At 40.3% G+C, this 144,179-nt stretch overlaps 3 protein-coding genes across 5 annotated transcripts; 2 read left to right on the top strand and 1 right to left on the bottom strand.

Annotated features, from left to right (window-relative positions):
* Positions 1-19,871: 19,871 nt before the first annotated feature.
* On the bottom strand, positions 19,872-32,169 carry CMPK2 (cytidine/uridine monophosphate kinase 2; the record flags this gene model as incomplete). Its single annotated transcript, XM_079298289.1, has 7 exons — positions 19,872-21,805; positions 23,244-23,477; positions 24,598-24,799; positions 25,613-25,727; positions 26,366-26,461; positions 26,494-26,784; positions 31,765-32,169. The coding sequence occupies 7 exons, from the start codon at positions 32,167-32,169 to the stop codon at positions 21,685-21,687; spliced, it is 1,464 nt and encodes a 487-aa protein (XP_079154415.1). The 3' UTR covers positions 19,872-21,684.
* On the top strand, positions 32,107-39,467 carry RSAD2 (radical S-adenosyl methionine domain containing 2). The gene is made up of 6 exons (XM_079297858.1): positions 32,107-32,630; positions 32,810-32,971; positions 33,412-33,641; positions 34,436-34,585; positions 35,621-35,653; positions 36,212-39,467. The coding sequence occupies exons 1-6, from the start codon at positions 32,312-32,314 to the stop codon at positions 36,374-36,376; spliced, it is 1,059 nt and encodes a 352-aa protein (XP_079153984.1). The 5' UTR covers positions 32,107-32,311; the 3' UTR covers positions 36,377-39,467.
* A 1,856-nt stretch (positions 39,468-41,323) lies between these two features.
* Positions 41,324-102,757, top strand: RNF144A (ring finger protein 144A). 3 transcript variants are annotated; one of them, XM_079332276.1, is made up of 9 exons: positions 41,324-41,453; positions 55,849-55,931; positions 75,681-75,822; positions 90,197-90,301; positions 90,495-90,555; positions 91,570-91,777; positions 93,567-93,714; positions 94,965-95,054; positions 98,059-102,757. In XM_079332276.1, exons 3-9 carry the CDS (start codon positions 75,688-75,690, stop codon positions 98,188-98,190), a joined length of 879 nt encoding a protein of 292 aa, XP_079188402.1. In that variant the 5' UTR covers positions 41,324-41,453; positions 55,849-55,931; positions 75,681-75,687; the 3' UTR covers positions 98,191-102,757. The 3 variants fall into 3 exon arrangements, with proteins under 3 accessions (XP_079188402.1, XP_079188400.1, XP_079188401.1); XM_079332274.1 differs by having other exon boundaries at positions 75,677-75,822; XM_079332275.1 differs by lacking the exon at positions 41,324-41,453 and adding an exon at positions 41,753-41,950 and having other exon boundaries at positions 75,677-75,822.
* Positions 102,758-144,179: the final 41,422 nt, after the last annotated feature.

Genomic DNA, 144,179 nt, shown 5'->3' with positions numbered 1-144,179 from the left:
TAACTTGCTCAGAAACCTGCTCAGAGCGCAGCTGTTTCAGACACATCCACGGCCTCTGGCTGTGAGAGCAGGCACTGCCCGCTGCTCTTTGCTGCTCCTGCCTTGCTCGAGAGCCTGGCACACCCTTCCTCTGCACATCACCTAGGCAGGGGGGTGTTCTGAGCTGCTGTGCACTCCACATTATGCTGGAGCTCTGCTATTCCACCTCCTGCTTCCTCGGAATGTGTTTTATATTTTAGCCGGGGAGCTGTAGTAACGATTTTAAATGAGTGGGTTCTGCTCATTACACAAGCTTGCTGCCCTATTAAACAGATAGATGTTGTGCTTCTCATCCTGCGAGAGTCTTCTGCAGCAGCTTCCGAGTCCCACACTACACTGCTTTTTATTTACATTTCAAAACACCTATCTAGAGATGTGCATGCAGCACAAAAATTAAAATTACAGCCTAGTGCTGGAAATATGCTAAATATTTCTGCCTGGTTGATACTGCACTGGAATGTGGTAGAGGGAAGATGGAGCAAAAAGCATTATTATTCCATTCAGAAAGTATATGAGGAACTAAAGCTTTTTTTTTGATCAGTGTTGTGAAGCTCAAAGGTGAGTTATGGCACAGGACTGATAACACATCTTGGTTGATGAGTCAGCACTGAGCCAGGAGGCAGTGACATTGTTTTTTACTCTGAGCATTGCTGGCATTTGTTCCACAATCACACTCTATCTGGGGTATTAAGTATAGATAGAAATACTGGTTACAGTCTAATCATGTAACTGGAAGGCAGCTTCTAAACATATAATTACTAATACAGAAATTCATCCATGATCTGTGCTAAATTATCACACAGAAAGGAATATTATTCATATTCTGTACTGACACACTAGGGAAGATAATGATGGTGCAGTATATTCCAAGTCTCACATTAAAGACTAATCCAAGGCTACACTGTGATTGAGGGTGTGAAGTTAGAGCAGCCAAACACAGTCTTACCCACCTGATAACCTTCAGTGTTTATATCCTCTTGATGTAAGATGGAAGGGGCGTTTTACTCTTTCAGCATAAGTAAACCTCAGATTTACAGATGCTTACAAAATGGTCATTGCATTTGCCTGCAGACTCCCTGCAGTACCACTTTCTAGTCAGATTATGTATTTTCACTAAGTATAATGTCCAGAAATTAATTCTGAGCTACCTATGATTAAAAAGTTTAAAGCTGGTTCTAAGAGAAACTGTCATAAAATGAAATAAGGCCCTGTCTAAATAAAGCACTGATAATAAGCAGCAAAGGCATTATTTCTTTTTGTCATTTTCATATTGACCAGCCCTGGCATAACCAAATAAGAGTTGTTAGATTCACAGATTTCTACTACACTGGAAACAGAAGTGACAGTATACTAGGATGCTGCATGTGCAACACTTCTGTCTCCTAGGCATGAGGGAAGCAATTTATCACTATAGAGAACCCAACATATTCCCATATATCAGACAGTCCCTTCATCATATGTTTGTGCCTCCATGTCAATAACAGGTACAAAATGTCACGTTTGTATTTGCTGCTTCTGGGTTCTGCTGGTGCAGCTCCTCAAAAGTCTTTTGTACTACAAAAGCCTATCATTCACCAGAGAAGACATGAAAAAAATGCACTAAGACTGTGCCAAGATAGGTGTCTACAATAGATTGGCTGCCTTGGTGGAAATCCACAGTCTAGGTAAACTGTTTTGGAAGTGGTTCAGATGCTCTGGCAAAGTCTAGACTACAGCCAGCACACGAATTTCACCTGCTGTCAGGAGATTTCCAAGGAGACAGCTGGCAAGTGAGGAAGTCCATAGGTCTGTGGAGGCCCTGACATGATGCTGCCTTTCTTCATTCTTCAGCCACAGCAGCCTGGGGATGGCCTTTGTCTTTGGAAGGGCAACTGCCTGTATCACTGAACTTGTTTCAGTCCTGTCAAACCAAAAAGTGTTTTCCATATGCCAAAGACTTGTTTTATTTATGATATTGTGACAGTTTAATGGAAGAGTGTAATATCAGTAGTAATCTCACTGGAGCAGGAAATAGAAATTGTCTTCATTTATTAAGACAGTTAAGACTTCAAATACTGGTAATTTCTTAAAATAATTCTTAAATGAGAAAACTGAATCTACACAAGACATTTACTTCCACTCTGTGGAACAGGGTTGGCTCTAAATGCTGTAGTGACTAAGAAGTGCTCAGATATCTCTGATGAGAGAGACTATATAGATGTTTTAACTAATCATGTACAGAGAAATTTTGCAGCTTTTAATTCTAGTTTCCCTCCATTTCCTATAAAATTCAAAGGTCGTTTCATTAATTGAAAGACCTGATGGTGGTGTAAGATTTATAAACCTGAAATTTAAATTTGGTAATGTGTATTACTTGGGATAAGCCAAAGCACATTCTTAGTTTGACCAGCAGATGTTTTGTGTCCCAAAATGCTGAATTCAGATACTTTTCATGTACCCCTTGGGAAAACAGAGACTGTTACCGCAGAATAGGGTCTGAGCTACATCTGCATGCTGAGCTGCTCTTATATTCCTACCAGTCCTGAGAATGTTTAATGGACTAATACAAAATAGTTCTCTTTCCAGGAGACTCAAGAAGCTGTAGAGACTTCTCCTGCTCTAGCTGTTATCACACACTGTTTGCCACTCCAAAAAAACCCCAGTATTTGATATTTTCAACCTTTAACTCTGGGGCTTTGCAGAGATTCCTAAACTCTAACTGTTTGATTTATACAAGCTATAGACAGATCTTTCAACCACTGCAACACCCAAATGAAGGTGTTCGTCTCTGAAGGTGTTTGTCCCAGAGAAAAGTTTGACCTGTTCATCAAAGCACAAAAAAAAATTTGCTAGTTTGACTGAAAATCTTAGTCTTGTATTACCCTGTAAAGGCTATTAAAATGTTGCTAATTTATGCATTGAACCCAAGTATTGTGGCATCTCATGCTCATGTTCAACAGACAAGAAGAAAGGAAGAAAAGGCTTCATTGCAAGCATTTAGTACAAGCAGTTCATAATTTTAAATTCATGAATTGCAAAGAAGCAGGACTGTAATAGGTGATGAACCTGAAAATAAGTGTCAAGCTGCTTTTATATCCATTATAGTCTCACCTTAGCAAATCAAAATTATTTAAACTTACTTTGATGGCGAAAAATTACTTGTTTACTATAGAAGGGAAGATACTACTTAAAAAACAGTATTTGTCTCACAGTAATAGGTGAAATTTGTCCAATTCACTCATTTTGGCCATCAGGAGTTTTTTATAATAGAACAATTGAAAATGCACAATTGGGAAATGACCTTTTTTGTTTGTTTTAATTCAAATCTTCTACACTGAATATCTGATATAGTGCAGATGAAAATGCATTGAGAGAATGTGCTGGTGAGGCACCTGGATGAAGTCAGCCTGGCTAAGATTGCATTAAACTGAGAAAACTAAAAGGCTATACAAATAAGCACAATAGCAGAAAGATGACAAGGTGCACTTTTTCTATCCAGAATACACACTCAGCAGAGAATACCAGTCTCTGTGTGATTAGTTGTATATTAATTGAAACACATCTAATGTGTGTTTCAATGAATTTGTAACAAAACAACAGGCTACTCCAGCAATTTGTTTCTCAAAGTATGAAAACTTCCTTGGGGTTAAACTGTGGTGCAATTTCCAGAGCCATGCAAGGGAACAATAGGATTCATACACTCTATAAAAAATTATACTGTGAGTGACTCAGCTTGCCTTGTAGCCTGCTGCTAGGGCACTGGAACATTATCCAGCCCTTTGCATGGGTTTCACAGAAAACCCACAGTTTGGCCTTGAAAGAATAAATCTTCATGCTTATATGATGCCTGAATTCTCAGCATTAACATACCAATGGTTCCTTTTGGAAGTTGCATGATGTTGTTGATTAATATAATGGTCAAGCACATGTAAAGTGGGAATTCTGACTATTGCAGCAGAATATTTATAATTTAGGTTTTTCAAAAGCAAAATTCAGTATTATCGTTGTTTTCAGAGTGGTGGCACAGTCTGCCTTGGGGCTGTGGGAAGAAAGTGAAAAATGGGAGAGGGCAAAAGTTTCAATGAAGAAAGCTTAAGAAAGAGAGTATTGAAATATTATCACTCTCTACAACTCCCTGAAAGATAGTTGCAGTCAGGTGGGATTTGTCTCTTTCTCCAGGCAGGAACTGACAGAATAAGAGGACACAGTCTTAAGCTACGTCAAGGGAAAATTATGTCGGATATTAGGAAAAAGCTTTACGTGGAAAGAGTGATAAAGTACTGGACTGGTCTGCCTGGGGAGGCGGTGGAGTCACCATCCTTGGATGTGTTTAAAAACAGACTCGGTGCCGTGGTTTAGTTGAGGTGTTAGGGCATTGGGTTGGACTTGATCTTGAAGGTGTCTTCCAACCTAGTCATTCTATGAATTCTGTGAAGTAGAAACCTGTGGCAGAAAGGAAAAACAGCAGAAAGCTGTAGGTGGAGATGCTTTCCTTTCCTGATTCTTCGGAGGTGGGCATAGAGGCAGCAGCTTCATGTGGGTGGGAGCAGCGCCCCGTTCCCTCTGCGGAGGCTGGGGAGGGAGTGTTAGAGGCGGAATATCCTGTTTTAGTGCAGCTGCCCGCTCGGACCCTGCCCTGAGCCGTTTTCAGATGCCCTGGCTCTCTCTCTCCCAGCCAGCCGGAGCTGCACTGACCCTGCAGCGCGCTCTCCTCTCCTCGCAGCCCCGGCAGCGCAGCAGCGCACGGAGCGGGCGCGGCCGGAGCCGCCCTCGGCAGCTTCTGTCACAAACCTCGCAAACCCCGCACCTGCGCTCCCCGCGCCGGCCGTGCGCGGCTGGGCAGAGGACAGGGCTGTGCCCGGAGCCCCAGCCCGGCTGCGCGGCCGGGGGGACCGCGGAGACCCGAGCCCGGAGCGCCCACTGCCCGCTGGGGAGAGCGCAGCCCGGAGCGCCCACTGCCCGCTGCGGACACCGAGCCCGGAGCGCCCATTGCCCGCTGCGGACACCGAGCCCGGAGCGCCCACTGCCCGCTGGGGACACCGAGCCCGGGAGCGCCCATTGCCCGCTGGGGAGAGCGCAGCCCGGAGCGCCCACTGCCCGCTGGGGAGAGCGCAGCCCGGAGCGCCCATTGCCCGCTGGGGACACCGAGCCCGGAGCGCCCACTGCCCGCTGGGGAGAGCGCAGCCCGGAGCGCCCATTGCCCGCTGGGGACACCGAGCCCGGAGCGCCCACTGCCCGCTGGGGAGAGCGCAGCCCGGAGCGCCCATTGCCCGCTGGGGACACCGAGCCCGGAGCGCCCATTGCCCGCTGGGGAGAGCGCAGCCCGGAGCGCCCATTGCCCGCTGGGGACACCGAGCCCGGAGCGCCCACTGCCCGCTGGGGAGAGCGCAGCCCGGAGCGCCCATTGCCCGCTGGGGACACCGAGCCCGGAGCGCCCATTGCCCGCTGCGGACAGCGCAGCCCCGCAGGAACACGCACACATACACATACACACACACACACACACACACACACATATATACAAATACACACACAGATATACACATATACATACACATATACACGTATATACGTACACATATACACATATACATATATACATGTATGCATATATACATGTATGCACATATACACATATACACGTATACATATATATGTACACATATACACATACACATACACATACACACATACACATATACACATATACACATATACACACATACACACCTATACTCATATACACATATACACATATACACACACATATACACATATGCACACATACACATATACACATATATACACACACATATACACATATAAACACACGTATATACACATATGCACATATACACATACACACACACACACATATATACACATATACACACATACACACACATATATACACATATACGTATATAAACATACACATATATACACAATATACACACACATATACACAAACAAATATACACATTCACACACACACACACACACCAGTGCCCCTCCGAGAAGGTTACAGTAACCAGCAGTTATCATTTTGCTTAATCCTTTATGACGTTTTTAATTAAAAAGGCTTTAGTGCCTTTCTAGCGTGACATTTGATTGCACTCTAGATAATGCACCCTTGCCGATTCTGGCAGCAGTAAAGCACTCAGAAAATATGTGAAATGTTTTTATAGGGAATTCTGTCTGATCTGTCTTCAATGGGAAACACCATGATTTCAAACCATGTGTATTCTTTTCAATAAAACAATAATATATGCCAGAGCAAGATAACCGAAGAAAATCACTCTTATCCAAATTACTGTCCATTCTAAAATGTTTTCATTCTTGCTGCTTAGATTCACTTTTTTTTTTGTATAAGAATTTACTGAATTTTGTTGCACAATTTTGAAGTACTGACTGAAATGAAACCTGCTGCAAGCTGTTTCTAGCCTGCTTGAAAAAACCTGGGTCTGATTCTCTTGTCATCCATACCATTTTAATTTACTTGACTTAATCCTTATTTTTATCTAAAAAGCGGAATTGTAGATCCTTATTCCTCAGAAACAGAATTCTGCTGCAATTTTACTTTTATCATGATTATATATACCTCTTTGATTTGTTCACATGTATTCCTTTATCCACTTTGGTCAGCAATAATCACACTTTGCTTAAACATGGTACCTTGTTAATCTCTGACACTGAGCTGTAATGCTATGCTCTTTCCTGGATTTATGCAAATCTGAAAGCAGAAATGCTGCTACTAAGGACTTCACATACTTTGATGACAGGGATGCATTTACAAGATCAAAGAACAAAATTCTAGTCACACTGTAGTAATCTGAAGGTAGCCATTGACAAAAAAAAAAAAAAGCTAAAAAAGCAACTAGATTTTTCTCAAAAGAATCGATCTCTTAGAGAATTATTTGGCTGGTCATTTTGGTGGGTTTTTTTTCCCAATTAAGCAAATATTTTGACATTTGCCAAAATTGAAGGAAAAAAAAATAATTCTGAGGAAAAAACCCAACTATATAGAGCAAATATGGCTTTTTAACAAACCTTCTTTTTATTTTTATTTTTTTTTTTTTTTTCAGAGTGTTTCAAAAATTGTGTGTGTTTTGTGCTGAAAATAAAAATTCAGTAGAATATTCCTGAAGAAAGCTTCAGTCATGGGAAAAAAATCAGTCATTTCATGACAAATTTGTCTATAGGTCCATCACAACAATATGTAAATGCTTCCCAAATGGATTGTCCCTCATAACACCTTTATTATATTAATAGTTCTTCCCCTTTTCTTCTACAGATGATGCAAAATGCACATCAAAACCTCCTCCTCATTTGTTAAATCCTCATTTTAAATGCCAAGCCCCAGATTTTTCAAACTGTGTTGTTAAATTGTGCTTTATTTATGGCAGAGTGTTAGATTAACTCCAAGTATGATTCCCACTGGCTGGAAAGCTCAGTGTTGCTGCCAGCCAGGCACTGCAGTGAGGAACACACACACTTAGTTATCACCTGTGTAAAATGTGACCTGTGCCACTTGCTCACGGACATGGGGTGACCTGGCAGGGCTCCTGCCCCAGCCTGGGCCCATCTGCCTGCACAAAGAGGAGAATGGAGGTGACAGGCAGGGGACAAGGCATGTGTGCTGCAGGGAGGAGGGGGCTCCTCAGGGGACAGCTCTGGGGACAGACAGATTGCTTTGAATTTGATACATGAAAAAATCAGTCCCACACTGGGTCTGCTGCTAGACTGTTTTATCAGAGGGGCTGGTGAGGAAATTGCTATGCCCCCACAACAATGGCAAAGGGGTTCACAGTAAGAGGACACACTACTTCAGTGACCCATCCAACCTTCCTGTGGCTGCAAGACCTTCACTGTTTTCCATATTTATGGTGAGAGGAAGGTCCTTTTTAAGAAGGCATTGCTAAAACCCTGTCTTGAGCTATTTCCTGAATCCCATCCACCTTCTATAGTGTGTGGAGATAGATAAGAAAACATTTTGTCAGACTGGATCTGGTGAATCCTGTCTCCTTCTCCAGCACATGAGTCTCAAAGAGAGCAATCTGTTTTCTGGCTGCATATGGAGAGTGGTCCTCTGCTGTGCACATTCAAGTGCATAGCTCCTTGCTTTTGGGTCATCCCATATTTTTTGATCCTCATGCTGATACCATGGAGCTCTTCTTCCCAGTGAGCTGGGAGAGCTGATGGAAGCAGCTCTGTGCCATGGTGCCTGATGCCCAGTGCTGGATGTGGGTGATGGAGGGAGAGCTCTGCTCAGCTCTGCCAGACCATGGTCACCACCAGCAGTGTCAGGATCCTTTAACAGCCCTGCTGTCACCACAGTGCAGAGCCTTAGGACTTGCCCAGGTGCTGGAAGGATTTGGGTTGGGTTTTTTTGTGAGTGCTGTCCCATGTTTCTGATACCTAGTCAGGAGTGCCTCATAACCCAGGTTTCTGCTGCAGTGCAAACCATGGAGATGAGAGTCCTTCACTCAAATGGTGGACAAAACTTCTAAAATGGCTGGAGCAGCTTGTCTTTTCCTACGTGCTGTGCTGGGAAGTCAGTGTACTGGTTTTGCAATGTTTCTCCTGAATGTTTTGATAACACTTTTCCAAAAAGCATTAACCCTGTGGCAAGCATGATGCATATTTCAACTCAGAAAATTAGGCAAAGTTATGAGAACACATTTCAAACAACATTTACCATAAATACCACTATTTACATGGTTTAGAAAGGACGTGGACTTACACAGTACCTCTAACTTTTCAACAGTAAATATTTCCCTTGTTTTAAAATCAAAATTCAATACAGCCTTAACTATGGAGCTTACATGTTATGTCTACAACAAAAAAGAACTGGCTGGATGTCCAGGTTCAGAGAGTGACATCCAGCTGGTAACCAGTCACTAGTGATATTCCCCAGGGCTCACTTTTGGGGACAGTCCTATTCAATACCTTTATCAATGACCTGACAAGGGGATTGAGGGCACACTCAGTTAGCAGATGACACCAAGTTGTGCAGGAGTGCTGATCTGCTGGGGAGTAGGAAAGCTGCACAGCAGTGATGGGCCAAAGCCACAGGTAAGAAATTCAAGAAGGCCAAGTGTTGGGTTCTGCTCTTGGATCACAACTGCAGGCTTGGGGCAGAATGGATGGAAAGTTGGCTGGTGGAAAAGGATCTGGGGGGCTGAGAACCAGCTGAACACAAGCCAGCATGTATCCAGATGGCCAAGAAGGCCAATGGCATCCCAGACTGTATCAGAAACAGTGTGGTCAGCAGGACCAGGGCAGTGATTGCCCACTGTACTCAGCACTGAGACTGCATCCTGAGTCCTGGGCTCAGCTCTGGGCTCTTCACTACAAGACAGACATTGAGGGGCTGGAGTGAGTCCTGTGAAGAGCAATGGAGCTGGTGAAGACCCTGGAGAGTAAATCACACAGGGCACAGATGAGGAAGCAGGAGGTGTTTAACCTGGACTAAAAGAAGGTTTAGGAGTGACGTTATTGCTCTCTACAACTATCTGAGAGGAGGTGACAGCCATGTGGGGGTCGGTCTTTTCTGACAATTAACCAGTGATAGACAGGAGGAAATGGCTTTAAGTTGTGCCAGGAAAGGCTTAGATTGGATATTAGGAAAAAATTCTTCACAGAAGGGGATTTTTCCAGCATTGGAACATGCCATAGAAATGGTTAAGTCACCACCCCTGGAGGTGTTTAAAAGATGTGTAAATGTGACACTTGGGGACATGGTCTAGTGGTGGAGTTGCATGTTTTAGATTAAAGGCTGGACTAAATGGTCTTAGAGGTCTTTTCCAACCTAAATGATGCCATGATATTTAACATCAGTGATACATATTACTCCTACCATTATGTGTGGCCTGAGAGATAGCAGGAGAAGGATAGAGATGAATTCCAATTTTAGAACCAATTTTCTATAGAGTGCAGTCCCCCTTTTCTTAATGGCCCAATTTGGTTCAAAGAATGCTTCAAGGCATTCTTTAAAAGCAGCAGGCTCTCAACTACATATGTCAGGTTGCAGACAATAATGAAATTTTATAACTCGTTGAAAAATAAGATCTGTGATGGAAAAATCTGACACACCCTTAATTATTGCATCCTGAATGAACCCAGTATAATAAAGGAAGCTGATAAAACTTGAGAGACACAAAAGTCACGTCTGTAAAAGCAAAACAGTCTGATGCTGTGTGTGCTATGCAGCAGAGTTCTGGACATCTTGATTTTTTTAATCAGAATGCCTGGCTTGTAGCCTCAGCAGCATGCCTTCTGCATGGCTGCATGGAAAACCAGCCCAGGATGTCCTTGAACAAAAAATAGAGTTGTTAAAAGTCACAGTTATCTTATGCTAGCTGTAACAATCAAAGCCCCTGAGCCCCAGGTCCCTGAAATGTATAATCTTACACTCTTTAGTGCACTCTTCAGAGCATGGTCTGCTTCTCTGTGAGGGAAAGAAGCTGCAGTTCAGACAGAGCAAATGGGGCATAGGGGAAATAGGACTACAGCATTATCAGGTACTTGAGTTCTGCTGTTTTTTGGAGTGTTAAGTTCCTTTATAGTCGATGAGGGTCTGGGTTTGGGTGGTTTGCAGACAGCCACACAAGGGAGAAGTGACAGAAAAGCAAACCTTGTTTGTAAAGATGCAGTATTGTGTTTAAATTCTGCTCAACTGAGGGTCATTTGAATCACTTTATTTAATATTTTACTTATACCTTTCTCTTAGAGGAATGGTATAAAGTACTTGTAACTGCTACATCTTTATGCCATTTGGCAGCTTATACAGTTTAGCCAGTGTTGAATATATAAAGCAATCAAAAACTAGGGAAAAAAAAAAAAAAGAGAAAAAAAAAATCAAAACAATGTTGATCATAAAAAGAAATCAAGTATTAGGGGGAAAAAATACCAAAAAAACAAACCCAACAAACATAACCAAAACCAAAATAACCAAAACACCAACACCTACCTACATGCATCAAAATGGGCTTTAAAATTTCTTTGGGGTTTCTACATCTAAATGCAACCACACACCTCCTGAGCCACCCCTCCTCTCCTTCTGGCTCTTTATGGCTTCTGTGTTTCCATCCCTCCAAAAAAATCCCGACCTGCCTTATTTAGAACTCTCGCTCCCTCTGGTGGCTCCGCTCTCTCCACACACACACTGTAAAATACGGATTTCACACAAACATTTGTATAGCAGACATCATTAATCTGACGTGCCGGAGATTTCCCTTCATGCACAAGCATGTTTTATACACTGATTACAGAAGGAGTTAAAGAAAAGAAACTTAAAGGAAAGGAGCTGGCAGCCCATCCGGTTTAGGCACAGAAACGGAGCGAGGTGGATGAGCTGCAGCCCCACCATCCGACCCGCAGAGTTTCCCCGTTTGATGGAATTTATGGCACGGCTCGGTTGGAACCCAACTGATCCCACAGCCCGTGCCAGATCTGCTCCCTGTGTGGGGAAATCTGGGCGCGGATGGGGAGAGCCGGCAAGGTTCCTCCAGGAGCCTTGCCGCAGATTGTTTTGTCAGATGTTGCCGCCCTGCAGACAAAGCCTCGGCTCTGTAGGTCTCGGAGGGCGCCTGCCAAAACCCGGTCACCTCCTTGGGTCGCCGGGGCTCTGCCCTCCCTCCCCACCTCCTACAGACTGTGCAGCAGAATCCAGCTCCCTCATCTCCCTCTGGGCCCCCATGCTCCTGCAAGGAGAGGATTTCACAGTACTGAGCCTGCCTCAGGCAAAATTCACTCTAAAATATCCTTTCCCAGAAGTCAAAACAGATTCTAATGATCCAAAATGATCCAAATGTCAAGAAGCAGTGTTCTTCTCTCTGCACAGATCACCGTGGACATCAACAGGTCAGGCACACAGGCAGAGAGGCAGTGATGGGAAAAGTATGCATCTGAGATCTCTGCTTCCCTCTGTGATGGGCAGACAGCCCCTGCAAAGGACAAGGTTTGACAAAAGGAATTAGTTATTTGTCTAAATGAAATGCTGTTCTTTCCATGCCCTTTCATGCTATAAAACAGATTGCGAGGAGAAAAAGTCTTTTGAAATTCCTTTAAGTATTTCCAATATGGCTCTATTGCTTCATGTGTTTGATTCTTACTGCAGTCTTTGAAAATGAGTGTATCTTGTGGCTCTAAACTCCTTCCACTATCTGAAACAGAGTGAGACACTTTCTCACTGCTGACCAACACGTAGGACCTGCAAGCCCAAGTCTCAGCATGTGCACAGCTCCTGTTAAAAATTGGGGCTTAGTGCCCAGAGCTCTCCACATCTGAATATTAGATTCCAAATCCACCATGTGGATCCTGTTAACTCCATGCTGAGAAAGAATACCAGAGCTCAGAGTGATAATCTGTAATGAGCCTAACCCAAAATCCCCAGCCAAAGCAGCTGTGACCTCTGAAGGAGCTCAGACCCAGATCCAGACTGCTGTGACTTACCCCAGCTCCACAGGCTGTGCATGCAACATTAACACAACTCCAGTCCCAGGGGACAAAAGCAAACCACAGACTTGCTGATGCCCCAGCTGTGCTTGATTTACTAAAACTGGATTACAGGCTTTCTCTGTCACAACTGGCCACACCGTTGGCATGGCTGGAAGCAAGGAACATGATTGTTTTCTCCTGCAGTGTGCTAGTGTGCTCTTGCTTATTTTCAATACTGTAAACAAAAGTGAAGCAAGGTTTGATATTTACGCAAAAGCTGTGTCTCTGCAGAGTGGGAATGAGAACAAAGAGCTTGATTACAGAAATCTTTCAGCTCCTCCTTCCCCCTGGTCATCTCCTCACCTCCTCTTATGTCAATACCTCCAATTCTGCAGCTATTTTCTGCTCCTTAACCTGGCATTGGGAAATGCTAAAATCACTCACCTCTTCAATTTTTCCAGCAGGATATGAATCAACACTTGTGCAATATATTCATGTCTCTCTCAGTGAGTACAGCTGTGAGGAAGAGAACAAAACAAAAACAAACCCTCAAACAGAGAGGTGAAACAATGGTGAGAACAAGCCTCCTGCAAAGCTTTCAAGCCTGCTGTGTTTTATTGATACATGCCCCTCTGTGAGCAGGATATCTTACTGCTTCAGCATTTATAGTCTTGGGTGAAGGCAAGAAGGGATGTGACAGAAGTTTAGCTTCAGAAGCTTCTTGATCAGTTTCTTGGGCTACAATTTTGGTCTAAGAGTTTTAATTTTGTCCAGAATACATCTCCCATGCCTATTGCTGATGTTCTCTAAAAATTAATCAGCACATCTTTTTTCTTTTTATTTTTTTCTGTCTTCCAAAGATTAAGTCAAATCTGAATAGGTATCTGCATTTTACATGCAGAGTGCATACTCTGATCAATAAACTCATTACAGAAATTCTGCACAGCTTAAAAAATATCAAAGTGGAAAGACTGAGAAGAAGGCCCATATTAGATACTTCTTGCCATCAAACACACCACACACATCTGCCCAGGAGCACAACTTTACTTTGTGTTACTTTTCCAGTGAAAAGTCTTTCCAGGGCTCACCCACCTGTTTTGAAGGAACAGGGACAGAAATGCTTTTCCTGTGTATGACAGATTGACACAATACACTCCAGGAAGACATAAACCACATGTCAGGTCCTTTCTCTGTCTTCAAAGGTTCAATCCCTTGTCTCTAGTCTTTGGAAAGAGTCAGGCTGAAATTGCTTTGGGACTGAGAGATTTTGCTCTTATAACCCTGTGGGAAAAAGATTAAGAAATCACAAGCCTCATCTTTTATATGTGAAAGAAGTCATGCTTTACTAACAGATCACAGTTCTTTCTGAGGAAGATATACAGAGGTTTTAGAAGTGTGCCAGATGGCATTGAGGGGTAGAAAGCCAAAACTATGCATGCAGATCATTGCACCCACTGGAGCATCCCTTGCATGGATCAGGTTGTGCATGGATCATCTCTCCCCACTGCTGAGCTATGCAGGGGGAGGCAGCCCAGGGAAGCTTTTGGGATCCACTGAGCTACAGCTGCCATTATTTAGGGATGTAAATTAAATGTCCAGGCAGGAGACACTTGAAACAAAACACCCATCATATAACAAAGCCATGTATTAGAGACAGATATAATTCCCTATGCCTTCCCACAGCACATGTGTGTGCACACATACCCATAGAGGTACCCATGTGCACAGTTCAGGATGGTGTGCATTCAGTTCAGCCTTGCATCTTTACATCCTTGCAATTTTGCAGCAGTTGATTCTATCCTAATTGATGATTTTTTGGAATAATAATATCTCTACTTTTACAATTTCTTAATTTTTTCCCCATTACTGATTTTGTATGGGATATTTTCTGTGCTTTGTGTGCCATGACCTTTCAGGAGGGAAATGTATGTTCCTTCAAGCCTGCCTTTTGATAGAATACTACTTATTTTTCCTGTCTCATTCTTTTTCCTCTGTCGTTCTCTATAATGGCATGGGCTGAGCACAGTGCTTGCTGGCTCCCCTGTAACTCAGATCTCCCCTCTGCCTGGTGGGCTGAAAGCTTGGAGCAGGTCCCAGGTTGTTTTGTTTCTCTTAGGAGACTTTTCCTGTTTGCCTTTGTCCTCCTCAAGGGGTTTTCTGCAGCCTGCTGCAGTCTTGTTTGATTTGGTTTCTAAGGCAGTGCCCCAGGGCTGTGTGGGCAGGCTGGTGAATTTGTGTGTACAACTGGCTGCAGACCATTCTGCTCCATTCTCTGGGACAGATCTACAGCTGCTCTTTTGTTTTGCCCTGAAAAAATTAGGGTAACTACATCTGTCTCTTCTGATAATTGTTAAATTGCCCTGAAAATCCACTCTGTAGACACAGTGCTTCTGGAGACTTACATGAACAATATGTTTTTTTCCCAACAGAATTAGATTAATAGGAAAACCTTTGTGAAAAAGCAAGAAATTTCTTCCTAAGGTCAAACACTTTGAGAAAGTGAATCTATTTTGGGGGATTGCTGGCAAAGTTACATATAGGTGCTTCCTTTGAATTGCAGCTGCAGATAACTGTCCTAATTTCCTATGAAAATCCCACATTTAGATAATTTCTGAGCTGTGTGCTCAGTGAAACTCCCACACAGAAAAAGGAGATGCTTTCCACAGTACCTTGAGAGCAGTTGTTGCACAGATGATGCATCCTCTGAGGAGGCAGCTGTAATTGTAAAGCAGATGAACTCCAGAGCTGAACTCATTGCTGTGTGACCAGAGTCATTTGCGAATGCTGCTTGGAGCTGAGCTGCTCTGCTGTGAGCTCTGCTGCCACAGGGAAGCAGAGTCACACCCACTCCAAGGCTTCTGATCTTAAATATCACAGTTAAAACTAACAGCAGTTCAGAAGCTGTGAACTGCTAAATAAAAGCTAACTCTAAGTACTCTCTCTTTACTAAAATAACCTATGTTCCATTTACAAAAAAAATCTCGTGTAATTGGAAAAGCAGAGCAAAACCCATATTGTTTGGGGAATAAACATACATAATACACAAATATGATACACAAACTACATAACCAAGGAATGCCTATATAGCTCATTGACACCTAGGTAGGCAACTCTAGTAAAATATTGTTGTAGAGGAAATAAATTTTTCCAATTAAAATATTAGTGCAGAGATATTTTTGCCAATCTGATGCAAAGCATTGCATCCCATTCAGGAAGAAAACCATAAGTAGTCTTAAGATGTTTGCGAATTTCTCTTTTGGAGGGACAAGATTGGTGTCAGGCATGTCTGAAGCTTCTGCTGCCATCAATTTGGAATACAGAAGGGAAAAGCAAGTTTCTGGTAGCTGCAGTCCTGAACTGGAGTATTCACCCCAAAAGTTTACTGGCTGGGAACAGGGGATATGTGCAGCTGGATACAGACCAAACTTCAGAAACAGCAGCAGCACAACATCATCTGTGTGTCAATACTATGAAATCTGCTTCCATCAGCAGATGAGACTCCTTAACCTGGTGCATTGTTACAGCTCCAACTGCCTCCAATCTGACCAACACCAGAGTCAAGGAAGACTTTCATGGAAATGGTCAAAGAATCATAGAATCATAGGATTGGTTAGGTTGGAGAAGTCCTGTAAGATCATTGAGTCCCACTGCTCACCCAGCACTACCAAGCCCACCACCAAATACCACATTTGCACATTTTTAGAACACCTCTATGGACAGCCACTACTTCCCTGAGCAGTCTTTTACAATGCTGGACAAATCTTTCAATTAAGATTTTTTTTCTAATAACAAATATAAATCTTTTCTGGCACAACTTTTAGCCATTTCTTTCACCCTATTGCTTTATTATCTGGGAGAAAAATCCAACCTCCACCTCACTACAGTCTCCTCTCTGGTGGTTGTAGATAGTGATAAGGTCTCCACCAAGCCTCCTTTTCCCCAGTCTAAATGCCCCCAGATCCCTCAACCACTCCTCACAGGATTTGTGGTCTGGACTTTTCACCAGTGATTGGAAACATCTGCAAAGTTGTGTCTTCTGTCTTCTCAAGGAAGGCTGTGCCTACTTGGTTACAGCATCTTCCATGAAATAAAACTGAAGGCCCAAGTAATTCTGCAACCTGCACTAAGCTTTCACCAGTGTAGCTGGCTCCAGGGAGGGAGACACCAGCTGAAAAAGTGAATTATCCTACTGGAACACATTCTGTACTTGCCACATCCTTAAAGTGCAGCTTTTCTTGCAGACATTGCATTTTTCATCATATTTCCCCTGCTTTGGAGTACATGACATGCACTGTCTTTATGGCTGAATAAAAGGTCATGACTGGCCAGCTGGTAACACAAAATGCATTTTTTACACTAATGGCAAGGTATTCTAGCTTTTATTTCACATTGCACTGACTGCATATTTACATAAACCCTACATCTGTTTAGTTAAGTTAAGCCAGAGGGTGATGATCTTTGTCTTTACAAAAAAGCTGATTTAATTTTATTGAACAAAGCTTTCTATTTAAAAGATCAAAGACAGTGCAGCCCCCTGCAGCAGCAACTTAAAAGTTTCTTCAACTATTCAAATTAATGAAATACGGTAACTGGGACTGAACAAGCAGGAAAAAGAAAAAAGGATAATAAAAATAAACTCCTCAGGGGCTTTGTTTATCCTGAACTTTGAGAGAGACATTTTTCCTTTCATCAAAGTCCCATTGAGTGTCCTGACTCTCCTGCCTTTTAAAAGGCAGGAATTGATAGCAGAGGCATGCACAGTTTTAGACAAATTTCTAGAAGCTGGTAATGCTGTGGGGAAAAGACAGAGTACAGTGAAGATAAGCTAGGGAAGAACTGGCCTCTCTAGCTTCCATGTGCTAGTTCCAGGCACTAGTGAACTCCTACTTGATAAAATATTAGTCTGTATATAAAATTGCTTGGTAACTCTACAGGAAATGATGGTAAAAATCATGAGTTTGAAACTGTAGCTGTAGTGGAGATAGATATTTCATGCCTTCTGAGAGAGCCTGCATGTCACCTCCTAGCATCTGACTTTGGGGAAATTGTCTTGAAAACTTATTTTTGGGAGGGAATGGCTAAACATCTGCCTTACATTTCACTCCTGAAGTTTGGTATTTGCTTGCAAGTGGCTTCCTCACCTCCCAGACTGACAGCAGCCTCACTACTGATGCTGGGTGAGCCCCATGACTACACCTCAGAGGGTCAAACACACACCAAAATTCACTCTGTGCCTGTCTAGAGGCTATATCTGGCAGCAACCCAGGAACATGGACCAAAAGGAGCTGTGGCATATTCCAGCTTAGCCCTCAATTAGCATACTGATGAAACTGGCCCCAATATCTGTTTTGACTCCAAGGAAACCTTTCCCAGAGATCTGTGTTGCTTCTACATCTCTTCTACACAATACATCCACATTAGCACTTCAGCTTGGATCAGGAGAATGCTGTGGCAGCTTTCCCCCTGAGCACCCATCCTCACCATTCTCTGCTTCACATGCTGAAACAGCCCTGGCATCCATCAGCTGAACTCCATCCAGACAAAGCTGCACAAAAAAATCTGGTGTAGGAGTGCACTCACTGCACTGCAGCTGCTAACATGAGGCCAGTCAATGTGACCAGATTAGAGCTGGTCTAAAATAAACCTCTGAAATGCACAGAGGGCACACACTGGGTCCCCTGTGCCAGCTCCTCTGTGCTACAGATCATCTCTACTTGTTTCAGGCCACCTGCTAATGTAGACACAACCCAGAGAGGCTGCACTGCTCCTTTCTAACCCTCTCACTGTTTAAATGGGTGAATAGTGCCATTTTAGGCACCATATGGTATCCCTGCAGGCCTCCAGCTGCCACTCTGCAGATCAACAGCTCAACCAAATGTCTCATGTCATATCTGGCAGCCCCACAGACATCTCAGATACCTTAGGGAGACTAACTGCTGTGGATGTCTATGTTTAGACAACTGAATATAATTTTATTTTAGCATCTATTCCCCTCTAGGCCAAAAAAATTGAAGCAAATGAGATTAAAAATGAGGAGATGCTTGAAATACTACAGTGTGTCCTATAAAATAAAATACACAATGCAGAATAAATAAAATAATAAAACTATAATTTTTGAGAAATTAATTTAAAACTTTTTTTAATAAACTAAAAAGTGTACAAAGACAACAACAGAAGTGCTGTTTTCTCCTTCAAGAAACAGCTGAATTTTACAAATTGCATTTATGATTCAGTAAGGGCTGAACTCATTGGCTTTAACAGAATAATTTCAAAGCTTGAGATTCAGTTTCTGTTTGTGTAATTTACTGGCCTAGTGCCCCAGATTCTCTGAGGATTGCAACACCAGAGTCCTTGCAGGACCATATCCTAAAGCTAGCAAATCAATAAATTATCAAATTACTAATTTTTCTGGGATAGTAATAAATGAAACTGGCTTTGGCATGTTTTCTGTCCTGAGTGTGACTGACAGAGAGCAGCCCTTCTCTGTTTCCAGCAGCCTCTGGTGTCCAGCATGGGCTGGCTGCAGGGATGCTCTGGGCTCACAACACTCAGGACAGCCTGGCAGAGGCTGGTGGCCATGGCCAGCACTGTGCCATGCCTTAACCTCCCCCACACAGGAGGTCTTACACACAGAACACCCTCCAAAGCTGCAGAAAGCACTTTTACCTGCCAAGGAACAGCCTAGGTTTCTGAACCTGCATGGAAATACTTGGGGATTACAGGCCTTTCAAACACTTCAATAAAAATCCTGACCTCTTGTGGCCATCAAACTGTCCAGCAAAGTTTCTAACTCAGGAGATGCTCTTGCTGGGTGCAGGATGGCCATTTTCTGCTGCTCCTCTCCCACACCTGCTCATGTACCTGGAGTGACTGACAAACTTCACATTTGAACATCTCTGTGAGGCCAGAGGAGGTTACAAATGTGATCAGAGGGCTGGAGCACCTCTGCTAGAAAGGCAGGCTGAGAGAGCTGGGACTGCTCAGCCTGGAGAAGTGAATGCTTAGGGGAGACCTTAGAACAGCCTTCCAATACCTAAAAGGGTCTTATAAACACGAGGGAGTGTGGCTTTTCACATGGGCAGGACAAGGCAAAATAGTTTTAAACTAAAGGAGGGGAAATTTACATTCGATATTTGGAAGAAATTCTTTACTGTGAGGCTGTTGAGGCACTGAAACAGGCTGCCCAGAGAAATTGAGGGTGCATCATCCCTGGGTGTGTTCAAGTCCAGATTTAATGGGTGAAATCTCATCTAGTTGGTGGTACCTCAGCCCACAGCAGGGCATTTGGAACTAGATGATCCTTAAGATCCTAACTTAAGCCATTTTTTGATTCTGTGATTTGTCCTAAATGTAAATGAAGTGCAGTCTTTTTAGACATTTCTTTTTAATATGTCTTTAGTCTTTTTAGTATGGGAGTGGTTCTGCACATTAACATTCTGCATGTGGCACAGAGCAACTTGCAGACCTTTAATTCTGATATAAGAAAAGGGAATGTTTGTTTTGACTACCTTTCTTTGCTGTTCTCTGAGTCTGCATCAGTAGCTCTGGGTTATAGAAAAATTAGACTATGAATATATTCTGCATGCGTGTAATTAATAATGTCTGATGTCAATTTTTGCAGATATATTTTATCAGCACCATTTCAAATACAAACCTATACTTCTAAGAGCCCAGCATCAAACCCCAGAAAATCTGGCTTCATGTGCAGGTTTGCACAAGGAAAAAGTGCAAGTGGAGTCTCCCAGGCTGTGTGATCTTTTATCTGGACATGCTAAGGCTACACAATATTTAGGACAGGTACATATTTGCATACTGATCGTTCATCTGTGTCTTCTATATAAGAATTTCCTCTCTCCAGGACTGAATACCTGAATGCTTTATAATTTCTAAATTAATTGGAGCACCTCAAGCCTGCATTTTCAATCCACATGTATGGCAAATCCAAGGCTGCTGAAATACAAATAATATACCAAACAAAACAGCATCTATTTCTAGAATTTATAAACTTACAGAATGTATAAATTATATAATATATTAATAACATACTCAAAACCATTAAAGAGTGCATGAATAAAATGTTGTTTTTGAACTTTCTTTCTATCACCTTGTATATACAGATTCAATATAGGAATTACAGTACTCAGTATACTTTTATTTAGAGGACAGGTTCATTGATAATTGCACTTGCTTAAAGCAGAAAGGTAAGTAAAATGTTTTAAATCAAATTTACATTTTAAGATTTTTTTTTTTTCTGGAACTGCAGCTCTGTTTCTGACCTCACAAAGGCTTATCCATACGTTTAGTTTTACACTTAGGAGTAACAATAGTTATAATAATGTACATAAAAATAAGCCTTTGAAGACCTGAAGCCTTGATGTACCCTGCTTTCACATTCAACCTGTTCAAACACCTACACAAGGAAAAAAAGATGAAGTGAAAAGGTGCAATCATTCCCATTTCTCAGAATCTCTGTGGTTTTTAATTTTGCATTCTCCCAAAAGAATACTAGTTCTCATTAACAAGTATTAAGAGGATAGATAAAAATTTTGTAAAAAATATTTTAGTGATCATTTATGAGTTTTTAATTTTTTTTCCTCAAGTCTGTTTCTCGTTTGCTGGTATTGTCTCATTTCCCTCTGAAAATAAGTGATATTTCAGTTGCATATATGAACAGGCTTGGACTTTATTACTCAAGCCCTTGGCACTCATTTACAACACAATTTTTTCCAGGATGCCCATCACAATAGCTGCTCATCCTCTATTTGAAAGAGAAACCAACACTGGGCATTGGATTTTCTGTTCCTAAATGTTATGATCATTTTATTGTTTTAGTGCTGATGGTATTTCAGCCTCTCCTTGGACATTTAATGCTCCTGATGCAGCAAATTTTGGTACACAGTGGACTGGGGAATAGGTTCTCCTGGTGATGAAGATGCAAAATGATGGCATCTCAAAATGTCCTGGTGCACTCTGAGGTACTTTGTGCATGACTGTATGTTTGTTTCTTTAGTAAGGATGCTGAATGAAGTGAGCAGCATTTTGCCTTCTACAGAAAAGTACAGTAGCAACCACAAAGCAGATAACCTGAGCAGACTACTGCTGACAGACTAAAACAATATTCAGTATTTCTGTAAGACAAAACACATCACTGTGCATTTTCAGGTACCAAAACCAGTGGGGCAATAAAAAAATATCTTTTTTAAGTGCTGCTACACAAAATTGCTTTCAAAAAGCACAGTGTTCCTTAATTACTTGTAGAACAGTCTTGAGAACCTCTTCCTTGGAGGGGCTGGCATCAACCTCTTGGCATGCAGGATTCACCATCCTTCTATATGACTCCTCAACTCTAAAATCAAAACAAGAGAAATTAAACTTCAAAACGCAGGGATATGAAATGAAATTAGTCATCAGTCTCAGAAGACAGTGCTCACACTGCAGAGACAGAGGATAGAATATGAAGCCAAGAATCAAATCTACTGCAAAGAGCAATAAACCATTAGTAACTATTAAAATGTAAATCTCAAAGCACATAGTTTCCTTGACATTGATTCCCAGAGCTCCAGCCACATTAACATGGCATGGCATAAAGTATTTCTTTCTTTATACAGTCTGGTATAGCAGTAGAGTGGACAGTCTGCTTCTAGCACCTGAATTAATTTTTTTTTTTTCAGTTTCTGTGAAGCTATCTCTGAACTGTATGGCATTTCATTGTGTAGTTATGCTCATTGACTGATCTCAGCTTTCACTCACTGGATTACAGGGTTCACATATCCTTCAACACCTTCTTCTAATCAACTAACTAAATGAATAACAGGATAAAATACAGTGTGAAAACCTCCTCACTTAGGCTATAAGCATAATGCAGAACTCTCCCACATTTAGTCTTTGAGGGTGTGAGTGAGGATGTGAATATTATTTTCTATGTTCCCATTATTCCATTCAGGACAGAAGTCATACAACAAATCAAGGAGGATTCTGATAGGATGTTCTCCTATTCAGATTGACATAATCAAGGTAGAAATAACTAAAGGCTTTCTGACAAGAATATGTAGTAACAGAATTAAAATGTAAAATGTAACGTCCAGACAGCAATTCAGCACACCCTGAAGCAGGATACCTAGGGTGCCATTCAGTTGCTTGAGTTAATGCACCTAGCATTGCTTGAGATGCTCTGCAGTATCTCATTTAGCTTCCAATTTCTAGCCCAGAAAGTGTCCACAGGTTCTGCATCACAACTCATATCAAAAAGCTTTAGACACCTCAGTTTAGATCACTGAGCTCCATACAAGTGGTGAAATCAATCACCTTGAATTGATTGTATTGATTATACAAACAATTGAATGTATTGACTATACTGGCACCTGAGACACTTTGCACAACTAAAGACATCTACAAGAGAATGTTTAAATTTTATTCTCTTAATCTGGAGCTCAATTCCAGAACTTCCTGGGGAAGTTCTGTGTTTCAATTTTTTGCCTCCCAGCTCTGGAACTTTTAAGTCCATCTCCTTCATCACCTCACTAAGAAAGAAGCTAAAATAAAAGCAAGGCAAAATAGAAATATTTTAACTCAAAGCTATTTACAGAACAATTAAATTATACATCTGCATCTTTCAAACACTTTTAATTAGAAATGACAGAATTCACCCTCCCTAACACCCATTCATTCTTTTAAAAAAAAAAAAAAAAGGAAATTCTTGTCCCAATAATGTGAGAGGCACATTTGTTACTGATCCCACAGGAGCCAAGATTGCCTCCAGCCTCTTTTTCCCCATTAAGGGGTACCTTTGGCGAAACAGGCTGTTAGCTTCCAGCTCAGCTTCCTCCTTGGTTTTCTCCAGCCCCCGATGCTGCAGTCTCCTGACTCGTTCCTCAGGGTCAACAGTCAGGAGAAGAACAAGATCAGGTTTAAGCAGATCTTCAGGCCACTGATACACCTCATCATGAGCTGGTGGGAGATCCTGGGTTTTCCCACTTGTTTCAGTGGCAATTGTGTAGGCAGCTGTGCTGTGCCAGTATCTGCCAGGAAAATACAAAATGGAGGGAGAAAAATTTTAAAGAGAGCATTAATTCTTCAGTAGTATAGGAGAGAGTTGGCATTATAACAAGTCAATAATGATGAGATAGGTGACACCATGGCTTTGAAGGGAAATCCAAGTAACAGTTCTGTGCTATCCACTATCTCTTAAAAATGATAACTCAGTTCGCTATTCAGAGTTAATGTGAACTATTAATTAAAACATTATGTAAAGAATGCTTCAGATATTCCTATCAAAAGAAAGTTTCATATATTGAGACAGGCCAAATATATCTCAAAATCCTTTACTTTGAGTCCCCTTTTCTGTGGTTCCCATTCTATGTAATGCAACAGATTTGGTAGAGAGCATGCAGTCTTCACAAACATGTGAATGAGCACAGGCATTACAAATGTTACTAATTTCACTTGCATTTAACATTCTCTCCACTACAAGGCACTGTGTTTGATCGATTTCAGTGGATTTGAGGCTGGTTGAAAATAGCACTCACATGCAAACATGTATGTGTGTGTGTGTGAGCAGGAGGTTACAGTACACTACTGAAATAAGCCAGAGGGGTCAAAGTACATCTACACTCTTTTTACTGACAGTACTATTGTAAGCTGCCTAGACAGTTAGTGAAAACCAGAAATAGCACAAACAAACCCCAAAAAAGTGGGAAGCATATTTCTGGCTTTAAATTCACAAAGAGTAAGTCTACCTAAAACTCAGTCATTCCAATCCATCCATATCTCAGACAAGTCTTAGAGGCAGCCATGACCAGCAGCCCCCAGTCTTCTCTGGTTTGTCACAAAACACTAGTTTAGCTCAGGACACACAATCTGTGCCTCCACTATTCCTAATTGAAGACGTAACAATTTTCATGTGTCCTAAAGCTAGCTATGAGTATTACAATGACTGAGGTTATCTCTTTTACTGTTATCATAAGTGTTACTCTTTTAAGATATAATATTGATCTGACTCTCTCCAGAGTGCTTCCAAAAATCCCTAAACAAATCCAAAGCAAAACCCCTGAAGAAACACAGAGACAATCACAGACTGCTTGTAACACTGAACAACTGTATGATGGCACTGATACAAGAGAGCTTCTTAAATACACAAACCTGTCTATGATCACAGGCGCCTGAGTGGATGCTTTTGCTATCTCTGAAGCCAGAATGTAGTTGCCTGCAGCATAAAATGCTCTTTTAATGGGTGTTGGCTCATCATCAAATACAGTTCTCCAGTGGCTGATGCAAGCTGGTGGGGACCGCAGCAGGACGCCGTTCAGGGTGTCCTTAACAGCCTGGGTCACCGTGGTCTTGCCTACATTCCATTCACAGAAGGAAACACTTGTTATATTATTTACCACATACACCTGAGTTTTCAAAACTGGAAATCACTCCTTGCTGTTCATGGGGAGCACAGCTTCTGATATTTGAATATGTAACCTGAGCATCTTGTCATAAGGTTTCCAGTGGAAAATGATTCTGAGTCAGATTGCAGGAATTATTGCTCCCCTTCCTGCTCTCTGGGCCTTCCAGCCCTTCCTTTAGCCAGCTTTCAGTCTTCACTGCCTTAAATGCATTAGGTGCATGGCATTTCTCTCTCTATATATATATGGCAATTTCCCTATATATTAATTCATAATTTTTTTCTAGGTTGCAATTTATGTGAATGTTGACATGCTGGTCATCCAACTTCTTTTTATGGGGATTTCTAGCTCTCTTTAACTGACAAGTCAGAAAACAAAGCTAGTCAGAGGCAAGTAATATTTCTCTCTTATACAAACTGCTGGCGGTTTCCCAGACTACCACTATTTTAGTTCATTTATTTGAAAATTCTCCATAAAAGTATGTTTCATCATCTGCACAAGAAATTTAATTTTCAGTACTCCACTCTGTATTCTTTCATTTGCATAGGTAAGGAATTAAACCACTGAATGTAAATTAGTATACATTAATCTTTTATAAGTAAGAGAAGACAGATTGGCACTTGTAATTATTAATTCCTTATCTATCACAGCTTTCCAATCTTTTTAAAAAATTTTATTCTAAAGCCTATGCTTAATTAAAAATAGCAGTTGCTCCTTTCAACAAATTTCTCATCGGTGGTTCTTCAACCGCACATTGCTCTTACCTGTGGCATCCAGCCCCTCAAAAACTATGACGGGAAAACTTCCTTTATTTTGGTGCTCTGGACATTTCTCCAGCAGGTCCAGTACTGCTTCAGCCTCTGGGATCCGTTCTGCACACTGCAAAGAGACACCGTAGAATCACAGAATGTCTTGGGTCGGAAGGGACCTTTAAAGACCATCTAGTCCAACCCCCAGGCAGCGCACTGGACCGTCCTAAACTAGATCAGGTCTCTTAGAGCCCTGTCCAGCCTGACCTCGAAAGTTTCAAGAGATGGGACATCCACCACCTTTTCTGGGAAACCTATGCCAGCGTTTCACCATCCTCATCGCACATCTGGTCGGAATCTGCCCTCCCTTGATTTACAGGATTGCCCTCATTCCCCCCGGCACCCGTCCGCGGAGCTGCGGGGCTGAACGCCGGCTGCGCTCCCGCGGAGCTGAACGCCGGCTGCGCGCCCGCGGAGCTGAACGCCGGCTGCGCGCCCGCGGAGCTGAACGCCGGCTGCGCTCCCGCGGTGCCGAACGCCGGGTGCGTTCCTACGGTGCTGCGGTGCCGAACGCCGGCTGCGCTCCTGCGGAGATGAACGCCGGGTGCGCTCCCGCGGTGCCGAACGCCGGGTGCGCTCCTGCGGTGCCGAACGCCGGCTGCGCTCCCGTGGGGCCGAACGCCGGCTGCGCTCCCGTGGGGCCGAACGCCGGGTGCGTTCCTACGGTGCTGCGGTGCCGAACGCCGGCTGCGCGCCCGCGGTGCTGACCTGGCGCAGCCGCTGCCGGAGGGCGCGGGCCGAGGACGGCAGGGCACGGACGGGTCGGGAGCCCGGTGAACCCGGGGCACAGCGCCGCAGCATCGCCGGGAGAGAGCCGGGAGCAGGGAGCCGGGAGCAGGGAGCAGGGAGCCGGGAGCAGGGAGCCGGGAGCCGGCAGAGCGGAGGGCGGCGGGCGGAGGTGGAGGAGGAGCCAGCGGGAAACGAAACTGGCCCGGCCGGCCGGGAAAGCGCCGGTCTGCGGGGACCATCCCGGGGCAAGGAGCAGCTCCTCGGAACGCCCTTCTGCCTTGCCCGCCCCGCGTCTGCGGCGCCGGGCCGAGCGCGTTCGGTCCCGCGGGGAGCGGCTCTGTGCGCGGGTGGGCGCCAGCAGCCACGGGCTGTTTAAGGTGCCGGCCTCGGGACCCGCTCTGCCCGCCCGCAGCAAAGGGTCACATTCCCACGGGCTCTCCTGGATGAATCCTGGGGATCTTCTAAAAAAAGAAAGGAAAAAAACAAACAAACAAACAAACAAAACAAAACCACCAAATAAACAAACTACAAACAAACCCCAGACAAACCCCAGCAGAAGCACAAATATGCTCTGCTGCTTAGGACTGGCCCAAAATGACAAACAAGTCCTAACCCAAACTGATCTACTTGGTTGAGTTGCAGTGCCTAAGCAGCACTGGAACGTTAAATTGGTTATTCAGTACCTTGATGACAAGACCAACAGACACAAATAATTTTGGGAGTGACCTGGACTTTTAGAAGCCTGTTTTCATAATTTTGCAACAGCCAATTTCAGCTTTCATCAGCTCAGATGTAGGAACCAGAAGCAATGCAAATAGCAATAGCACTGACTTAGTCTTGTGGCAGCTGCTATGAGTACCATTGCCCAAAATGTAGTTTTTGAGTTTTCAGAAGATGTAACTTAAAGTGTTGGAGAACCTGTATCTCTGTAGAAAACTTCTCCTTTTCAGGAGCTGGAGAACTGCCACTTAGAGATATGAAGTTAAACTTCTGATGTGTTTTCTGAACTAATGTACTCTACAAGAAATACCTTGGAAACTTCCTCTCCTTGGTCATCTCAAACACCTGCATAAATACCTTTCACTTTGTGTAACTGCAGGGAGAGGGGAGCAGCTGATAGGCAGCACCAGTTGCAAATCCTCTGTACTAGTTGGAAGCTGCCCATCCCAAAGAAGCTGATGGAAGGCTGGGCCAGAATAAAAACTGGGAAGACAGACTTGGAAGCTCTTCAATACACTCTCAGCATCATGTACCAAAATTAATCTGGTTCTTTTTAAGGCTGTTTCATACCTGAGAACTCCATCACCATTCCACATCACTTAAACATATGGCTATGGCATTTGGGTATGGATACCAGAAAACAGAGGGTTAAACATTGTTCATTATACAGGAAGCCAATAGATAGTTTTAAGACCATAATAATATGCACTGATCAAGAGTAGGGGCTCAGCCAATATTTCCTCTGGCAGAATCACATGCCATTCTTATACCTGGATTATCCACAGTGCCATCTCCAAGTCCTTGTGCTCCTCCAGTCTCCACAGTCACTGAATTAGGAATGTTAAACAGTAATCCTCATCTTTCCCTTTCAGCACCTGTTGTGGATCCTTGCTCTAAATCTCTTTTTGACTCTTATACAATCTACCTCCACAAACCCCTGTGGTCTCCAATTCCAGCAATGCTACTGTTGCATAAAAATTTTATAAGTTTTAAACTCACTTCCTATTTATTTCAACAAGTGTCCCTCATAATAATATTACTGATTTTTGTGAATAACAGTTCAACATTCAGTTTATTTATTACTTACAAGATTTTTTAAAGGTCACTCTGATTTCCCCTTCAGCTTTTTCATGTCAAAAATGACAGCCTCCATCCCTTGGTAAGGCACCTGCTTCATCCCCTCAATCATTTAGAAACAAAGATAATTTCTTTAACTGTAAGGTGTGTCCATGATGTGGAGACCTGAACTGGACCGCTAGTCAGGGTTTGGTTACACTTACCAAAGTTTCACAGACCAGCAGAGTAATGTAATCTGCCTTGTTTCTGGGTGACAGTAAGTTTTAAGTTGACTTTTTTCTCTGCTGCCTCCCACAGAGCCATTGATATCAGAGGAGAAGCAGCAGAGACTAAGATCTCCTTCCTGAGCACAGGTGCCACTGCTGAGCTCAGCATCAGGTACACAAGGTTTCAATGACTCCTTTGGATCTGCACTGACTCACATTTATCTATACTGAAACTGATCTGCCACTTTGCTGTTCATTTGTTTGCTTGAGGTCCAACTGACTTGCAGCCAAGTTTCGTTTCAAAAGCACTTGTAAAGCTGGCCATTTTCCTCACTGACCTCTTGGCTTCTGTCTCTTCAGTTTGTTTTTTTTTCCCAGTGCTACTGTTGCCTGTCACCTATCTGCTGAACAAATGGAAAGCACTTACTTTCATTTTCCCTTTTCCCCGTCTCGCTGCCTTGGTATAACCTTGTTACAACAATTCCGAGCCAAGCTGGTGGTGATTTCTTCATTTATAATATGCTTATGAGATCATTCATAACAGGCATGTGATGCCTTTTCTCCTGCCTAATTACTTAAAAGTACCCCTCTTGCAGGATTCAAGTAAATACATTGGAAAAGAGTTGTCTTTTATGCCCAATATGTTTTGTTGCATTTAAAGTTAGTGGGGAGAGTATGACTCACTTTTGAAATTAACCTATGTTAAGCATTTTTCAGCCTCTTTACAAAGACCTTTGTAATTTTGTCCCCTGTATAATATGAAGCTATGTTGAAGAACAAATTCCAATTATGTGCAAAGCACTGTTCAGAAACATTTTCACATCTTTGAGTGTCCACTGTGCTTACATAGAGCCATAGGGATGAGATACAGAGACAGCAAGAGGCCGCATGAATATTCAAAAATATTTGATCCACACAAAGTGGAAAAAGAAAAAACAACAACAAAATAAAAACCAACTGGAAATTGATTGGCCTGTAACTTAAAAATGTATCTAAGTGTACAGTCCTGGAAATAGCTCTCTGATCCACAGGCAGGAAAAATTTAAGTCAAAGGCCCATAAAAGGTGTAGGTAGATAGAATACACTCATATAAAACTGCTCTTTTAATGCAGAATAGGCTTTAAAGAATATCAGTAAAGAGTTCTTGAGTAAAGAAAAAGATTTGGGGATAAGACCATGAGAAGACAGAAGACAGTATAGTGTCAGGCAAAGAGAGATTCCTCTTTTGCCCCTGACAGTGGCCACTGCCAGATGTTTGGGGAAGGCTACAGAAATAACTCAGAAGGATTCTTCTCTCAACATACTTTTGTCAAGAAAGGATCTCATGATCCTTGAGGTCCCTCCCAACTTGGTATTCTATCATTCTACAATTCTATGATTTTTTTCCTAGATCATAGAAACTGTATTTTTAAATACTTCCTGAATGGGAAATCACATATACACTATGACATCCCAAGACAGTTTGGGATGTAAAACATTAATATCTTTCTTGATACTGCTGGGACTCGTACATATGTAGAGGGCACATCCTGGTCTGAGTTTGCTTTGTGGGGCTTTATAGTAATGCAGAAAGTGTCATCTGAAAACGTACTTGGTTGAGGCAAAAAGAAAAAGAACTATAATTGCCGTTTTCTACAAAAGCACTGATAGAATTATAAAGAACAATACCCTTGGGTGTAAAGTTCTCTGCACGTTTTGTTCCTTGAAACAGAGATCTGTGTTTTCAAAGAAAAACAGTCCAAAAATGTTGATGTTTTAGTTTTCTGATTCATTGAGCAATGTTTTTCTGACATGTTTTTGGAGTGTTTGAGTAAGTCCTGTGTTGAGAGAAATTGGTAATCATCAAGGATCCTTTTCTAACTTTGGAAATGAAATATTTTGAACCTAATTTTTCTAGCCAACTGAGGTACTAGCCAACAAGTTCAGGGCTAGTAATGAGCCTTCCACCTCAAAAAAAGGCTGTAGTTCCTGTACTTGCATTGGCTTAACCTGATATGAACAAGGACAGAAAGGAATTTGAATTGGGGCCAGAGTAGATAATAAATGGAATAGGGTTCCCACCATGCAAGAGAAGGTATATATGGAGTGAGGAGGAAACAGGGCATATCAGAATTCTCCAAATTAATAGACTCATTGAAGCCACCAATTAGCAACTCCAATGTCAGATTTCAGTTTAAATTTGCACTGTCTTTTCCACCTCCCTTTCCAATTATATTTTCAAGTTATAATCTCTGCTGACAGCCTCTGAAACCATTTTGGAAAGAATCAAAAGTGAGATGTTGCCCACCATGGTGCAGCAATACCCTTGTGAGGTGGCATTACTGGAGCCAGACACAGCAAGAAGTCTCCTATCCTGCCTTACTAATATGAATCTGCTGCAGCAAGAAACAGCTGATAGAGACAATAAAAACTGTTCAAACAATAAAAACTGTTCAAACTGGTTTTTGCTGCTCCAGACATTATTCAGCCAATAGATCACCTCCAGGAAAGTGAAGGAAGGAAAACGGGCATGTGATGATAGCCAATGACAGGACTAATTAAGACTTCTTATTCACAAGCAGGTTTTTGTTTCCCATGAAAATTGCACAGGATGATTATAGTTCTACCCCTTTTTTTTGAAGGAAAAAAAGGGAAGTGAAAAGAAGGGAACGTGACTGTAAGACTTCTTGGATACATCAGCAGTTCTGACTGGTCAGTGGAAGTGAGGGAAGCTCCATTTTAGGCCATGGACAAGATGCATTTGGAAGGTGTCAAGATTTGAGTATGACTCTGTGCCTTGGCAGTGGCAACATTCAATGGTCACACAAGAGTGAGGAAAGGCTGACTGAAGACATAGTCATAAAAAAAAAAAGAAATTGTGACAAACTTGCTGGTGTATCTGGACACACTAGAAGACTGAAAACAGCAACCAGTGTTATGATGGAAGAGCTCCTTTTCCAGCAATACATGTTGCACCACCAAGGAATTGAGGAACATGGAAACTGGCAGCTTGGTCTTGGTTTCTCCTGGTGTTAGCATGAGTGGGCAGCCACCAATGTCTTCACCTCAAGCTGCCAATTGTTGCTGCTGTTGTGCCCAACTTGGTGCAGTAGCTTTGCTTGAAGTGTATTATTAGAGACCAAGAATCAAAGAACATGCAGTTATTTTCTTTTCATGTATCTGAAGTCATCAAGCTCCTTGACTTGGGTTGCCCTTCCATGCAAAACTTTAAACTTACAGGAGCTCTTGAATGTTTGACAAAGGTGCAGTGCAGTTATACAAGCTTAGTTTTCCTCCTGATTCACGAGTTTAAGGACAAGAGCCAAAGTCACTGAGACCTCAAGCACCAAAAAGGGTCCCAGGTGCTGGACCCCTCAAAGCCCGAGGTGCTCAGACCTGCCCCGGCTGTCGGGTTCTGCGTGGCCTTGGCCGAGAAGCGGCTGTGGGGCGTGGGGACATTGGGGTCACGAGTGGGGCGGGGCGGGAGGAAGAAAACACCGCGTCTCGGTGCCAAGTTTCGTTTCTGGCAGAAGGGAAAACGAAACCGAGCGGTTCCCCGCGGTGCGGCGGGGCGGGACGGGCGGGGAGGGAATGCGCTCCCCGCGCATTTAAATGCCGAGCGCCGGACAGCTCTCGGCAGCCTGCGAGCCGAGCCGAACCGAGCCGAGCCGAGCCGAGCCGAGCCGAGCCGGGTCGGATTGAACTGAACCGAGACCAGCCGAACTGAGCCCGGCCGAACCAAGTCCGGCCGAACCGAGTCCGGCCGAACCGTGTCCAGGCGGGACGAAAACCGCAGCGCATCCCACCGGGTCCGAGCCGAGTAGAGCCGAGCAGAGCCGAGCAGAGCCGAGCCGAGCCGAGCCGAGCCGAGCCGAGCAAAGCCAAGCCAAGCCAAGCCAAGCCAAGCCAAGCCAAGCCAAGCCAAGCCAAGCCAAGCCAAGCCATGCAGCTGGCCCTGCTGGCCCGGCTGCTGTCCGTCGGGCGGGCGGTGCTGGCGGCGCTGCGAGGGCGCCTGGGCGCGCTGTGCTGGAGCCTGGCTCCCCTGTCCCTGTCCCTGTCCCTGCCCGGATGGCGGGGCTCGGGCCCCCGGCCGCGGCGGGAGCAGGAATGGGACGATGCGCTGCCCACACCCACCAGCGTCAATTACCACTTCACCCGGCAATGCAACTACAAGTGCGGCTTCTGCTTCCACACGGCCAAGACCTCCTTCGTACTGCCGCTGGAGGAGGCCAAGCGGGGGCTGGCGATGCTCAAGGAAGCAGGTGAGTCCAGGGAAGGCGGGGCCGGGGGGAACAGGGGAAGGGGCACCCCGCAGGACCAAGTGGAAAAAGTTCCCCCGGGGATGTCCCTTGTCCCGCTGCCGTGGGGAGTTGATAACATTGAGCAGGAGCAGGCGATGGGCAGCAGAGGTTCATAGCATCTTTCTTTGACCCTTCCCTAGGAATGGAGAAGATCAATTTCTCGGGAGGAGAGCCGTTCCTTCAGGACAGAGGCGAATTTGTAGGGAAACTGGTCCAGTTTTGCAAGCAGGAGTTGGCTCTGCCAAGCGTCAGCATCGTCAGCAATGGCAGCCTGATCAGAAAGCAGTGGTTCGAGCAGTACGGTAAGGAAAGGAGGGAGCACTGGGCACAGCTGCACTGGCCGGGCTCGGAGCCTCCCCGGGGCAGCCTCTCCCAGGGAAGGGCTTGGGGGCAAGCCCTTGGGAAATGGTTTCTTAGTGGCTCATTTATAGCAAATGCAAACCAAACGTAAAAATATTGGTTATATGTCGTAAACATGGTGTTATACCACAAAAACTTTTTGGTATAATGGTGTAATAAAACAATAGTTCTGCCTGCCTCCATAATTCTGGGGACACACACACACAAACTACGTGTTTTGGTGCTGCTGTTGATGTGGCTTTTGTGGTTGATGGGATGACTCAACAGAACTGCATTTACATGGCATTTTGTGACAGATGACAAGGAAGTGAAAGTGAGCAGAGTCCAGACAGCTTTTAGCTGATGGACTGGATATTAATCAATTTTTAAAACTTGTTTTCAGGTGAATATTTAGATATTCTGGCAATTTCATGTGATAGTTTTGATGAGGATGTCAACATTTTAATTGGCCGTCGTCAGGGAAAGAAGAACCATGTGGAAAATCTGCATAAACTGAGACAGTGGTGCCGAGAGTATGCTGTTGCTTTTAAAATAAATTCAGTCATCAACAGATTTAATGTTGAAGAAGATATGAATGAGCAGATCAAGGCACTCAACCCTGTGCGCTGGAAGGTAAGAAAGTAGCATATACCACATGTTTCCTGTTCAAAGAAAAGTAAAAATTAAATAAAGTCCTGGAGTCCTCTGAACTTCTATTGTCCTGAATCAAACCTCCAGCTCCAGCTTGGGTTGGGGTTAGGAGCCTTCTTGTCAATGTCAGTGCTGAGATGGGTTCTATCTCATTCTGCACTTCAATGGAGCCCAGTAGGTCAAGAATCTTTTTTGATTGTGTTATGTACAGAAAATTACAATTTTTGTATATTTAGTATATATTAATGTATGAAAATATGTTATGGTGTAGAGAAAATTAGGAAAAATTACTGGACAATGATACATTAAAGTCAATATATTGTTAGCAAGATATGAGTATATATAAATTTTCTCCTAAAGAGTATTAGAGGTTAGTGTACACATATTATGATTTTTTTTACTAGAAATAAGTTTTAAAATATGTAGAGATAACATGACATAAATATGGGAGAACTTGTGGAATAATTTCTCTTTTTTTGTCTCATGGAAATTCTTATACACAGAATCACTCAGAAATAAAACAACCCCCAAAAAACACTGTAAAGTGAAATCTCAGATAGTGAGGAAAATCATCATTTATAACATTTCAAACTCTGTAATATTATTTTACAAAAAGTAAATCTGTGCCATTCCCTTTGTGAAGTATTCAGTTATCACAAGTTGTGTCATTTTGGTTCCAATGACAGAAAAATTAGACATTGCTACTGAGACTGAGGTCTCTTATCCTCAAGGCAAGTGAAAACATAAAATCTTAACCAAGTACTTTCTTTGTTCAGGTATTCCAGTGCCTGCTTATTGAAGGAGAGAACAGTGGTGAGGATGCTCTAAGAGAAGCAGAAAAATTTGTTATCAGTGATGAAGACTTTGATCGATTCCTGGATCGTCACAAAGGTGTCTCCTGTTTGGTACCTGAGTCTAATCAGAAGGTAGAAATTAAACTGTCCCTTTGTAACTTAATTTTTAAATAACACTAGAATATTTGAAAGGAATAAGAAACTTTCATGGCAATTAATACTTTCCCTATTAATAGTGGCTTAGAAGAGGTACAGTGCAACTTTATCAGCAACAGGTTTTGTTATGGTAGAAGCCAAGATTTTTAATTTTTAAGGTTTTTTATTGACAACAAAGTTACTAGCAGAAGAGTAAAAACCCATTGACCCAGTCCTGTGGACACCAGTGGGAGTACTCCTCCTGACTTGGGTACAAGATCCTAAAAAGGGTCAAAGTTAATGTAAACATACTTATAGTCTAAGTATAGTTTCCTAATAAAGAGACTGTGAAGTCACATTATGCCAGTCTCAATACTAAGACAACATCCCAACCAGCATCACATTAGGTACTGAGGAACAGTACCAATACCCAACTAATAGTACCTTTGGGGAATCCCTCTCACAATAAGATTGCCTTTTCAACATTTTCTGTCTGAACTCCTTTGGATTGCACACTGAGGCTCTTTATTCAGGAGCAGACTCCTTGTGCTCCTGCAGAGCCTATCAGTTACCTTGACCAGCTGCCATCCAGCTTAATCAACCACACTGAAGGACTTGGGTGCCTAAGAGGGGAACTCAGACCATTTTGTAAATGCCTGCAGACCCTAAATAGAGGAGAGTTAGAAGACTCACCATTAGAGAAGTTTATGAACTAGGGAAGTTCTTCTGGTGTAGAAGTTAATAGAAAACTTGGATATTATTAAAAACACTTTTGTCCAGTTGGGCACACACATTTCAATTAGACCACTGGAGAGGTCATGTTCCAGGAATTATAGTTTATTCATACATAAAGTTATTCTAGAAATTTGTCATTTATTTCTATAAATCACTGAAATAGTGGTGATACAGCAACTGTTTCAAAGATTTGTATCAGACTTTGAATGAATAGTTGTTTGTTTTGTCCCTCCTTTTTCAGTAGAATGGAATTTTGATTTGTACATTAATTTAGGTTTTTCTTTTGATCTATTACAGATGAGGGATTCATACCTCATTCTGGATGAATATGTAAGTCTTTTTCTGATACCTGGTATTTGTATGCTAATATATGTATGTACACAACAGTGATAACCTATTAATTTACTCTGCATTCTATAAAACAATTTTACCATGTAGTACAAAGAACAGATGTGATTTATTCTCAGCAGACACATTGTGAACTACAATATAGTATGACTTAAGGAGAAGTTGCCATCAGCTTGCATGCATAATCCTTGTATCACAATCTTAAAGTGATGATTTTTGCAGGACATCTTTGCTTTTTTTCCCTTTAGTATAAAAATACAGAACTGAACAATTAAGTTTCAGAGTGGCCAGTCAGTTTATATGTAACTGAAGAGCCAATGTTTAATATTCAGAAATTATGATATTGCTTTGTTCCTACTGCTGTCACATTTCTAACCATGAGTTTCTGAGCCTTCTAAGGACTAACTCGAGTGAACCTCTTCATGCACTTAGACAGGCTCTTATGGAATTGCAGTGCAACTTGCTTAAGGCTGTAGAAAAGTTAAGCTTTTGCAAATTGACTTTCTAGCATCTTATCATCTTATCTATCTCGCATTCCAGATGCGTTTTCTAAACTGTACAAATGGACGGAAAGAACCTTCCAAGTCCATCCTGGATGTTGGTGTAGAAGCAGCTATAAAATTCAGTGGATTTGATGAGAAGATGTTCCTAAGAAGAGGAGGAAAGTATGTGTGGAGTAAAGCTGATATGAAACTGGACTGGTGACTCCATATACTGAGTCAGGGCATTCTGTAAAAATAGTGTATACTTACAGGTACTTATAGGTGAGTGTATACTCGTATCTAATGCTTTTAGCCACACTTGGTATTTTACCCAGACCAATGTTCATTATAACTCTATATGTTAATATGTTACATGTTTTTTAAATGCAGATTACATTGTCTATTATTTTCATGAGCATGACCAAATACTTTCAGAGCTTTCACATGAACAGATCTCTGAAATTAACTTTCTAGTCTATTGCACCAAGAACTTGAAGGCAAACTATTTTTATAAAATATTACATGAGTGTGCATGCCAGATAACGAACCAAAAAACACAAAGTCTAAATCATTCTAAGCAGCTGTAATGATGGAGAAGTCAAAATTCTTATCAGGAAATGCATTCTGCCTGTTTGTCAGGGAAAGATGAATTGCAGTTCCTGGATAGATCACTGGAGGGCCAGATGCTCTGGAAGCATCTTCTGCTTTTTTCAGGGGTAACAGAGAATCAGAATCTAGGAATCATTAAGTAATAATGTATTTAAAAGGAAATCAAGGTGAAAAAATTGGCAATTTTTATTCTTTAAGACTTAATTGTAACAGCATGTTCTCCCTCTCCTCTGTATACATATATGATATTTGCAAAAATGTTGGGGGGTGTAATTTTCTGTGAGAACATAGTTTTAGTCATTTTTAGTTTTTACTTGTCCATCCTAAAACCTAGAAGTACATTTCACCTAATGATAAACAACATCATATTTCACACTGGCAATGTCTTTAGTTCTAACAAATATTTACAGTGAAACACTGTTTTCATTTTATTAATATTTCCATTTTCCTTTCATCTGCAAATATTGATTTATAATTTCAAACTATTGTTGAACTGTGGACATACAGTTCTGATGAAGAGTTCTTCTCAAACTAATTAATACCATGTAGAACAACCTAACATATATCTTCTGTTGCATACTAGCTTTTTATTTGGCTAAGCCATGGAGCTACAAACAGCAAAGTTCATATATCAAGCAACCTTGTTTTAAAGGTTGCTTGTCTCAGTAACTAATTAGCTTGCTGGTTACAAACCTGCAGACATTAAATGAAACTAATCTGGTTTTGTGAGAGCTACCTTTGATTTTAAGCAGGCAGCATCAATATAAAATACAAAAAAAAATTAAATCCCCAAAATCTAATAATAATAAAATATTTTAAAATAATCTAATATACTGCCCTCATTCTTGGTTTTCTGGCAATTGTTACAGCTTTATAATTACAGGTTTTCAAATTTAACTAGTCCCATCCTCCCTCTGTCTGAAGGGCACGGGGCAGGCATTGCACAGAGCAGAAATGAGAGGGCACTACTCATTCATCCTGTCCACTGAACTCCATCTCTGGACTGTCTCACACATTTAAATATTTGCAGCAGTTGGGAGCCAGCATGCATTAAATGAACCACATTGAAAAAATGACACATTCTTTCATTTTTTTGCAAATGCTAGTTGATTTTTTTTTAAGAAAGAAGTTTTTGAAATAAATGTTTTGCATTCATGTAGTGCATCTTCAAAGTTCAAGGGGGGGGGGAATGCTTAAGTAGGAGCTGTTACTTCTGTGTAAAGGAAAATGCTCCTCTGAATACACTGTGAAAATGTTTCCATTTATAATTCCTTCAGTTTCTATTTTTACTGTCCTAACTGTAAATATACTCAGTGGTGCTCTTTTGTCCCTTTGTATTTTGCATTTTGCAATCACAACACTTCCTAGACAGTGACATTTAAGTTTTTTTTTCTTGTATTAACACTAAGTGACATTTAAAATGTGGCCCACACACAGTAACCCCACAGTCTTCTGGCAGCTATTTCACTGACCTTGGCTGGAATTCTCCCTGGCTCTATGGGCAGTGCAAATTTATGTAATTGGGGTTTGACTTCCCCTGCTCAAATATTAAATCTAGTCTCCTCTATCACCACACTGATAGAAAAGAAGCATTTTCTTTGCTGTTGGCTCAGTCCCAGCATGGGGAAAGATTTAGTGCAATAATGTACCAAAAAATCTAACACCCTGCAGAAAATGCCAGCTGTAACATAGCACAGAGATAAGAGGTACACAAACTCCAGTTCAGATCCAGAAATCCTGTCATTCTTTGCTTTGCATTTTACCCTGTAAATGGCTATTCTTTTGCTTCCTCTGTGCCTACAGAGGATGCTGCAGGAGAAACAAGAAGCAGCTGAAAATATAAAAATTCAGTAAATAATGCAGACATTTAAGATGGCTTTTGTTAGACAGCTCTATGTTCTTATCTTCTTAAAATGTTAAAGATTTCATACCACCTCTTGTTACCATACATAATTAGAAAAAAATTCTGCTCTGTGTGATACTCTTTTTCAAATGAAATACGAGTTGTATATATTGGAAATAAAGAATCTCACATTACAGTTTGAGAGCCATTTAAGTTAATGAACAGCTATTGGTATTTTTATATGCAAAATTTATTGTTGTGTAAAACAACAAAAATTTGGCTATAGTTGATTAATCTAGCTTATAAAAAAGATATATGAACACAGATTCATATTGGACAAGAGTGGACTTCAGCTTTCATTATATAGTAATGGCTACCTTTCAGTATGGAACTAGAAAAATAAAACTGAATTCAACAGGGTTACTCCCAGGCTTAGTGATTTCAGGTATGTTATGATCCTGAAAAGTCAGGATTAAATTTAAGTCTTATAAGCACAGATATGCTTAATTGTATCTTTGTGTATAATATCATACTATTGCAGCTAAGCACTTGTTAAAGATGCTGAATTGGGAAGGAATTCACACTGTGTTCTACTAACATTGTACAATTGCTTCTATGTGTAAAAAATGTAAAGAATGAGTGTTTGGGAGGATGACTTTCGATGAAATTGTGACTATACCCTGGGTAATGAGTAAAATTTTCACTTAAGATGCACTTTAGGATGCTGTCTTTTTCAATGTGAAGGATGCTGATATATTTGAATGTTACAAATTATGAATTTTGGAGTAATAGTGTCAAATAATTAGTTCTAAGTATTCCATGAGCATGTTGCACCTTTCAATAAATGTTTCTATTTTCCTAAGTTTGTCTGTATTTTTTTTTCTGCCATATAAGCTCTATACTAGCAGAATGGGTGGCTGCATTCACAAGAGATCTGTAACTCTGGATGCATTTAGTCAGTATTTAGCAGGGGGGGCTGCTTGCACAGTGCCAAGGGCAGCATCTAGGCCGAAATGCAGAACAATGATGGTGATTCTCCTCGTGATGAAAGGCACTTGTTACAAGCCTGAGTGGACTGGTCTGTGCTGGGAGAAGACAGCTCAAATACCTTGTGCTGTTCGGATGACAGCCGGCACGAAAAGCACAGCTATCCATAAATATCCGAGGACAAAAATAAGATTATCTTCTGTTATGGTAAATAAGAGAGAAAAGACAGTCTATTTAGGAGACTGAAGACAAGCAGCTTCTCAATACCATCGTCCATCTTCAGGCTCGGTGTAAACTCTTGTACTAGGCAACCTCAAATTGAGCTTTTCACAGTATTTGACAGTGTGTGAGAGGATGCTTAGCTTTTTACCCCCTTTGCCATCCTCCCGCACATTGCGGTGCTGTGACCGTGCCCAGCAGCAGTGCCACAGTGAGACGCGTGTGCCCCGTGCTTCTGGCTGTGTGTGTCACCCTGGGGTGGCTGTGCTGTGTCTGTCACCCTGGGCTGCTGTGCTGTGTGTGTGACCCTGGGGTGGCTGTGCTGTGTCTGTCACCCTGGGCTGCTGTGCTGTGTGTGTGACCCTGGGCTGCTGTGCTGTGTGTGTCATCCCGGGATGGCTGTGCTGTGTCTGTCACCCTGGGGTGGCTGTGCTGTGTGTGTGACCCTGGGGTGGCTGTGCTGTGTGTGTGACCCTGGGCTGCTGTGCTGTGTGTGTCACCCTGGGGTGGCTGTGCTGTTCTTGTCACCCCGCGGTGGGTGCTGTGCTGTGTGTGTCACCCCGCGGTGGCTGTGCTATGCTGTGTGTGTGTCACCCTGGGGTGTCTGTGCTGTGTGTATCACCCCGCGGTGAGTGTTGTGCTGTGTGTGTCACCCCGCGGTGGGTGCTGTGCTGTGTGTGTCACCCCGCGGTGTCTGTGCTGTGAGTGTCACCCCGCGGTGTCTGTGCTGTGTGTGTCACCCCGCGGTGGGTGCTGTGCTGTGTGTGTCACCCTGGGCTGCTGTGCTGTGTGTGTCACCCCGCGGTGGGTGCTGTGCTGTGTGTGTCACCCCGCGGTGTCTGTGCTGTGAGTGTCACCCCGCGGTGTCTGTGCTGTGTGTGTCACTCGCAGCGGGGCCGAGCTGCGCCGGATGATCGCGGCTCACAGCAGCTCCCGTTGGCCTCGCACAGCCCGCTCCGTGCGGCTCCTGCCCTGCCTCTGCCTCCGCACAGGCACCAACAACCGCACAGCTCCAACATCTCCCGCAGAACAGCCGTGCCCGCCATGGTGCCTTCCCCTCCTTCCTCCCCCGGCAGGCAGGACAAACCCCCGCCTCCTCTGCACAACCAGCCCCGTTGTTCTCTCTGCCGCTGACGGACCTGCTGGGCCCAGCCTATCACTTTATTGATTAAAGCAGATGAGGCGCCCCACGGTGAAACCGGCGACTCGGCTCGGCTCGGCTCGGCTCGGCTCGGCTCGGCTCGGCTCGGCTCGGCTCGGCTCGGCTCGGCTCGGCTCGGCTCGGCTCGGCGGCGCTGCCAAGCGGGAAATCCCGGGATCCCCGCGGCCGGGAGCCGCCTCCCGCCGCCGCCGCCAGGGGGCGCCGCTGTGCCTGGCGCGGCGCGGCCGCTTCAAAGTGGGCGGCGGCGGGAGCGCGGCCGTTAATGGCGCCCGCCCGCCGCGCCCGCCCCCGCCCGCCCTCACCCCACCCTCCTCCTCCCCCGCCGGAGAAAAGACCGGGAGCGGCGCCCGCCGCGCACACTCCGGCTCCGCGGGGGGTGGAGACCATGGCTGGGGCGGCGGCGTCCTGCCGCGGCTCCGCGGGATAGCGCGGACACGCCGCGCACCGCCCCGCGCCGGCAGGGCTGCAGCAGAGCGCACGGTAAGGCGGCGGGAGCGGGGGCGCTTCCCGGGGCGGGGGGGGGGCAGCGGGAGGCGGCGCTGGAGCGTGCGGGGCACCCACGACCCCTTTACGTGCAGGCTGCGCCCTTCGGGCGGTCCCTGCGGCGCGGTGTCCCTGCCGCTGCTGCCCCCGGGAGCCCGCGGCTCGGCGCTGTGCGGGGAGCGGCGCCCGGCTGCGGGGAGCGCTGCCGCCGGCGGAGCGCCGCGGCGGGGGCTGCCGATAGCGGCACCTGAGCCCCGCGTGTGGGAGTCTTGGGCTTCCATAAACCAGCGAGAGCGTCTCGAAGGCGCCCCGTGCCCGGGAGTGGAGTAGCCGTTCATCGGGGAGGGCAGATAACGAGTGCCGGGGTCTGTGGAGTGCCGCCCGCAGCCGGTGCGCTCGGTGCGAGCGGAGCGTGCAGCCTGCGGAGAAACCGCATCGTTTGGGTTGCGGCGGTGGAAGGAGTAGGAGCAAGGCTCGCGTTTTCCTTCCCTGAGGTGATGTTGCCGTTGACTTTTTTTGAGCTGTTGCAAGAAGCCATAGGTACGATAATGAGGTCGTGCCCCCCAGCCGCTGCACCGAGGGTGTCCTGTTCCTAAACAGATCAGGCCCTGCATCGTGTGTTTATTGCTTCTATAGACCTGGAACGGGGAGTGTCAGCGGGGCCGGCTGGTGGAAGAAGATACCAGCTGCTTGAATTTTTGCTGTATTCTTGGAAATACTGTCACTTCTGCCCTGGAACATAATATTCCTGTTCTACAACAACCATAAACGATGATTTATAAATAGATCTATTTGTTTATATTGCTCGCCGTGTAGCCAAACAACTGTTTACATTGGGAAATGGATTGCTTCATTTCACATTAGCTTATCAGTGCTGGCCCAGGAGTGGCCAAGCTGAAGTTACATGTTCTTGGGCAGAGTGCTACTGGAGAGATTACATCAGTAGTGTGAACTTCTGGTGGCTGGCCTGTCAGCTTGTGTGTGCCTCTCTCACGGGCTTCAGAGGCAGTAAAGGGGTGATTGGGGAGGTAAAAGAGTGTCGGGGTTCTAGTACGATGAAGGGAGATTTGCGCCTTTAGTGAAAATGCTTAGTTTATACTTCAATGGGACTTTGCAGTATGGTAAAACTTTTTTTTTTTTTTTCCCTGGCAGTGAGGTATCAGGGTGTCCTGAGATGAAGTTTATTAAGTACTCAAGAGAAGCAAGATCAAGTGAGAAGAGTGGTGGTAGGAGGGAAAAAATAGTTCCTTTTACATAGGAGTGTCTTGAAAAAGACAGGATTTCCCCACCACTATCCTTGCCCCCCGGGATGAAATTTTCTTTCTTCACCCCTCCTCCCCTTTCCCTGGCCACCGTGTCTCATTATCATTATCCTCTTGTGCAATCCATGTATTATGAGGGGGAGAAACCATCTGTGATTAAAATAATACTGCAATGATGGGTATTGCAATTTGATACAACTACTTTGAATAAGCTTTATGTAAAACAGGGGATTGATTTTCCCTCATAACTAAATCACCATGATTCATATCCTAGGAGCTGCTAGATGAAATAATGTGTTTGTTGTCTGCAGTTATTGTAGATTTTTGCCCTTGAAGCACAATATTAAAAGTTACACTTTTGCACTAGTAAAAGTATGCCTACAGACTGGTGTTTTGTGGTTTTTTTCCCCCCTAATTCAGTATTTTAAGGCAATGATTTGTAGGGGTAAAAAGACTATGTAGTTGCTTAACTTCTTTGGTTTTAAGTGTGACTTTTTTGTTTTGTTTTTTTCCCAGTACTACATTCCAAAAGATCTGACAAAGTATTTGTCAGATTTCGTGTGGGGTTTTTTTATAACTTCTGACAACTTTTTTTTCAGTTAAGCCAGAGGACAAAGCTGCTGTCTTAAACATGAGTTTTGGCTGCAGTGTCATACAGTGGGTATGAATGGCTTCAGTGTATCTGCTGTATTTACAAGAATGCTCTCATAGGCTGGCAGAAAATTCTTATTTGCCCTCCCAGTGCTGATTCAGGGAAAAATAATGGCTGTGATCATCCTGCAGCTTGGTCAGTGAGCACAGTCCTTTTCTCTCCTAGAGACCTGATGCAGTGGGGAATTGGAACCTGATGTACTTAGCACCATGTTTCCTGTGGATTAGTATCAATAGTTATGCAGTTGAGTTAGTGATCTGTAGTTTGATTAGAAGATTTTCTTTTCATTGTGTTCCTTTTTACATCTTGAGTTACTAAAAGGAAATGGAAAACAATTAGAAACTAACTCACCACTCCTTTTGAATGGTGTAATGATTCCACTGTCTCTAACTTAGGCTGTGGTCAGATGTTCTTTTTATAAGGCAAGATCCTTTTCTATATTGCTTTGCAGAAACAAAGCATAAAATTAATCTTTCCCTGATGTCTTGAAAGAGATCAGACAAAAAGATCATAATGTTAATGTCTATTTTTCACTTCTGATGGCTGGGAGGAGCCGTTAAAAATATAGTTGTTTTTCTGGCTGCTTGCTGCAAAGTGGTAGGAATGTTTTTTGTATTTCCCGATCAACTGGGATCAGAAATGCTTACAGTTTTTCTGCATATGCAGTCAGCAAATTCTGGAGCTGGCAGTGATAGTATAAAATGGATTTTCAAATAGCTTGTTTGTTTGCTAATGGTGCCACTTATAGTGGTAACACCATTAAGTGTCTTTTCTCAAAAAGGCTGAAGAAAATGAGGAACAGAGAAAGTGAATCAGTATGTCTGGTAACTTTTAATTTAGTGTGAAGACAGAATATGCTGTCAGATGGTTCTAGTCTTGGCATGACTATGTTACTTCCTTATTACAGGAGCATTTTCACCTTGTCATTTAAAGAATATCAAGTAAGTGGTAGCTTGTTGCATTGAACACTTTGTTTTTATCCTCCAGGTAATCAGTATGACAGTTTAATACAATTTTATCCTGTTTATATTGAATGGAAATTAATTGTGTTTGAAAAAAAATGCACTCAAGCATATTAAATACCAACTTTTTCTTCTTCATGATGTCCAGTGGATCATCTGAAATACTTCAGAATGTGAATGGGTCTTGCAAGTTGTCTGGAAAATAAAGTTCCAGCTTACCAGGTTCAGGTGTAATTTTTTTCATTGCATACAAATGTTCAGCTTTGTTTGCACTGATCATTGTTTTGCTTGTGAGCAGCCAGATTCCATAGCTCTGGAGTCTTTATTCTTGAATTTCACTTGGAAATTTTACTGACTGTTCTTTTTCTGGAGTATTTGGGTTATTTCCTGTAGCCATAAAACTCCAGTTTGAACTACAAGCTATGAGGGCTATCACCGTGGCTCCTGGAGACAGTTGCAGCTGGCCAGCCTTTGTCTCAACTCCACTGTCTAATAAATAGATGATAAGTGGGGTAAGAATTGTATACTGTTCTATGCGTTCAGTCCTTGCAGAGGACTCTTATATTTAGCCAGGAATGTGAAATATGAGGAAATTAAAATGAATTAGGAAAATATATTGAGGCAAAATTCATTATTCCTGGTACATGCTCAGCTTCTTCCTATGCTTATTTCTGTCATTGCTGTTCAGCAGTTGATTTGCTTCATATTTGATTGCTGATGAGGATCTATGTGTGGGTTTTATAATCTCATAGATATTAATTTCCTTCTACCTATAGTTTGTGTATCTATATAAAACATATACTATATACAACATTTTATGCAATGTGTGTGTATAAATATCTCTTTTTTACTTTTCATTTCTCTAAGCAGCATCCATTGGGGGCAGGTCTGACAGAAGCATCAGACAGAATTGTGGTTGCATTCTGTCCTAGACTATTTTCAGGCAGGGCTGCCTCTCTGCAGTGACCCCACAGGATGGCCTCTGGTGATAGGGTGTTCCTTGCCCAATTGCTCCCTCCCTGGGGTGACAAGAGGGGTCTTGGTGCCTTCCATAAAGCAGCTGTATTTTTCTGGACCTGATACTTCAGACAGTGTTTGTTCTCTTAGGAGGAAAATGAAGTCTGGATTTACTTCTTAGTACTTAAGGAAAGCAGTTTTCCCTCCATCTCTCTATTCCTGTATTAAGAAATGCATCCATCCAGACAGAATGAGAGCAATGCTCTGCGACTTGTGTGGTCAGGCTCGTGTCTCCAGTGCAGTCTTGTAACAGAAACTGCAAGTTCAAGACTAAGCTATGTGCAGTCAGGGTATGTATATTTTTAGCTTGGTTTTCTGAGAAAATTGAGATTGTATACAATTGTCTGTAAATGTTTGACTTTAATTCTTGCTCTTAATTTCTAAACCTTTTGAGCAATTCTAGTTGCATTTGTGAGAGGGTGGTAACTTAGCTGAAATAAGTCTACACCTTTTCTGGTGGTAGGTAGCCTTGGCAGATGGAAAGATACCTGCTTGAAGGACAGATTGAAGTCTGAACTCTTCCTGCAACTTTGACACACATTCCTAGGAAATTGGGTTTTACTAGCTCAGTTGCTTAATCAGCTTACACTGGGTTCTTTTTTTTTTTTTTTTTTTTTGACAGTTTCAAATTATACTGGTCTTTAATTTCTGAATATTTTTGCAACAATTTTGAATATGAAGTGTTGATCTCTAGCCCCAAGTAGCTTTATAATATGGCAAAAAATGCATGATGAGAAAGGGAAGATTCATTGGTTGTTAAAAAGGTTTTATTATTGTTCTTCATGCATGTTCTGCTTATGTGAATTCGTGTTTGTTAAACTAATTATTTTAATTCTTGTCTTGTAGTAATTTTACGTTGTAATAGCAACTCTTTAAACACACAGAAACTTTATTTGTAGTTGTATTGTGTAAAGATGGTTCCCCAAATGGAACAAGACTTAATAGGATGCAAACTGAAACAGTTCAGTCTTATTTCTGTATTTCTCCTCAGTATTTGTTTTCTGTAAACAAACTCTGTGTGAACCTTTCAGTTAGCTGATCACTTTTGCACACCTCTATCTGTTGAATACATCTTGTGGTCTTTGTTTGTCTTGTCATGCTGACTTGATTAATGTTGTACCATCATCTTCCTTCATGAATAATGTATTTCCTGTCATGCAGTTGGAGCCTAGAGGAGAAAACACCTACACCTACTTTCTTAGATTAATTATGCATTACTTTTACCTTTGAAGTGTACTGTCTGGTCTTATTTTTGTGGAAAAAGTGCTGACCAAAATATACATATTGAGAGTGTTTAAAGTATGTTAGATTTGTGGAAAGGCAGACCATATTTAAATTTTAAAGAAACCTATCAAACCAAGCCCCAACTTTTATTAGAGTTTTCTGGTGTTTTTCTTTGTACTGCTGATATTTATTGGCATCCTATATTTTGAAAGGTTTGCTGGTGATTTCTCTCTGCTTTAAATCACCAGGTTTTGCTGGTGTTAATTACTGTTTCTTAGTATTGTGTGTGTGTGTCTAGCTTTCTAGCAAAGATGTGGCAATATTCATTAGGTCTCACTGTTGCTGGAAAGCTGTGAGAGTAGGATAACCACAGTCAGAGCTGTAGGATGCATGTGCCAGCTCAAATGGGCTCTTGATGGTTATTCCATGTTGTTGTTTTGTCTCATTGATCCTCAGGCCCACACTTGGAGCCTGCTGGGCTCTAGTTTGCTGAGGTTGTAAGCTTTGTGCCTCAGGTAGAACAGAGCAGTTGTCTCTTCCTGTTAATCACTGAGAAGTGAAACTGATGCAGGTTATGCACAACATGGTGGTGAAACTCATAGTTGCTACAGGAGCTGAAGCCAGCCTCTTCCTAAGGGTGCAGTATGTATTATCTGTAGTTCTGATATAAGCACTTAAAAAACCTTCGAAGTTTATGGATGCTCATCCACTCATACTCACCTGCAGGGTGTAAGTTTATCTCAAGGCTACAAGCTTGTTTTTTTCTCTTTACACATGTGATGTGACAGTCCCTGGCCCTGGGGAAGTTGTGCTGGAAGAATTGGTGCTGTGTGATGCTTGCTCCAGGCAGTGCTGCTGACCCTGGCTCCTCTCCATGCTGTTGTTGGCTCTGCTCCGTGTGTTTGGTTGTGCCCTGTGCTCTGGATCCTTGTGGCTCTGGGGGAGCCTTTCTCTGCAGTGTGAGTTCATCCTTCTCTCCACTAGTGTAGCTTTTCACCTCTGCTGCTTGTGGAAGCAAACAGCTTGGCTCCATCAAACTGCTGCTGTCACTGGGCATCAGCTGTGGTGATGTTCAGAATGTGTAACCTCATGTCACTTTCTTGCATGATGTGATGTCCCACTGGGGCAGCATTGACCATTTACTTGGCATGGATTTAGGTCTGGAAATTCTTAAAGGTTTTACCACAGTTTTTTTTTTTTGTTTGTTGGTTTTTTGTGGGGTTTTTTTTTTTTTTGATGAGGGTGAAACATAATAGCTCTGAGTGGTTTTACTGGCTTAACCCTTTAGCATCTGTAGAATCACTAGGAGTGTGATAAGGCACTTCTGTCTTCTGTTCTCTTCTCATTTGTTCTACCTTGTAATTGGCTTGAAAATAAAATCTCACTTCAGAGGGAGCAACAGGGTAGTTCTAACTTTAGTTCATGTTACATATTTAGTTAAAATTCAAGGTATGACAAATTCATAGGCAACTCATGAATCTGAAGAATGTGATAGTCTTTTAGCAAACTGTCAGTTAGTGCTAAATATTTGCATCAGTCACTTCACATTTCCATTAGCTCCTTAGAAAGCTGAAATTCACAGATTTGAATGAAATATCACATATTACTGTGTTGCCTGCTTTTCAATTTAGACTACTGCTGTGAAGCTTTCTTATAGTTACAGATAAATGTGTTTTCAGAGTCTTCTCTCTTTTGTGAAGTTTACTGTTTTACTCTGAAAAGTCTACATGGGTTTTTTGGGGTTTCTTTGGTTTGATTTTGCTTCCTGTGCTCCAGGATTCTACTGTATTGGTCTTCAGGCATGTCCTTGTAACTTTTATTAATAGGAATAGTTGCTTTTGGATGGGGTGATTCACCACAGCTGCCAATATAAGGAAGGGTCAAACCATTGTGCCCCTTCATGGTGCTAATAATAGTGATGTACCATTTTACTGGCTAGCAGCACTGCTGCTAGTGGCAGCTTCAGGAGGGATTGCTGCAAGGGCAATGAGGATCTCTGCTTTCTCCCTTTTGCCTTAAATATCTTTTCTCATGCAGCTTCATTTCTTAACCCATGAGACTGAACCCATCCTTTTCATTGAAATAACTGTATTTTCACTCTGCTATCAACCAATTCTGATCTTGAACTGTGGAAGGGCAAAGATGGTGCTATTTTTGGAGGGGAAAAAACCATAAAAAACCCCTGTGAAACAAAACAGTTTTTGTGCTGTGTTGGACAGGATGTTACTAAAACTGTAACCTGGAGTGTTCCAGGGTAAAACAATATGTGCACATAAGGATGTCCTATCAAAATCACCTCAACTAATGTGAAAATCCACTTGTTTTCTCAATACCAAGGGAGTTTCCATGTGATTGCCTTAATGTGGGACTTATCCAGCCCTACTGGTTATGAAGAATCCACAGTATGTGGAAATTTAAGCAAAGACAGGAAATCATTCTCTTAAAACAAAATATCTTTATCGTCAAATAAACTTAAAACAAGCAGGCTTAAATGAAAGACAGTATGTATCTGTGCTCTTCAAAGTTGCTGAAATTGCAGAGGGTTAGTATCTGAAAATCGGTGGTTACTCAATGACATTGTTCCCAGACATTCATCAGGCTTTGATTTTTTTTTTTTTTTTCCATTCAGTGAAAATATGTAGAACTCCACTACCTGAAAGTGGTAAATGCTGTAACAAGAAAAAAAAGAATAATTTTAAACACTCGTGCTCCTATTTTATACAGACACTTAATTTTTGAATATGTGCATCAGATAAAGCACATCATGTTTTAATGCATTTACTGAATGCTCAAAAGGGCTTTGTAACAGACCCTTCTGTGATTGCATCATTATATTTTTAGGGAGTCTAAGTTCCAAATTGACTTTTTCCTTAATTGTGGCTCCTGACATTTAAAACTATTACATACCTACAGTGATGGAAAGTCTGCAGGGATTGGAAAAGATTCCCTCATTTAGCAAAGAACTTCTTTTCCCTAAATACATTGTTTTCGTATTTCTTTAAAACAAGTTACTTTTCATAATAATGATACAAAAAACCTCCTCCAGTTTTTTCTCCTACATATTCTTCTTCCTACTCAGCAGCCATTCAGTACATGGAAATAAGGAAATGAGGATATTTTGAAATAGGGATACTTTGCATAAATTATTTCCAAAAATACTTGCTGGATTTGAATGTTGACATTCTTTGGATGTTAACAGTTAAGGAATACAATGAAACTGTCAAAGGAAAAAAGATATGAACCCCTCAGAAAACAATTATGTAAATACAGAGGTTTTCCTGTCGATTCAGTATACTTTTGTAGATGTCATCTGTTCTGGGGAAGTACCCCATATGCAAAGTATGCAGGTACAAAGAGTGGCTTTGGGGCAGTCCCAAAATGAACAAATGTTGGGTGTCTGATGGCACAGCTTAAACTGTGTGAACTTCTATTGTGTGAAGGCTTGATGTGCCCACCAGTGAATGAGCAAAGATCCTCTCAGGATTGTCTGGTGTTAGCCATGGAGGCAGCCAGGTTGAGTGGGCCTTTGGTTACTGTGGTGTTATAAATTGCAGCATTTCATGCCTTGTCATAAATGAGCACACAAGGGAGGGGCTGTGTCCTCTGTATATTTTCCATGACAATTCCTATTTGGATCTTTTCCCTCTTTTTGCATGCTGTCCTTGTGTTCTCTTGTGTGTGCTAGGAGGGGGTGTTGGTTAGTTGGCTTAGTTTTGAGTCGCCATGGGAAATTTCAGGCAGAAAACTGAAGATAATTTGCCTGTGTAATTCCCTTTTCATCCAAGAACCACAGTCCTCTCTTAACTGATAGAGTGCCTTTGGGAAAAGTCTGATATGGCACGAGATACAGAAGAGTAGTGACGGTCACCTTGAGACAGCTCTCATCACACGGGCATAGGGAGACTATCCCAGAAGTTCCAGGGTTACAGAGAGCATATGCTTTGGGATAATGCCATTATATCAATTTCTTCTTGCCTCCTGTTTTGCCTCTATTTTGGCTGTGCAGCTCACTGCCATTTGCAGTGATGGAGCCATTGCCAAGTCAGTCCATCTGGCTTAGCCTATGCAGAATGCAGTTGTGCCTCAGTTCACATCTGTGCCTCTTTGTATGTTGTATGGCCACTTTGAAGCCTGAAAGGGTTGCCCAGTGTGTTTCTCTTCACCCAGTCCATCTCCTGTGGGGTCAAGTTTCCTGAGGAAAGGAATGTGAATCTAGGGTCTTCAAAATGAAAGAGTATTTCCTTTTTTCTTTCAGTCTAATACTTTGTGTTTCAGTGTATCTGAGAGGATGGGTGACTTCTTTGGTCCATTTGTGATTGACTGACAAAATGAGGTCAGGTTAAGTCTGTGTTGATTTCTAGGTCAGAGTGAACCTTAAATGCTTTTTTATTTTGATTTCTCTCTAGTACTTGTAAATGTACAATAACTTTAAAAATACTTGCAAATGAAGGAATTAAAAATGGGTGTATTTTCTCATACAGTTATGAGAAAGTTGAAAAATTTAAACTGTTTTTACACCACACTCAGATCCCAATTGTGGTCAAATTTTTTTCATATTTTTCCCTAAGAAATTAGACTAGACATTTGGAAAAAGCTTTTATTTTTTTTCCCCTACATTATTATATTGTTTTATGAAACAGTGTGATATGTCTACCTCTACCTTTCTATAGGAAAACATACAATATTTAGTCTGCTGCATTTGGGGATCTTCTAGAAGGCTTAGAAAAGCTCATCCAGTAAAATGAATACGAAATCGTGATTTCATTATTTTAACTGCAGGTTTTGATTGTTCTTTGATGGAGGGAAAAATAAATACAGGGATGACATTTTCTATTCCAGCTTTTTAGTAAGCAGGTGTGTATGTGGTGGGGAATTGACATCTCACAAAGACTTAATTCTGTGTGCTTTTCTATTATATATATTATAATAAACCTGATAGTTAAATCCAGCCATCTCTTCTTTAAAATCTAAAATGACAAAGCTTCTTTAGAAGTGCATCCAAGAGTTAGTAGAGTAGTAATAGCTGTCAGGTTCAAAGCAAAGCTAGCAATTAAATTTTCTGGCCTATCATACTAGAAATGTATTGTATTTCCCTGTTTTCAGCACACAGTATCTCCTATATTAGTATGAATGGATCTATTAGAATGTCTTTTATCACTGTGCTTTCAGCTTTTCTGTCTTCATGAAATCATGTAGCTGTTTTCCCTAAAAAAACCTTTAAAGGCCTTCTCACATCTCATCTGATGAAAAGCACCTCACTGTTGGAACCAGGCAGTCAAATAGCTGTTCAGCTATGGTAACCTGAATAGCACTTGGCAAGAGAAAATGGTGTGGGATATGTAAACCATAGGAAGGAGGGGAAGGACTGTGACAGGTGGGTCCCTTCCTACTCTGCTTCAGGGAATGCTTGGGAATCTCATCTCCTGGCTTGAGCAGCAGCATACTTAAGCTGGTACTGTGCAGCAAGGAGCTTTACCCAGTGTTCATGAGTGCTTCTCTCTACTCTCAGCTGTGCACTTAAATTTTGCTGAAGTTTCCAGGATGTAATTCTTGGTCTCCTTGGCACAAGGTTTAAATTTGTTTGTGGCCCGTACCTGGCACAGCAGAATTTGCCTTTGCCCAGTGTGTTGTGCCCCTGGCTGCTGCAGGAGCTGGCACTGCTGAGGGATCTCATCTTTTACCCCGTGTCCCTTCCCCCATGGGTAGGGCTGACAGTGTAGGACTGTATGAAATGCTGTCTCCTGACAAAGCTAAGGAGGCTGGTGAGTACATGTTTTGCATAATCACAAGCTGTCACCACTGTAAAGTGAGAATCCAAAGCTGAAATTCCTTCTTGCACATGTAACCTGTCAAACCTCATCCTCTCTCCTGTGTGCCCTTTAGCATTTGTCCTTGGACCCTGTGGCTGCCTGACTGTGAGCTGCATCATGAGCTCTGACAGGATGAAGTGGAGAGAGATGAGTTCATGGCCATTTGTGCCTCCTGGCTACTCTTGGCTGGTACAAAAAACAGATGATGGGCTGTCACACAAATATAGAGTAGATCCCACAGCCTTTTTTTCCACATCTGCCCCTGGTCCTGTGCTGAGCCTGACACAGGTTTCCTAATTCTTCTGCCTGTCAGCTTATGGCTCTGTACAATGCAGCTTTCTTGTTGGGAAAACCATTACAGCACATCAGCAAAAGCCTGCCAGGTGGATGGAGCAGCAGTCGACTGAAAAATATAAACAAGTAGATAAGTATCTGTGGGAAATAAACTGAGAATCAGGATGTTCCAAGACTGGGCCTAGGCAAGACACCATTTAACATTTTCATTTCTAAGACAGAAGCTTAAAAAAAAAGCATCCAATTATGCTCTTTGCCAGATTGTAATAATAAGTAAGTAGCCACAAGGAATGATTTATTTCTTTTTGATGAATAAAACCAAAGGTATGTGTACAGGATGTGGCTGTTCAGGTTTCCTGGTGAAAAGGTTTCCAGACATGAAGCTTGAGGAACTGCATCCTGGAAAACAGCCACCCTGCAAAAGTGTAGGGATCAAGCTGGATACAGAACTCTTAAGGTATCAGTGCACCGTTACAGGAAGAGAGGGCTAATTTAATCCTTGGTTGATGAGATTTATAAAATAAGTATTTTTTCTCCTAGCATAGTGGAGGTGTTGTTAATGGCAATAACTCTCAAATTTTGTATCTGATCCTAGTTTTTACATCTTTAAAAGGTTTTTTAAAAGCCTTCAGGAGGTATAGAAAGAGCCACAATAATTATTAGTGGTGAAAAAAATTCCTGGAAATGATTTAATATGGAAAGGGTGGAGTGTAAGCAGCTGCTTTTTTTTCCACCTGCATTTTTATTAGCTGTTACTGGATTCCTGTCCAGATAATTTTAATACAGGCTTCTCATCCAAAGACAAATACCTAAAAATGCTGAATGGATTGATTAATCAGGTCAATTACTTTTCTGCTGATGGAAGATAAAACACTAGTTAAAAATTATCAACATAGATAAAACAGAGAAAACATACTGAGAAAGTGATTAAAATCATGGGTAAAGAGTTTGGAGGGGGGACTTTACATTAATTAAGTAGCAATAAAAGTGTTAAAATAGTCCAGCAGCGTGTGCAGTAGATGACCATTGCATATGTCCTTTCAGAATTTCCTGAAGTTGTAAACATGTGGTTGAGGCCTGAGAAAAGGAGGAGCATCTTGAGTACCAGGATAACCATTTTAGTTGTCTAAGAGATTAGAAAAAAGACTTCATTTTATGTGTATTATTTACATGTTCTTTCTACAGGATTTAGACATGCAGCTTCTCATTGAATATAATGATCAGTCTGCAGGCTAGAGGACTGGCATGATGCTGGCTATTTAAGAGTCTCTAGGGAAAGTCTGTATGGGAGAGAAGATAAGTGGTTTATCCATCCGTGTAGAGCTTAACCTAATAGCTGGATAACTCCAAGGAAATCTCAGAGAGAATGGTTGAAATTTCCAGTTTGGATAAGGGGAGGGAGAGAGAGAGAGACTTGGTGTGGGAGGTAAATCTGAGGTCCTTCTGTAGAGGATAAATTGAATTTTTGTGGTTGGAGGAGATTGTCCAGGAGCAAACAGGAGGAGTGACAAACACTGCTGATAAAGAATGATTTGTTTCCTCAGCATTGCTCCCCACTTTGCAAGATGGAAGTGGGAGGAAGGCAGCTCTGGTAGAGAGGTTAGTGAAGTGCTGAGTGAGGAAGGGCAAGGTTTTAAGAGGAAGAAAGATTAGGAGATGCATAAGTCAGATGAAGCTGATGCAATGACTGAGAGTGCTGGCCCAGGAGAAGTTGTGTGCTAAAAAGGAGAGCTGACAGAAGAGATGAAAAACATCTGTGGTAGAGCTTTAGGAAAAGAGTTTGAAAGCAGGTTAAACACTGACCATACCCTGACTGTACAAGGGACTGAACATCTTAGTTGCCTTGACAAGACAGTGTGTGTACACTTTTATTTTCCTTCTTAAATTTATTTTCTTCCTCCCACTTGGAGAGTGATAAGCATAATTAGTAGAATTGTCTGAAGAGCTAGATGGAAAGGTGAACAGCTACAGCTCTTCAAACCAGTAAATTGCCCTTCCTGCCATTAGAGAAAGTGGCAAATTTCTGGAGGTTTCCAGCCCCAGGCAGATTGTATGTCCAGGCACTATTTGTTATCCAGTTAAAATCTACTTATCTTGCTGTGGAGGTACTTGGAAAATATGTAATAATTTGTAGTGTTCAGTTTAACAATCTGATACATCCCATGAACCTTCTGACCCCAAGGTACAGGAAACAGTTTTCTTATTTTACAAGTAGCTACACCATAATGAAAATGGATTTTGATTTTCCTCCTGAAAGGTCAGGGTAATTTAGGAAGAGAACAATAACCATTTTTCAGTTTTTCCAATTTTTCAAGCAAGATTTGTTTTAAAGAAGTAGGAGGGGAAGGTTGAAGTAAGGAGGATATGGAAGAAGTGAGGAGGGAACTTTGTTTTGGTGTCACAGCTGTTAGCTGATCAGTAGCCTAAAATTTTGGAGTACATCTATCTAAGCTTTTTTGGACCATTGGTTGCCTGAATAACAGTAATTGCTGTTTGTTTGTTTGTTTGTTTTTTCTAGAAGTATGGTAGATATTTTTCCCATATCACATCTCCCTCTAAATGGAAATCAGTGGAAGATGAGACTGTTGCAGAAATTAAATGCTTATTTTTAGGAGTTTTAAATGTTAAAGCATACTTCAATAACTACAAATATTTTTAAATAGCAAGTTCTTTAAAACTTAAGATGAATAAGGAAGATGAGAATTTTGTGTGTTTGGCTATAAATTTATTCTGAGTTGCATTTTTGTATATTTGGTAACAAAAGACAGGTTTTAGGTTTAAAATCTCAGTTTGGGTAAAGAAGTTTTATGAGTATTTGTTGGAAAGGAGGCAGCTGATGGTTTATTTCTGAGAAAAAGCATTATTGGATAGTTTACTTCTGAGAAAAACACTATTGGATAAATCTGAAAAATGGGAAATAGCTTGCAGTGAAAGTCAGACTCCTGCCAATTGCTGTTTTCTGAATTCACAGAATCATAAAATTGTTTAGTTGAAAAAGACCTCTAAGATCATCAAGTCCAACTGTTAACCCAGCACTGCCAAGTTCACCACGAAATTTTGTCTGCTGAGAATGTGTTATCTTTTAAAAGCTGCATGGCAAAATGAAACTCTTAGTTCTGGCTTTATAGGGTCAGTTGAAATAAAGTGTAACACTTATCTTTTGTCTTTCAGGCCTGTCTGACACTACCAAAATTGTAGACTGGTTGGTGCTTTCTCATGGGATCCCTGTGACTGACAAAGGAGAGATTGTTGTGGTAGGTGTTTGCCTTGGCTGTCTCAATAATGCTTGGACAGGGCACAGACAGATGCAATTTTCAATGCAACCACACTTTCATAGGACTCTGATGCCAACAGAAGCTGTGGGAGGGGAAAAATACTCCTGAGAGATGGGTTTTTTACAGTCTTTGGAATTGCCCTTTTTATGTGGTTCCCCATAAAAGCAAAACCACATAGCCTGGGGTAGTATAAGAAGAGGGGATTTGTCAAAGTTTGCTTTTAATTATGGAACTCTGGTATGAAAAGGGTTGGTTCATTTACCAAAGAAATGTAGGAAAGCAACGAAATCTGCCTTCTAATTAGCTACCTAGCAAAATCCAAGTCACAGAAATTTGTTTGATAGCAATCCTCAAAGCACAGTTTAACACTACCACCTAAAATGGGCTCACTAGGCTTTCATTCTTCCATCTCTACATAATGTGTGTGTATATATAAACACACACACATAAAACACATAGAAATATATCTTATCTCTGTAACAGAGCCTGTTGTGCCTTCATATATGGTTTATGATTTTAATAGTTCCATCTCCTGTATAGTATATATGTCCCATATACTCCAAATAAGGGCGTGAGATAATAGATTTCCTTTTTGAGATAGCTATAGGAACTCCATAGCAAATTATTGATGTAATTGGTAAATGTATCTCCTGTCAAACAAAAAGCATAGCACTTATTTATCTTCAGATCTTTCAGAAGGCAGCAAAACTTGTTTTTAAATAATGAAAACCTACGTGTTTCTCTCTGGTTTGGAAAAGGTCATCCTGCAAATATCACTAGAGCTGCAAGTTCTGCCTTATGCTTGCTCTAGTATGTGGCTATATGCAGAAATAATGACATTTTTAGATTTTTATTTGCCTGAGCTCGTGCTGTTGGTAGCTTTCCATTTTTCCAAGCAATGCTGCTTTTGCACACATTCATTTTCTGGAAATAGTACTAAAAAGTCATACTTTTTAGCAGATTGTGCAGTTTTTTTCCCTCCTTTCTTTGAAATTCATGTTCTTGGCTTAGTTATCAAAGTGAAATGGTGTTCTTACTTGGCTCCTTTTGACTACAGGAAAAACCTCTAGTGAAAACAATCATACCCTCATTGGCTTATATTTTAAGTATTGAAGATTTAATGTAACAATCTGTATACTCTGCTTGAATAACATATCTTAATATAAAGAAGTAATTATATAGCTAGTTGAAATATATTTAATCTTTTTTTCTGCTCCATTTTTACTAAGTGGAAAAGTCTATGTTTTCACATCTTCTTTACAAGCAGAAAATCTAATGGTAGGGGGAAGAAGAGAGAGAGCATTTATTTTAGAACAAAGTGTTTGATACTGTCCTTTATATCCCTTACTTAAAAAAAAGTTGAGGTTAAAAATAATATACAGTTTTATTATTTTCTTGTTTTCCTTTAATTAGTTGATTTAAAATTTAAATGCAAGAAGCAGAAAGGGTTGTTTTTTTTTTTTTTTTTGTCCTCACAGTGCTGCAGTTTATTCCTTTTATAAACTTTTAGCTTACAAGTAATCAACATTTTTTCTACTTTTAGAAAGCTATGCTAGAAACATCATTCCTTCCTGATACTTAGAAACTTGAAGGTAATCTTTATAAGAAGTGAGAAATGGCAAGTTTAAGCATGTCTGTCATTGGGGTCAGTGATTTCTTGAAATAGTTCTTCTCCTATTTAGTGATGTACTTCACCCTGCATCATGGCTATTCAGGGAGTGACCATATCTCTTCTTGATCTCCAGGTGGGAAGCTAGATGAGCCAAGGTCCCTCAGCCTCTCTCTCCTTTCCTTCAGCTCTCCATCCCTCTCCTGAAGAGTCCCGTGCCTTCAGCCATGGTGGTTTGCTTCTGTACCAATTCACCACTGTGTTCTCTCACCAAGCTGTGTTCTTTCAGCAGCACAGCTTGTTCTGTTCTTACCTTGCTGTTTGCTTAGTTTTCTGCCTCTGAAGATCCTCAAACTTCTCCAGGCACTATATCCCATTTTCTGAAACGTGAGGGGAAAAAAATGTGTAGCACAACACAACTCACAGGAGTGGTGTCCATTGTCTTGGAAAAGCATGCATAACTTGTCAGTCTTTTTTTTCATTTTCTCAAGCAAGTGGAAACCTGAGTTGAATGTGATAGGTTCTGGCAAAATTCAAACTGTGAACTTCTATGGTCTTTCCCTGGCCTTTGATCAGTGTGAGGGTGCCTCTGACACCTTGTGAACATACACAGTTAAAATGTGCCTTGAGTTCTTGAATTTTTCTGCTGCCTTCCAACTCTATTTCACTGAAATGGCTCTAAGGGATTACTGAAATGGAGCATGTCCTGGCAGAGATCTGTATTGGAAAATATTTGTGGCATACAGATGATCATGAGGTATTTGTGTAAAGAACAAGAACATACCATACATAGCTCAGATGATTAATACAAAGCAGAGAAGTGTTGCCCTCTGATTTTTCTCATCTGGCAGACAAGATCCTTTCACTCCTGTCTGTGTGATAGTGGACATAGGGGGACAGCTCACTGATCTTTCCTAAGCACCTAGAGAGGCTTATGCTCTTGTCATCTTCAGACATGCTTTCATAGCTTGCTCCTGCTCATTAGTAGGGAGAGAAGGGAGCAGATGGGCAAAGTTCAGAGTTTGCCAGTAAAATGCAAAATTCTTCTCTAATGATCTAGTGTTGGCTTGAAATTGCGAGATTTTTCTATTGGAGTTGATAATTTCTCTCGTTTATAACCTCAAAATAGTTCTAATGCTTCATTTCACTGTGGAAGGAAACAATCAAAATATTTTGGCTTTGCTTCAGATAAAGATGTTTTCTAAGTAGCTGTCTACAACCTTAATGGCAATTGAGACCCATGTAAACTGTATCACTGTGCCATAATTCAGTGACAAGGGAGTGATAAAGATCTAGAGATACAGTAATAATTTGAATTGTTATTATCATAGTTATCATTATTATGTTGTCTTATGCCAGTAGCCAAAGGCACAAGTTGGTTCAGGCTGACACAGGAAACCGGTAACTAAAATAAAATTTAATAAAAATGTAAATATCTGTCTGCAAAAGTCCAAGTGTTTTTCACCCTGTGACTTGAGGAAAGAATTTCATTGTGGAGATGACAAACTCAGTCTGTGATTTCAGCCACAAAGATAAATTTATTTTTAATTATAGTTCATGAAACAAAATGAAAGACTAAATGTATTTATTTGCTTTGGTCACAGAAAATCTTCCCCACTAATAAAGAAGGGTTTGAAGGAGGGAAATATGTAACAGTATGCAAAATTATTATAAGTAAATTATCTCTGCTCATTCTGAAGCCATCTGTGTTTCTTTGTTTGCCTGGTTTGAGTTTAGCTGTCTATAGGTAGTATATACCTGTTTTTGTTTATGCTTGGGTCTGTGGCAAGCTCAGATCAACATGGAAGTTCTGACCAGGCATGACCTTCTCAGCCTTCATGGTTTTTAATTCTTAGTTTTGAATGCCCCTCTGGTGCTGCAGAAGAGCTTAGCATCCTGTTGAAATAAATAGCTGGAAATTGCAATTCTGAGGCTTTGTTTCAAATGTTGTGTTGGGTTGGTTTTTTTTTAATTTTTGTCATTTTGTGGTCACAAGCTGTTTTTTTGGGTTTTTTGTTTTTGTAACAGTATTACCTTCTAACATAGAAGCATTTTGGGGTTGTACCGTATACCAAAACCTGATTAGGAGTTATTTCTCACCTCTTTTGAAGTTTGTAGAACTAAATCTGGCTGTGAATGTTTACCTTTTAATACAGATGCTATATATATGTGATACTGGCTTTTTGTGGTTTGTTTCAGCTTCAGCAAAATTACTTACCTTTTTGTTAAGAGGAGATTGCAAAAGTTAGTAGAGTTGGGAATGGTTCATTTTTTCCAACTCAGCATGTGAGAAAGGAAATAGAGAACACTGATTATTGCAAATGTACACAGTATTAAATGTGCTGGAATGTACTGGCAATGTGTGAAGCAGGGAAAGAGGCACAAGTCAAGACACTTGTCTGCTGTTGTGTATTTTGACCTTTATAAAGTTAAGCAACCACTGAACACCATGCAGCAATTTTTTGTCTTGTGCAAAAGAATCTCATTGCTGTAAGTCAGTACCTAAGCTTTCACAAGCTTTCTTCCACTTTTTTTTTTAATGCAATGCACAGTATTCTATTACAGTGGTACTTAAGAAATTTTATTGTCCCAAGATCCAGACATTAGTGGATCCTCTAATTTTCTCTGATCAGTTTTCCATTCTCCTGGTAATACATTTATCCTAACTTTCTGTGTTTCCTGTCATGTTAGTATTACTAAATCTTCCTCCCATCCCCAGCAGTTACAAATCCAGCTCTTCCTGCTCTCTTTTGGCTTGCATTTTGCATGTCTCAATCCAGTTTCACTTTTCTACAAAAATTGCAGGTTGACTTGAAGTAACACTGCAGAGTAAGAACTGCCAATGGGAATGAAGCTGCTAGAGAGATCTGAATCTCACAGAGGAAAACTGCCCACTTCTTCCCTTTTCTTTTCTGTCATGGTAAAAGGCTGATTTACAGCTTGCCTTATTATTCAACAGTCCTTTTAATGTCTCTGTTAGAAACTGAGGTGCTGGTTCCCATTTCTGTCAAGCCTTGAGCTCAGAGCTGGGGAGAAAGCAGATTGGTGGCTGGTCAGTCAGGCTGAAGCTGAGCTGCACAAGCAAGCTGGTTTTCTCAGGGCCTATGGAAAGAACTTCTCTAAGCACTTGGGAGCCTTCTCAAACCTCAGTGCTTGCTGTTCCAAGCCCAACAACTACTTTTCAACACTGCTTTCTTTAACCAAACAGCAAAACCAGTCTCCACAGAGGAAAACATTTAATTTTGAGTATTAGTAGGGAAGGCAGAAGAGAGCACAAACTGTCTTTGTCAGAGGATAATTATATTGTCTTATGCACTACATACCACTTTGCCTTCTTTTTCCATCTGCTAACTCTGACCACTGCAGTCTTTGCAAGAACCCAGACCTCCTGGTTATTTCAGGTCACTAGCAGGTATTACAGCATCCTCTTCAAGCCTGCTCAGGTGATTCAGATCTGTGGTTAGAAGTTAAGCTCAGTCTATTGCTCAGTATTAAAGTATTGTGCCCAAATGTGAGAGCCTGTATTGCTATTCAACACCTGGGTGAAGAGGTCTCTGCCCAGCCCTGTGAATTCTTACTCTAGTGCCATTTATCTGTGTCCATAATTGATTTCTTTTATAGGGCTTCAATTATTTTTATACTTTTTAAATCTTTATCAGCTATTTTTACAAATGGTTGTTTACTTCTATTAATTTTTTAACAACCTTATGGTTAGAAGCCTCATGCAGTCAGCTTTTGCTTTATGTGTTTTTAAATATAATATTTGGATGATTCCTGGTCTATATATCCTTCTCATTTTTACTGTCTCCCATGGGCCTTCTTTAGTAGGGTTTGGAGTTTTTTGCTCTTTTCAAGTACAGATAGATTATGAATATGCTGGTAGTTACTGACCTAGTTGTTTTGTCAGTCATATTCCCAAACTCCCCACTGACTCAAATGCATGACTGCAGCTATCAGACTTTACAGAGTTTAGAGTTTATCTTGCACTGCCTTGGCTTGCAGCTGGTCCTCTATGTCTGAGGGTAAATCCTCCCTATACTTCATCTAGAACAGAGTTTGGTGGCGCTGTAAAAAACCCTGAATTTATTCTGTTGCATTATAGAGTCTTCCTACACTGCTTTGCTCTAGCCTTTCCCACCTAAGTGAGTTCTGAAGCCCACTTGGTTCAAGTTGTGATGCTCTTGCTCCCATCTGTGCTCACCAGTATAAAGGACATGCACTGCTTTGTGTCTCCAATTTTTAAATGAATGGCTTGTTCCAACTCTTTGGAAAAGCAGCAGCCAGCTCCTGTATTCTTCCCTCTTTGTTTTTTCAAGTAGCACTGCTTTGCTCTTGAATCTATTAAATTGATTTCCTTGTGGAGAAAACTCAAGAGCTGCCCTTTGCCAATTAACTGGAACAAAATACTCTGTTAGTGACAATGCGGGTTACCCAGGAATTTCAGAAAAGAAATGTGGGATACCTTTGTTTAAACAATTGTTCTTTGGTGGTGGGTTCTTGCCATTAAAAATTCAATAGGAATTCAAAAATTTTCCAGGTTTTGTTCCTTCCTGAAAGCTTTTTTTTTTTTTTTGCATAGTTTTAATATTGACGAACTTTTAAATCCTAGTCAAGTGTTTACAATTCTTAGATGAAAAAAACCCAAACAAAACATAGTGAATGACTTAAGGCCTGTGACACAGCTCAGTCATATAGCAAACTAAATTTAGGAAGATTAATAGCCATATTTAAAATGAAATTTCTATTATTGGCCTCCTAGATTGCTAGGTGCAATAACTTCAGCCAAGAAAGAGATTGAATTTGTTACTAGGAATATCTAAAAACCAACCACAAAACCTAATTTTAAACAGTGGGTTGTAATCCACGCTGTTTGGTTTAAAACCCCTGCAACAATTCCTTTCTAAATGTCTTTTTTAGACTAGTATGTCAGACTTCTGGCTGTTTTTTCACAATGTCCTGAACATAAAACACTATGATGACCATTAAAGTAAATAGGAAAAAGTAACAACTACAAAACTTTTAAAACATACATATATTTTAGTGCAGTGGATTCCCTTTAAATAGCGAGGTATGTTTGAAGAGGTGGGTGGTGGTGTGTGTACCATGTTACTTGGTTGGGACCATAATGAACAACCTCATCTGTGATCTTCCCAGCAGCTGGAAAGAGGGCAGGCTTCTGTGGTTTGTGTCTTGTTTGGTTTGGGAAAGCATGAGTTGAACTTGGAAAGTTTCCTACTATCTGAAATGTACACTTGACCTCTGGGAAGTGTAGAGTATTTTTGCCTACCATTTTTTAAATTCAGCCTTTTAGTCATAACTTTTTCAAGAAAAGTCTTTTTTCTTCCTTTATTCCTTGTTTCAATGTTGACTTGATTGGTCTGCTTTTTTTGGGCTGCTTGCAAAGGGATGAAAGCTACAAGAATCAAAACTGCTCAAACAAATACTGGATCAGGATATTTCCTGATGCCCAAGCAGCTCTGCAGACAATGGTTGTTCACTAAATTCAGCTTCTCATGTTTTCTGAGGCATTTGGAATTTAGTACCAAGGCTATTGATATTAGTTGAATTGTCTTACAGCTTGTTTGTATTCATGTAAACTTCTGTAAGCCCACTGCAGTATGTACCATGCAAACACAAGACAATCTTTTTCCTTCAGAGGAGTTTGGAGTTGATTTTTGTTAATAAATTATTTGGGACTGTTCTGAGTACCAATGTGAGTGTATGTCAAGCTCTTGAAAAGGTTTTTTTCATACATGAGTGATGTCCCAAGTAGAAGGCTTGACATAAATATTTTACATAGGGAGAAGCATGTTTTCAAAGAACTACTAACCTTTTCTTAGATCTTGTTTTTGTGGGACAAGCTTTAGTTACCTTGTAGGTAATGGACATGGTCTGATCATTTGTACCTGTGGTAGGAGCTCATTTTATGAAGTGAATGTATATGTAAATGGTTTAAATATAAGCATCACTGCTTTATTTTATATCCTTCTTTAGGAAATAAAATTACTTAATTCTGATATTTTTCACTTCTAAAAGCCATCAGGACTCATTGATAAAGGTCTTTGACTTTTTGTTTTTAAAGCTTTTCTTTATAAACCCCTATAATAATAGCCACAAGCTTCAGCTGCCCTAAAAATGCTTTGCTCCTTGCCACAACAAATCTATGCAAATTCAGTTGCTTCATGCAGCAAGCCAGATCTTTCTGCTGAGAAACTGAAGAGTAAGTAGGTGTTTTCTGTCCCTGTACCCAGCATGTTTTCTGCTAGTAACCAGGTTAGCACTGTGACCCACCAGATATGCAGTGAGAGCTGTGCTTCAGCATCCTTCCTGCCCACATGAATGGGCACATAAAAATTACAGATTGAGCAGGATTCATGTGGTTTGTACAGATACAAAATGCATAAGTGCTCTCATGGATGTTTAGCATGAGGTATGTCCTGAACACCAGTTGCAACATCTGTGTTAATTTGGGGAAGGGATTATGGTCTAGGAGTGCTAGGAGATGATGCAAAATGGTAGCAGGCAATTCCTCTCCTGAGCAGGCTGTCACATTCACTGCATACTGAATCTGCAGCAGAGTTAAGTGCTCTGGTGCTCTGGATGTTAATGCCTGCATATCTGAGATGTTCCCTCTTTAACAGGACAAATTTATGGGAGTATGTAGAAGGTGTAAGGGATTGACTTAAGTGCCTTCAGCTTTCTTTTTATAGCAATACAGTAGCATGTGTGGCAGCATCCTTTTTTATTTATAATTTTATTGCAATTCAAACTGATTTTGCTGACACCATGTTAGAAAAACTTTATTTAAATTATTTTTGCTAGCTTATTCTATTGGCATATTCTTTGAATAATTTTTGACGTCTGTTCTGTTTGTGTAACTCAAAAGCCAAGTCTCTTCCATAATAATAAAGGTTAAAAATCCCAAAGGTTGGAATCACAGAGTGGGTCAGATCATCCAGTCCAACTTCCCTGCTCAAGCAGGGTCATCCTGCAGCACATGGCACAGGTTTGTATTCAGACAGCTACTGAATTTCTCCAGTGAGGGAGACTCCACAACCTCTCTGGAAAACAAGTTCCTGTGCAGTTACCTCCACAGTAAAGTTCTTCCTCATAGTCAGGTGGAACCCTCTGTTCATCAGTTTCTGTCTACTGCCTTTTGTCCCTACTAAGTTAATTAATTGGTAGGGAAAGTGATTTGCCACTCTAGAACTTCCAGTAGCTTGTTAAGATTTTGTTGTAAATGAGGAAGCAAACTATAGTTCAAGTACCAAAATTTAATTTTTAATCTTAATTTACTTCAATTATTCATGAGTAAATGGAGAAAACTAAATGTAAAGTAGAAGTAATAAACCAGAAACCAACTCCTTTTGATTTTTTGAGCTGTCCTCAAGTGTACAAAGTAGTACAGAGAAAATCCCAATAGCATTTCTTTGCACAGGTTCCCAGAATTAGAGGTCTGTAACTGTATTTGTTACCTGGACAAGGGGAGCACTGAAGGGAGCATTTCATTCACTGTAGTGATTCTGTGCTCTTTGTTTCTTCCCTACCTGTTATGCTTTCAGTACTTCAGCCTTTGGTTTTGGTATCTCTGCCTGTGTGGTTGCAGAGGCGTTGGGCAGGGTCTGCCATGTGCTGCTGCTTTCTGCAGTAAACAAGGGTTATATATGTGTGCTGTACTGCAAGTGGTGTTTTAAGATAGGGAGGGAGGAAAAAAGCAGCGACGAAGCTGTGGAAGCATTACTGTGCAACAGTAACATTACTGTGAATGATTAGAGCTGGGGTAATGTTGAGGCTAATGTATTATACCTCTGAGAGTACTGTTACATGCTGATTCTCTGCAGAGGGAGAAGTGCTCAGGCACATGTACTCAGGCAGCTAATGCACTACTCATCCCCCCATCCTCTGCTCAGCCTGTGTGGTGTGGTGGGTACCAGCTGGTGTCTGTCTGACTAAGCTGTGTGAGCTGTTCAGTTATGGGCCAGAAGAAGTTATCAGTTGTTCCTTATAACACAGGTCATGTTCTAATAATTAGATTCTCTTTTGTTTGGTACGTGCAATCTTGGTGGTTGACACTGACATAAGAACTTTCCCTTGATTGTATTTGTTAAAGGTCTTGCAAGGCCTGTGCTAAATAACTTGACCAGACAATTGCTTAGAAGAAAGAGAGAAATTAAGCATCTGTCCCTAATCCAAGCACTGTTGTATATTAAACATCTGTCTTTAAGTTCCCTGGCCTATGTGTGTGACATATCTGTGCACAGGCATGTGCTGGTTGTCACACAAAGACATAATTGGAAAATGGAACTTTGAATGTGTGAGATTAAACTTGGAAACAAACACCACTTGATTCATCAAGCTAGCATGGCTGAGATACTAGCATAGACCAAAATATAGTTAAATTTCATAACACTGCTTAGTGGCAAAATGCCCCTTTCCCAGAGAGGAAAAGAGAAGCCAGTTGCCAGAAAACAGTGAGAATGAGGAACTGGACTGTGCTACAGAAAACATGATGGGAAGAGGGCAGGATGCTTGAAGCAGGAGGAAATAAGAGCAACAGGAGATAGACAAAACTTCTATGAGGATGCTGGGGAATAATCAATTAAGTTTGAACCATGCAAAAAGAGAGATTTGAATCCAGAGTCATCAAGTTTGTAAGTCTGGAGATTTGTTGTAAAATGTCCTAGCTGATAGCTGTAATTTTTATCATGTAAAGCATCAGATGATTTGAATAATGGTAAAAATATTTTGTTCTCATCCATTTTTAAATTTAGGACTACTAGTAAGAAAAACAGTGTGTAACAGCTAGTGTTTACTAGACTAGATCCTGTGTGCAGGATGTATCAGCTTTTCAGTGTTTGAGAGGAGGGGACATATACTGGTATATAATTCAGCCCACTGCATAGCTCAAGCTATTTGGTTTATTATTAGGGGACATAATTCTTACAGAAACGTGTGGTGGTTTGTTTTGTTTTGTTTGGTTTTTTCCAGTTTGGGTGGGTTTTTCCCCTTGGCTGAAGTGCCTGGTAATAGAAACACTGTCTTCCTCTGATGGTCTTAAGAATCACTTTACTTCCTCTCTCTGAATAAGAAGTGTAGACAGTTATCTGAAAATCTGCTTCTTTAAGCACCAGCAGTAGCATAACTATCTTGGGCAGTCTACACCATCCTATGTTTTCCTTAATTTTAGTTTTGTGTCACACCAGCATGGTGAATGAGTGTGTATACCATGTCATCTAATTCCCAGGGTGAAATGGTATATTACAGAAGCTGGTGATTTGGGAGAGAAGCTGTCTGACTTCTTGCTAAAGTTGCTGACTTTAGGCTCAGATTTGGAAAAAGAAAATTCCATGTGATTGTAATGAGAACACAAAACATATCTATAAAGATTTACTCTATGAAGAATCTTTGTACATCCTTTCTGCTCCTATCTATTAAACATGCTCTCTTGGTTCTTCTTCCTGTTTAAACTGTTTGTGGAAGATAACTTCTCAGAACAAGGGAAATCTTCACTCTAATATCTGAGGGGTAGATCTGGGACATGAGACTAGGAACTTTTCCACTCTGAGAGCAGTGAAAAATGCCGTCTCTTATCAATATCTACCTGGAATTTTGTGTTTGTCACCAAGTCAGAACGGGGAAGTTTAGCAGACTTCACCCCACTGAATGCTGCTTGCAGCCAGCAGCATATCTGCTTTGCATTTCAGATCTAGCATAGGAAGGGATGGCACATAGGTATGTGTTGTCTTATAGCTGACACAGGAGCTGTTGTTCAAACCTGAGCTCCACTGTTGGTACAAGGTGACACCTGGAGAGGGTTTGTGGTGAGTTTTTCAGTCCCATGTACTCTGTTCCTCATTTGAAACTTGAGAAGTGCGATGGAAATGCAGTGTGCCCTAAGCATGCATTTTGTTGTAGTTGCAAATAAAAGAACAGTTTTTATTTCCTTTTGAGAGGTGGTCCAAGTGTCTCAGTAAGAACTAGGGCTCCATTCCTCTTTCTTGCATCTTCAAATTCACAGTAACTTCGCATAGCTTTAAATGTGGTTTCTAGCTTTAAGCTTCTAAGGCTTTTCTTTCTCCCCCCAAGAAAGCAACCTCTTACAGAGCTCAAACTTGGTGCTATTTGGACTCTGTGTAAATGTAGTTCTTACTTTTCTGAGAGAGTCAGCTGTGGAGAAGTAAAAAGCTTGTGGTATGTCAAAGCTTCAAACTACTCCTTAATGATTTATTGCTAGTGTGGAGACAGCCCAGAGTGAATTAATTCATCAATTCCTGTAAGCAGAGAGGAGGGAAAGAATAGGAGGAAACAAGAAAGGGGGTGGAGGGGAAAAGAGTTGAGGAAGAGATAAGAAAAACATGGGGAAATATAGGGGATGGGAGGAAAGACATAGCAAAACAGTTGTTTTTGACTGTGTGGTCTAGGAATTCCTGGAAAAAAAATAAGGTGCTTCCCTAGAGAGCAGTGGAATTGTCTGTGCCCTTCTTATTACTGTGGCCTTTACAAGCAAGCAGTCTTTGCTCTTGAGTCACTTCTGACTGCCAGATAGTGTTGAGGGGTTTTTGCTGTTGTGCTTAGGTTACAACTTTAGATCAGACTCTTTTAGGCTGGCTTCATCTTGCCTCATTTTAAGACCTCTTCTGTGTGCAGCTGATATTCCCTTCTCTGAAATACTCAGAGCTTGAACATTCTGTGGCCTCCCTCAGTTTTGTATAGGTCTAGTTGTTGCTACAGCAATTCCCAGATGGTGCCTTGGTGTTTGCCCCAGTATTCCATGGCAGTGGTTCACTGCAGTAAAGTTTCTGGAAGTTTCTAGTAAGGATCTAATAGGTTCATGACTCTTAAAGCAATAAAATGAGACAGACAGGCTTGTTCTATTCAGACCAAAATTAGATCCAGTTGATAAACCAGTTCTACAGTGTCCAGGATTTTTCACCCATGTTATGTGGGATGGAGTTTTCCCATCCAGCAGAGATGAGGATGCTTTTGAAATGTATATCATTTTGACCTTGCTGTTTCTAATTATCTTAAGTCTTGTGCCTCTGGCTGCTGAGAATGCTCTGAGGTGTGCAGAGAGGATCTGGGACTCTAGTACTGGGAAATTGCATGGTGCAAGCACTTCCCATCTTTTGCCTGAGGTTGTCTGCTGCTCCAGTGCTTTTATAATCTCTTGGATAGCAAACATTGCTCAGAATTTGTGTGTCTAAGGAATGTTCTTTAGTAGTTACCCACCTATCCTTGTTCATGTCATCTTTTGGGAATATTGAATATTTGGATCATATTGCAGTGAGATTTCACTTCAGTTGTTATTTTATTCTGTATAACAAAGTACATTACCTCTGGGAAGAGCTAGGAAGTTGATCTATTTCAGCTATTTTCTCCAGATTTCTCCGTCTTTCCTATGTTCTCTATTGTCTTACTTATTACACCATTTTTCTTTATTACTTTTTTCTTACCTTTGACTCTTCCAGTTCTTTCCCTTCTGCCTGTTTGCCTTTCTCATCTGCAGTTTCTTTCAGATGAAATTAGGTGATTTTCTTTTTTTCTTTGAAATGTTTTTATAACAGCCTCACCCAGTTTATTTCAGGTTGCTGTTGTTTGGCAGTGCTACAAGAAGCCACAGTGGCACCAGTGCTGGTGACAAACATTGGAAAATGCAAGGTCAGGAAAGGCTTTGGCTCTGTCCCATTCACAGGCTGTATTTTTTGGAATATGTGCAAGGATCTAGCTCTCCGGGGCACTTCTGCATGGATATCTTATGGCATTTCTATTTGTAGTATTTCTTTTTTTGAAGGAGGAGTTTAAACTCTTATTTTCTGTGTTTGTTGCCATAATATCTTTTCCTCTCTACCCACCCATGTATTTGATAGACAGTATTCTCATATCCATAGATCCAGAAACTGTCCATTACTTTTCTGATTTTTAAAATCTTTCATGGTCTGTGCAATAATCAAACCACATTGTCTAAGGTTTTGGCAGAGGTGGTTTACATATATAATACTCTAATTTCTCTAGATAAGAAACAAGGAAAAAAAATTACCCGGGTATTTAGCAAAGAAATTGGTGTGGGTTTTTTTTGATTATTTTAACATGCCCTAACAGTGATTGGTCCTTGGAGCAATCCACTAGTTGTATTCTGTTTTGCACTCCATGTTACTGTTCAGATACCTTTTATCAGCGAAAAGACGTATTCTTTCTTTTTCTTTCTTGGCATTGGAATGTTTCATTGTAGTCTTTGTACATATATATATTTACACATCTATACATACATATGTATGTATAATATATATGTTAAATATTTAAAATGCAGGATTTTACCAGTCAGGGAGGTAAAGCAAAGAAACATAGTGGCTATTCATGAATGGACTGAAGCCCTGGAGTAATTGTTTCGACTCAGAGTAAGAGCTTTTTTCCCACGTCCTTCATTGTCCAGGAGACTTGAGTTGCTGACAGTGTTCTAAAGCTTATACACGGTCTTTTCCCTCTTCTGGGTTTGGGCCCTGGAATAGCTTGAAGGTAAGAACATGGAGAGGATCTGAGGAGCTCACATAGACACACAATAGACAAGGTGTTGACACAACTTTCTGCACTGCTCTCTAAGTACAAGTTGAAGTTTCCTACATGTTGAAAAGAGTTATACCTATAAACAGCAGCCTGCTATACTGCTGGAATAAAGAATGTGGCTTTAGCACTTGGGATTGGCTGGAATTCAAAGGATGATACCTATCAGCTAGACTTGTGCAGTTGATTGTGGATCAGATTTATGAGTAAGCCTGGAGATGTAGGTAGGCATTTGACAGGTTGACAGGATTTAGGAACCTGAGGAAGGCAGGCATCAAAACTCTGAAGTCAGTAATCTTTAAACATCCATGTAAATCAATCTTGTGTTTGTGTGACTGACACCTATCAGAGAGAGTGAGTCTGCTTTACCAGGCAGTTCTGTGGAGATGAAGACTTGAAGACCCAGTTACTGCAGTGATAGATGCCAGTAACTAACTGTGATTGGTAATTGAGAGATACTAAGTCTGCCTGCCAGTTTGTGTTATTGTAAAATCTACCTGGTGGGTGGATGTAATAATCTGTTTTTATAAAGTGACTTTAAAATGATCTTATCTGTGCTTTTGTTGCATAATAAAAACTGGTGCCACCGACACAAAAAAGTTGCAAAGTGGTCAATTATCTCATATAGGCTTTTCATATGATCCTTCTGAAGATCTTTGGAAAAGCCTAGAAACAAAGATAAATGGCATCAAGTCCCAGCTCTGAGAAAGAGGTTGCAAATTATGCAGGCTCCAGGACTGTTGCTGAATGCTCTTAGCCACCAGCCTGGATCATGGGGGGTTGTCCCTGCTGCCATGAGGGTACAGCCCATGGCTGTGGGATCACACGAGCCACAGCTCTGGCAGCAGAGGAAGGCTCAAAGTCAAAAATATTGACTTAAAAGATGTGGCAGGCAGTGCCAGTTCCAGGGTGCAGTGTAGCATTCTTTCTGGAGATTACTGCACTTCAGACATCTGTGGGCTTCTTCCACATAAGTAAAAGTCTGTAGCTTTTTGTATAGACTTATATTTTTATAAATATTAGTTGTATAAATAGATAGTATAGGAAACAAACTTCATATATTAAATAAAAACATATAATTGTACTGACAGATGTGCTTGGCTTTATATAGGAGGAAATGTAGTCTATGTTATGTACTTTTTTAATCTATAAACACATATACTCAATACTAAAACTGTACTATAGCAGATGTCTAATTTCATCTAGTAGCCTGTATTGCTTTAATTAGACCTATTTTGATAAAGAAAGACAAGAAGATCGGGACCAAATTTTCAATCCCATTTAAGTCCCTTCCGTTGGTTTCTAAAGAGCTGCTTTTCATCATGTCAGTAAATTCAGATTAAGTTCATCAGGTACACTTAAGTCATCTGCCTAAAGGAGTTAACTGTCTGTCTGGTAGAAGAGGGGACCGAAGCCTTTAATTTAGAAATTAAACTCATCCCTCACCTAAAGCTGAAATTGAGATTCTGCTGAAATCTGCATTTTGAGTCTTGCTTGGTGGAAAAGACCCACCAGCTAGTGTGCTGCATATAATTTCAACCCTATTTTCTAGTCACTCTTCTCACATAGGCAGTTATATATCCAAAGTGTAGATGATGCATTTGCAAATTAAATGTGAAATACTTGACTAGGCTGCAGTAAGAGAAATCATATTGTTTTATGATTTCTTGAATGACTTGTGTGTAAGAAAGTTGCATTATTTCCTGCTTTCAAGGAAGTTTTCACAGTATTTCTGCTTTACTGTTTTCTGCAACTCTTTGAGGCCTAAAAAGAATTGTTCTATTCTTGACTTACCAGAGGTCATCAGCCACTTCTACTCACTAGAAAATGTAGTCTGTGTAGGTGTACCAAAAACTGAGGGATTACTGTTCAGAAATACAGTTCATATTCATTTAATTTATTAATTGTTCTTCAGAAATAATGAAAGTTTCCTTTTTATTCCATCATCCAATCTTTGGGAGTGCCTGAGTCACATTCATGTATAGATGTGTTATTACAATCACTTCTGCAAAGGCTCCCTTTCAGTGTGGACATGGACACAATTGAAGAATTAAACAGTCATTAGTCAGATTGTTAATTATTTAGAGCAAGACTGCTCTGAACAAACTCTTATTAAAACTATTTCCTTTTCTTCTGACTTCTGGTTTGCTTTGGGATGCTGTTCTGGAAAATGATGTGCTGTCTTACCATATATCTTACAAATTCAGTATTACCAGATATGGACCACAGTCAGCAAGAATATGAAAATGAAACTGACCTTGACTGCTGTAGAATTGGGAGCCTGAACTGATGACCAACTTCTCTGATTTTCTGTGTCTCTGAGTTTGATTTGTTGTATCAGGTGTCAGTATTGATGTTAGGCAAGCAGTCTCCAGTGAGCTATATATTTAGTGTGCTAAGGTCTGTTGAACTGTAGTTCTGTACCTGCACTAGCTGTATTTCTTGGGACCTCCTAGCAAATAGCTAAACTATGGGGCAAATTTTTTACTGATTGGTTGTGTGACTGGTGCCATCATTCAACACAATGGCACACCAAGATGTTTTTTAATATCTTTTTCCTCTAGAAATCCTTTTAGTTACCTTGTCTTTCTTGCAATTACTTAGCATTGTCCCTGAAGTATTGCACATCGCTAGAAAGCATGAGAACACAATCTGAAACCATAAAAGGCCACAGTTTTGGAACAGTAGGAGTTTTAATCTTCTTTTGACATGAGGTGTTTGTTTTCTGCTTTTCTCTTACAATGTTATTGTTTGGCTTTATGCTTTTTTTTTTTTTTTTTTTTTTTTAAGCTTTTCTAAGCATTGTGATGTAAACATAGAAGCTTATTATTTAGTTGCAACAATGTGCTGGGTGATCATGAAACAAGACCTAGCCCATGCATTGAAAAGCTTCATTCTCCATTCCTGTGCCAGGGGTGTACCCCAGGAGAGATGATCTAGTGGGATGTGGAGGCTTTTTGTGCAAGCTCTTTTAGGCTAGGTGGCAAATTTCTTGGTCCTTGCTTTAATGGCACCAGTGACATTATGTCTTCCCTTTTCCCCATAATGAATGTAAAAATTCTTTATTGAAAGGTGTTTGGCAAGGAGGTGAGAGCAGGAGTGGCTCTGCTACCATTTGAGGCTGAATTCAGAGTTTGCTCAATTATCACCATGTCTGAATTCAGGGTGGATTACATGCCATCTGTATGGGGCAGCTAATTTTTTCTTGTGTGCTGAAGTTGACTTGAAAGGCATTTTACTTTGATTTGTTCTTGCTTTGCAGAAGATAGAGGAGAAATATTTCCCAGTGAGGTGTTACTGCAATATAGTTGTTCTGCAAAAGTGGAATTACCACAGTGATACCAGTTAGCCTCTGTTGAATATCTTGGAAAAAAAGGCTAAGCCTTGGAGCTGAAAGCTTGGTATTTTCCCTTTGTTGACACTTATTTACCCACACAGAATATATATATGATTTTTTTTTTTTTACCTGAATTAAGCATTGTCCTATATTTGGTGAGCTTTAGTCTGAATTGTCAGATTCTACATTTTAGCCATAAAATTTTCTATGACTTTGATCTGCCTGATGCATGCAAGTACATCCTTAACATAAATCTGTCCTTCATTGTTCACTTCCTGGTTTCAACTACTTGCAGCCATAAACATCTGATGTGCATTAAACTAGGCAGAAGCAAATAACTGATAGCAGGCAGTTCAGATGTGTTTGATCACTACTTCTCAAATACTGCATGAACCTGTCTGTAAATGTCAGATAAACCAAAGTTTGGAAGAAGAAAATTGGCTTTGCTAGTAAATTGTGTGAAATGAAAAAGTAGTGGTGAAGCAAAGTAGCAGTCTAGTAGCCTTAGAAATCGTGGGGTTCATTTGTGTCATCGTGTTGGACTTGGATGTTGAGGTCTCTTGTGCACAGCCCAAGTTGTATTCATGTGTATTCATGTGCTGTTCTGTGGGGCTGTTCCATCTGTTTCCTTTGAAGCAGTTTGGAGTTTGTTTGTGGGGTTTTAGAGGAAGTGCTCTACAGCAGCCCTGGAAATGGGGTTGCTTAACCTTTATTCTCTCCCCACTTCTCTCTGTTGACTGCACTAAAATAGAAGTCTTTTGGTGATACTTGGATATATCATAAAAACATTTTCTAATGAGTTAGACTGAATGGGAGAGCTGACAAAAATCTTCACTTTCTTTCAGAAATGTTAGGGACCTTGGTGGAGTCATGCCCACAATTAATTGAATATCAAAGACTTGCACTTGAAAGAAATGTTTGTGAAGTCTGCATGTAATTTCTTGGGGGACAAAAAGCACATTTTTCTTGAACATCTGTCTAAATCTAGTCTAGTAAGCATTAGTTTGTTGCAGTTCTGGAGGTCTTGTGAAGTTCACAGATTTGACTTAAAACTAGCAGTTCCTGCAAGGGGTACTGGAGGCAGGTGGGGGGGGAAGAGGGGGGGGAAAAAAAACCTCAAAAAAACCTGTAACCATGACTTTAATAAAGTAACTGCTGATATGACACAGCCTAATTTTGGGAAGGAGAAAGGCATGATAATGTGAACCTCTCAGCATCTTGCGATATAAATTTCCTACGCTTGGAAGGTCAGTGTCAAATGATAAAACATTGCTAGTAAATATGTTGTTAAGATTTGATGTACTCCATAAGTTACCCTAGATGTTTTGGGGGAGTGTGTGGGTTTTTGTTTTGTTTTTCTTCATGCAAAATTTATAAATTAGCTTTCCTCTTTTGGGGAATACATTTCTTATGTGCAAGATTTTCTTTCTGGTTAGTTAGTTGACAACACACCATCTGGGCCCTGAAGCCTAGGATAAAGATTCTCTGCATGATCCTGTCCTATCACTATCTTGAGGGTGGTATATAGGTTATTACAGCCTCTTCTTCTGGCTCACTTTATGCCCTTATTTGCCCCCGTTGTTTGTTGCTACAGCAAAGTTGTGTTCTCAGCATATTGAAAGGGTTGGAGGAAAATGCAGGCTAAAACTTGCAGTGTACTCAAAATATTTATTGTTCTTGCTAAAATTAACAGCAAACTGATTGATCTGTCATGCTCCTGGGAACAAAAATATCTGGCTCTGAGAGCTGAAATACCATCATGCTGGAAAAGGGCATAATAAATGCCTGACTTATGAAGGACCTTTTGAGTCTTGCCTGGGTAGCTGAAGTTAAGGAATGTCATGAGTAAAGTTTAATGTTGGTGAGAGAAAGCTTGTAACTAGTGATGAAAATCACAGGAATTGGAAATGAGATTTTTGCATCTGTAATGTGCAACAAAACCCTGTGACCTAAGGGTATTCCTTCTTGCCTTCATATGTTTAGTGTATTGTGTGTTACTTTTCCTTCTGCTTTCTCTATGCAAATTCTATCAGGTAGGGGATAAAAAAGGGATTGCAAGTGCTGGCACTGTCATGTTAATTATTGCTGATTAATTAGGTCTTTGGAAAAAAACAAACCCACCAGGAAACAGCTGACAATGTGATTTCCAATGACAGAAATGTACTGAGTATCAATATAAGGAAATAATGGAGTATCTTTACTTTTTGTGCTGTTCTTCAGACAGCTCTGCAATGACTACAGCAAGATACAGGCCTACCTGGGACTTGGTACTTGACCCATTAGTGTCCTGTAAGCTCTGCCTTGGTGAATACCCTGTGGAGCAGATGACAACAATAGCACAATGCCAATGCATCTTCTGTACCCTGGTGAGTTTCTGTTCTTTATTAGACATAAAAAATCAAGACATGAGTTAAACTGCAGAAATAGTGTGAGTTTGCTGGATGGGACTCAGCCTGAAGTGTTGGTCTTGTGGTGGAAATAAATATTTTTTACACAAAAGCTAGGAAGTAGGCCTTTGTTTTCCTGTAATAAAAAAAATAATTATTCAGCACTTCAATATATGTATTGTTATCTCCTTACTGAGATTATTCACGCTTTCTCTTTTATCAATCAGTGGCTTGGATTTGGGGTGGTTTTGCTGCCCCTTATGTATCTTATAAAAAACATCTTCTAATGAGTTGGACTGAATGGGAAGGCTGACAAAATCTTCACTTTCTTCCAGAAATGTTAGAGACCTTGGTGAGGTCTTGCCCACAATTAATTGAATATCAAAGACAATTGGAGGTGGTTTTATGATTGATTGGGTTTTTGTTGGGTGCTAAGGTGTTTATGGTTTGTTTTTTTTGTTGTTGTTGTGAGGGGTTTTTTTGTTTTGTTTTTTAACTTAGAAGAGAATAGTGTCTTACTGTTGAAAGTGGTCACTTCAGCCATGATCTGTGGGCCAACTGCCTGGCCACTCATGGCTCATCAAAAGCTAAAGCATGTTATTAAAAGGCATTGTCTGAATACCTCATAAACACTGCTCTATGAAGTCTGTTGCAATGCCTTATGTCTAGTCTGAGACTTCCCTGGTGCATCTTTGAGCCATTCCCATGTGTCTTGTCAGTGGATACTAGGGAGAAGAGCTCAGCACCTCCCTTTCTGCTTTCCTTCCTCAAGAAGCTTTAGAGAACAATGAGGTTGCCCCTCAGTCAACCATTCTCTCCAAACAAGACAAACCTAAGGTTCTCAGCTCTCACATGAGCAACTCCTTCCAGCCCTTTCACCAGCTTTGTTGTCCTCTGGAGATGCATCCAAGGATCTTCACATCTTTCCTAGCTGGAGGGGCCCAGAACTCCACCCAATGCTGAAGGTGAGGCTGCACCAACTCTGAACACAATGGACAGTCGCCTCTCTTGACCAGCTGGTGCTGCTGGGTTTGCTGACCCCAGGATGGGCTTTGCCCTCCTGGCTGCTGGGCACTGCTGACTCACATGGAGTCTGCAACCCCCCAGATCCCTTTCTGCAGGGCTGCTCTCCAGCCACTCTCCTAACTCATATTTGTGCCTGGCATTGCTCCATACCAGGTGCAGAATCTGACAATTTGACTTGTTAAAATTCATGCCACTAATCATTTCCCTGCTCTAATTTATCTAGATCACATTGCAAAGCATCTTGCCCCTCAACAGAATCAGCAGCAGTTCCCAGTTTTGTACCATCATCAAAAGTGCTAATGATACATTTGATTCTTGGGTCCAAACGGTAAACATATTGAACACAATTGACACTGTAACTGAGTTCTGAGGAACAGTGCTGGTTATTGGTTGCCAAGAAAATAAAGTCCCATTCTCTACAAACCTTGGAGGCAAATTTTTCACTCAGAGCTCATCTCATTGCTGGACAGCTTGTGCAGAAGGGTGCTGAGAGGAACAGTATCAAAAGACTAACTAAAATCCAGAGAAACTGCATCCACTGCCTAATCCTTAATTCCAGGCAGATGACCTTGTCATAGAAGGTTATCAAATTAGTTAAACAGGCTTTGTCTTTTTGATCCCATGTTGATGGTGCTCTGATGATTGCATTGTTTTTTAAATGCCTTTCACTAGTGCCCAACTTAGCCATGTACACACTTGTGACTAGAAAAGTATTTAATGTGTTACAGTTCTAATTCTGCTGTATCATAATTGCAGTCACGTAACAGGTTTCCATTACCATATTGTACAAATGCTTACCCAGAATAACAAGAATCTTGTCAGTTAAACACAAAACACTGGGGAACATGTAGCATTTGACAAAGAACATCATCACAGTTAATGGATATTGCTAGTTTAGGAAGAGAGGAAACTACTAGTCAGTTTTCATCCCTAATACTGAATTTAATTTAAAGTTTTAGTTCATTAAATATTGCAATGGGAGCAATTACACCAAATTGGAATGATGGTTCAGCAAAGAAAAAATTGGAGTATTATCAGTAAGAATATAATTTGTAGGATACATGATGCTCAGACTTTAATTTCCCAAGAGTTTATGATGTGGTATTATAGACTCAGACATGGGATTGAGTGACTTTTTTTTTAAATTTGAAAGTCCTTTCCAGCAAAGTTTTTTTGGTGTGCATTTTTAATATTTGAGATCAAGGATTTTTGTTTATTTTTCTTAATGGAAATACTACCATTTGGTAAATAGCAGATTTCCTTTTTCCTGGTGGTTATTGAAGATATAGGAGGCAGCCAATGGAACAGCTAAATCTGCTGTGAAATAACATTTGCCCAAGCATGCAAAAGCATATAAAATAATAGGTTTCAAGAAAAAGAGAGAAACAGACTTCATGGAAACTGTTCTGTTCTAGTGCTTCCAGCTGAGTGTTGAGTTTCTCTCTGGTGCTTGAATGTGGAGAATATTTAAATGTCAGTTTTCAGTAACATTTCCATGGCAGCAGATAGACTGGGTTACCAAATGCATTTTTTCATCTTCACCTTGTTCCTTCTAATGTTTACTGCCATCCCTTCTGTTTTTGGCTAGAATGTGGTTGCTGTCTCAAACTGCTGTTTTGAAAGATATAACCAGTTACAGACATCAGACATGTAACCTTTACTGATAACCTGTTCTTAGCAGCTGATACAGTAATCTGACTGATGACATGGAATTTGTGTTTTGAACTCTGTTCAGGTGGAATTATCAGTCAGTTTTTAATACTTGCATTTGATTGTCTTGAATAGTTTGTTCAGATTTGTCCTGTTCAAAGAAATTTTTGTAATTTGTCTGCCTCTTGTTTGCCACTTACAAGTTTTATACAGTGACACTAGAGTGTCCTGAAAGAATTGTTACAGCCCAGGCCTTTATTGGAAACCCAAGGCCTTCTTCTCTACCTTTAGGCCAGCCTGAAGGTTGATCAGATGCTAAAGAACATATTCCCATGAGTCTGGCAAGATAGTTTGGTCTATTGACAGTCATTAAGGAAGAGTGTGACAGATGTAGGCAGAATCCTCCATTGGTGTTCCTTCAGCAATGATTTCCAGAAACACCAAGGACACTGCATGTGAATTGTGCTTTGTAAATGACCAAACAGTCTAAAAAAGTAGCCTTTTGACTCAAGATTTTACATGGAGTCTGTGTACAGTAGATCCAGTTCATGTCTGCTTTGCTCTTGTTTCACCAATATGTAGTTTTGTTCACGCTTTTTTAAAATGAACAGTAGTCTTTCCAGGAATATCAGCAAAAAAGGAAAAGGAATATCCATACAAGTGTGAGGACTATTTTTGCTACAGCTTTTACCACTAGTCCTATCTCTTGTCTAAATTACAGCAAGCTGAAGCAACATGAGTATGTATTACAAAGAGATCTTTGAAGTGAAGTAGTACTGGTATGTTGGCAGCATTTGCATCAATGTATGAGTCTCTCCATCCTATATTTCTGTCTGCAGCTCTTGACTCTTTATAATCATAGAAGTGCTGTAGTAAAGATACCATGAAGGATTGTCCCTTCCTGACACTTGTACAGTAGCACAGCATTTCTATTCAGAAAGATAGAATGGGGACACTGTTTCCATTTGCTTTCTGGCAGAGCTGTGCATGGATTAAATAGAGCAGGCTGCCACTCCTCTGCTGATAAGGCACAGGCACTACAGTTTCCCATAGTGTTATTTTGCCAGTTAGTACAATACTCCATTATTGTTTTTATCATTGTGATCATTAATGCCCAGACAATACTGTGGGCTTTCAAGTCATATCTCATCCATTAGGAATGTTACAAGAATATATTTTCTCTGGTACCTCAAGCAAATCCATTGTTGGATTGCTTGAGGTACCAGAGGAACAAAAATCTTAAAGGATAGAGAGGAAAAAAGATACCTGCTGTTAGCTTTTTGCTTTTCTGAGTATTATCAATTATGATTTTTCATGTTTTCTTCAGAAAGCTTTACACTTAGAGAGGAAAAAGACAGTAAATCGGAGAACATTTTTTTTCTTTATTTTTTTGTATTATTTGCTACACTAAATTTTTTCACTTGCTACTTAGCCTTTGCTTTTTAAAGGGGATTACAGTATGTAAACAGGGAGCAATTTTATCTAATTCCTGTCTGAAATTCTTTTGTAATCTGTGATGAAATTCACATGTATCTTAATGGACAGGATGTTTCTTTGGCGTGTTACCAATTGTATATGTGCTGAAGTTACAACAGGTGTTTTGCAGTTGATGTTCTTGCATGGATATCAAACAATTGTTTGAATGTTTTTGGGTTCAGCATTTACATGTACATCTGTGTACATAAATAATGTATAATTTATAAATATAAAACAGATGTGTCAATGTCTTCCTAGTGTAGTGATGCCACTATTATTTAAGACAGGCTAAGCTCCTTTTGACCTCACAGTAGATTATTCAGTTCACTTCAAAATGTTATACACTGCTCAATTGTTCTGGATTCATTGCTTACTTATGTCAAATTTAAAACAAAAGTCTGTCAAGTAGGCAGTTCAAGCAAGCAAATGTCTAGAAGAAATAAAACATGACAGAAAACTTGTCTTTGATGAAAAAACTTGGATTACTCCTCTGTAGTCAGCCTTATTACTGATAGAAGGAGAAACTAATCAGGTACATGAGGGCCACCTGCATTTGGAAAATAGCAAAACTAAGGTTCAGACCTGCCTTCTGCTTCATATTTTTGGGCAGATAGCACATGTGGATCAACTTTTTTGTTTGAAACTATCACTACTTCATAGATAGTTTTATTCTGATTTCTCTCCTCTAAGTGCTTGAGGCAGCTGGTTAATCTTACCTTTTGGTGTCTCTCCAAGTTTGTTGTGTTCTATCCCAAGTAGCTTGACAGTAGGATAGTGACAGGCTTCTGTTATCACTAGCCCTTTTTAAACAGGATTACTGAATTTGCCTTATGACTGGTTATATAGATGTGCTTAATTCTAATCATTTTGCTGTTTGAGCTTCCTTATAGGCTGATGATCAGCAAGGCAAATATTCTCCTTCCTATAACTGGTATCAGGCATTCCCCCCTTTTTTTTTTCTTGTTGTCATGCTTGACCAGAAGCACATGGAGCTTCTTTAAGTTGAAAGACAGAAAAAAGAGTGATTTACTTAGTGTTATCCCTCACTCCAAATGAGGCAGAGGCAGCATCAGCCTCTTCTTCCCCCAGGGCAAGGCAGACACCAAGAGCAGCATGGATGGAAACAGATGGGCTTGGCTGCCTTCCTGCTCCTGTGAGTTTGTCTCTGCTTGCCAAAAGAAGCCTTGCCTTATCAGGGTAGGACTGTGCTGTCACCAGACTGTTCCTCACCTCTACCTCACCTCTACTTGCTTGGAGACAGGAGGGAGGGGGGAACCTAATGGCTTGTGAGCTTTTATAGAGTTCAAGGTCCTTCTTAGCAGCTGCAATGTTTTCCTATTTCCCACCACCAAAGCTTAGAGCTCACTGCTTGAGCTCACACAGCCCAGCCTTTGCAGAGAACTGATACTGATCTTGACACGTGGTGTGTCAGTAGAGGCTTCATGGTTAGAGGTCACTGTGTGTTTGTGTAGCAGTTCATGGGGCTGGCTGTGTTCTCACTTGTCTTATAGGTAGTGGGATGGCAGAGCTCCCTGCTTCAATAAGCAGGAACCATGGAGCCCTGGGTGAAAACTAAACTTGATCCAGAGCCTTCAGCTCTCATCTCCTGTGATGTCATTAAGTGAGATTAAAGTTATCTGTCTTCATCAGGCTGTTGGGGAAACTAGCTCACTTTGGTTTGCATAGGGTTTTGCATGTGAAAAGGGAAGGCCCTTTGTTTGCTGCAGGTGTGTTTTCCTCCCACTCAGAATTGCCATTTCTGTTCTGAAATGGAATAAACTTTTCTCAAACATAGACTGAATTTTTGGTGGTGTTTTTTGCCTTCTGAATGCTTGATTTTCTTCCCATATGTGTTGGCATTTGAAAATAAATTAATTTTTGTCAAGTTTACTCTGTGTTTTTACCAATTGCAGCCCTAAATAGGTGAGGAAAAAGGTTTATGTAAGGTAATGAAGGGATAAAAATCCATAATGAAAAAAGTTTACATGTACATCCACTTGAAATACCTATTCAACAATGAAGAGATCACAGGGTATTGTCCTTGTCTCATTTGGCCATTTTGTGCTGTCGACTGCTGTGATTGCTTCCTCTGAAGAAAAATTGTTCATCTTCCATAAATAAGTGTGTGTATAAAAGAAACAAGCCCACCACTTCAAAGGCTAGGCAGCTGTAAGTCTGTGTTGCCTTTTCTTTCTCTTTCAAGGTACTTAGCTGGGAAGAGGCACTTGTTTTTTCAGTGCTTTTAGTTCGGGTTGCTTGGTCTTACTTGTGGTTTCTGCAGCCATTGATTGCTGTGTCTCAAAGGCTATTTGCCATGTCCTGACATTTCTCAAGCTGATTAGTCACCAGGGCTCCTCTTTCTACATTCTTGATAATACATTTCTTCTTGCCTTACTTCATCCTTGGTTGAGTGATGGCCTGGCTGTTCCCTGTACTCACAGTGGTGCAGTCTCCCATGGAGGGGCTGGAGGCTGGGCTCAGAGATGCACCTCGTCCCTGATAGGAGCATCTTGTCTGAGAGTTGTTGTTTGCATTCATTAAGAAACATGTACCAGGGACTGCTGTGATATTTGAGTGTACTGCCAGAAGGCATTTGGACACAGATAGAACCAACACAGCAATGAATCACAGGATGAATCAACAGCCATCACTGCACTAACTTCAGCATTTGTAATGGGTGAATGCCTGCTCCTGCCAGGATGGGGCCAGTCCCCATACTAAGATTGTACCAACTCCTGGGAGCACAAGGATTCTTAGACAACAATATTACAGCTCAGGAAAGAGTGCTCTCAGATGGTTTATTCTCAAGCATGGAAGCACATGGGTTGTATTTATCTTTCCCAGCCCTCATCCTGGTTGGCCATCATCCAGAGCAAGATGATGTGATTGCATTTAGACTGACAATATCATCTATAACAGGGCTATAGAACAGCTGATGGAGTCTTTAAACTTTGACAGCATAGTGGGGAAAAAGAGGCATTTACCCTTAGCAATTTCAGACAAAAAAAAAATCTTTAAAATAGGCCAAGTATCTGGAAGACAGAAGCAGGAAACCTTTCAAACAGAGGTCTTCCAAACTGCTTGCCTCTTAGGGGAAGATGTGTATCAGCTGTGATGTTATCTCTTGCTGGTCCTGGCTGAAGTCTTTCTCTCTGTGTTTACCTTCTTATTCACAGCATAAAGTTCTAGATATTTCTTTGTTTTGGAGCTCTGGGGTCCTTGCAGGTGCTTGTCTTGGAGTCACGGGTTGGTATGCTTGTGTAGCAGAATTTTTATCTCCGTAACAAAACAAAGGATCTAGAGGATAAACATTAAGATATTCCCTGTTACTACTTTCAGATTTGAAGTACTGCATGTCAAGATAAAGGAATTTTTTCTTCCTGTGATTTATTCTTAAGATGATAAATTAGAGTTAATAAAAATTTGAGTTCTAATAGTGAAGACTTCTTTGCATGTAGATAATAGTTTCTGAAAAAATGTCTAGAGAAGTGGAAATTTAATTTCAAAGTATTACCACAAACATTCAACCATTCTAATGTACATCTGTCTCAGATCTAGGTGGTTTGTGAAGTTGAATATAGATTGTGCTTGAGGATTTGGTCAGCATAGCTGACAGTTTATCTAGTAATGAAAAATCATTCCCACAGTCATGCATATGCCTGAAACAGAACTCTGTGGTTAGGTGTGCATAGATATTTTCCAGTAAAAGTCACTTGTCAGCTAAGTAGGATTAGGGTGATATTAAAAAGCTAGATGGTAGATCTGCTGTAGAGAATTGGGCACACTGGAGCAGCAGTGCAAGAGAGGTTCCAAGTTAAGCCTGTTGTTAAACAATAGATTTGAGGCAGGATTATAACTACTTTACACAAAAAGGCCATGTAGTAAATTTGGAAGAAGCTTAAAACCTCTCTGAGCAACCTACCATTCTTTTTCTTTTCTGACACATTTTCTTGTGTGCTATAAGTATACCATGGAATTTTCTCAGAAAGCAGTCTTCTTTTTTTATAAAACACTAAGTTTAAAATAATACTGCTCTTATGACTGGGGTGTTGAAATGGAAGGGTACAGGTTCTTTAGGAAGGACAGGAAGAAGGGAAGTGGAGGTATTACTCTGTATGTCAGTAACCAGCTGGAGAGTGTGAAGCTACCCTTGGGGATGGATAAGGTGATAACCAAAAGCTTGTGGATCAGGATTAAAGGAATGACAGGGACAGGTAGCTTTATGATGGGGTTGCTATAGGGAGTCCAAGCAGAAGGCTGTATAAGGGAATTGGAGGAACTTTATAAATAAAGGCATGTAGTGATTGGACAAATGGGAATGGCTTCAAATTGAAAAGGAGTTGGTTTAGATACTAGGATGGAATTCTTTACTGTGATGGTGGTGAGGCACTGGGCAGGTTACCCAGAGAAGTTGTGAGTGCCCCATCCCTGGAAGTGTTCAAGGCCAGTTTGGATAGAGCTCTGAGCGACCTGGTCTGGTAGAAAGTATCCCTGCCTATGGCAAAAGATTGAAACTAGCTGATGTTTGAGGTCTGTCCTAACCTAGGCCATGCCATGATTCTGTATTTGTCCTATTACCAGATGAGCATTCCTGTTGCTTTAAGAAGCTAGCATATAATAGTTATATGTGGCTACCAGAATCTTTCAGGAATAGGGAAGGCTCTAGACTTGTTGTGTCATTATTCCATCTTCTTCAGAGAACACCCCAGATTCAGACTGCTTGTTTTAGGGGAGTTACCTTCTTGAAATTGTTCAAGTTTGTCTAAATGGAAAATATTTCTAGAAAATGGCATTCAGGTAAAAGCTCTCTACCAGAGTAAATTTGCTATTTGGACAAAATGAAGGGGTGTTATTATTCCCAGAGTATTAGTCTTCACCTGAGACATAGCCACTCAGATTTTTTTTTTGTAATGAAATAAATTCACTCACTCTCACACATGCTGTCTCCCCCTGCCCCAGTGAATATTGCACACTATGTCATTTTACTGTTCTAATCTGAACCAAAAATAGGACATTACAGCACATTGCCCAAAAGACTTCAAGGCAGTTTGTCTACAAGTATAAATTCTACCTATTCACCAGACTGACTGCAGAATTAGCTTAGGAGAGTTAGCACAGGGCAGTAGAATAATGTTGGTGTTGCACTGTCTTATGGAAGGAAAACATCCTTCACCTTCTTAGAATTATTTTTAAAGCAATGTAAAGAAAAATTCCCATTATGCAGAGCATGAAAGTACTACAAAGTACTACCAAATGTAGTTGATGCTGTAGTGATTCTGGTAGTCTGTGTACCCCTCTCCCATGAATTTGAGCTTTGGCTTAGTATCCCATTAGCATAAAAGCAACCCATAGACCAAGCTGTAGATTTTTTAGCTAAGACACAAAATAAGTGCTTCTCGCTCAATATCCTTTCATATTCTTCATCCAGGGGAATCTTCTTATCCCAGAATGGAATGCCCAAAGGGATCTTTGTGTGTACCTACCCTGATGTCATTTGTAACATGGATCACAAAATACTAACCAGCTTTTCCTGAGTGTTCATGTGGCTGAATGCAAGTTTATGTAATTATATATGTGTGTGTATTTTTGTATGTATGTTTTTAGAAGTTCATCTAATCCTGGTTTACAGAGGATACGGAATTTGAGACCAGCAATTTAGTCTGCATGTTAATAATTATCCTATTTGAAAACATTTTCAGCTTGAGCTTTTAAAAATCTACCTTGTTGAAAAAGCATATCAGCACTTCCTTGTGTTTCTGAAGTGCAGTGTAAACTCAAGCTTAAACTTAAAGCTGAATCTGAAAATGTCTCCCCAAAGTGCAGGATTATCTCCGTGGTTAATATTTGTGCACAATAGCAACTGCCTTCGCCTACCTTTAATATTTATTGATACTAAATACATTGTAAAAATCTGGTTCCTTTTCTTTTTTAGAACTTAGTAAATACTAGATTTCTTCTTTTTCCTGCTTTCAATTTTATCAGTGCATGTGGTTTTTTTAAAAAATCGTTTTCCAGAATGTGATGATTTTGTATGTAGGGCATACTTCATTTGATGATGGTTATGGCCTAGTGCCAGCACTAAAATACATTTTAAGTTCTAAGAAATAAATCAAGTGATCCACTGATGATATACTTGGCTCTTACCATGTGTTTTTGGCCTTTCCAAATCCATGGACTGACTAAAAAATTTCCCATATGATTTGGAACTTGCATCTGCAGCATTAGTGTAGTCAGAAGTCTACATTTTAACAAATTCCATGTATCAGCTGTTAAGAAAATAATGCAGGATAATGTTTTTTTTTCTTCCTAATTCAAATATTTGAAATATTGAAAAACTATTCCTTGTTTGCTGCAATAGTAGCAATAACGTGTTCTTAAAAATAAATTAGTTATAACTTCCCCAAACCATCTCCAAGTGTTTTTAATTATGTGCATTTTGTATTGTAAAATGATCTTAGGCACAAGTGAACACATTTTTTCTGGCCAAATAGATGGCAGATAAGTGTTGCCCCCTATGTAAACAGTGAAAGTCAAGATTCCTTTTTTGGAATTATGATGGGGTTTATTTGGGGTTTGATGTCAGGAGAAATAAATCAAAGCACAGAAATAAGCATGATTATTCCTGGAATTCTTCTAAAAGGAAAGGAAAAGCCAAACATTTTGCTGTGGCCTGTGCAGGTTTGTTTCAGCTAAATGCTGCAAAGCAAGATTATGTGTTGTGGTTTTGAAATTAGGCAAGCAATAAGCATTTTGATTCCTATATTGGATATGTTTATCTTTGTAACATTAAACAAAAAGATGTGCAGCTCTAAAGCCATGGCACATCAGTGGTCACTGCACATACCTTCCTGTGTGGCACAATTCTTGATGTACAGAAGTACAACTCGTTTTGCTGAGCTTTAAATACTACACTGTGCTTAGCAGCTTCAGAAAGGAAGTCATTCCTTTATTAGTCATCTGTCTCTGAGGCAACAGAAAAAAGTGTTCCCAATTTATATAGGGATCTTATAGTAAATCTACTGCTGAATTGGGCTCTCAATTTTGAGGGAATGGATCTGGGCCAAAACTCCTCAGAATGGATGTGCTTCTGCCCTTTGTTGTGGGGACAGCAAATGCCTGTAGGATTCGTGGATTACCAGGTGGCAGAAAAGGTGATGCACACGTCAGAAAGGACAATAGCAGTGCAAAGAGGACAGAGCAGGGATGCACAAGGAGTATGCATGCACAGGGAACAATCAATACAGGAGCTAACTGCTCTCTTCTGGTACACATCCATTAGAGGAATAATATAGATGTTCCTCAGCTTACTAGTTTTATACAGGTCACTGTACTCTTGTGACCTTACTCCCATCTCAGGCCTAAGTTATCTAATTTTAACTCCTGTTTTCTCTGAGAAAAGTTAGGTAATAGACTTTATTTTGAATGTTGTTTGGGGTGACCTACACTCCCACATTTTTTGTTCATGCTATAGAGTACTTTATTGCCTTAATGGAAGGACTGGGAAAATACTTTTTTTCCAGCATTGGATCAAGTTACATAGAAAATTTGCAAAAATTTGTCATCTTTTTGTAATTGTTTTACTGCGAATTTTTCATAGTATATGGTTGAATACCTAATCCTGCTTTGTTGTGTTGTTTGCATGCTGCTGCATTTCTGGTACTGTAGCCAGTCTTGTACAAGTTGTGTGTCTTGTACCTGCTCTTAAGAGAAGCCACAGATACCTGTGCATCAAAATCTCTTGCAGCTGCTTTGGGTTCCTCTTTCTCCACCCAAGAAGTCTCAGGGGAGTCTTGAGTGGATAGCATGTTTTATTCTCTGCCTATTTTCCAGCACTCTTTTGTAGCCTTGAGGCATTTCTCAGAAGGTGAAGCATGAGAAGTACACTTGGCTGAGCTGATTTTGAAAAGGCACGGCCAATGCCCCATCAGGGGAAGGGAAATGCCACTGCTCATGACAGGGATGAACTGTGTCATTTCTTGGAAAATGAGAGGAAAGGGAAGCAAATTGAATAGGCTTTGGCAGTAGTCCTAAACAGGTTGAGAAGGAGAATTAGCCACATTAATGATTAATGATAGCAAAGCTCATTCAGCTTGAAAAGTACTCTCTATAAGTGCTAAGTGCTGTCATTAAAAATGTATGCATTTTCATTTCAATCCACACTTGGCATCTGCAAATGGAGAGGAAAGGAAAGAGCCAGCAGTGTCATTATAGTAGCACTAATACCTCACTACAGCTGAAATCACAGCTTGCCAAGGCACACAGGCTAAGGTCTGTGTCTTGCAGAGCTTAGCTAGTCATGGTTAGTGAGTGATAAGGGTCCTCTTGAAGTGTTCCACCACCTGCCCTGCAGAGCTCAAGTGAAGTCTTGAAAACCTGCTAAACCTTCTACTAAATGAACAGTTGTTCTGAGGAAGACAGAGACTATACATAGTTTGTCACACATGGATTCTTTTGCACAATTAAAAATTTGATAAATATAAATTATCTGATCTCTGTTTTTATTTTCCAAAAGATTAATGCTTTCTCTAATGTGTGGGAGACACAGAGACAGGGAGCTCTAACAGAAATTATTTGTTGTGCTATCAAGGTGGTGGCAACTTGCCACCAGAAATGCTGTGGACCAGAGCAGCAGAGATTGTGTGGGCAGGAAGTACAGTCTTTGCTGCAATCAAGCTGTGAGAGGTAAAATCTAAGATAATTTGTTAATAGTGGTGTATTAAAGGAGCCTAATAGATGAATCAAGAGGAGAGGTTTAAAGTCTGAACTTTAACAGCTACAAGCCACGTGCCTGAGGTTTAGGCTGGAAGGTGCTTGTTGATGGGTTATTTGATTGCACAGGGTGAAGGGAGAAGCAGTTTGGGAGAAGCAGTTTTGTGCTCTGACCTGAAGTTAGGCACCAGTCGTGGCACAGTCAGTGCAGCCCTTTGCCTTCCCAGGCAGGTGATGAGTCAGCAGCTGCATACCTTTTGCAGATGTCTGGAAATAGTAACTGAAATCCTTGTTTTGCCAGTTTGCTGCAGAGTGTGTAATCCTTCTTGCCTCCCACACAGCTGTATGTTGAGCTGGTTTCATATCTTCATTTCACTCTGCTGTTGATCCAGCCTCACTCTTTATTCATACATCTGCAAACAGAGTTAGGGACCTCATTCTGTAATTGCCTCCATTTTTCTTATGCCAGCTGAGGGTGAGAACACAGGCAGGGTAAGAACATCACAGGGTGCCCCTCCACTGGGAAGCAGTGTCTGCTTGTCTGCTCTTTCTGTGTAGTGTTGGCCTGGTAGAAGCTGCATGGTAGCAGCAGAGAACAGGTCTCTTCATCTCTCCCTTGTCTTCCCAATAGACACCCCTGCATTAGCTCTTCTTTTGATGTAGGAAGGATGGAGGTGGAGGGGAGCTGTTGCTCATCAAGGGTAGCTAGGTTTAATGTTAATTTGCTCTTGGTCAAAAATACCCACTTTTCTTCTCTTCTTTGTTGACAGCCGTGCTGTATAGTGCTGTGTTAGGGGCTACATTTGCAGTTATGAGTTGGGTAAAATGCTGTGGTTGCTAGGGGAGAAAGGTATTAGTATTACCAATATTTATTATTTGGTCCCCATGGAAACTATAGTTCTTCAGGGAGTCTTAATTCTCACATATTTCCTTTCTATGGAAAAGTTATTTCTTTAACCATGAAGTTCAGATAGCTTTTTCCCAAGAATAGATGGCAAGATACGTAACTCCCTTTGTGTTCTGGTATGCTTGACAGATGTCTGTCTATGGGAAATTACTGCTTACTAAGCTATGTTGTGGCTTCCAGTCACACAAAGATCTTCAGAATGTGGTTAATCTAATTGTATCATGGAGGTGTTTTATTATTTTTTCTGCCTCTGCATCCTCATTGATTTGTTCTTTCCCCATTGTTATTTTTTAACTTGCTGCATATTTTGAATTGGTGAAGAGCTATTCGGTTAATTTTGGTTTAAGTGATGTTTTAGGGTTTTTTCAGTCTAAATGATTCTGTGATTTGATGGGGAAATGAACTTGCTGTCTTCCAAAGGTATGACTGGCAAAGCTATGAATGTGGCTCATGACTGTGAAAGGGACACAGTAGTACCTGTTTTTTCAAAGTTTGAGTTCTTCAAATTTTCAAACTAAAACTGGTAAAATAGTAAGTGATTTGTCCTTGACAGAATAGTTAACTCTGTGTTTGGCTCTCTTACAGTGCCTAAAACAGTATGTGGAACTTCTGATCAAAGAAGGTCTAGAAACAGCAATCAGCTGCCCTGATGCTGCCTGCCCAAAGCGAGGTCATCTGCAAGAAAATGAGGTATACTCTTCCTGCAGAGATGGTGTTTTCTTTTTCTTACAGGATGTTTAAATGTGCTTTTTATGTTACACCATCCATTGTAGACCACATATGTTTTTAGTCATTCTTTAAAGGTCAAATATTGTTTGTTTAAAATTACTAGATTATTACTGTTCCTAATGAGAATTTTTTCTTCTTTTTCTTTTTTCAACAGATTGAGTGCATGGTTGCATCAGAAATCATGCAAAGGTATAAGAAGCTACAGTTTGAAAGAGGTAACATATGTAACACTACCCACTGAAGGTTGTGAGAATGGGTTTGTTTCAGAGCCATCCTATAAATCAGAATCTCTGCATGTCTTCTTGCAGTAGCATTGTGCAGTAACTGCTTGGTCATCAGAAAGAAAAACCCCAAAACCTAAAAAGTAATTGCTTCTGTTCTTGCCTGCTTGATTCCCAGTACTACAGCATTCTGGGAATAAACTAAGGAAAGAAAATTGCTATGTATTACATTCCTAAATAACTAAGGGAGGGAGTGACTTCTATTTTGAGCTTTGCTATTTAAGTTGACTACTGGCATTGTAGGGGCTGGAGAGGAATACTGACCTCTTTCACAGAGCCAAGATTATCTCCTGGGTTAGCATTTGGTGCAGCATTAATGAGCCATTCTGTGTGTAGTGATACAAATGCATTAAGAACTTAGGCTGACTGTGTGCCTATGGAGATGTGGAATGGTGTGGCCATAGAGAACTTAAAGTTTTAGTGCTGGCAGGACCCAGGCTAGAAACCACTGCAATCATTGGTAGGATTTTATTGCCTTCACTGGGCTTTGAAACACCCTTACTTATCTGCCAGGAGCCTCCAAGAAAGTGAAACTGTATCTTATGCTGTTGTTAATCACATGGTTACGTTAAGGTAGAGATTCGACTTGAAATAGGTTCCTACTGGGCAAGGCATTGTGAAAAGACTTTCTGGTGGGTTTTGCTGCCTAGTATATGCTGTATTTAGCTTCAAGTACAACTGAAAAAAATGCATCTCATTCTCAGAACAAATTTAGTTCAGTGAATGAAAGTGGGTAATTAATTGCGACTCATGAAACACACTTTGGTTTGGTGCCTGTTTGCAAAGCAGGCCAGATTTATGTCAATGTGGGTCGCATAAATTAAAAAGCTGCTTTTGAAAATTTGTGTCTTCAAAGGCCCTACCAGTCAACCTCAACTGAAATGCATTGTTATGGAAGGCTGGTCTTGTATGAGCCTTTGAATTTGGTTCTTTTGTGTCCCTTTGCAGAAGTGCTTTTGGATCCATGCCGGACTTGGTGTCCATCCTCTACTTGCCAGGCAGTTTGCCAGCTCCAGGAATCAAGCCCACAGGACCCTCAGCTGGTCCAGTGCAAAGTGTGTGACATCGAGTTCTGCTCTGCTTGCAAATCTAATTGGCATCCAGGTCAAGGCTGTCAAGAGAACATGCCAATCTCTTTTCTTCCAGGAGAAACAAGGTAAGATATTGCAAAAGATTAAGTATTTAGAAGCCAAATACTCAAAAGAGGCATTTTCCTGATGTTTTGTTCTAAAGCTGTTTCCTTCACTTAGTCATTCCTATTCTTTTAATTCTGTATTCTAAAACAGAACAGCTCTTGGCAGCCTCACTCTTTGCCAGCATTCCCAGCAAAGCACAAAGGAGTTGCTTGAGCCTTTGGCCTTTTGCCTCAGTGGGAAAAATATGACATCCAGGCAGCTCATCAGCATCACTTGAGAGATGATGTTGTTACTGCTGCTCTCCTGGACAATGTGAGAGTCCCCTAACATCGTGCCAGACAGTGACTTTTAGGATACATTGTCAATCATCTCCTCTGCTGCACATCTGGCCCATGATCTTAAGTTCTGATTCAAGTGGTCTCTGGTGGCAAACTGCAGCCACAGAATAAAAAAGGCCGTTGTGCATGTGTTCCACTTCATATCTGGGTGTTTTCAAAGATTGTATTGCATTCCAAGGCATCATTAAAGCCCTGCCCAGCCTTGGACTTAGTTACTCATACCTTGTCTTCTTTCAAACTTTGCTGTAACATATGACTAGCTAGGATGCTGTCATGATGAGTTCCTGATGAAATACACTAACTTTTGCACATGCTTTTGTGTGTGCTTGACAAGAACTGAAGGTTGCTAAATTTCATGGCAAGGTAACAAAATTTATCTATTTTTGCTCAGTATTTTGGTTTTAGTTTTTATTCTATGCCTAATTTTTATTACTACACTGAGTAAAAGTAAAAATTGTTTTTTCAATATTCTGGAACATAATGTGCCTGTTAGCAGCATTTGGAATTTCATATGCATTTTACAAAGCATTTTTTCAAGTACAGTCACTCATAGTGTTAGTAATTAGTGTGTGTCCTTTTATCCTGCTGTTGGGCAAATCAATCAATCAATCATCAGTCCATCAGTTGTTTTCCAGCAAATTTTTGATTCCCCATCAGTCATTCTTGTATCTCACACTGGCATAGCTGCAGGAATTGTCATTTAAAGTACATTTTAGTTGTTAGTGAGCATAAAACCTGCACACAGTAGAAAGCTACACAAGGGAAATAAAAGTTGTTCTACTGTTTCAACATTCCTCTGTGTTGTACCCATTATATGAGGGGACACCTGTGGTTTTACACACTTGTGCAAGAGCAGTCAGTGCTGAACCTAACTTGTGAACAGTGACTTTTTGGGAGTCTGTCAACAGAGGCAAAGTTTAACTGAAAGAATGATGTGCACCAAAACCTTATTGTTCTTGATGTGGAGGGAAACTCCTAGGCAGCATCCTCAAGGAGGGCACAGACAAGTAATCTATCCCTGGTGCCCCTGTCCAAAGGAATGTAGTCTGGGGTTACTGTGCAGTCAAGGGTTTGCTTCTTCATCTGAGAAAGAAAGGAGAGTAAAGGAAAAAATCTAGATGTACAAAATATTGAGGTGTGAGCTACCTGCTGTTCATCTGATGCATTACAGGAGAAAACTGTTTGATGTCTATTAGTATCACTAGATAACAAAACCAGCTGGTTTTTACAGGATAAAGAAAATATTCTTTTATGTAGACACTGTAGTCATTAAACATCTTTTTCTAGATATATATTTGAAAAGCAGTGTTCAGGCATAATATCTGAATAATAAAATCACTTGGATACCTCAATCTCTTGCAATTTCTCTTGTTTTAAAGCAAAAAGCAGCTTTGCCTCTGTAGCACAGTTCTTAGACATTCTCCTCGAAACTGACATGGTCATGCATTTTACTAATTCCTCACTCCCACAGTTCAGTTTTCAAAATGGAAGATGATGATGCTCCAATCAAACGCTGTCCAAAGTGTAAAGTTTACATTGAACGAGATGAAGGCTGTGCCCAAATGATGTGTAAGAATTGCAAACATGCCTTCTGCTGGTACTGTCTGGAATCTCTTGATGTGAGTACATGCCATGCACTTTTGGTTCTCAGAAGCTTAGAAGTTCATTGCTTTACCATCCAGCAGTCTCTTTAATCAATTAAATAAATAGCTCACTAACTTCTGGCCACAACTCACCAGAGTTGATGCAGGGAATTTGATAGTATTTGTATCCTCGGTTTTGCTTGTCTGACTTGTGAGTTTAGCATTTGGTACAAGTGAGTAAATAATGATTAAAAAGTAAGATTTTATGACAATAATCTGTCTCAAATTTTTACATGGCATCTAACATGGGAAAGGGTGTTGCTTTTCTTTTTCTAGTACTGACTTTTCAATGTTGCGTTTCTTGAAGACTTTACAGTATTAGACTAGCAATGCTCTTAGTCTGAGAATGTTTAACAAACTAGATGTGGTATATCACTAGCAGTCTAATTTGTTTACCTTTCATTGTATTCTGTGAGACAAGAAATAGATCTGACACAGGAGAAAGAATACAATGTTCTCCCAACAGCAGGAATTTATTGGTCTATAAGCTGATGCTGTCATATGTTTATATTTATTTAAAATCAGCCTGTTATCATGCCCACAGATCAGAGTATATACAATACACAACATCTGTTTCCATGTCATCAGTTTTACTTTATAACATTGTTAACAATAGCAAAGGAAATTAGGTTCCTGAAAGCTACTCCAACTATTCAGATCCTGTGGTTGTCCCATTTTAATACTTTGCTAACAATCCTGAAGTCACAGACATCTCACATGTTAGCACAGATAAAAAAGCAGTGTTTGCTTAGTGTTAGGTCCACTATCTTGTCTGGTTTGTGACAGCCTGATAGGATTGATAGGGACTTAATATCTCAAAAAAAAATCTGTTTTGTCTTTCTGTTCTTCAGCTAGATAAAGGAACCAACTTTAGGAAGTCTGCAGCAGAAGTACTGATTTTCCTGTTCTCTTTCTGTGTGTGTAAAAATACATGCAGTGGTCAGCTTGTCTTGGTTTCTCTCGCTAAACTTCATGCTAACATTTAAATATGCAACTTGATACCCTTTCAGAGAAGAATTTGTTATATATCTATAACACACACCAAACAAACCTGTTTGTGAAGACACCTAACTATAAATGAAACACTTTGGAAAGGTTGGACATGGCCAAACTCACTTGCTTTTATCTTCCTGTGTGTGATTCCTGAGTTTAAGTTGTCAGGATGAAGTGTTTTGTAACTTGAAGAACTTCTGTTTATTGCCTACCTTCTCATTTAATGTTTGTAGGATGACTTTCTCCTTATACATTACGACAAAGGACCTTGTCGAAACAAGCTGGGGCACTCCAGGGCATCTGTTATCTGGCACAGGACACAGGTAATGCTCAGATCTTTGAGAGCTCTCTAAAGATCTACTACTGTCACAGTGCCTCATTTGAACACCTTAGGGTAAAATTCTGTGCCAAATGGTAACTGACTTTTGTAGCAGAAAAACAGAGGGCAGTAGCTTGGAGTGGAATAATTAGCTGTCCTAGAGAAGACCCTCCTTGGCAAAACACTACTGAGAACTAGAAAAGGTATGTTTACAGAGCCAGGTCAGTGCCAGCAGATATGTTTTCACTGAACTTGGAGGATGAGCTAGGTTGCCACTGTCAGTATTATTTACAAGGAAGCTCTTCCTGCAAGATACTTTTAGCTCTGGATCCAGAACTGGAAAGGAATTAACCTGAATATAGACATTATCTTTCTATGGACTCTGGCTCCTTCCTGTTGATTGGATAGAAAGTAACCCTGAATGAAGGTTTATCAGTAGTTTCAAGCACAGATTCAAATTGACAATTGCAGAGAGTGTGGGAATACCTCTTGTAGTACAGATTCATTGTTGCCAGACTCAGCAAGAATGCTGGTAATGAAAGAGCTCTCTGCAGCACTTGGATGCTTGCAGTATAAATGCTAATGTGTGACTTGGTCCAATCTACTGCCTTTACAGTCACTTCAGAGATATGGGGACATCTGTGTATCCGAGTCATCTCTTCCTAAATTAACTCTATGCCTGGAAAAAGCTACCTTAGCTTGAGATGAGGTACTTTTCTTGAAGTACAGATTTCTTTCCATGTGTGCATAAATCCCAAGTCTATAAAATAATCATCAAGTCTGGATAAACAGCTAAATGGCAATAAAAGAAGGATCTCACCCGTCACCCACACCACTGGGTGTCTGAGCTGTGGACTGGCTTTTGCTTGGATTAGCCAATGATATCTCAGCATGTGTGTGGATACATTAAGTTCACTTGATAAACCTGCAGTATGAGGTGGTTAATCTGATAATTGGAATCTGTTCTAAGCCACTGCAGTTTATGCAAATATGTTTGATATAAAGATTGTTTGATGATCTGGTCATTGTTGAGAAAGAAGGTGATAATTCACTACTAGCAAGGATATAATTCTGCTAAGTCCCCTGAAGCAAAATCAACACTTCAATTGTTTCCTTAATGTTAACTCTCATTAAGTTTTTACAGTTCTTCTTAGGTTTATCCAAAACGAATTGAGGTGAGTCTTTGGTTTGTTGTTTGTGGGTTTAAAAAAATATTTGTTTTGGCCAGAGAAAATGGCTTGATGCCTAGTAGGGCAGCAATCTCCTCAGAAGAAAAAGAACCAAGGAAAAAGTAAATAAGTAATACTCAATGGGCAGTTTTACTTAAAAATAAACAACGCTTCCCCACACACGCACACACACATAAAACCACACCAAAAAACAAAAACAGCAAAACAAAAACACTGAAACTTGATGATTTCTTTGATGGCATATTGAGGCTGAAAGGAAGGCGTAAATAGATGTTTTATAGTAATTACCAGTAGTCAGTCTGGTCCACTGAATTGCCAAGCTTCTAGCTTGGCTCTGTCTGACCAGTGCGCTCAGCCTAAGAGCAAAGAGCAGAACGGCAGTAGTTGCAGCTCACGTTTTTTAAAGATGAGAATTTAACTTTAGTTTCTGAGAAAATAAATGCAAAGATTAGTAAAGTTTCATCAGATTGTCGTCAGCAGCAAAGAAAAGGGAGTGAGTTGTGAAGCATGCCCGCCTCTGCGGCTGGAGAGGAGGCCGCTGCCGTGGAGCGGGGACGGCGGGGCCCAGGCGCCGGCAGCGCTGTCGCACAGCGCCCCTCGCACCGCGGCCGCCAGCGGCATCGCCGGCGGGGCTGCCGCAGCCCGGCGCCCCGGGCTCGCATTCCACAGCCGACTGCAGCTGCAGCTAGCCCTGGCGAGAGCAATCCTCAGTGACTGCTGCAGCTGGCCCTGGCGAGAGCAATCCTCAGTGACTGCTGCAGCTAGCCCTGGCGAGAGCAATCCTCAGTGACTGCTGCAGCTGGCCCTGGCGAGAGCAATCCTCAGTGACTGCTGCACTCTAACTTCATTTTGCCTTCTGCTGTGAGGTTTTGCTGTTGCATTAGCATTACACTCTTGCCATAATTATTCAAAATTATTCACAGACACTCTCATGTGAATAAATCTAAAAACTATTTTCTCAAATAATTTGTGGGCGTATCATCGTTGCGGCATCATTCTTACAGTTGCCTGTGGCAAATGGGAAACTTTCTCTGGTGATGAAGCTCAACTTGAATGTTTTTTAAATAATTTTCCAAATTTAAGCTCTGTAGAATTTACTACTTTTACTATCACAGTGACCAGGTAGGTAGTGGCCCTGTGTTCATGCTGGAAAGGGGGTGATTGATAAAGTGCACCTTTTTCATTGACATTTGAGTTAGATCTTGTCCCCTGAAGCAGCAGCATGAACTCAGGTCTCACTGACAAAAGGTCTTTACATATGCAAATTCCTCCTACAGACCATGATGTTAGTGATCTGTGATTGAAATTCCTGAGCTTGAGTGCATGCTGGTGGAACATGGTGGGATTCTTCCCAGATTCTCTGAATGCTACCAACACCTTGACTAATTATTCTTGAAGCTTTCTGCAGAAAAGAAAGAGAGTACCTGAAAGTGGAAGTCTTTCTTGTAGCCTTGATTTCAGTATTTAGTATTTAGGTTTGATTAAGAAAAAAAAGTCATGATTTGCTTCATTAGTTGTTTGAGATATAAGAAAATTTGTAAAGGCAAATAGCCATCTGAATCACTTTGTGTGATAAAGCAGAGTTCTGTGCACAGTTCTGACTGGAGCCATAAAACATGAGCATTCACACTACTTTCACTCACATTTACTGTGAGTAAATAGGAGCTGACTGTAGTATACACCTGGGGAAGTCCTGGCTCTGATAAGGTCAGTGTCATTTGCTGAGGCCTTTTTGATGGATGCAGATGATGCAGTGGTGTAGCAGACACAATCTAGGCAATGCTATCCCTGACACAATGCTATCCCTTTCTCTTACAGGTGGTAGGAATTTTTGCAGGATTTGGTCTTCTACTTTTGGTGGCCTCCCCTTTCCTTCTACTTGCTACACCATTTGTTCTGTGCTGCAAGTGCAAATGTAACAAAGGAGATGATGACCCTCTACCTACCTAGACTGAGAGAAGATTGGACTCATCACAACATGTTTTGATTTTACTGTTGCTGTTATGTTTCCCTCTTGCACTTACATTGCTGTAGCCTTACTTGCCCCATTCTGCTTCTCGTTGACACAGTCTTGATTCCAGGAACTGTTACTACTGTTGTACAAGTCACTGATAACAGACAAGGAGGGAAAGAGAAGGCAAGTTTGGTGCTAAAGGGAGACTGCAGACCTGGGAAGCTATCTGAAGATAAGAGGTGATACTGCTGAAAATAATACAAAAGGTTGATACTGCCCTTCTGGTGGACTGGGAACTGTACTGAATGACATCAGCAAACCAACCTGAAAAAGCCTACAAACTTCTGCATATCTGTTTACTTCCAAATTTGGTGTCTTATTCCTGCAATTGTTTAAGTTGCCTATCATTTAAATCAGATGGTCAACTTCATGTGACTGTATTACCCATCTGTTTTTGTTAAAGCCATCACAATGTCCTTTTTAGTACCTATTTTTTCCAAGTATAACAAAATTAGGTGCATATAGGCCATCCTATGCCTTTTTTGAAATTTGGGGAGGATCAGAGGGACAAAGTTGGTCCTGCTGCCTTCCACGAATTTTCTAAAGTATTGTAAGAAATTTGTTTGATTAAAAGCTACATTTTAAAATTAATTGATGAAGCTGTAAGGTTGAGTGGTGATACAAACCTGCAGTTTAATCTAGTTTCTTTTAAAAATGCATTGATGGTATTGATTACCCCTGGACCACTAGTGTTTTTTTGAATTGTTATTTTTTGCTATTGTTTAGGGTTCTGCTACACTTATAGGGCTATGTAACTTCTAATCCAGGTATCTTAATCTTTTTATAGATACATAGATATATATAATCCTATTTAAACCAAATGTGTAAATAGCTGTGCTATTGAAATATTTTGGAAATTCAGGATAGCTTGCTTCTGTCTTTAGGACAATTATTAAAAAATACAGGACTAACTTTACTGTTTAGCAGACTCTTGGGTCTTTCCTTTTAAATACGAAAATACATCATGGTTATCCCTGTAGTTAATATGAAAATGCCTGGGATATTTGTGGAAGTTGTGTTTGCATTTAAACTACTTAGCCCATTTTCAGAGATAATATTGTATGATATGTGGTGTATTGTGTTAATAACAATACTGTGACAAAATAAGTTATTTGAAAACTAATCACTTAATAGTTTTGCAAAATGTAATGGTGTGTTTTCAGGCTAGTAAAGTGTGCTATTTAACATACTACATCATTGAGGTTTCTTTTTAGAAATACTCTTTTGAAAACCATTTTGCTCTGATTTCAAAGCCAATGCAAATTTGACTAACAACTTCTTTCCATGAAATATGAAGCATTTGAAACAATGTGTATGTCTCTAATATGAAGGAAAACATTCTTTTGATTGCTTGTGGACTGAAGTTTTACTGCATTTTTTCTTCATCACTTATTTCTGTCATCAGCAATGTGCTGAGGTGGATGAAGCCAGGTTATCTTTATACTGAAAATGTCTTAAGATCCTTAAATGCATCTTCTGGCTACTGTCACAGGCTAGCAATGTGTTTTCATAGCTCAACCATTAAAAAATTACTCTTTAGTGGATTTTGGTTTACACTGTCTGTCTGTTTAATAGAAATATTGTAGGGCACAGTTTTAAAAAGGGCCAATTTCTTTTTATAAATGTATTCTTCTCCCTTATCTTCCAAGTTTAGTGCTATCCAAATTCAAACTGTATCTAACCAGAGATTTTAGCTCCAGGAACTGGTGATTATCTGCAATTCACTAACTTGGCTTCAATGTAATGAGTTGGGCCTCTATAATGTGAATAAAAGGATAGCTGGTTTCCAGCAAATCTGACCTCGTGATATTTTCAGATTGTTTATAGCAATGCACAGTTCAGATCTTTAGTTATCAGAGTATCTTTAGTATTGTAGCTGTCTTTGTTATTAAAAATTGCTTAGTTGTTCAGAAATATCCGTAGGGAGGTCTGGGTACTGCATTTGATCTGTTTGCCAGCTCCCAGGGGTGTGTGAAGCACTGCTGAGTTCAGTGGGCAGGGAAGTGCTTCCCTCCCTCTGGCATCAGCTCAGTCCATCTCCCAGAGGGATCCTGAGCCACGCACCTGACTTGTCCTGAGCCATTGTCCAGAATAAGTGGAAACCCTTCTGCAAAGGACAGCTTCCTGAAGGTTAGCTTGGACTGTAGCCTTTCCTACTTGGCCCTGTAGTTCTTTTTAACTGGAGAAGAAAACCCTGCACAATAGGATGTAAATACTTCATGGGTTATTAATTTTCTAGCTGAGGCACTGAGGGCTTCTGCTGTATTGTGGCTGTGACTGATGACCAGTTCTCCTATGGGATCATAATAAACAGGAGATTCACTCACCTGTGAACAGTACTGAGTGTCCTGGTATGAGGAAGTTTATTTTCTCTGTGCCTTTCTTAGAGAATTCATCAAAATGCAGCAAAACTTGACTTTTCCAAAAGTGCTGTGCAGCCACTTAATAATCGATGTCAGAATTAATGCATTTCCAGATTTAAAACAAAAAAGAAAGAGAAATAAGCTCTTTGCAAATACAGAAATTTTAAAATTATAATTTATAATTGATAGTCACAGGTAACATTATATATAATCAGAAAACAGTGTCAATATATCTCTGATCTCAACATACTTGAATTGCTACTAGCAGTTTTTATGACACAGCTCTTATTTCACATCCCAGCTGTTGGAATAGACTATGCCTATATATATTTACCAAATACCTACACAGTCTTTTCAGGTTTGCTAAGTACCATTCCATCTGTATTCTCGGGGAATTTTTGTTTGTTTTTATTGTTGTTAATATTATTATTGTTATTTTTAATGCTGATTTGGTTCCAAAGTAGCAACTTTTGGTGGTGATGTATTAATTTCAGGGTGCTTTTATGTTACAGCTTATGTTGATACTGTGACATTTAATACCCCAAAACTGAATTGTAAATACGTCATTTTGAACTCTGTTATTTAGACCCCCTACCACAGGAAAGGGAATGTTGGTTTCTTTGTCTTTTCAATTAAAAATCTGTTAAAACAGCTATGGCTTTTTGGATTTGCACCAGAAAAACAAGTATCACATCATAATTTCTGCTGCATTGTTATGGTTATGCTATTATTTAGGGGGTTTCTATTCACACAGAATTATAGAATATTCTGATTTGAAAGGATCCACAAGGATCAAGTCCAGCTCCTGAGTGAATGGTCTGTTTGTAAATGCTGTTTAATGGAGTTTGTGACAATACATTTGCATGTTCTTCTGGGATATCATGAGCTGTCATGTCTGCTAAGTGTGGAGTCCCAGCTCCATGGGCTGTGCATCTCCCTGGGCTGAAGCCAGTCCTGAGAGATCAGGAGCACAGCCCACTTCATCTTCAATGGTGTAGTGCTGGATTTTCCCCTGTGACATGGGACAAGTCACTTACTACCTTTTATCTCAATTTAACCATCTTTCAAGTGAATGGACCAGTGTTTACCTCAGGAGGGCAGTGAGAGAAAATTCATTTGTTTTGAGGATCTTCAAAAGTTCGTGATGAACAATTATATATAAAAGATTACTGTATTTTTATGTTAATATTTCAGATTTTACTCATGTTGGCATTCATCCTGAAGCCTCCTACTACTGACTTTAGCATGTCAAGAATTTAGGATACTTTCCCCCACATACTAAGAAGCATGATCTTTCCTCATATACTCTGGTGCATAAATTAGGTAAAATCCCAAATAACAGCAGACTGGATCAGCTCTCAGTTTACAGATGAGCTCCTGACATGCAGAAAACAATCAAAATTAGTGAATAGCTCTCATATATGGAGCTGACAGCATAAAATATTCATAAGTCAGAAAAACTATAAGTGTTTAAAAAAAAAAAATTGTTACGGGCAGGAGGATTAAAATGAAGTTCCGTGCATTTCATCTGTAGGCCTTTTACTGTATAGGAATAAATATTTTTTAATGCAAGCCATTATCATTCCAGTGAGGTGCAGCATGCATAAACCTTTGTGCAGGTTTGCTTTTTTAAAACCAAAGTTTGTACATTTCATGGGCATAATCTAAAAGCCTGAGGGAAACAAGTAAATTACGGTTGTTGATGACAGTGATACTAAGGACATCAAAAAAGCCTGCATCAGCCCTTAATTGCTAATGCACTTGTACTAAGTAAGGCATGCTGTTTGTGTTTAGAGCCCTGTGGTCTTCATTATTGCTTTGATTTGTGTATATCTTATAAGAATTCCAGGAATATTAGGTACAGGTACATGGTACATAACTGAACCTTTCTTGATCATTTTATTATGATGTATTTCAAACTTGTATAGGGATAAGCATGAAGGAGTCATGCATATGTATAAATAATGTATTTGACCAGTGTAAAAATAGTTCTGTTGATGTATTTGAAATGTAAGTGCATTTTGTGCCACTAACACTGTGATGTATAAAGGAGCTGTTGAATGCCTTTTAATGTGGTGTTTTGTACTTTGAATCATATTGGAGAGTTTAATTTGTAATTTCAATAGATATTTTAAATGAATGCGTTTCCTGTGATTCTTCATAGTGACTTTTCCTTTTGCTTCTCTGCCTCTCTCCTTTGGAGAAAGCACTGCCTGCGGCCTGGAGACCTCCTGCCACAATTCTGGACATAATTGTGGTTCCTGACTCACCATCTCCCAGCTTAGCTAAAACAGGAAATCTGGATGTCTCTAGAACTAATTTTCTGCACAGCTGGATGCTTGATCCAGCTCCTGTTGTAGTTGGTGGATGCTCTGGGCAGGTGCTGCCCCAGGGATCACTCTGAAGTGTCTGTATGTTTTTGCACCAGGGGTTTAAGTCTGGTGCAGTGGCCTGTGAGCAGCTTGTACTCCCCTCAGGTTGGTGTGGAAGAGAGACTTAAAAGCAAAGCCCAATCTCCTGAATAACTGAGCACATTTAGCTCTCTACAGAGAGCTCTGCATTGCTATTACAGTGGTAATGAGTTCTCATGTTCTTGACTCCATCAACAAGCACTTTGTTTTTTGCCTAAACTGCAACTGAGAATGTAGACTTTCCTTTAATTCCCACAGTTTATTTCTCACTTGTTAGAATACAATTTGTCGATACCCATAAAAAAAAGCACAGGCACAATTTCTTCAAGAAAATGGTATGCATAAAGAATATGCATCTGTGTGCTTTCTACCTGACAACTTTAGAAAAGACCATAGAATAGCTGCTACAAACTCATTTGTTCTTTCATTTCCATGGAGCCTATTGATTTTAATTCATAAGGGTAAGAGCAAGTTAGATATTTTGTTCAATAATTGGGCAGAAAATAGTCTCAAAAGCCTCAAGAGGTTTTGACCTCTTCCAGGAGTAGGTATTGTTAACAAATGGTCTTTCTGCTTGCTTCTGCTACTCCCACATTGTGTTGCTTCCAATTAAGCACATTAAAGATGTTTGGTGTTGCAGTTCTCTCTGGGAGAGTAGGATTATTTCTCAGTCATGTGCAATAACCATGTAGTTAAGTGACCTTTAGTTCTGGGCAGTCCTTCTGTTTCTCTACCAGGTTGAGCTTCCCTTACTATAGAAAGATTTTCTAACCTGTGCCTTTCAGCTGTGTGGATGGGTTTCTGCACAACAACTCAGAGAATCAAGCACTGCAGAAATTAAGTGGACTAACAGTTGTCTGTCTAAAATTAGAAAATTTAAGTTGAATTCTTAAGTGGCAAACTTATGGCCCATGTCTGTTCTAGTAAACAGTGTCCAGGATCATTCTGCTGCCAGAGCTGAATCACATCCATAGTAGTGAGTTCTGTTAGGAGGGACCAGAGCACCAGAGTAAGTCCTGAAGTGTACCTGGGCATTGGATGGAAGAGTTCTTACCAAAATCAAGTCAGTAACTGTCCTGCAAGGACTGAAAGATTGAGACAAAATAATTGCACAGCACAAAACCCCTGTGCTAGTTCTAGCATTCTGCTAGTTACAGTGGTACTAATGGAATTGGTATTGTGTATGCACACATGTCCAGGGATAGTGCTAGAAATTGCCACTACCAGCTTGTGAGCACAGTGCATCCACAGCATCCACAAATCACCTTCTTTTTTTTTTTTTTTTAAATTGAAGATCAGCTAGGAAGTTCCTAATAAGAGATTTTGTGCTGTGGGTCAGTGCTACATCTATACCATGAGTTATTTTATGCATGATATGTTGAAACCAATAAAGCTTTCATTGATTTTGAGAATGCCAGTTAAGGCTATTTTGTACAAGGAGGCTTTTGCTACCCAGATTCTGTACTCTGGGAGCCAAGATTCAGCCTGGTAGTATCTGACATCACTTAAATATGTCATATCTTGACATACGTGTGTCTGGCCTCAACTGGTGGTAGTTGATGCAAAGACACATCTCCTAAGCTTTTGGGACATCTCTCTTCCCATCATATGCTGCTTTTACTAAGGTTGTTACCTAGACAAATCAGCTTTTTTAGCCCCTTAAGCTGCTTCTCATGTGTGGGGATTTTTCCCACGTTTTGATGTTCAAAGTCTAAACTGTCCTTGTCCAGGCATATAACTTTTACATATCTAAAACTGAGGACAACATAACTTTTACATGGCTAAAACTGAGGACAACAGTCATAGAGTGCTGTTCACAGATATCAGGGCAGAGTTTGGTGGTGCAAATAGGAACCAGGTTACTCTGTGTTTCCAGGTGGCTCTGTGTGTGATGACTATAACCTAACATATGTGCCACATATACAAAATGCTTAGATGCTGTAAATCATATAAACCAACTCACACATGCAAGCAATGGAAACACACTTAAAAGACTGTAGAGTCCTGTTCTTTTGTGGTCTGTGACAGAGAGAACAGTGTCAAGTTGTGTGTGCTATCTGTGAAATTATTCCCATGTATCATGGGTTTTGTTGTTTTTTTTTTTGTTTTAAAGCCAAAAATGAAGTTAACACTAAGCCAAATAAAGAGAGTAATTTGCTGCTCTGGGAGTAAATTGTAGGTGTTTTAACTCAGTGCAGTGTTCTAAAATCTGCATCTGCATATGTGTGTCTAGCTGATGCGTACTTCATTTTTATACACAGCATCCCCTTAAATGTCAAGTATGTCTTCTAGTCTGTGTGACTAGAAGTCTGTGTGACTCATATATGACTACAGAAGAATAAATTCTATTGCATAATTTTGTAGGAAATGCAATAATTTAGTGGGTTCTGTAGGCCTGATCTTCTCGTACTGGTCAAAATTAAAGATACTGTCTCAGCCATTCCTGAGATCTCACTGCTGTATGTTATTCTTGAGAACAATTGCTAATAAGCAATTTTTTGCTCCCACAAAATGATATTTTGGTGGGTGCAGAAATACTTGGGCTGCCACAAAATCCTGAGGCCTTACTGTATTTTGAAAACACTACTGTCATTTTCAGGGTTAGCCACAGGAGAAATGCATGACTTGGTGCAAAATCGCATTTAAAACTGCCTGGGCACATGAGCAGAGGGCGGCGTTTCTTTGTTTTCATGCCTTAGTAATCATTAGTGGGCTCATTTTGTTGAAGTCCCACGTAACTGCTGCGAGGGGTACGGGTTGAGTGAGGCATTCCTGAGCTGGAATAGGGATGAACTCCTGCAGCTGCCTTAGCAAGTGCCCTGGAAGGTGTTTGGGCAGCGAGCGGTGCTGCCGAGAGCCAGCAGGGAGCAGCCGCCGCTCAGCGTGGGCTCTGCAGGAGAAATCCCTGGAGCCAGCCTGCTGCCTCCAGCCTGTGGAGTCTGAGCTTCAAAGCCCCCGCAGAGCTAATTGTAAAGATGGGGCTAAAAATAACCATGTTATGATGGGCCTGCTCACACTGCTGGGACTGTTCTAGTCTCTGATATTAACATACGTTATTGCTCCTGTTCTCCGAGGGTGTATAAACCTTTTCTGACAGGAAAAAAACTCAAGTGTTGAACTTTCAAAAGCTGATTTAGGGATGTTCCAGTCTACAAATGCAAAATGAGAGGTGCAAATCAGAAGTCTCTTTCAAAATGCCAAGTTCAAAAAACACTGATTTCTCGGGGAGAAGAGGGGGGACACTAAAATCAATTGGTTACAGAGTAAGATTTGGCTAATATCACTGCATCTTCTCTGTATTTTATAATGGACGGATATTGTAGCTCAGCCAAATTATTCTTTTCTCTCTTCCTACCCACGCTTGCTGTTGTATCTGTGTTCTTTAATACAGATGTTCAGCAGAAACAATGCAACTGTCCAAACAATAGCTCCAGCCATCCATTCAGCAGTCAACATGTTTGGCAGGGGAGGCAAGATGCAACAGGGAAGTTCCTGTGAACTTCTGCCTTTACCTCTATTTATATACATTCCTAAGTTTGTGTGTCTTCCTATCTCTGCCCAGTCACCAAGTACATCTGAGTACAGCAAAGTGAAAAGTTGGTTTTGCATATTTTTTGTGGACTAGGGGCTTGTTTCAGGATCCTGCCAATACTAACACAAACTTAATTTTTAAAAAAAAAGATATAATGTGCCATCCTGGCTGCCACCATCTCCCTGATAAAATTCCAGGGACTTCTGGGAAACTATAGTTCATGCCAGTTACAGCCTGTTAGGAATGTGTTTGGAGCATGTTTTTGAGCTGAATCCATTTTTCCTTTTCAGAACCTTGAAATTTTCTCAGGTGAAACAGCCCTTAGAAGATTGGGGTAACACAGTGTCTCTTACCAGACCACTAACACTTGCTTCCCGCCATATCCATGCATTTTGTTGAGCAAATTTTCCCAGGCTTCAGCATTAATCAGGGGGTTGCAGACTGAGACTTCACAGTGCAGGATGCCTCCAGCCTTTCAGTGTTCCTTGCAGCTTTTCCTGGCTTCCCAAGAGCAGAGTAGTGTTTCTAGGTGCAGAGTACTGAGGAATAGCCCTTGAAAGATGAAAACTGGGGGGGAGGGTGTGTGTGTGCTATCTTGCTGTTTCCCACAGCTGGAATCAGGAAACAGAGACATCCAGAGCAGCAGAAGGAAGAGGCTCTGAGAAATTGCACCTTTCTCTCTGTCACCTCTACCTGTGCTGTGACTAAAATGTACATAGGTGCTCAGTGCCACCCTCCTTACCAGCAATTTTTATCCTTTTGCTTGTGATCTCAGGAGGTGCTAAATTGCAGGCTCTGCAGTCAATTACCAGCATCTCCTTGCAGCTAAGACTTGGTAAGGGAGGCAGAGGAAGGTTGTGACTGGGTTAAAATGTGAGTGCCTTATGTGAGAGCTGGCCCTCTGACTCAGCTTCTCTTGTGCCCTAAGATTGAGAGAATTAACCCAGATATTTTCTCTGCCATTGTGCTGTGGAAATAAACTGAATGTGGAAAGCTACAGCACATGCAAGCAGCATCCTTTGTCCTTCTAGAGACATCACAGGGCTCCTTAAACCTAAAGAGTTCTGTTGGGTGCAGCCATCTCTCTTTCATAGTTTTTAACATTGAGCCTGAGAAAATGCCTTCTGAGCCACAGGGTCTGGCCAGAAGCTGCAGGGAAAAGCTGTGGCTGTGGGGGAAAGGAAACAGAAATGCTTGAGGGTGAAGCAACGTTTGTTTTAAATCGCAGGGTACCTTAATGACCCTTCAGAACACTCAGTATTTAAATTCTTAGTGTCTTGGACAGCAACCTCAGATGTGCAGCCTGTCAGCACAGCTCAGTAGGGTTGTAACGCTGCTCTCAGCTGGGTAGACCATGATTTTCCTTACTCCAACTCAAATAAGAAACTTACAGAGGGGCTCTAGCTGCTAGGCAATGGCAGCAAAGCAGCAGAGAGCTGCCTGCCTGCCCTTCTCCTGCAGCTCACAGCCCCATGGAGCATCCCTAGCAATGGTCATGTTGCCTCTGCTCAGAGATGGCCGGGTCCAAACAGGCAGGGCAGCAGCCCCATGGAAATGATTGTGCTGTTTCTTCAAGCAAGAGTTACTGTCTTGCTCAGGAGGCTGTGTCAGGTGGGATTTGCCAATAAAACAACTAACAATGCCCCAATGGAAGGGTTTTATAGAGCTTTATGTGTCTGAGTGTTCAGCAACCACATGGGAAGCACTGCAAACAAAGCTCCTGGATACAAGGAACACTCAGCATGCCAGTAGGGAGAAGAAAACCTTTTTCTGTTAACAAGAGAGTATCAAAACCTCTTTAAAAGCCATAAAAGCAGTTAGAACATGAGGTTCAGAAAAAATTTCATTTCTCTCTAGAGTATCCTGTATGTCCTTTGTGTACAATAGGTTTTTCCACCTGAAGAACTCATTTTCTCCTGGCTTCTCTGAAGAGCTACTGAAGGCTCAGCATAAGGTTTGTGAGAAGAGTGTGTGGGCTGTGTGCAGAGCTCAGGCTAATTGCTGCCCCTGAAGCAGCTGGGAGGGGGTGGTCACAGAGGAATATTAAATGAAGGTAGTCCACAAAGATTAGAAAATGTGATAATCACTTGATTTGTCAGGAGTAGAAGCAGGAATTTAAGCAAATATATCCAATTCATTATTATTTCCTTCAACACAACAAGCAAAATTTCCAGAGATATCTGTCATGTACCCCTCTCCCACCTCACAAAGAGGAAAACATCTCTTGTGTTTCTGCTGGCTTTTGTTGCACTATTTTCTTCCTATTTTAAACATAAGAAGCAAACCCCAAAATTTCAACAAGCTCTTGAGTACTGCACAATGCCTGGCTTATTTCTTTTCATGCATGGTGTCATGGCAACAGGAGGAATTCAAAATTAATTATAATCCAGGCAAGATGGGCTCTACTTATATTATGTTTGATTTAGCCTGGCCTGATTTATTTTTGACAAAGCAATATCAGAGGTGTTCTTTGCTAGTAAGGATTTTTTCTTTGTCTGGTAAAGGTCTTGTGGTCAATAATTTGAATATGTAGCAAGCTGCCAATGAAAAGAGATATGATTCATGACAATATTTAAAGAGAAAAGCAGGAAGAGGTAGTAAGTGATTAAGAGAAACAGATCTTGTTAAACTTTAGTGAACTCTTATGAGTAAACCAAAGCATGCTCTTTTTAGCAGAAGCAGCTCAACAACTATTGCTGATAACAATTTCCCTAAAAAGATTTGATTTATGACTTATTAATCAGATACAATAATGTGTTTAATCTGAGAAATGCTCAGTACCTGCTTTGATATGGTGATGCCTTGACCTGATAGACACCTTGATGGTACACAAAGGGAACTCAATAAGAATTCAGTTAGACTTTTCAGCCTAACAGATGTTTTACTTCCTTATTCAAAGTGCTAAATTCATTTTTCTCTTCTGCTCTGCATTGCTAAAGAGTCATATATTGTATCATTTTTATGTACAGAGGACCAAACTCAATTTTTAACCATTAGATAGAATTCTTACACATGGAAAGGCATCTCTGGTTTGCCTGCTGTGGCAAACCTGCAAATCTGTACCAGTAAGTCTATTTTGCACTTCTACCTGCAGGCACACTGTGCATCCTGTGAAGGACCACAGTGCAGAGTGAGAAACCCTGCAGAGATTCCTTCAGCCTCTGTTCTGCAGAATGCAGAAATAGTCCCCATGTGATGTGTGAACGACCCATTTATGAGGCAGCTTCTGGAAAATCATGGGAGGTGTAAGGGCAGTAATCATAAAGAAAAATTAAGTTCTGATATATCTATGCCCATCTTTTTGTCTTTTAAATGATAAACATCCATGTCTGCAGGTTTTCATTCATTATGATCACCAGAATGAATACATTTTAAAAAATCCCAAAACAAATCAAATCTGAGATGCAGCACAAGCTCCAAAAGTATTTTGGAATAAATAATAGAGACAAGGTATTGAATTTTATTCTTTGTTCTGTACAAAATATTTTGCATGCATCCTTTATACTAAATCAGTCTGACATGTTCCAGGTATAATGTACCCTTATATCCTATCATTGACTAAAAAGATTCTTTTATTTTAATGAGAAAGAGAAATACTTTTTCTATTGATGATAATGAAATGAAAAACTATATCTATCTGGAGGGCAAAAAAACCCCCAATAACCTATATTATTCAGATGTCACAGTGCATTTAGTTCTTGACTTAGTGAAAAAAAAAAAGAGATCTTTAATTAGCTGATAACCTGCAGAAGTTAGGCACTCAGCAGTACTGCAGCTTGTGAGCATCACTGTTGTTCAAGCCTTTGCATATGATCAGAGCTACTTGGAGGGCACTTTGAACCTAAGTTTCTCCACATTTATTTACCTCTGGGGTCTCAACACAATTTTTAGAGCTATTGCACAATATGTGTGGACTGAAAATTCCAGAAGCTAATGCTTTCCAAGACTGGCATCAGGGATCAGTGGAATTGTATAAAAAACCTGAATATTGTGATTAATTTCTGTCAGAACAATGTCTAACTCACTGCAATAACTGACAGAGGACATGTGGGAAAAGTAGCAACAAGCACTGGACAATATCTGGACTTGTCCTCCATGCAGAGTCTGAGAAACTGATCCACTTACCAGATGTAAGAGACAAGTCCTGGCAGCTTTCCTGATTCCTCAGGTCCACATACGAAGCATCAAAGAGGTGAACCCTGCTAGCCATATTTTTTGAAAGTGGAAAATGTTATAGTCAGTTCAACAGAAATGTTTGAGGGTGTAGATACATCCCCAAAATGCAGGATGAAGATATTCTGGTGTGTGGTATCACTTTAGTATCAGCTTTCTGAAGAAATTTGTGAGAGAGAGTAGGTAAGAGACAAGGAAATAACCAGATTTACTAGTCCACAGTTACTCTGAGGAGCAGTGCTGTCCTTTTGGCTCTCTTACTGTGGCTCCCTTTCAGCGTTTTGAATCTCTACTGCCTGCAGCCAGCACTGGTTATAGATTATACTTGAAGATTTCTAGCATCTGGATTGTTCTACCATGTTTTCAGATAGTTCCACAAATTACTATTGATATTTATTTTGGGTATTGTTTTAGATTGCTGTTTGTTTTATGCATGGTGACAGTGAAACCCGGGTTTTGTTCCATATAGACTGGCAAGCAGGCAGCAGTCAAGAGTCCTGATGTCTACCAGTAAACCTTTTCTCCCAAAATGCTCCCAAAACTGTCACTTCTGGAAAATGTGGTCCCAGCTAGCAAGAGTGAGACCTTGCAGGCAGCTGAAGAGAGGCTGTCTGTTTAATCCATAGTTAAACTGAAGTGGGAAAGCAGTAGGAGCTCAGTAACTTCCTGGATATGAACAATGTTATGTCAGCTGAAAACTTGGCAAAGCAGATTCGTGTGGGGGCAAGGACAAAAGCTTAAAGAATAAGGGGAGAATTGTCCAGAAGAGTACAAGAGGATGCTGTACTTAATAAAGAAAAGGAAACACACAGCAGTGTAATTAAAAACAAAGCCAAAGCACCACACAAGCCCACTAGGCAAATACAAGTGAAAGGAGAAAAAACACCATATTCAAATCAGTCAAGTGTGAAACATTTAAAAAACATACATACTTTATTTCATAGAATACATGTGTAAAAAAACTATTTCTACTCTCTTTAATAATCTGTTTGTGTAGAAAAGTGCATATCAGGGTTAGTTTACTTCTGCTTTGCAAATCTGCTCAAGCCAGGACTGCTGGCAGGACACTTCCCTTGATGGCAGCAGCATTCCCACCTGGCTGACTTGCCTTCCTTCAGCACTCCAACCAGGGTCACTGAAGAGAGTCACTTTTCATCTTCATACCCAGCAAGTTCAAGGGCCAAACCTTATAATATTGTAATTTTAGCATCTTATAGGTTAGCATTCAATGACAATTAGAGCAGTATAAAGAATGATGAAGCAGTTCCAAAGGTGTGCATGGAAAATTCTCAACCACAGGGAATAATATTAAATGAAAAGTGTTTGGAAATTGAGAGGAATTTGGCCTTGGCAGAAGGTGGACTGAAATTAGGGACTGGCACCCTTTCAAGGGTATTTTTCCAGTCAGTATTTTTCCTGCTCAAGTTAGAGGTTAAGCATCCTAGTAGGAAGTTGATGGGAGCCAGAGACACCCTTCTCAACCAAACAATGTGCTACTGATGAAAGGTTCAAACCCCTCAGAACACGGCTGGAAACTGCTGCCTTTCATAAACTAGATGTTTAAGTGGCAGCCTTTGCTGGCCATGCTAGTAGAACCTGACATCTTCCCAATGAAATACACTTGTATTCCACCTTTGCAAAGTTTCTGACCCTGATTTTCCCATCCTTTCTTTCTAAGAACATTTTGTTGTATTCAGTGTTGCAAACAAATGCTGTGACCAGTCAAGAAATCAACCCAAAAGGTAAACACAGAAGTAATTTGTTTTATATTATTCAGCATCTTCTCTTCATTTTTTTTTCTATCAAACAACGAATTCATTAAATATCTCGGAGAAACTTCTGATTTTTAAAACAATAAAGGAATCTGCATAAAACAGCAGTGATGGCTCTAGTAGTGGTGGCAAAACACACAAGTAAACCTTGCAGTAACACAGAAAGTTTCCATCCCACTTTAGTCTGGGGACTAGGATATAAATAGCAACAGTGAAGATGAATCCAAAAGAAATAGAGATTTACAAGACAACCTTATTTCTTCAAAATCTTTTACTCTCTTCCTTTTACATGCATACATGCAAATTTCTAGCATTTACATTTGGTGGCCCTTATTGCTACACTCTGCAAAATTATTCATTCATTCCTTTCACAGAGCTGTACTGAGGAGCCCAAAACTGAGTTTCTCACACTGGTTCTCACATTTTTTACCTCACCCAAACTGGATGTCTACAAATTAGAGCTACAAGCAAAGCTTCCCATTATTTTTAACAGAAAGAACCAGTTCCCTCCAGAGGAGGTTTATCTCACAAGCTATCTCACAAGTCTCAGACTTGTGTCTGGGTTGGTATCTAAGAAAACTGAGATGAGTTTAAATGTTCACTCTCTCAGCCCACTGATGCTGAGGGACCATGGGGCTGGTTTTCCATAGCCCAGGCAAGCCTGACAGAAGAGTTTTCTCTTCCCAAGAATCAACACTGGAGTTTGTGCAATAGTTTTCCACATATACATTTAGCAACCTCTTGGAAGTATCACTGTAGTCACTGTAAAATTGCAGTCTGAGATGAATAAGTTTTAGCTGCTTAAACTTCCTGAGATAAATGATTTCTGTATGTTTGTTTTTTGGAACTGGTTAGAGGGTTATGTTTCTGACTGCCTGCTACAGAGGTTGGTTCTCATTTTAGTTTCTGAGCTGACAGGATAGACTTACTGTTTCCAAGTGTTATTTCTGTGGGGAAAAAAGAAGGTCCAGAAATCCTCTGGGGAAATGCAAACAGTGTGTTGCACATGCTCTGTATTTCAGCAATGGAATTCCTGAGGGAAGTACCTGTTAGTGGAGAAATTAAAACAGTGAACTTGATACAGACATACGTGGGAAACTCAAAGTGAATTTGATTAAGGGTAAAAATGGCAAATAGTTAAGTTTTTGTGCCTGTTCTGAGCTGTGATTAGAAACAGTCATCTGAGCTCTCTGTGGGGGACACTTGCCTAAACTCACCTAAAACACTTGAGGCCATCCCGGTGACTCTTCTGTTTATGGTTGTTCATATCCACCAGGTTTGCAGTTGTGCAGTTTCCAGATAGCAGTTCACAATTTAATATATCCAGGTGTAGCCCATATATAGAAGATCCATATCAGGACATTCACATTTTAAATCAATACAATTTTGGGTAATATTCCTTCTTTCCATTCTCTTCTCTCTTCCAGCATAACTGCAGAACACTGGTGCCAGAAGCCATATGTCTTCACTTTGAATATTTATATGTAGTCTGTAGTCCCCTCTGGTTTATTGTTTCTGACTGATCTTTGTTTTTAGAGCAATTCAACAGTTTAAAAATAGTTGGATGTGTTACATTCAAAAATCCCAATGAAGGATGAATGCTTTGATGTTTTCTTATTGAAAAATGCTAAATAATAATTCTTTGTATGGTGTGACTCTATAAGACTTGCTTAACACAAGTATTTATGTGTTTCTGGGCAGCTTGATATTCCAAAATAATATTCTATAATGAAAATGAAGTTCAAAAAATTCAGATCAAACTAAATTCCTTTAGTGTTGCTATTATCATATTTTTGGCAAGTCTTACCTCTTAATGTATTTTGGCTGAAATCAAGTCTTGCTTGTGTCTTGCATTCACTTTTGTTTGAAAGTATAATCTCCTAAATCTGAAGGCCATGACCAATGATATTATTTCTGGAGTAGTAAGACCTAGAATTAAATATTCATTCCTTTTTTTGTTTTCTTAAATCTTCTATTTTGTGCTCTAAGTCCCTTCCTAAGTCAAAGTGACAAGGTTCTTGGGATCAGAATGAAAAAAAAAAATAGTTTATATTTTAGTCACTTGGTCTGGGGATTAATGGCCTACAAGGCTACTGAAGTAAATGTGGCATTTGGGAAATGTTCTGCAACATCCCCCACCAGAATCTGAGTTGAGCAAATGAGATGTCTGGAGAAAACATCCCAGCTCCTGGCTGCACAGGAAGATATGTGCCTGTATGAAAAGCTGAGGGGATTTTTTCAGCCCTCTTCTGTCTGGGCATTTCATTTAAAATCCAGATAGATGTTGAGTTTCCACCTGAAGACTGGTCACCCCTTGTTTTCATCTGCAGGTATGCAGCCACTGAAAACCTAAACAGAAATGTTACAGAATCACAGAGGCATCGAGTGGTTTGGGATGGAAAGGGTCTCAAAGATCATCCAGTTCCAACCCTCTGCCATGGGCAGGGACATAATCCACTAGGCCAGGATGCTCAAAACCCCTTCCACCCCAGCCTGGAACAGTTTCAGGGATGGGGCATCCACAGCTTCTATGGGCAACCTGTTCCAGTGTCTCACCACTCTTACAGTAAAGGGTTTCTTCCTAACAGCTAATCTAAACCTACTGTGGGTTTGAAGCCACTACCCCTTGTCCTGCTGGCACCACATGCCCTTGTAAAAAGTGCCTCTCCAGCTCTCATGTACAGGAAGTCAACTATAACTTTTCCAAGTTAGGAACCAATAGTCATAAATAATTTTAAAATAGGCACTTTACATGGCTGAATCAAAGATTATATTGAAATTCTTCTGGCAGGGCTTTGTTATCATTTCCTATCACCTTTTTCCACTGTGTCAGACTATGCTGCAATACCTGAGCTACTTTACTTTCCTCAGAACAAGATGTTGAATGGTTGAGACATGTTCTGAGTGGATGGATAAGCAGTGGCTTTAGCCTGGAAAAAAGGACAATGAAGTGAAACAAAGGTTTGCTAATTGAAGAGCCAGTGAAGCCCAAGAACAGGCTAAAGATTTTCAGATTTCTCCATGACAGAAGTTTTAATGAGATATTGGACATATATTTTATAGGAAGAAAGTTGTTCTGGTGATGGATTGGGACCTCACAAAACATCTGAACTCTGCTGTACAATGACTTTAAATCCACAATGAGACTTTGTATTATCTGTAATGATTCAAGGAGTATCTAATCCAAATTTTCAGGGAAGTTCAGACCTATGCTCAGACACTTGGGCAAGTCACTATGGCCAAGGTATTTTATACATAGGAATGCTACTAAAATCTCACTCCCTGGAGGCAAATACTCCAGACAGCACATGGAGAAGGCAGCAGGAGTGTGTCCTAACTGCTGCTTCTCATGGGTGTCAGGATGTAGGTATCCATGTCACCTTTTAGTGTCCGTTTGCCAACAAAGGAGAACAACAAAAAATTTGCTTAACAAATGCAAGAGGCTTTTGTTTGCCCTTCCAACAGCCTAAAACAAAAGGACAGACCATCCTGCAATGAGCTCAGTTTCACAAAGGCTTTGAGAAAAGACAGTGGGATGGAAAAAATATCTGACTTTGAAATAGTATTAACATAAGTTAGGGAGTGAAGAGAACTTAAGAAAAAAAAAAAGACAGAGTAAAGGGTATTTAGGAAAGAACAGCGGTAAAGGAAAGCCTTGTTTCAAAACCTATGTCAAACCAAGTTTGCTTGTTCAGAAGGTAAGATGTGATGCAGACACATTCAATAACTTAATTTTCATTTTGATAACCACATGGTGGGACAGTTTGGCACACCAGGTCTGCCATATTTACTAGATTTAAAATAGAACCAAATACTACTTTGGTTGGAGACAAGACTTGGTGTTTTTGCAGGTATCAGCTGCAGTACTTAAAGAAAGCTTTTAATAGGGGAAAGAAATATCAGGCAGTGATGTTTGCCAAGTCAGACTTATTTGGTAAATCAATAGGCTAAACCTCTACTCTCTTTGTTTTCTTATTGTTTTTCCCGAAGTGAAATCATCTTTAAAAGCCTGCCATATCATGGTGTTTCTGGAATCCAGGGACCTATTCTAGACCTGCATATCCTCAATGCACAAATCCAAGCTCCTGCTCCCAGTTAGTGTAGATCAAAGTGGAGATAACACCCCCAGATATTGACAATATACTGTTTCTAGGTGTGTATTGTGTACTTTCTTAGTCCTTTTGGGCCAGCTATGAGCTGGACAGTTGTATGGCAGAGTAGTGCATGCACTGAGAAGCAGCACTCCACCTCAACAGTACTCATACTTACACAAGTTGAACTCACACAACTTTGTGCATCTTTAGGAGACCTAAACTGAACCTAAACCTACTCCCAAAGCAATGGAACAAAAGCATATCAGTGTGTTTTCCTATGAAATGGAAAGCAAGGAAATAACTGCACTTTCATTTCATTTTTCCTGCACATTTCTAATGTAAGTTGACATCAGAACTTACATGTGGAGAAGTGGCATGAAAATGTGTTGTAATTTCATCTCACATGGGAGAGGAGTGTTGGTGTTATTCCTCAGGTAGTCACAAACGCAATAATGTACTTCATTTCCACCCTTACCTGTATTGTATTGTATTTATGGTAGAAAAAAAGCAGAAAACAAATGCTATGGAGTAAAACAGAAAGTATAGAGTGTGACCTGTCATGTTCCAGAATGATGCTTTTACTTTACCTTGTGAAAGGGGAAAAAAGGAGAAAATTAAATCGAAGTAGGAAACAGAAAAGAGCCATGGGAAACAGATGAATGATGACATCCAAAGAATGGCATGAAAAACTGAAGAAATGTACACAAAGCCAGGAAATTGTCATTTTGCAGCACTGGCATCTATCTGTGATTGTCTCCAGCCCTGTTTCACCACGTCCATCAATGAAGGACGCACAGATGTCACCATGAGAAATTCACAATTTGAATAAAGTTCCACAACAAGCAATGGAAAGACTTTGGTTAACTCTAGAAGGCTTTGAATGTGGCTCTTTCCATATCCTGTCTCATTTTGGCTCAGGACCTGAAATCATTGTTTTTCTTTTTGATAACAACACTTTCCATTTCTGTGGTGACTTAACGTCCACAAGGCTCAGTGAAAGCTCATAATATTTATTTTTGTGAATTTTATGAATATCAAGCAAGATAAAAACCTCTTGGCTTGAAACACAGGTCTTCTGACCTTCTTACAGTTCACAGGCAGCAAAATTGTAATTAATTTTGATAAGAAATTGTAACATGCTGAAGTTTGGACAATGCTCTTGGGCACTAGGTGTGACTCCTGGAGTGTCCTGTGCACGGCACGAGCTGGACTTGATGAGTCTTGTGGGTGTGTTCTAAGCCAGCATATTCCATAATTCTTTGATTTCTTATGACACAAATGTTATAAAATATAATAACCTAAGAAAATATCAATGTTTTGAAAGATCAAGTCAGAAACCATTCTTCAGTTTTATGTTTTACTTATGAAATTAGATTTTCTTCTTTTATACTTATGACAGTCAACATCTATAATCAGTTGCAGTCTGAACTACAAACTATCACTGCCTGTAACACATCATAATGTGATTGAAATATGGTTGAAAAATCCAGTTTGATTTGGTTTTCTTTTTTAGATTGTGGAGAAGCCTGCTCTAGTAGCATAGCTACATAGGAATTAAAATTTTAAATTTTTCCCTCTTTTTTCATTTTTTATCAGTATCTGCTGTTTATGTTACTACAAAATTGTTTTATTATTTCGGGCAGGACAACACACTATGAAAATTAATGGAAATAAAGAAAAAAATTTCCTTTGAGCACAAAAAATAGTACATAAATTGTTCTGCTACATATTTAAGAAAGGAAAAAATGCTTGTGTACAGCAATATGATAGTGGATTCTTCTGGGAAATCTATCCTGGATTATACATAAGTTAAAAAAAAAAAGAATCTATAACCAGTGAATTGTAGACAATGAAGTTAAAATACCTCTGCAGAACTATAGGCAGTAATGAGCACACAGGACTGGTGTGTGAGTAGGGAGGTCTGGGGCATGTGTGTGTGTGTGCAGGTTGCCTGCCCTAGAAGGGATTTCCAAATCCCAAAGGATGAGACCAATAAAGCAAACAACAACACTGCTATTTCAGCAACAAGAAACAAGAAAAGAGCAGCTCCAGCAGGAGCAGCTTGATGCAAGAAAAGGGCTTTTATCTCTCCTGCCATCCTGATATCATAGCCAAGCATCATGATGAGACCTTCAGTTCCAGGGCAACAGTACGTTCCATTTTTAGAGGCCAAAATGGATTCCAATGAGGCTGTCTTGATTAATTAAAAATAGCCTTGTGCTGAAGTGGAAGAGGGCTCATTCCAAAGCCCACTGAAGTCAATAGGAGTTGACTTCAATTGCCTTTGGATCTAGGCCAAGATAGAGGCACCATGAGGTCACAGTTTAACAACTTTTTTCTAAAGGACAAAGCCTTAAATGTTCCAGCACTCCTGAGTTCCTTACTTAGCTCCAGGAGGTTCAGTAGACAGTTTGCATTATGAATTGAATCGACTTTCCTTTTAGTTGAGAGGATGATACTGAGTGCTGGAGTCAGAAAAGCTTGTGCTTGCTGTGGCTGGGGTTGCCACCAGAACAGGGAGGGGTCTCAGGGAGCTTTGGAGCTTTCTCCATAAATTACAGCTGTGCATCCCAACTCCCTGCTTCAGCTGCCACCACAGGTGGCCTGGACCAGCCCAGTAATTGTGTGTCACCATAGCTGTGATTGCAGGGACTGTCCTTGGGGTTTACAGCAGCACTTCAGCATCTAGCCCTCTGCAGCAGCTTGTCCGCAGAATTGTTTTTTCAGATTTCCAATAATTTAGTAAAAAAGACCCATAAATCTATTGAACACTATTTCCTGCACTCTCACTTGTAGATGCTTTCCTCTTTTATCTCTGCTGCTCCCAGCACAGTTGCAGTGCTTTGCTGCAGCAGGCAGGTCTGCAGCAGTGTTGCTGTCCTTCCTCTGCACATTTCCTTTGGCCATGTCAGGGGGGCTCATACTGGCTTGCTGGCTAATCCTGGGCCCATGAAATGTTGCTTTGCATTTGTCCCTCAGCCATGGAGTGGTTGTGTGCACCCCAGGTTTGCCCTCTTGGGAATGCTTTCCCAGCCCAGGGATGGGGTTTGACCTTGTGCTCTGCAATAGCCCTGCTGAGCTGGCGTGGGGCAGTGAGGGTGGAACCAGGGAATATCCCAGAGGGGAGATGTGTGGGAAGGGGGTGACAGCTTTGGGATGAAGCAGGTGAAGCATATGAATGGGGCCTCACTTGAAATTAAGTCTGATTTTGATCCAGTCTGGACCAATACACAGTTTTGCATGCAAAACACAAATTACCTGTATCTTGTCCCTGAACATTTTAGGGAAAATTAGCTTAAATCAAGTGAGAGCTCCAAAACATGAGGTCAAATATAAGAAACATATGAAAAATCTATTACAAATGAAACTGTGACAAGTGGGCCCCACTTGCCCCTCTAAAAGAAATATTATGACAGACTTTTTCTCTTTTTCTTTTTCTTTTTCTTTTTCTTTTTCTTTTTCTTTTTCTTTTTCTTTTTCTTTTTCTTTTTCTTTTTCTTTTTCTTTTTCTTTTTCTTTTTCTTTTTTCTTTTTCTCTTTATTTCCTTATTCTTTTCCTTATTCTTTTCCTTTTCTTTTTCTTTCCCCTTTCTCCTTTCTCTTTTTTCTTCTTTTATCTTCTTTTATCTTTTGTTTTTGGTTTTTTTTTTTTCTTTTTTTCTCCTGCAATAGATGCAAATTCGAAAGAAATAAAATAGGACAGAAGAAAATGCTATGACTTTGGGCTAGATTTGCCTGTGTGAAAGAGCCTCATACAATTGGTAGCCTAGTCCTGTGTAACTGTCTCAGGTGATTTGGCTGACATACCATCTTCATCATAAATATCTCGAACAAATATTCCTGAAAGCATCAGGTTTTGAAAAATGTGTAGCATCCTATAAAAAGAGTTATAAAATCAAGACAGGCTTATTCCCAAGAAAGGGTAACATGAGCCTTTGTTATGATCAGAAATTTATTAATTCAATATCCCAACAACAACACAGCACCCACCCCACTCCCCACTGCTCATCTATTCTAGGATTATGTATTTGCCAGCAAATTATTTGCTGTTACACGATAGATACAGTCCCCTGTGTGGTTCCAGTAGTTTGATTCTGATGAGTTCTGCCACTAAGGATGTTTGCTGGTTCTTATTCTTGATTAAAGCTTATGTCAGGAAGTATTTTGCACCAGTACTGTTAAAAAGGTAGCTTAAATAAATAACACAATTTTTATTTTCTGTACATGAAGTGATTCTTTCATGGACAGTAAAGTTTTTGTCCATTCTTACTGAATAAACAGTATTTTTAGTCTATTATCTCCCATCATTATTGTAATGTTACTCAATAAACTAAATGCTTTATTTGTTCAGCAGGGTGACAGTGTATTTCCTTAACAACACAACATCATTGTGTGCTTTAGGAAACAGCTGCACAAACCAGTAAAGTGATGACACATACTTGGAATTTTCTCCATCTCTCAACCACATTTTGATGAATATCCCATGAAATGAATAAAAGCTAACTGCTGCAAATGTCAGGCAGGTGCTCTGCAGCTGCACACCAAACACGGAAAGACTATTTCATGAGAATCTATCTGCTGTATCTCTCTCTTCATCTCTCCATCTCTGAACTGTGTCTACCCATCTACATCTTTTTCTGTCCACTCTGCCTAAATCTCCTCTCCAAGTCTATTTCAATCTAACATCAGCTTGCTTCTCTCTAAATCCAGATTTTACTTCCTGCTGTGGCTATGACATCCAAAGCCTTTTGTTAAGGACATTAAATACAGCTTGTTTCTAGACTTGGCATTGGTTGGAATGTCCTATTAAAGGACATTCAAGAATGTCAGCTCTCCTTTAGGCATCATTTAACAAAGCTGTTTAAAATGCTCATCAAAATGCAACTAATTCCTGAATTTTGAATATTACAGTTCACACAGTTCTTGAAGCATAGATAATTTTTTAAAGGAGTTTTCCCTCCATCTTGCACTGGATGTAGGCAAAGAGGCATTTTAATGCCATCTTCTCCATGATTTGCTGCCAAGTAAGGCATATTTCATTCAGCTGGATGACAGACAGTGTGTGTTTGCTTCAATGAATCCTGATAGGATGTAGGTACAAGAATCTCCACACTTCTGAAGAACTGACAGATCCAGGAGAGTGTTGGTATGTCCATCCCTATGCTGTGCTTGGCACATTCTGATGATCAGATTTGGGGGCTCACTGTCCACCAACATACTTCTCTATTGTCTATGACTTATGGATGGGACTGACACATTCCAAAATGTGCTCTAAATGACAGTCATCTACCTAAAAGCTACTCACATCCCATTAATTTTTCTACTACACCTGATGTATACCTACCAATGTGTATATATATATACATACACATGTATATATCTATACATGTTATATATGGATATATATATGTTATGTATATATATGTATACATAACACATTTATATATATATAAAATAGAGTGATAGTTGTAAGGAAATAATTTCAGTTGTAATGAAGCTGAAATATTCATTTATCTATTGTCTACACACTTGTTTATATATTCCAGTGCATTGTATGTGTATTTGTGTGTATGTATGTCTCTGTGTAAAGAAGAGCCATCAATGCTGTGTGTAAATTCATGGTGTCAGCTTGTATCCATGTCATTGCAGAACTGTGAGGAGTAGGGTTAGGGTTAGGGTTGGCAAATTAACCCTTTCTCTCTGTTCAGCTCTGGATATTTGGAGTGCTTGGTTCAGTTCTACACTACTCTGGGCCCAGACCAAGACAGACATGTCCATACTGGAACAGATCCAGGGAAGGACCACAAAGATGAAGGAAGTGGAGCATCTGGCATGAGTAAAGGTTGATTCATCCTGGAGAAGAGAAGGCTTAGGGGGAGTCTTGTCCATGTATATAAATAGCTGATCAGAAGATACAGACAGACTCTTCTCAGTGGTATTCAGTGAGAATACAAGAGATGATATCACAAGTTGAAATAATGAACATTGTACTAAAACATCAAGAAATAGCTTTTTTTAATGAGAGGCTGATTTAACACCATCATAGATTGCCCTGGGAGGTTGTGGCCTCTCCAGCCCTGGTGAAATCTAACACTGGGAAATCTGCTCTTAGCTGATCCTGCTCTGAGCAGGGAGTTGTACAAGGTGAACTCCAGAGGTGCCTTCAAATTTCAACAGTTTTGTGATTCTGTGGAAATGTGCTTCTGTGGATGAAGGTGTCCAGAATTCCTTATTTCCTCAGAATTTTACCTTAATTTTGGGTCAGATGCACAAGAAATCTGGAAGAAACATACACTAATTGTATTCAAGAGACTTCTAGAAACACTGGCATTGCTCATTGAGTGCCTGAGAGACACCAGTGCATGGATTGACTTTCCTGTTATTCCACACACTCTCTCAGGTGCCCAAGTAATACTTATCTTTTTTCTCTTTTCTACAGAATACTTTATAAAATATATATATTATAAAAATTTTATCATACTTAGGCTTTCCTTTCAGTCCCAGTCCCTTTATATACCAAACTGCACAAAGTTTACTCAGTCACACTAATCTGTGGTCTTTACCATTTTGCTGGTCCCATGAGCAAGAGAACTTCAAAATCAATTTTCAGCTTAGCTAGCTCTGTTACCTTGGTTTTACTGGCATTGATTACTCTCACTCAAAATCCTTACCAGGGAAAGGAGTAGCTGAGCTCTGTTTTCTCAGCTCTCCAGAGGAAGAAACAACTGGAAGTGAACCAGTGTTCCTTATGTACCACTCTTAAAAAACAAGACATTCTCAGCTGCAGTGAACAACAATGGTTGTTCAAAATGGACCATTTTCCTTATGACTTTGTAAAAGTTGGACAAGCACAATCATTCCCCAACATACCCTAGAATAAGTCTTATGTGTTTTCATAGCACAAATATATGTTTATCTTTGTACCCAGAAAAGTTATATAAAATCAATTTCTTTAAACGTCCAATATATAATGAAATATACATGCTAAAAAAATCCTCTGAATTTAATTGATCAGGTTTTCTTTTTCATTAGTTCCTGAATGTTAATTTTGCTTTAGGTAAGATTTAGGCCTATAAGGTTGATAACTCCCATGTTTTATGTGAAATCAGAAAAAAATTATCCACTAACTAGCAGAGGTACTGAAACCTTATTGTTATTTGAGTTTTTCTCCTCAGCTAGTAAACAAATACAAATGGATGAAGTAATCTAGGTGTTAGAATGAATTTTATAAAATTATAGATTCTCTATAAAAATAAAATGCCTCCTTGGTGCTTTTTTTCCTGTTACTTTTTAAAAAAGTATCTTTTTCTTGTAGTACAAATCTACAATGTACTAATTTTTCCCATATATGCATTAGAAAAATTAAAATTTGCCTTAGTAAGGTTGACACTGTAGGATTAAGATATGCATTAAAGACCAGAGAGATATAAGATAGTTGCATGATAATTAGAAAGGAAATTCAAGTTTTTGGGGTTTTTTTTAATCATGAAGGAGACCACCTGTGTTTATTTATTTCTCACATAGAACAAGATATCAACTTTTATTAAATCAAGAAAGCAACACCAATTCTTTTTGTCTCTAGCACAAAACCTGAAGATAAACAATAATTCTATACTTGAGTGATGAGGAATGGGTTGTGTCTTTTTCACCTCTCAAATGGACTAATTTTGTGCCATGCTCCAGAGTATGAATGTCAGCAATATGACTCATCTTCCTTGAGACCCTTTGTAGTCTAAACTCAGGGTATCTAAAAATAACTCCCTAAATCTAGGGCCATGGATGGCTCAGTTCCTTTGGAATAACTTTAATCTGTGCAGTGAGTCTCATCTGCATGTGAGATGAAGTTCCCCAAAGGAGTAGCAATGCCCATCACAGATCTTGCACTCCTGTGGAGCAGTTTGTAATCCCTACCATGACTATTATATTCTCTTCTCCACTTTTATCTTTCTCAAAATGGATGCCATTTCCAGTAACTGGCAACAGGACTGAAGCACCAAAAAGAAGTTAATATTGCTCTGAATAATTTTTGTTCTGTAAGGTTATGTATTCAAAGAAAGACTGCAGGACAGTGTAAAAGAAGCAACCCAAAATGTTTAAATTTAATACAAAATTCCTCCTTCTCTCCCTCCCTCATTACAGTGTATAATACCCATTTGCTTTACTTGGTCAACAAACTTTGAGGATACTGTAATCCTCTTTGACAAAACAATCTGAAATTTCCTTTTCCTTACAGTGGGAAAACTTTTGAAAGTTTCTACTGTGGCAATTTAAATCACCAGTACTTGTTCTGTCTTCAGTGTGGATGAAAATAAAATTCAAACAACTAATGCCAAATCTTTCTTCTCCCTTTTTAGTAAATTTTTGATGTACTTGAAAACTGCTTTTAAGTCTCTCCCTCACTTCTCTTTGTATTTAAAAAAACCCCAATAAAAATCCCAGTACAATGAGTTCAGGTCATCTAGGTCTTCAGATTTTTGATCAGAGTTATCAGTGACCTCTGGACCCTGTCCAAAAGTGTCTTATTTTTCAGAAATACATTTAGAATGGATATCTGGCTGAAATCACACTTTATTTGGACCATCAGTTCATGTGCTATGTAATTCACCCTACCCTCAAGAGCTTTACCTGTAGCCAGTTGATTTAGTGATGTATTTGTACTTCACTTTTGTTTATCTCTCACAGTGCCATGTTTTGCACACAGCCTTGTTGAATTGTGTCCCATTTATTGCATGTCATTTATTCAATATCTCAATGTCATTCCTGACATCAAGAATATATTCAATTTATCAAAGTAATTTTGAGTTCTAATCTTGTTGTCTACTGTATTTACAATTACAGGATTGTACAGCCTCAGATTCCAAAAACTTATTGCTGTTCTCCTGTCCAAATTATTTAATATTTAAATAATTTAAATGTTAGTGTAGAGACTATCAGACTATCCACAGAATCTTGTAGACCCCTCTTTATGCATCTTCCCATTTTGATGCTGCATTTATTTTTTTAACCATATATTCCTAACCTGCATATAGAATTGGAATAGAAGACAGTCAAACCTTAAAGAAACATGATTATTTTATATTTGGTTATTTCTTCTTTACATCCACATTTCTCTTTATTCTGCCATTGAAGGTCTTTCAATGGATTCAGAAGTGTTTCTTCTTTATTAATCTATGTGTCAAATACTTACAGCCTTTTTCTTAGTAGTATTTATTCCAAGGTCATTCTACAGTGGAAGTGAAGCTCCACTGGTCTGTAAATGACTGAGGACTCCTTTTCTCCTTTTTATACACTTTGCACTGTGTTTCATCTCTTCTGTCTTCTGGAGCCCAGCAATCCTCCATGACCACATTTTCTGGCATTGCCCTAGAGAGTGCCCTAATTTCTCTGAGGAAAATTTAAAGAGAGTATCAAATTATTTGAAAGCAGTTAACTTGTTTAGATAGCCTCCAAGATGCTCTTTTTTTTTAATGCCAGCAGACTTCATACTCCTTTAACACTGATGCTAATTGTGTTAGCTATCTATCCACAGTTGGTGAAGACCAAAGCAAAAAACCCATGAAACTCTTCAAATCCATTGGCAATGTCTGTCATTAGCCTTCCCTTTCCATTAAGGAGAAGAGTAGATAGATCTTACTACTTTAAAAAATTTGCAATGCTTTAATGTTGCACATTTTTTTTCTTTCTTTTTTTTTGTGACAAGTGTACTGAAATTTTCTTGGTTTTTTGTGTTTTTTTTGTTCTTTCAGCTATTGGCTCTTCACATTGATGCCATTTGTCATGCTTGTCATTAAGAATTTGGCCAGTTTGTATTTTATATTAATTTCTTTATTGACAGTGAAATGCTGAAGAGGTTGCTAAAGCACCTTACTATTATGTTCATTCATTTTACTTCAGGGAGAATCTGAGGTAGAACTTACAAGGAATGTTTTTCATTACTGCTAAGGGGAAATTAGGAGACAAGGGAGAAAGGAACTTGTGATGTAGTGAAAGATTTCATTTCTCTTCTGTTTCCAATGATGCTGAAAAAAAGTTAAAGCTGTGCAGTGGCCATTCTTCCTTATACTTTGCCATTTATCTTTTTTATGTCTTATTTAAGAAACTGCCAGCTGCAACTGCCTTGGACTCTTTTCTATAATTGTATTTCCTAATGGGTCTTATTGTTCAATTCACTGAGTTATGAACGTTTTTCTTGAAGCCCACTGTCCTGTTTTTCCAGTGTTTTCTCCTCCTCCCTTTCCAAGATGTACCAATTCTACCACATCACTGCTCATTCTCCCTTAATTTACTTGCTCCTCCTTATTTTTAATAATGATTTTCTTTTTTATCAGATTCAAGTCAAGAAGGGATTTGATTTCCACTCAGATCTGTGAAAGAGATAATATTCTGGTTTTTTATCTGTCTTAGGCACTCAGTTATTTAGGTTTCCTTCAGAGTCCTTGTAGAGAAACAGACTCTTCAGAGGCAGTTCATCCCATCATAACATAGCAGTCCAGGACAGGTGAAAGGGTCTGATTGCAATATTAGCCTACATGACAAGTTTAAATTCAATACCTAGCTAACAAAAGACTAAAATAAATTTAAACACACCCTGGTTTGTGCGCTCTGCATCCTGTTTCATTTCTTTCCCAAAGATGTCCTTTCCTTCTTCTGTTATTACCCTGGGGAATTTCAACAGGTCTGTCTCCCTCCAGATTCCAGATCAGAGTGAACATGTGCATCCTGCATCATATAAGGCAAAATACTTTACACATATCTACAACCAATTCCGTCATTTCCTTCTCATCCCTCTTATGACCCCACTATGAATACAGCCTCCCCCTTCAGGAAACCCAAGTTCTCTAAGCCTCACCATCTGTACAGCCATATATTTATCTCCAGGATGTGTCTGTCCTTCCTTGGGCTTTTACCCTCTCTGATGGGATTGATAAGAACACCAGCTGAGGCTCCAATTCTCTCACCATCACTTCAGGACCCCTGCTGGCTTTTATGGCTTTCCCTGCTTGTTCTTGGAGCAGAGGCATTAGCTCTCAAGTGTCTGAGCCATGTGGAGGAGGTGTCAGAGGGCTGGAGGAGCCTTGGCAGACTCGTGCATAGCTCTGGTTTGGGCAGAGCCTCTCCACAAGCATTAGGTCATAGCAACAGAAGGATGCCTCTGTCACAGCAGAGTGAGTCACAGCCACTGCCACCACTCAGTTTCTTTTGTCAGCAAGGGCCATGAACCACTGAGCTGTCAGAGCACACGGCTTTTCTTCCTTCAGCAATGCAGTTGGTTTCTCTCTCACTGCCAAGACAGTTTACTACTTTTTTTAAAGCCTAATAGATTGCCAGCTGAGGCTGAAGCTCCATCTGCCAGCAATAGTAGGTCACAGCCAACTTTCTCCCTGTGGAGAAATCTGTTCCTTTTCTTTTGCTGGGGCTCCTGCAGACCTCAGCTTATTTGTTCTTGGAGTCTCCATGTCCAGTACATCTATGAGGTTTTTGCTTTCCCTCATACTTCTCAGCCCACCCTCTCTTCCTGTAATTCTTCCATTTGATTTCTAGGAAATTGCACTTCCTGGTTCTCTGTATTCTACTATAAACCACATTCCCTGAAAATTCAGACTGTGACCCAGATAAAAACATCTACATTTGGGATCCTGGTCTGGAAGTAGCTCCCCTGAGGGCAGGTGGGGGAAGAGCTTGATGCTCAGACAGCTCTAGCAGGGAGAAATCACACAGCCTTATTCCCTTCTTTTCCATAGCCTGTAAACTCAGTTTATTCCAATTTCCTTATGAAGTTCTCTCTTGCTGCCATCGGTTGCTGTTTAAGTAATCCCAATCTTTCTATGGGAAAGGGGGCTTCTAAGTCCCTGATTTAATACTTCAAAGATGAAACTGAAATTTGAATTGAAATATGGTGTCTTGTCAACTAATGTTCTAAAGAGGTTTTTAGTCACATTTTCCTAATCAGGATTTCACCATGGTAGCTAACCCTCACAGCTGCTCCATCTGAGCCACAGGTTAAGACCAGACCAACAGCCTGGACTAAACCTCTGTGCTAAAGTAGAATGGGTTGACCAGGGTCCCATTTATTTCTGGGATGACTTCTGCACTGAGCTCAACAGAATTCCACCCTTCAGTATCTCCAGGGGACCACCAAAATTCCCCTATCTTGACACTTTTTATGGCACAAACTAAACAAAACAAGGTCAATAGTTTTTGGCAGGGGACATGAAAAGAGATCTAAAGGAAAGCTGCAGCTGAGTCTGACATAAGCCATTGCAGTTAATGGGATATTTTATACTAATTTCAACTGTATTCAGAGCAAACTGATAGTCAACTGCTATTATATTTTCATATTATGTCTATGTATAATACTTTAAATGAAAAGTCCTTTAAAAAAGAGCCACCTGTGAATCAGGTGTTACTTAGTTGTTGATAGAAAAAAATTGAACATATCTGTTCAAGAAAATCTTCTGAGAACTACTACTAAAAATGTGGCATAAAATTAGGACTATTATTATTTCACTCAGTAAACTCAGCAGAGTATTTTAAGAGGTTCTTATGATCCCAGTTTCTAAAAAATCCTCCTGGGTCTTTCATTCTTCACCTAAAGGCTGGAGATGACAGAGAAAGATATAGAGAAGATATAGATATAAGAAAGATATAGAGAAATTGCAAAAAAAAAAAAAAAAAAAAAAAAAAAAGGTAGAAAAGTGGCAAAGCTTATTTTCCAGCTTGCAGTGTGACTATTTATCTATAGCAGCTCAGAATTATACCCATGGGAGGATAGATTTTTCAGAACAACATGCAATTCACTCTCCTGGGGTTTTTTTTGCCTGCTGTCATGTTTTTCTCTGTGATGAGAATTAGTATATTTTCTTCTGTTCAGGTCTGACAGAGGTTTTAAAATCTTTGGTTATTGCAGAGCCATCAGTGGTCTCAGAATAAAGTTGGATAAAGGACCAGAATAGCTGTTGCTAAATATTATTCATAGGGAGCAGGGGAAAAAGTGGAATTTTAACTCCAGAAATGGTTGCTGTTTTGGTTTTCTTTAACTTTAGAGTGTTACCACACCCTCAATCATATACATATACCCTCCTCACTCATATACATTTGTATTTTAAGTACAATTTCTGATACAACCTCACTTTTCTTGTGCCTGTCCTATCAGATTTGTGGCTTTCCACTCAGGAGGAAGAAGGGAATAGGAGTTTCCCTGAATTTCTCCAAATCTGATAAAATGGCAGTATTATCTCAGCTTTTAAAAGCAGCTGCTCCTGTACCTACTCTCTGTCTTATTTCAGCAGCAATATTTTTTCAAGTTGCTGCTTTAATTTAACATAATATGTCCACTCTTCAGGTTCCGTGAAACTCTCACCAGCCCTAATGAAACACTCTTTTTAGCAGGGATGCAGTGTCCTTTTTTTTGCATTTTACAGTTTTATCCTCTTCTGGTTTTTCTTCATTTACTTTGACCCTTAATTTGTATTTTCCTTAGGCAAGTTGGTTTTTTCCTCCACTTTTCCTGTTATCTGATTATGTGCAGCTTTCAACTCTACCTTTGTTTTACTTTTTCTCACTAAGTGGTCAAGTCTGTTCCCCCCCCGTGCATTTGCAGGGCCAGTTACTCAAAGCTGACCTTCCTGTGAATTCAGCCTGGATTTAGTGCCTATATAAATAAAAATTCCTGTTCCTTACTGTCACCTTCAGCACAAGGTGACTAACAGGCTCTTTGTCCTCCTCCTCCTCAATCTAATCCTGCTGCTTCATTTCTCTAGGGACAGATCTCATACATCTCCCACTCACAGAGAGGAGTGGAGGTGTGGTTACCTGGCTGGGAGAGGAGCAAGGTGGGATGAGCCTCATGGAACAGTTGTTCCTGAAGGGTGTTTTTTCCAGGTTTCCTAATATCTCTGCTCCCTTTGGAGCCTTCTGGAGATATTTAGACTCTTTCCAAACTCTAGCACTACCTCCTATATAATGTTTCCTTTCAGTTCTCACAATGACTTACATCACCTTTCCTCTCATTAGCTGCAGTGCTCTTTTTCCAGCATCCTTTTTGCTTTTTTCCCATCTCCTCATCCCTTAGCACCATAAGAGAGACTAGGCTGTTGAGAAAAAATACCTTTCCCTGCTCCTTGGCACAGCAACCTGCAGCTGCACAGAATAAAGCAGGGCCAGCCTCTCCTGCCCTGAAGAAGATGACACAGTGGTGGCCTACATGTTGCACCTGGAGTTTGGATCTGGCCATGCTCTTGGGTCTGCCATGGCCAGCAAGGCTCTCTAGTTTGGGAACAAACTCTCAGATAAATTTTCAGGCAAAGAAGAAATGGGAAATAAGTTAGAAATAAAATTATATGTAATTTTTATATTAATATTGTTTCTCACTACATGTCTAACTGATAATATTTTTCCTGGTATCTTTTATTAGACAGCCCAAAGCCCTTTACCAGTCTGTTTCAGATTGCAAGACTTTTATAACATTTACACTGTAATACCTTTTCTGCTATCCCTGAAACAGGGAAACAGTGGGCTGTTAAGTTGATAAAACTACTTGTTTAAGGGAAAACTTTAATCTTCACAATCTCCATTACATAGATGTGAAAATAAGAGTGATATGTTTCCAAGTTTCTCATATATTTCTGATTCGGAAACAATTTTTAAACTGTATCTTGAAGTAAGTTCATTTTTTACCTGTGAAAAACTAGAGAATGAGAAGCAGTACATGTAAAGTTGCTTGAAGATAAGATATTGAAATAGTCAGAGGTAACTGAGGTACAAATCAAGACCATTACTCTGTCACTGCAAACTTTCTAATTTTTGAGAGTTTATTAAAAATGCTGTAGTTAAGTGCAGTGTGTGTCTACATCCAAAGGAGCAACACTGTCTTTTCCATCTTACACTTCATGGTTGTGAACACTTAAAATTATTGATGGCCTTCATGAAGGGTATTAGAGAGATTTATGCAATGCTATTTCAGTTGTCATGATGTAATGTCAATAGTTGAAGCAACATATGTCCAGGTGGTTTTGATACGCAACATATGCAGAGTTTCAACATTCTTTCTCCTGGAATTTCACAAAAATAATAAAAAACCATGTAATCTACAGCTGATATCAGCATGACTCTTTAGCTTAGAAGTCCTCTGAGCCAGGTGTGGTGGATAGAAGCTCAGGCCAACTCTGAGCCATTGTTCCAAATGGAGCCAAATTCCCAGCCCATTTGGTTTCTGTCTTCTTGTTGGACCATAACATTCATCACAAAGTCAATTTTGAACACATTTGACACGACCCCAGTCTGTGTTTCAAGGAGGAGAGTGTTTTGACTTTGAAGAGCTCACGTGCAAAAAAGACTGGATTTCCAAGTGAAGGGTGTGCTTTAGTACATTATGGAATTTTGAACAATATAATAAAATACAATGTGCTCTTGATGACAGAATACCACAAGAACATAAAAGAAAGGAGATATATTTATATCTAAAAAGAAAACCTAACCAAAACCACAAAAAACAGGACAGAAGTAAGTACTGCTAACAAAAGTTTCTGCTTGCTGGTAAGGGCTTAATTGGACCACTACAGCTACTCTCGAGTAGCACAGCTCTGAGTAATGTACTGTAGGAACCAAATGGACCTTCTGGAGAGTCTGGAAGCCAAACTAGAGGTCTAAACAGAATGGGTAAAGAGGAAATGCTGTCACATATAGCTAAAGGGGAGGGGAGGGCAGGGCAACCTGAGGAAGAGACCTGAAAGAAGACAAAGCAACAAAGGCTTCAAGAATGTAAAGAGCTAATGCAGAGAGCAAAAGGATAATCTGTTTTTCACATCCAGTAGGGATATACTGAACAACAAGGGAATTGAACAAATGCAGAGGACTTTTGGTTCAGACACTGTGGAAGCTTACAAAAAATTTTAAAAAAGTAAAGGTTAGTGAACCAGAGGAAGAAGTTGATTTGTTGGTTGATGATTAGGAGATTTGGTATATACATTACAAAAGTATATATATATATATATATAAATATATACTTACAAGGCATAGTAAGAAATGCTTAACACAATTAGAAAATATAACTAATCTCAGAGCAGCAGGGTTTTGAAGTTCCTTTTTATGGTTCTCTTGTTTTTAATATGAAACCATTCAGTGTTTAGCCATGATTCACTCATGACTGGAATAATTTTGGAAAAGCCCAAAACTGAATGCTATCGTTAAATGTAATTTTTCTCATGATTTGTCTGTGCAGGAGTTTACTTTCCATGTCGAAAGCCCTGTTGCATTAACCTTTTCTGTGCCCCGTTCCTGTCTTGGTGCAAGTAGATGGGATCAGCGATGCTCGAGGAGTAGAATTTGAAGCCGCTCCTCCAGAGACACTCTGCGGGTGTCTCTCGTGTCACTCAGGGGCTGTTCCCTAAATTCCCGAGGGGTGAATTCAGGCTGTATGGCGATGTGGCACGGGGACATGGGCCAGAGCAGAGGGATGCGCTAAAGGGGGAGCGTGGGGGATCCGCGTTCCCAGCGGGAATGACGGCAACAGGGGCGGGCTGGCACTGTCCCCAGGTTTGGAAGCACTGTCCCCAGGTTTGGCAGCTCTGTCCCCAGGTATGGGACCTCTGTCCCCAGGTTTGGTAGCTCTGTCCCCAGGTTTGGCAGCACTGTCCCCAGGTTTGGCAGCTCTGTCCCCAGGTATGGGACCTCTGTCCCCAGGTTTGGCAGCTCTGTCCCCAGGTTTAGCAGCACTGTCCCCAGGTTTGGTAGCTCTGTCCCCAGGTTTGGCAGCTCTGTCCCCAGGTTTGGCAGCACTGTCCCCAGGTTTGGGAGCTCTGTCCCCAGGTTTGGCAGCACTGTCCCCAGGTTCGGCGGCACTGTCCCCAGGTTTGGGAGCACTGTCCCCAGGTTTAGCAGCGCTGTCCCCAGGTTTGGGAGCACTGTCCCCAGGTTTAGCAGCACTGTCCCCAGGTTTGGGAGAACTGTCCCCAGGTTGGCAGCTCTGTCCCCAGGTTAGGCAGCACTGTCCCCCGGTTCGAGAGCACTGTCCCCAGATTCGGGGGCACTGTCCCCAGGTTAGGCAGCACTGTCCCCAGGTTTGGTAGCGCTGTCCCCAGGTTTGGGAGCGCTGTCCCCAGGTTTGGGAGCTCTGTCCCCAGGTTTAGCAGCGCTGTCCCCAGGTTTGGGAGCTCTGTCCCCAGGTTTGGGAGCTCTGTCCCCAGGTTTGGGAGCGCTGTCCCCAGGTTTGGGAGCTCTGTCCCCGCGTTTCCCAGCCGGGGTGCCGTGCCCGGCTCAGCCCCCAGGGCAGCCTGGAAGCGCCGTGCGAGGAGCGGAGCTGCCCCAGCTGCCAAACTTGGCTGAGACATTTCACAATGTAAATTTAAAGCAGAAATGTGAATACGGCAAAAACATAAGCTGTCTCTGGATGTGTCTCAACAAGACAAGGCTTCTTGCAGAGAACAGGCAGAAAAGACGGAAGAATTCGGCATAAAAAAGCCAAAATATGTCTCAGCCGTGGTGCATGAGGGCAAATTGTCTTAAACCCTGTCAAGTGCCTGCTATCCTTACCAATATTGCTGAAGCAAGTTGTAGCAAATGAAACCATTTTCCAGCACTCTCTGAGTTATTATAGCTGGACATCACTTTTTAAAAAATGGGGTCTACCCCTCTACAAATAAAATGCATATGGAACAAAAACAGGGCAAGAGGAGATTGAGTCCCAACACAAAACACCTGAACTGAAAACAGAGCTGGACTGCCAACCCCTGTTTGTGAACTGGCTCAGTCGGGGCTCCTCAGGCTGCAGCTTCCCCTCTGCACATCCCTGGGAGCCAACAGGAGGGCAGGAGATGCTGCACCAAAAACTGGGAGAAGCTCTGGGCCATTCGCACTGGGGACCAAGCCAGAGCAGGTGATAACAGGTGAATGGGTGATAACAGGTGAATGGGTGATAACAGGTGGATAGGTGGTAACAGGTGGATAGGTGATAATAGGTGAATAGGTGATAAGCAGCACGTTTATGCACGGAGTCATATCCTCAGCAGGAGTGGGAAATTGCTCTCTTAACATGGAGGAAAACCACTCATTTTGGGAAAAACCTTGCCTGGATATATATATATTAAATATATATATAGTATATGTATTATACTATATATATACACACATATATATAGTATATATATTACAGTATGACCAACTAAAAATTTTCAGTATATAAATCATAAAAGAATTATAAAATTCTAAAGAATCCACATGTCAAAAGGACATAACACTTGTATTTTTTAAAAATATTTATTTACATGTTGACTATCACTTTTTTTTTTTTGAGGATTAATTTATACTACTGGGTTATCCAGCTGATTCTAGGACAGCAGAAATTGATAATGTAAAGTCTCAAAATCCTAAATACTACTTTTAGAGTTCTTTTTCACAATTAGTTTCATACTTTTATTATTTTTTGCAGAATTAATTTGATATTTTTATTATTATCTCACAATAAATTACTAAAAACTAAGAGATAATTTTTAGTTGAAAGATAATCTCTAAACAAATTTACTGTCAAATTTTATGACTCCCTTTTCTCATGATTTAGCCTCAAATGGTTGAATTTATGGGCTAAGTACTGCCGGATGGCAGTAAACTCCTATACAGAAAAACTTACTTGAAAATATTATAGGTCATGGGAATCGTTTTTATTAGGTCCATATTTTGTTAAAACATTTTTGTGAAGAGAAATATATTAAATTAACCCCAAGGTAAAATTGCATCTCTGTGCATAACTATGTATTAAATTGGGTCCAGAAATTCAGAAATATCTGACTTCCAGGAGATGGTGCTGTGGCACTTCAACTGCATTCCTACTGGCATTCATGTTCAGGTTTCCTGAACTCTGGAAAAAATTTTCATTGTGATTCCTTAGAAAAGCAGGAGCCTCCTCCGTAAAATGCACATATTTCTTTTTCTACTCCCAAGAAACTCTTTAATTTTTCTTATACAAGAAAAATTTAAAATCAAGGAAAAAGAGCACAAATACTATCTGACTGTTAATATGGGGATAAGACAGAAAAGGATCAAGGAATGAGATGTAAAATCAAGCTGCTTATTTTAGACCAGGCTCAAACCAGATTTGAATTCAGTTCTGCTGTTTTGGTTGACTTGCTTCTGAAGGTTCCGTACCTAAAGTTTTTGCACGAGGTGGTCCCAGTTCAACAATATTTAAATCCAGATTTTCATTTCATAGCCTACCTTTGTTCCTAGACTATCCTCAGCTATTAATTAAAAATGTCATCTCTGAAGGCACACTTGTCTTCCCCCTATAGTCCCTGTTCCAGCAGCTCCCATGGAATTAACTCACTGCTTGCTACAAAAAAGGAATAGGGAAAAAAACCAAAACAACAAACTATCAAATGAAATATCAGAAAGATTATAAAAGTTAATTGGAATTACTTTTTAAAAAAAAGAATAGATTTTTTAAAAAAGTTATTTAAAAGCTCTTTCTTCTCCCAATTGCCAGACTATAGCCTTGATTTATGGCCCTGCAAACCCAGGCAGTAAAACCTGCAAGAGAGATAATTTAGGTCTGAAAACAAATTCTATAGCTGTGGCACTGCAGGTGGGGAAAGCCCATCAGTGCTGGAAAAGTGTGGTATCTTTTTGCTGCACACTGCCCTAACTTTTGTCTTGTAAGTGTAGCAGGAAACCAGAGTCCTGGACACAATCCAGCATCTACATTTCTGTTTGCTTTATGCAGATCACTTGGAACAGCATTTTGGGAGTTTTCTTTATTTTCTCCTTTTTTTTTTTTTTCTTTCCTTTTTTTAAATTTTTTTTTTTAATTTTTTTTAAACCATAGTATTTCTGAAATACTAAAACATAAAAAGAAATACTGAAGTACAAGGGTCTGGAAATCAGTACTTCCAGCTTCCAAAACTGGCACTGACTACAGCTAAGAGGGGTGGAATACTGTCCACACAAAACAGTGGAAAGACATGAAAAATGCAGGGTCTTAAAAAAATCACAATTAAAAAATCAAACATTTGTTCATGATTTGTATGGAAAGACTGAACAAAAAAGAAAAACACCACATTATCCGAGGAAATTTGCATTTTGAAAAGAGAAAAGGACCTTTTTTTCTGTGGGAGGCTTTCAATAATTTTTTTTTCCACTGGGTTAAACAGTGAATTTGACAGACTCTGCTTGACCTTGAGCAAATCCTTCATCTGCTAGTTACCTAAGTGCCTCCCACCTGTGTTAGCAAGGTGTCTGTAGAAAGATAATGAAGCTTATCTCAAGTGTTTTTCTGCAGACATGTTTAGTGGAAGGAGGATAGCATTATCCCCTACAGCTACATTTGCTACATTTATTCCTTCTGCTTGTTTTGTGTCTCTTCTAATGCAGAAGTGCCTCAAATTTAATGTTTTACCTTCTTTTGCAGAGGCTATTGCCAGTTGTGTGTGCAGTCAGGATCCATCAGTGTGTTTTTCTGCGGAATAGGAAGAATCCTTTTTCCAGTCCTGTTTCCTTTCCAAGGGACCATCCTTTATCAGAGACTGCTTGGTGTGTAGGGACCCCATGAACACTCACAGAAGGACATGTAGCCAGAGAAGCAAAGCTGCCCAGTGCTCTCATGTTTTCTAGAGCCTTTGCAGAACTGCAAAGCATCCCTGAGGGAGCTGGGTGTGGAAAAACCTGCACGCAGCTGAGTCTGTGGGGGAGCTGCAGGGTGCCACTGACCACCTGCAAATCTCTTCACAACTTTGTCCAAAGGAAGGGCAGTTCCATTCCAGAGATAACCACTGGAGTCACTGATGCAACATACTGCAAGACCTCTGCAAAATTCTGGGGCACAGAGAGGGCTTGAGCCAGGATTTCCCTCCATCTGGTAGCTGCAGGCAGTACCAGTCTCTTCAAGGCAGGTGAGATTGTAGGACAAACTGCAAAAGAAAACACAGAAAAGTGCAACTAAAAACTGAACAAAAAAGGTCAGTTTAAGGTAGTTTTTTATGTACTAGCTTGTTCACTTGCTTTGAGAAGATATCTGATTTTTGAGACAAAGAAAATCTGGGAAGTCTTATCTACCTGGCCTTCTTCAAAGCCTATAATTCTATAAAAGCATCTAATTTCACAATGCAAATAAAGATTTTTTAATTAGACTGAGAAAATTGAATTAAGACTGGAATTACAAGTGTTTTATGTCATAGTGAAACTCAGTTGTTTTATCCTCAAAAACATCCCTTATATCTCTGGGTCTTGGAGAACTGGGTATTTTTAGCAGGTTTAAGAAAAATTTTTAGTGATATAAAAGCATTTTACAAAGTTCTGATTAAAAAATCATTTTGCATAAATCTTTCCTTTTTTTTTTTTTTTTTTTTTTTTTTTTTTTGACTTGTTCTTTTGTTTGTCTTCTGGAGGGGTTTAGGGTTTTTAGTGTATGTATCATTAATCTTTGACAGTTCTTCAGGGTATATTTGTAACCTACATCATTCTGGGGCTTTCTTCCCCTGACCCTGTATTTTTGTAAACCCACTGCAGTATGGAAAACTATGAACACCAAAACATGATGTAGATAAAATAAGAGTACAAACCATATTCCCCACTTTAGTCAACAATGCAGTAGAGAACAGGAAACATTTTGCTTGAAGCATCACTACAAAATTAATATTTTTGTCACTGGTTATACGGTATTCACTTTTAATCAAAACCTTATATAAATGCTTCCTTATTCACAAAGAAAAGCTTGACACACCCTTACAAAAATTTGGCCTGGGTGGTTGTGTTTTTGCTTGGGTTTTGATGTGCTAGATAATGTGAAAACAATAAAGCTGTAAGTAGTGTAGCTGTTAAGTGATTTAACCAGGAGATTAATCTTGTGGGTCACAAAATTTGAAGAACAAAGGAGAAGCTGACATTGAATATGAGTTTGTGAAATTTGTCATTTTTAGTTCAGCAGAGACAACATGCTTTAGCTGAGCTGCTCTCCATATTGCAATGCACAGGAGAGTAATTGTCATAGAGATAATAAGCTCTCATCCCAGCATGGATACTGAGTGGTAGGGAAAAGTGATAATTTTGCTCCTTTCTCATACAGCTATATCAACACAAGTAAGACTATCTCTTCTACTTGTCAGCAGAGGTATATTTGTTCCAGGCTGTATTCATATGTGGTGCTTAAATATTCTTCACTGATTCTTCACTGATTATTTTTCCACTTTTGTTCAGCCTCACTTAAAGCTCCCTTGCTTTCTAGCAGTAGAATGGAAAAGAAAACTGTTCCAATCTGAAAGAGAATTACATGGAGCCAGAAAAGAAAAGAAATGCTTTTTCAAAACATAAGTATTTTTCACTATACCTTCAGGCTGGTGGGTTAAAGAAATTACCTGTTACTCTGGAGTTACCCACATCACATCCAAGGCTGAAAGAATGTGCCTTGCTGTTAGGAACTGCAGCACTGTTAATATTGCTGTACAACTCTAGGTGGTATCTTTGCATTGCTCTGGTTGGCACTGAATGCAGACACCAGCTTAATGTAGAATTCAGCTGCTGCTGAGGAAATGGAGCACTTGGAAGGATCAGCCTTGGTTGTTACTTTTGAAATAATATCAGTATTAAACTTGGCAAAAGAAGAAAATCTTGAAACTTTTTAAAGTTAAGTAAAACATCTACTCAGGACTGAGTTCCATGCACAAATACTTCACTCCCTACTTTCCTCAGTCAGCAGCATCTACTCTGCAATTGTTAACTGAGCCAAGAAATGAAATGTTGGCTGTGACATTCTTGATGCTCACTAGTACTACAGCTGACTTCATACAAAACAAGCAGCAACATGCTGAGTGTCTGAGAACTGTGGCACACAATCCAAAAACTGCCTTTAACCAGAAATCACCCTTAGATGCCTCCATCTTTAGCTTCCTAAGAAAGAAATTATGAATTTGTTCTCACCCTGCTCTCTTTAGAAGCAAAATATTGGAGCAAATTTCACCAAAGATGGAGCCTGGTGCCCAGATGCAGCTTAAGACACTCTTCAATGACAAAGTCAAGATTCACAGTTCTGGTGAATGATTTTCCTTTCTGTTATAATTTCAGAGCAATTTTGTGTTTCTTGGGCAGCAACACACAGTTTGTGTAGAACAACATGAAAATAGATAATAATTTATTTTTACTTTTCAATTTGAGGGCTCTTTATGTTGCTAGTTTTGGAAAAAGAGCTGCAGGGTGAAGGAGAATGGAGTACATTGTGTCAGTGTTTAGAATAGTACAGAAGCATGAAAATTTGTGAGTTCACTATACTGTCATTCTTTGACCTGAATTAATTTCAAACTACTTAATCTAGTGATAATTTCATCAACTTTGTATAAGCACTGTGATTCTGAATATGTTGAATGCCATTTACATTTCCATGTTGTTACATCCCAGCAGCTAATGGTTGTGCAGTTACTCCTTCATTTCTGCTTTCAATTTGGCCAGAGAACCTGCCCTGACTAGAGAAACCTCTTACTAAAGATTTTTCAAAACTGGAATATTGCTGGAAAAATACTAAGTTTCTACAAACTGACCTTTTCCAAGAATAAGTACTTTTCTTGACTAGATTGACAAAGACTCTCAGCTGCAATACCAGTACATCTTTCTTCTCATTTCCATTAGAATTGAGGCTAGACCTCGGCTTTTCATCCAGACAAGAGCAGCTAGAAGAAAATGTGATAAGGTGTATAAAACCATGGATTTTTTAAATAAGACATATGGGATAGATTCATCATTATATCTTAGAACACAAGAACTAGAAAAAGACAATGGGAGACCAAAGTTTGCAGGAAGAGACACTGTATCTTTAACTAGAGTGGCTGGCATAGTTGGGAAATCATCACACTTGTACCTGTGGGCCATGGTAAGGTAAAGAACAATGAGGGAAAACAGTGAAATTGGCTGTCAGCAGATTAGAAATAAGCAAGCAAACAAAAAGCTGAAAATACCCCACTATCACTACAACAGAAAGAAGTTTTGTATTTCATTCAACGAAAGTCAGTACATGTAAATTATCAGAAACTAGAGGTGCATGGCAGAGCAGGGATCACTCTACATGTGACTTCCTTTTATTCTTTCCTGAGCATCCGTGGCTGCTCACTGTAAGTCAAGTTACTAAACTGGATGAACCTTTGATCTCGCTCAGTTTAAGGAGGATCAAAATCATGTAGATAGACTTCCCCTGAGAGGAAAGGTGTTGGTTTCCTACAGGACAATAAGGGAGAGGGTGGAGGTGTGGTTTACAGTACAGTTCTGATAGCAAAGGCACTAATTTTAGCTTATCTATATGACTTTGCAGCTTGGTACTGGGAATTACACACTGCCCTCCTGCACTGGAGTAACATTCTCAGTGCTGAAGTAAGGTTGTGGCAGCTGCTATTCTTGTTGCTATTCCTGCCTCTTTGGGGTAAAACCCTCCAGTGGTGACTGGGTCACACACAGAGGATAATGGCCCTGTTGAAGCTTTGATTACCTTAGGAGAATTATTCCAATGAGGCTTTAAAATCTGCCTTAAGAGGGAAATCACCTTAGTTATACCAGTAAAATGGGGTCAAATACCTTTAAAGATATCCTTGCATCATGATTATGGCCATGTTGATGCTATCTCTAAGGTGGTTTGCCTTCTCTGAAAAAGTTTTAGCTTGTGCTCCCCATATATTCAGAAATCATCCCACCATTTCATATTTACTATCTGCCCTTTGGGTTAAGTACTTATTGTATTCTATCATGAAGAGCTGCCATTCACTCTGGATGTGTCAGAAACTGTTCCTATCTGAAAAACTTGTAATGGTGCAATTTTGTTCCTGCAGCAGAATGAAATTATTGAAGTGCACGGGTGATGAGGTGGTATTTATTTCTCTTTGCCTAGTTGTAAAATTTTGAAGAAAGTGAAATGTTCTGTCTTCTTGTTAGTTGTAGAAGTTTTCATATGCCTCCAGGGGGTGACAGGGCATGTGAGCAGTTGCATCCTAGGATCTGCAGCTCTCAGGTGTCCTGCTTCCCTTTCCTCAAAGGTTTTGCTCATTGGCACATTTGCCAGGGGCTGCTGGTTTGCTTTTCCAGATGTATTTTGGTAATCTGCAAACATCATTCAAATGTGTGGATTATGTGGCAAATACCTCTGTCTGGTACATAAGGTCCAAACCCAAGAAAGATCAGACAGTATGGCATGAAGATGCATAAGCCTTTTTCATTAAACACAGAAAACAACATCTGTTTTTCCTTATTTCAGGTTTACTTTACCAGGTATTGATTGGTTAATGATTATACAGCAATTTGCTATTACTGTGCAGGTGAGCCACTACAGCACAAAAAGGCATTCTTCAGAGCCAGTGGAAAATGACACTGCACCCCAAAAAGCACAGCACACTCTGCTCAGGAGCTGTGGGAAGGCAGGTTCAGAAATGCCATACTGCTAACAAGCTCTCCCCTGGATCCACCTGCTCCTGAGGAAATGCCTCTAAAATAAATGCCTCTGAAATACGTGCTTCTAAAATAAATTCCAAAAGAACTCCACAGAAAATTATGCTGGGGTTCATTTTAGCACTCAGAGTGGCACACAAAACCACGGGAAAAGTCACAGAGTTCGAGATAACACTTCAGAAAACAAACAAATGAAGTATGTTGTGTTTGTGGATACATATGTTTCACTGTACTTGACAACAGAGAAGCCACAGGACAACAAACTGAGGGTTTTGGTCATATTTTAGATTTCATTCACATCTCAATATTGGAAATAGACTTTAGAAACACACTTTTTGCTCAGCAACCACTCTTGTTAGAGGTAAAATTAAATTTCTCAGCAAGCAAAGAAGGGCTTTCTTTCTTTGTATTTTCCAATTCTGTATGACCACACTGAGTTATTGGTGGGACTTCCTTTATATCAAAGAGTGAACTTTAAATAAGTGCTACAAAAAGTAGACTTTTGCAATTGTTACTTCTAAAATGAATGTGCTGGTTACAACTTTATTGTGTTGTGAAAAGAAGAATGTAATCACCTTATGAAATGAGCTGACTTCTGCCTAGGCATAGGTACCTCAAGCTGCCAGTTTTAAAACCCTTCCGATTCCTCTGCTACTGCATTGGCTAGACATCAGTGAAATAAAGTGTTAATGGAATGAGCAAGGATAATTAATTCTGTGGGAGAAGGCAAAGGTCAGAGAAGGATTTCATTCCAGGTTTCTCTAGGGTAGTGCATACTCTCATTTCCTAAATGTTAGTACCTGGGAAGGTCACAGTTTGGACTTCTGTCCCAAATTCCCTTCAGTCTCTGTGCATACAAGCCCTTGCTGTCATGCATTGCTTAACTAATCAGTTTATATATGGCTATGGTTAATTTCTTTTGGGATTCCATTCATATAAGAGGTCTCAAAAAAAAAAAAAAAAAAAAAGAAAAAAAGAGGACAAAGTCAATGAGGAGAGCTATTGAGAAGAAAAAAGAAAATCTTTGTCTGGCGAAAAAAAAATCAACATATTATCTTATTAAAAATGGAGAGTTCCTCAGTCTAGATTTCATTATTTCCATTATATTGGTTTTCTGTAAATACATTAGCCTTGTTACACAATTCAACTCTTGACATTGATAGGATCTTACAAGTTAGAGATGGAAGAAGGCTATTAGATAATGTAGCCATTTCCCTGCTGATACAGGACAAGTCATTGAATTACTTATGCTCATTGAAGAAGAGAGACATAAAGGATTGAACCTGCCCTTTCAAAGTTAATTGACATAAAATAAAACCAGCCACTGTTACTGACTGTTTTTAAGCCTTAATATCAGTGGTGTTTTTTTCAAGAAAAATTGGTAGAAAACAAAATAAATAATACAACTCAGTATTGCTTCTGTAGGAGCAAATAGGATACAGGAGGTAGGGGTCTTTAAAGCTGTGGGTATTTTTCTTATCAGCACTAAATAATACTGTGAAAGTCAAGTAATATTAAATTTCTGAAAGTGTACTACAGGATGCATAATTGTCATATAAATATTTTTCCGAATAAGTGTTTTAAAACTTTAAGTCTCAGGCCCCTGTTTCTAGTCTTTGTCCAATGTGTAATGTACGGCTACTTTCTACAGATTCACTCATCCATGAGATCACAGTGGGTGAAAAAGTGTAGCTCTTGTTTACTCCAGGCCATGTGGCTGATGAAAGCAAGAAATACCTGCACCCCAGCACATCTCTGGGAGCTGCAGTGTCCAGATCAGGCTGTACATTGGCTCTCAGACTATGCACTGGGTTCCTTCTGTCTGCTCCTGGGTTGTTTTTGCATGGAAACACAAGCCTTAGACATGGGGAGAGAAGTTTATCCTCCAGCAGCATGATGTCTTAATGCAGTATCAGGACACAGCTGGGAGGTACTATGCTCATGAACTTAAAAGCATCAGAGTTTGGCAGCTGCAGTAACTAGTTTTCTTGAATTAATAGAATTCAAAACAGGAAGCAGAACACCAAGAGGAAAATAATTTTAGAATAGCATTCCCCCTCCATGCCCTCCTTACCAAAACCCCCATCATCTCAAACTGTGGATTGCACAGGTTTGTTTTGCACACATACCACACAAAGGGACTATGCAGGAACACCCGACATGAAATTCCCACCTGCCT

This window comes from Erithacus rubecula, assembly GCF_903797595.1.
Source record: "Erithacus rubecula genome assembly, chromosome: 2".
NCBI classification, from domain to species: domain Eukaryota; kingdom Metazoa; phylum Chordata; class Aves; order Passeriformes; family Muscicapidae; genus Erithacus; species Erithacus rubecula.
This window is presented reverse-complemented; position numbering and strand designations above follow the sequence as displayed.

Excerpts from the sequence above, each read along its gene's own strand:
- RSAD2 (XM_079297858.1), top strand. The coding sequence starts at position 32,312 with ATGCAGCTGGCCCTGCTGGCCCGGCTGCTGTCCGTCGGGCGGGCGGTG. Across the intron at positions 34,586-35,620 it reads TACCTGAGTCTAATCAGAAG|ATGAGGGATTCATACCTCAT; the intron begins GTAGAAATTAAA and ends GATCTATTACAG. Across the intron at positions 35,654-36,211 it reads ACCTCATTCTGGATGAATAT|ATGCGTTTTCTAAACTGTAC; the intron begins GTAAGTCTTTTT and ends CTCGCATTCCAG.
- RNF144A (XM_079332276.1), top strand. The coding sequence starts at position 75,688 with ATGACTACAGCAAGATACAGGCCTACCTGGGACTTGGTACTTGACCCA. Across the intron at positions 75,823-90,196 it reads AATGCATCTTCTGTACCCTG|TGCCTAAAACAGTATGTGGA; the intron begins GTGAGTTTCTGT and ends GCTCTCTTACAG. Across the intron at positions 91,778-93,566 it reads TTTCTTCCAGGAGAAACAAG|TTCAGTTTTCAAAATGGAAG; the intron begins GTAAGATATTGC and ends TCACTCCCACAG.